At 27.5% G+C, this 137,199-nt stretch overlaps 12 protein-coding genes across 17 annotated transcripts; 10 read left to right on the top strand and 2 right to left on the bottom strand.

The window, feature by feature from the left end:
• Nucleotides 1–1,069: 1,069 nt before the first annotated feature.
• On the bottom strand, nt 1,070–4,007 carry LOC103577647 (heat shock factor 2-binding protein). Its single transcript, XM_008558388.2, has 5 exons — nt 3,871–4,007; nt 3,614–3,794; nt 2,600–2,823; nt 2,269–2,531; nt 1,070–1,403 (listed from the first exon to the last, which is right to left on the bottom strand). Exons 1-5 carry the CDS (start codon nt 3,904–3,906, stop codon nt 1,070–1,072), a joined length of 1,038 nt encoding a protein of 345 aa, XP_008556610.1. The 5' UTR covers nt 3,907–4,007.
• A 968-nt stretch (nt 4,008–4,975) lies between these two features.
• Nucleotides 4,976–9,189, top strand: LOC103577613 (delta(14)-sterol reductase TM7SF2). 2 transcript variants are annotated; one of them, XM_053740059.1, is made up of 8 exons: nt 4,976–5,224; nt 5,443–5,627; nt 5,908–6,106; nt 6,598–6,848; nt 7,060–7,435; nt 7,520–8,108; nt 8,184–8,308; nt 8,617–9,189. In XM_053740059.1, exons 2-8 carry the CDS (start codon nt 5,478–5,480, stop codon nt 8,898–8,900), a joined length of 1,974 nt encoding a protein of 657 aa, XP_053596034.1. In that variant the 5' UTR covers nt 4,976–5,224; nt 5,443–5,477; the 3' UTR covers nt 8,901–9,189. The 2 variants fall into 2 exon arrangements, with proteins under 2 accessions (XP_053596034.1, XP_008556557.1); XM_008558335.3 differs by having other exon boundaries at nt 6,586–6,848; nt 8,617–9,186.
• Nucleotides 9,190–10,176: 987 nt separating this feature from the next.
• On the top strand, nt 10,177–13,490 carry LOC103577612 (cysteine-rich protein 2-binding protein). Its single transcript, XM_008558334.2, has 2 exons — nt 10,177–12,203; nt 12,387–13,490. Exons 1-2 carry the CDS (start codon nt 10,250–10,252, stop codon nt 12,740–12,742), a joined length of 2,310 nt encoding a protein of 769 aa, XP_008556556.1. The 5' UTR covers nt 10,177–10,249; the 3' UTR covers nt 12,743–13,490.
• A 4,428-nt stretch (nt 13,491–17,918) lies between these two features.
• Nucleotides 17,919–47,009, bottom strand: LOC103577611 (phospholipid-transporting ATPase ID). Of its 4 annotated transcripts, none has more exons than XM_008558329.3 (15): nt 46,874–47,009; nt 35,045–35,581; nt 30,262–30,320; nt 29,329–29,541; nt 29,034–29,239; nt 28,806–28,961; nt 27,263–27,905; nt 26,866–27,090; nt 25,409–26,150; nt 23,822–24,014; nt 21,837–21,976; nt 21,291–21,643; nt 20,225–20,450; nt 19,642–19,877; nt 17,919–19,231 (listed from the first exon to the last, which is right to left on the bottom strand). In XM_008558329.3, exons 2-15 carry the CDS (start codon nt 35,079–35,081, stop codon nt 18,782–18,784), a joined length of 3,879 nt encoding a protein of 1,292 aa, XP_008556551.1. In that variant the 5' UTR covers nt 35,082–35,581; nt 46,874–47,009; the 3' UTR covers nt 17,919–18,781. The 4 variants fall into 4 exon arrangements, with proteins under 4 accessions (XP_008556551.1, XP_053595774.1, XP_008556550.1 ...); XM_053739799.1 differs by having other exon boundaries at nt 23,837–24,014; XM_008558328.3 differs by lacking the exon at nt 46,874–47,009 and adding an exon at nt 38,433–39,131.
• Nucleotides 47,010–48,140: 1,131 nt separating this feature from the next.
• LOC103577610 (60S ribosomal protein L12) lies at nt 48,141–50,714 on the top strand. The gene is made up of 4 exons (XM_008558327.3): nt 48,141–48,297; nt 48,421–48,494; nt 49,433–49,830; nt 50,670–50,714. The coding sequence occupies exons 1-3, from the start codon at nt 48,261–48,263 to the stop codon at nt 49,817–49,819; spliced, it is 498 nt and encodes a 165-aa protein (XP_008556549.1). The 5' UTR covers nt 48,141–48,260; the 3' UTR covers nt 49,820–49,830; nt 50,670–50,714.
• Nucleotides 50,715–56,576: 5,862 nt separating this feature from the next.
• Nucleotides 56,577–96,408, top strand: LOC103577608 (discoidin domain-containing receptor 2). The gene is made up of 23 exons (XM_053740022.1): nt 56,577–57,049; nt 67,861–68,014; nt 69,309–69,414; nt 71,629–71,860; nt 73,005–73,460; nt 74,052–74,259; nt 74,493–75,053; nt 75,165–75,262; nt 76,039–76,202; nt 85,069–85,181; nt 85,508–85,613; nt 86,810–87,041; nt 87,263–87,410; nt 87,537–87,847; nt 88,713–88,920; nt 89,255–89,600; nt 89,673–89,872; nt 89,947–90,104; nt 91,122–91,244; nt 91,319–91,431; nt 91,506–91,799; nt 92,843–92,984; nt 93,056–96,408. Exons 2-23 carry the CDS (start codon nt 67,939–67,941, stop codon nt 93,398–93,400), a joined length of 4,740 nt encoding a protein of 1,579 aa, XP_053595997.1. The 5' UTR covers nt 56,577–57,049; nt 67,861–67,938; the 3' UTR covers nt 93,401–96,408.
• A 1,660-nt stretch (nt 96,409–98,068) lies between these two features.
• Nucleotides 98,069–99,533, top strand: LOC103577607 (uncharacterized). The gene is given in 1 exon segment (NM_001414827.1): nt 98,069–99,533. A coding segment is annotated over 1 exon segment (1,227 nt). The 5' UTR covers nt 98,069–98,218; the 3' UTR covers nt 99,446–99,533.
• A 92-nt stretch (nt 99,534–99,625) lies between these two features.
• On the top strand, nt 99,626–101,737 carry LOC103577605 (uncharacterized). Its single transcript, NM_001414828.1, has one exon. It carries the CDS (start codon nt 100,426–100,428, stop codon nt 101,647–101,649), a length of 1,224 nt encoding a protein of 407 aa, NP_001401757.1. The 5' UTR covers nt 99,626–100,425; the 3' UTR covers nt 101,650–101,737.
• A 1,142-nt stretch (nt 101,738–102,879) lies between these two features.
• On the top strand, nt 102,880–105,841 carry LOC103577604 (uncharacterized). Its single transcript, XM_008558318.3, has 4 exons — nt 102,880–103,927; nt 104,606–104,680; nt 104,760–104,921; nt 104,998–105,841. The coding sequence occupies exons 1-4, from the start codon at nt 103,136–103,138 to the stop codon at nt 105,250–105,252; spliced, it is 1,284 nt and encodes a 427-aa protein (XP_008556540.1). The 5' UTR covers nt 102,880–103,135; the 3' UTR covers nt 105,253–105,841.
• A 757-nt stretch (nt 105,842–106,598) lies between these two features.
• LOC103577603 (uncharacterized) lies at nt 106,599–109,970 on the top strand. Its single transcript, XM_008558317.2, has 5 exons — nt 106,599–106,889; nt 107,971–108,171; nt 108,865–108,998; nt 109,082–109,443; nt 109,673–109,970. The coding sequence occupies exons 1-5, from the start codon at nt 106,765–106,767 to the stop codon at nt 109,847–109,849; spliced, it is 999 nt and encodes a 332-aa protein (XP_008556539.1). The 5' UTR covers nt 106,599–106,764; the 3' UTR covers nt 109,850–109,970.
• A 1,224-nt stretch (nt 109,971–111,194) lies between these two features.
• LOC103577601 (peptidyl-prolyl cis-trans isomerase-like 1) lies at nt 111,195–112,589 on the top strand. Its single transcript, XM_008558316.3, has 4 exons — nt 111,195–111,268; nt 111,361–111,584; nt 111,670–111,777; nt 112,333–112,589. Exons 1-4 carry the CDS (start codon nt 111,198–111,200, stop codon nt 112,446–112,448), a joined length of 519 nt encoding a protein of 172 aa, XP_008556538.1. The 5' UTR covers nt 111,195–111,197; the 3' UTR covers nt 112,449–112,589.
• A 7,516-nt stretch (nt 112,590–120,105) lies between these two features.
• Nucleotides 120,106–132,694, top strand: LOC103577600 (PHAF1 protein CG7083). 2 transcript variants are annotated; one of them, XM_008558315.3, is made up of 9 exons: nt 120,106–120,382; nt 121,370–121,452; nt 121,519–121,746; nt 121,977–122,189; nt 123,304–123,453; nt 123,537–123,701; nt 124,422–124,598; nt 124,679–124,881; nt 132,363–132,694. In XM_008558315.3, exons 1-8 carry the CDS (start codon nt 120,319–120,321, stop codon nt 124,874–124,876), a joined length of 1,278 nt encoding a protein of 425 aa, XP_008556537.1. In that variant the 5' UTR covers nt 120,106–120,318; the 3' UTR covers nt 124,877–124,881; nt 132,363–132,694. The 2 variants fall into 2 exon arrangements, with proteins under 2 accessions (XP_008556537.1, XP_008556536.1); XM_008558314.3 differs by lacking the exon at nt 132,363–132,694 and having other exon boundaries at nt 124,679–126,194.
• The last annotated feature ends 4,505 nt before the right edge of the window (nt 132,695–137,199 follow it).

The raw sequence follows: 137,199 nt of genomic DNA, 5'->3' as shown, positions 1-137,199 counted from the left end.
CTGTTCCTTCCTGGCGTCCAAGGGAGCTTTAAAACCCATGCACACCATCGCCTTACCAACCCAGCCTCCACCTCTTCTTCTATTCCATAATTCTACTTTTGCGCGGATCACCAGCTACTGAGCACGCGCCGGACTACCTACCAATTGATACCACTCTGGTTTTGGCTGATGGCCGTCATCAGGATTCCTGGCTGTTATGATGAGCTTTACACATACAAACCTATTGACTAATCTTTTGTTATCATATAAATATATATGATTTTTTAAAAGAAGAAAGGGACAAGTTCGATTATTGGACCGGAGACTGGAAACTGTGGACTGGGGACTGGGGACTGGGGACTTGGAGACTGGGCCATGATCAAACTTGCGTTGGTTTCATTGATTGGTTAACTGGCGCCTGGTAAGCACACGCCCGTCTACACGAATACCCTTGGCAAGATCGATACACTTGTTATTATATGCAATACTTTTATTATTATTGTTCATACCCAAAAATTATCGTCATGAAATCCTTGTCTGCAGTCTAGTACCAAGTCTAGACTCTTTACTTATTTAACTGTACACAAAAAAAAGACTTCTTGTTGCAAGAAATTTTTTTTACTATGAATTGAAAACAGAAATTTTTTTAAGGACTAAAGAAAATTTCTCGCGGAAAAAAACTCCAGTGGTTTTTAATAGAAACTAAATATTAATTTTTAAAATATCTTGTTAATTATTAGATTTATCGAATAATTGATAAGGACTTTTTTTATAGCAAATTAAATTTCCTACAAAAAAGTATTCTTTTATTTTTTCCCTATCTTTGATAGTTAAGCCAGAATATTTATTAAAAGTCAAATAAAAAATATTTTCAAAATTTATAAAAAAAAAAGTTTCAAATGTTCAATTAAAAATTTTACTGATTTAATTAACGAGTTATTTCCCATAAAAAATCTACTATTTAAAATTTACCAAAGTCTTGATTTAAAACTCCAGTTCATAAAATTTAAGTTTATTAACAAATTTATTTACAAACCACAGAAAATTGATAAAAAAAAAAAATAATAATAATAATAATAATAATAATTAATTATACAGAAGAAGCTAGACTACAAGTATCAGCTTTAGCTTGACTATTATTAATATTAACAATAATACCTTGCGCAATAACAGCGAGATCATCAGTACCCCCAGCCCAAGCTGAAATTTTTCCCATAGGAAGAGTTTCCACCACATGCTCAAGCGCATAAAAATCCACCAAATCGTATGTCAATGATTGAGCAAGACGAAGTACTAATTCACGTACTTTAAGCGATACATTGTCATCAATAAATTTAACAACCGATTCCTGGACTTTTAACTCCAGCAAATACTTTCTTCCTTCAGTATTCAGGCTGACATTGTACAAAATCATCAAAACGACTCTAAAAATTGCATTTTTAATAGTACACATCATACACTTGAAAAATTTTTAGACCGCGGTGTAATGTGAATTATTTGGTGTTAAATTTTTAATACTGCCGGTGTTAAAATCACACGACACAAGGTGTTAAATTTTGGACGGTGGGAATTAGAACGTTAACACCATCGGTGTAAATGTATGTTCTTTATTAAAACTTTTCGATTACTTTGACACTCGGTATTCAATTTTTATTTTAAAAATAATCTACACCAATAATAATAATAATAATATACTAGTGCTGCAGCTTATTTATGTATTATTTTATTATTTTTCATGACAGATTTTATTATTGGACAACATTTGAAGTAATAACTCCGCACGGTGTAAAAAATACTCATAATGCGTTAAAAGTACACCATTTGACATTTCACACCGTCAATTCACACCGTACAAACCGTGTAAAATCTTCGGGGATCATTTTCAATGTACTGTAAAAAATTTTTGGTGTAAAAATGGTCCCCGAGAACTTTACACGCTTGTGTAGTGTAAAATAACGATGTAATAAATTACTTGGTGTAAATTATCCATCCGTGTAATTTTAACACGGTGTAATCTACCTTTTTTACACCATTCCGTGTTACTCGTTAGAAAATTTATTTTATCTAGTCATTAAATAGTATTTTTAACATGACAATATTTTTATGATTATTTTTTTCAACGCTAAATTATCATAAATTTCACATTAACACGCTTGTCGATGTAAAAGTTAATTTGCACCGCCTAAATTTAACACAATAGTTGGTGTAATTTTCACACAAAGTTTTTACACCGAGTTCAAAAATTTTTTCCCGTGTAATTACAATGAAAATATATGTTAATATACTTACTGAGCAAGAGATTCGCCAGTTTCGCCAGCCAATGATCCCAGTACTTTTATCAATTGTTTAATAAATTCCTTACCATCTTCAAAACTTAATAAAAACTGGCGCCCAAATCCATTTGATGTTAAATTCGCAATGGTGCCGAGTAAGGACATCACAAATTCAGTGGTATCATTTTTTAATGGAGGTAAATTTGGAGAAAACGTATCGATAAATGACAAAAATGTTGTGTTGGTTATCGATATTAATTTGCATACACTATCTTGTTTCTAAAATATATATTATAAATTATTAATTTCGTGGCCAATAAAATTAATTTACTTTAGGGTCAACGTACTTCAGTTAACCAGCAATTTATTAATTGCGGATACTTCGATGACTTCCATAACAAACTTGATAATGTTGCACCTAAATTTGTACAATAATTACTTTGCTCATCAGTTTGTGAAAGTAAATTTATTATTTCTTGCTCGCATTCTTCTATTTGTTTCTGCTGCTTTTGGTATTTTAAAAATAAATCGCCGTAACTTTTTTGCAGCTGCGATAATTTTTCTTCATTCTCTGTATAAATTTTAAATAATTATATAAGACTTGAGACACGGGGTTTGACAATTGATGAATTGAAATTGAATCAGTAGAAATTTTTGAAATTAAAATTTATAAATAATTTAATTAAAGAGATTGAGTCTGTAATTTATTTAAAAATTAAAGATATTTTTTTTTAAGTTTTGAATTAATATTATAGGTAAACTATCAAAAATATGATAAAAATGAATAAAAACATTTTTGTAGAAAATTAAATTTTCTATAAAAAAGGTCTCTTGTAATTTTTATGTAATTATGATATTTTAGAAGATATAATAATTTGAAATATCTTGTAATTTATGGAGTATTTAGAAAAATTCACTCAATTTTTTTCTCTTTGAATTTTTAAAAATTAATATTATGGGTAAACTATCGAAAATATGATAAAAATGAATAAGACTATTTTTGTATAAAATTCAATTCTCTATAAGAAAAGTCTTCAGTAATTTTTGTGTAATCACGTTATTTTAGAAAATAGAAGTATTTGAAACATCTTGTAATTTATTGAATATTTGAAAAAATTTTATCCATTTCTTTGGGTTCTAGAAAACAAAAAATTTTAATATTTCCCGCCAAGTAACAAAAAGTTAAAAATATCTCCTGTACCAATATATCATCAGTTTTATTTCTGAAAATTCAAAAATATTCATCTAATGGCCCCATAAACTTTTTAAGTCTCAATAAAATAAATTTCAAAATATCTTTTCATCCACCCCTTTAGCTTTTACATAAAATTATTTCTACTTCTAAAACTAAACTCCGTCACCTCGTTTCGAATTAATCAAAGTATCAATCAGCAATTGATTATTCTTAGTCAGCTCATAAAATCCAGATCTTATTTTATCAATTTCCCTATCAATCGCCGGGTCTAGTAACAGCTTCGGAAAATTTTCAACACAAACCTCCAAATTTTTTTGTGTCCTCGCAATATTATTCATAATAATATCCTGTAAAAAACAAATATAAATCATTAATCATTAATAATTAGCATCAATAAGTTTCATAATCATAACCTATACTCACAAAATTATCTTGTATTTTATCAAAACCGCCTTCCATTTTAAATAAATAACGATATAAATTAAAACATTAATTAATCTTTATAAAATACGAACAAATTAATTAAATAATTATTCTATTTAATTGTCATTAATTAATTAATAAGTCATTAATAATCACTCTTGACATTTAATTTCAAATTTTCACAATTTGGTACAAAAAATTTAAATCCGTACCGCCTAAAATTTACAGCGTCCTCTATTTTTGAATTCAATATTTTACGCGGGAAAATTTAAATCTATTATAATTAAATTATAAAAAAAAAAGTTACTAACCAGTAAAAAAAAATGTATGAACTATCAAGTATACTAATGCTAATTAAAATTGAATCAAAGTAAACAGATCTTAGTACTTATCTCGATGGTTAATAATTTTTAATTAATATCAATATAAATTAAAATAAAAGATAATTAACTAATAAAAAATATAAATGGAAATCGATTTTTTAATGATTTCTGTCTGCCGTAAATATTTGCGTGTATTAAGTGTACGCACCGCATTTTACTTAAGTTTCTTGTTGATTGATAATTAATTTTTTTTATCAATGTTGATATTAACAAGTAATTAGTCAGTATACGTGACAATTGATACAATTTTTTTTTTTTTTTAATTATTTACATTTTTTAGAAAAATTAAAATTTCCCGGGTATTTGGTGGGCGTTTAATATATATATATATATACATACCCGCCACCCAGAGTACTCTGATGCTTTTTCCGCACATGAAATTAACATTAATTTCTATTGGTTAATGATCGATTTGAAATACTAAGATGTGTTTCACTTAAATTTTACTTGTATCACTACACTGATAATTAATACATTTTTTTAAATTTGGTATTTTACTTTTTTTCTACTATTCAAATTCAATTATGAATTTAAATTTTCCCGGGTATATTTCAAGCGCCCCAGTTCGCCGAGCAGAGAATCCGAACCGACCAACAGTGCTCCGTGGTGGGGGTTCCAAACACACCAATTCTATTGGTTACAAAAAACTCCCGCCATTTAAAATTTACGGCCATTCTGAACCGAATTTACGAACACATTTTACGCCATTGCAGTGACGCGCACTCGCGTGGCTTGGACGCATTTATTTTACGAACACTTTTCTACTAAAATTACTAAGCGTCCATACTATTTCTAACTATATATATATAAATACATAGTACACATTATACATATATATATAAATATATAGTACAGTACAAGCACAAGCCCAAAAAAACACAGCTTTAATTATAACCTCAAGCTTGAGTTCTCGTGTCGTTTACAAGCCAAAAAAAAAAGAAATTAAATATTTAACATCCTCATTGCAATATGTAAGTACTCATTACATCTACTTATCGCTTATTACTTCTTTAAAAATCTATATATTTATTTAATAAATGAGGCTCAGCCAAATTCAAATAAATAAATTTGTATAACCCGCGTTTAGTTTTTTTTTTATTCAAAATTCAAAAATAAACTGGAGTTTAAAATTGTTTTTTAATTATCTACTTAATAATAATAATTTAAGTGTAATTATAATTTATTACAGAGTAAGAAAATATTTAAATAATAAAATTAATTGAGATGAAATTCATGGCGGGAGAACAAGTTCTGGCAAAGCCACCAAATATTGATGAGTTCAAAAAAGGTAAAATTCTAATTGCTAGAGGTGATAAATATGTTATACAATTCGAAGGTGGTAAAGAGCATACAGTACTGGCAAACAATATACAGGTAATTCATATATTTATATATTTTTTTTTTGCTGATTTATGATGATACTGAAGTTAGCCGACGTCAACTAATTTTTGGATTTTTTTAAAAACGATAATTTATAAAAAAAAAAAATATATTTTAAAAAATTGCACTTGTAGTTTTTTTTTTTATTTTCTATATGTGCATTTTTTTTATTTTATTTTATTTTTGTTTTTTGTGATTGATTTGTATAAAAAACCGTAAATTGTTAGCTTCAGAATGATGATTTATGAGATCGTTAATTTTGAATATTTAACAGCCGGAAAGACCATCTAGGGGTACAACGAGAACGATCAGGGGAAAATTATACAAAAGCCCGTTGAGAAAATCTCCGGCACGTAAATCTCCAAGCCGAAGATCACCTGGACGTTCTCCTAGTCGACGGTCTCCGGGTCGTTCACCTGGAAGGCCTAAACGCCCGCTAAAGATAACATCCAAACGATCTGATGACGAAAAAAGTGAGTTGTTTGATCAGCGATTTTTGTTGGGCAATTGGATGCTTGAGTAATTTAACACTTAAGTAAATATAAGATAGTTATGTTCGTTTAATTTTTTTTTAAGTCTGATCTGATTTTAATTAATTATCGGGTTAATTTTTTTTTTTTTTAGAAAAATAACTGATGGGTTTTAACTCTTATTTTTTAATTAAAATTTATTGATGACAAGTTTAATTATCATAGAATAGATTTTATAAAAAATATTTTGAATTTTTAAATGGAAATTTGCGGCAAAAAATTTTTTAGACCGCAAATTTTTGAGAAAAGTAAAAATTTGATAATTTGTGATGACTAAAAAAATAAAATAAATTTAATTTTAATCATTTGCTGCTAATTAAAAATGAGATTTTTCCTTGTGATTAAAAAAAAAAGTTAACTAACAATTAAATCCCACGCTTCTAACAAAACAGCTAAAAAAAATTACTCCTCTATAAAAATAGGCTTCAAAACAGATTCCCAGAGTACGATGAGTGAATCCGATGACATATCCGAGCTTATTCCTCTGCAATCTCGTCTGAAAGACCAGCAAGGAACCACAGCAACACGGCGGTCAGTTCGCATCCTAAATAATCTCATGAAAGAGTCTTCAGTAAATCTCCGTGGTATCGATCGCGCAGTATCGCTACCTGTTGAACGCAAGACAATTATGTATGAATACCTCGCTGACACTAAAGAACGTGGATTTTCTGTTCAACGTGAACCCGTAAGTATTTGAATTCCCATTAAAGGGAACACTGGTGTGATCGTCTGAAAAAACGATGATTTTTGGTAATTTTTTTAAAGAAAACTGCAAAGAATATTATAATGATTATGCAAAAAAAAAATGATTTTTTCAAAATTTCACACTAGTAGTCCCCCTTAATTATTAACTAAATAAATCAATCAATTAATAAATTAATTAATTATTATTCCAGGATATCCAAAAGTTATATTACGAAGAAGAAGTTCTTCCCGACTCATCAACAACAGATAAAATAAAAAAACAGGAAAAAACATTGGAAATAGAACTTGTTAGCAAACCGCAAGAATGGTTTGGATGGATCGGCGCAATGCTTAATATTATTTTACTTCCTTGCGCAGTATTATTACCACAAATAGCTTGTCATAATAACAAGTGTCTTCTTGCTGGTTTCAAAGTGCCAAGTAAGCTTCAAACTTATTTCAATGGATATGTCGCATTAGCATACGGAGCTTTTCTTGTTCTCGTTGCTGCGCTATCATTTCTACCAATTGGTCGAGCCGTTGATGGGATGCAAATGAGAAGCGGAAGACTACAGTACCGACTTAATGGTAATTATTTGTTGCTTTTAATTGATGATGATAATGATAATTAATAACATAACTTATTACATCCAAGTATTTAAATAATTATAGGTCTTTACATCGCATTGATTGTCTTGATAACTTTCAAACTTGGTGACTACTTCGGCTACGACACAGTTGATTTACTTATGAAAAATCTTTTACGTCTGTCAGTACTGTCCTGGATCACTGGATTAATTTTGTCAGTAATTTTGTACATAAAAGGCGGGAAAATTCCCCTGTCAACTGCGAATATTTATGGATCTACTGGAAATCATATTTACGACTACTGGCAAGGAAGGGAAATAAATCCGCGAGTTGCTAAACTGGATGTTAAACTTTTTTTAACTAGGATAAGTCTTATTGGGACTTTGATGATAAACATGGCGGTAATTTTAAAAAGCGCGGAAACTGTGGAATTTAATTTTGGAGACTTTAAAGATTTGGCGGCACTCAAATCTCTTGGAAATTTAAATTTTACTGTAATAATTGTTTGTATTATGCAAATGTTTTATTGTTTTGACGGTTTGCTATTTGAGGAAACAAATTTGACAAGCTTTAGAGTATTGTATGAAGGTACGGGTTACATGACATGCGTTGCTAGTTTACTTTATCCATTTTTAATAACTTTGGGACCTAGATATTTATTGGCGCAACAAGTGTAAGTATTTAGCCGTTAATTCATTTATTTAATTGGTAAATTTTTTTTAAATTAATTATTTTTATTTACTTTTAGAAATAAGTCCGCTTATGTATTGGCGCCTTTAGTGTTGGCCTTTTTAATTGGTTACGTTCTTTACCGTTGGAGTAATTTACAAAAACATCATTTCCGTTTAAATCCATACTCACAGGAATCATTACGTAAGTTTTTTTTTTATTATTTTTAATTGATTTAAACAAATTAATAATAAACTTATTGTAGATGAATGATAAGTAAGTGAAGAATTTTAAATTTTATTTAATTATATTTTTTTTAAATTACATTTTTAACTGAACCGAAGCTTCTGCTCCGAATGGTCAATGTGAAATATTTTATGATATAAAAATAATTATATCATAAAAATAAATGAATTAAAATATGTAAACAATAGAGTGCTCCAAAAAAAATCGTTTTTTTTAAGCGATCTAATTAACAAACAATTAACTAATCAATAAAAAAAAATTTCTAGGTCTTGAAACAATACCGACAGACAAAGGAAAAAAATTAATAGTATCCGGATTCTGGGGAAAAGTCCGGCACCCAAATTATTTTGGAGATATAATAATGAACTGGGCAATGGTTCTCGTTGAGACAAACACCAACGTCTTGCTTTACTGGTCAGCGATATGTTGTACCATCGTCCTTGTTCATCGCGCACTTCGCGATAACGCGCGTTGTCATAAACGTTACGGCGCAGCCTGGGAAAATTATTGTTCGCGCGTTAAATCATTATTATTACAGCGTATTTTTTAAATTATTTAATATTTTTTTTATCACCCACGGCCTTCTTAATTGATCAAACGAAATTAATGAATCTCATAAAATATTCAAATTCATAAATTAACATAAATTGTAATTATTTTTTTAGACGATCAAAATTATTCTCTTTTTCTTTTTAATTATAAATACAAAAAAAAAATTCTAGATAAATTATTTTTTCATTAATTATAAATTTAGTTGAATCCAATGCAATTACATGACAATTAATTACATGATTAATGTAATGCGTTGATATTAATTTTTATATCTTGAAATTTTCTAATTTATATAATGATAATAATAATTAGTTTTATTATTATCATATTATTTAATTAAGAACAAATTACTTACACAAATTAATGAGTAATTTTATTAGTAATTAATTATACATATATATATTAATATAAACATATTTTTTTGTTTAGAAAAATGACAAACAAACATCTCATTAAATTATAAGAATTCATAAATTTATAATTAATTAATAATTATTGGGTGTAATTTAGTAAGTGATAATTATAATTATAATGATAAATGATAAGTATATTAATTGATAGAAATTGAAATTATAAATTTTATACATTTTTAATTGTAAAAAAATAAAATTGTATTGTAATAAATAGTAATAACTTTTTGGTAAATAATTATGCATTTTTTTAATCTTTAATTCCGAGTATTTAAATTCAAATTAAAATTTGAATTTTTTATTGAAACTTGGAATTATGAATTAGAAATTTGAAACGAGTGTGAGTGTTGCAGACATAAAACAGTTTTTAAATTTTTAAAAATGCGCGTTCAGATTTTATATTTATCTAAATACCCATTTTTTTATTTTTACTCTACACAAGTTTTATTTATTTATTTCCAATTTTAAAAAATTGACACTAGTCAGTTACGTTCTTTCATAATTTAAATCATACTGGTTAGCCGACGTCTAATAATTTTTGAATTTTTTTAAAAACAAATTATAAAGAAAAAAATATTTAAAAAATTGCACCTGTCACTTTTTCAATTTCCTACTCGCGCATACTTTTAACTATTTTTTTTTCGTAATTGATTTATTGAAAAAAAAAATTCAAAAATTCTTAACTGTCTGCTCACTTCAGACTCATAAATTTATTTTTCAATTGCAAAAATTTAGCAAAATGAAAATAAAAATTTAAAAATCTGAATGTTAGCATTACGCATGTGCAAAAATTTTCTCGAGCGCCATCTTATACATATACACATATATATTTATATATATGTATATGTAATAATAACAAAACACGTGTAGTTCTAACCTAGTGTCATCACACATGAAAACCCCAACAATAAAAAAAAAAAAAACAAGTGAATAAACAATGAGCGAATCAGCAGAAGTATCAGAACCAAGATCTGAAAATTCAGAAGAATCAAAACCACTAATTTGCAAGTATTGTACTCAATTATGTGATCCATATGATAATCCAAATTTAATTTGCATTTCCTGTCATGAGCCAGTGCACGTACGGTGTCTCCGCCGTGGCGGAGTACCCGGTGGACTGATCGGTGACGTCTTCTTCGACCTGACCTGCGTCGAGTGTCATCCCCTGCACGAAGAGACTCTCGTTCGTCAGAAAATATCCTGGCTGGGTATCGTGATCCTGACTCTGTACAACCTGAGAGCCAAGTCCGCGGGGATCAGCAACCGGGGATACTTTCACTGGAACTTGAACGTCAACGCCTTCGTGGAGAAGCACTGGGACATTTTGTTCCCGAAGAATGTCAAGCAAAAGAAGAACTGGAAGGGTACAATCTCCGGTGCATTATCGCACTCTTCTAAAAAGGGTCAGATATTTTTCCAGTCCGGGTTTGATGAACTTGCAGAGTCCGGTTACTGGAAGCTCATAAATAATGACCCTCCAGAAGTGCTGATTGCTAGAAATGATCAAGCAATTGTTGATCGCAAACGTCGTGCTAAAATACAGTCTTCGATTCAAACTCTTCAGCAGCATCAGATCCAGCACCAGCATCAGTACCAGAATTATCTACAGAACCAAAACCAAATCCAGTACCAGCAGCCAGAATTTTCAACCACTAGTTTAAATTCCTCACCAGTAATCGAAGAATCCAGTTCCTGTGATGACAGCTACGGCGATTCCTCGAGGACTCAAACGCCCTCGATGTTTTCACGTGAGTACGTCCAACCTACTGAAATTTTATCAAATTTTTTGTTTGCTGACGATGATCTCCCAGATAATATTGATCCCCTTACTACTAATGACGATGACAATTTATTAAATGACATCGATGTTGATCTAAATCAATCAGAAGAGTCTTCGTCAATTGACATCAAAGATTTCGACCTAAAAGACCTCAAGGTTTTGCAGGATTTGGATCTTAAGGACAATGATTTAGGTATTGATTTAAATCTAGCCAATCAGCTTGATGATCTAAATCAACCTGTTGATGATCATCAAGATCTAGGCGATCAGCAAAATCCAGGTGATCAAGATGACAATCCTGATGATTTAGACATCGATCTGAAACATTTTAGTGATGATGCTGATTTGCTACAATTTTTTAAAACATTCAATCCTGATTGGATGCATGATATGTTGAGCAATAATGATAATAATGATAATTATGAAGATACTGATGGTAATGATGATGACAGTAATGACAGCAATGGCAGCACCGGTAGCACGGAACCAGAGCCGCCCCAGTCATTATTTAGTAGCGTGAAAAAACGCGACTACCCTTGGAAAAAAAAACGGGATTGTGTTGAAAGTTCTGCGCAAAAGGAAGTCAAGGGAAAGAGGGTCAGGATGAGTAAAAATGAGGAAGAATATTTATTGTCAACGATAAATAGCTCGTGGGTTGACAAAATGACTCCCAGAATACGGAGGCTTTATCGTAAGTTAGTTGTCAGGAGGATAAAAAGGCTGGGAAATGTAAAACTGGTTGACTGGGACGAGACTGGAACTGGCAAGATGGAGAAAAAGGTCTCGAGGAACGAAAGGGAACGAGTTATCGATAGATTCAGAAGGGATTTAGGAACCGCGAGAATGGAACAAAGACTGATGGGCTATTGCGAGAATGGAGAAATTTGCAGTCCGTATACGCAGAGAGGGTTGAAGCCGTTCATTAGAAGAGACGATAATTGCAGGCCCTTGTGGTTGGAGGTCATGCAGGAACTAGAGGCTAAGGTTAATAGCAAAAAGGTCGATTGGAGGCCTAGACCTAGGGCGACGATCGACTATTCCTATGTCAGGCCGCAGCACATCCCGGGTATTAATAGTCTTGCTTGCCAGTTCTTTTGGCCGGGAATTGATTGTAAGTATCAGCATACACTATTTTTTAACATCAATCTTTAAACGATGACTCTAAAAATTTTCATGCTAAAGTCGATTTTTTAAAATTAAAAATAATTTTATTGATTTTAAATTTGATTAGCTATCTGTCAGACCGGAGTTACTGTTTGAAGATTAAGATTATTTTTTCAACCAATTTTTTCAGTAACTGAGTGCCTGCAGTACCCAGACTTTACTTGCGTAGTGCTTTATAAAAAACTTATAATAGGATTTGGGATTCTCGTCCCTGATATTGGGTTTGACGAAGCTTATATCTCGTTCTTTTTGATTCGACCTGAGTGGCGTAAGTCAGGAATCGGGACTTTTATGCTTTACCACCTGATCCAAACTTCGATGGGCAAGGATGTGACCCTTCATGTATCAGCAACAAATCCCGCGTTGATTCTTTATCAAAAGTTTGGTTTCAAAATCGAACAGTTTGTCCAAGATTTTTATGACAAATACATGACTACCGGCGCCAAAGAATCACGACATGCATTATTTTTACGGCTCAGCCGATAATTAATTATTTATCATTATTATAGACAATATATTTTTCTAAATAAAGGTTTTTTTTAATATCATTAACTTTTTAATCAGAACCAATGCCTGAATTGATCCGCCATCTTTATAAAAAAGATGTACCTCAAGATTGGACCGATTTTTCGCACAACAAAAATTCGACACCTGAAGATTTTTAAACTGCGCATGCGTAAAGAAAAGTAGGGTGATAATTAATATATAGAACATCTAAAGGGGGAGTAAAAACCGAAAACACCCGAGGTTTACTCTCTTGCAGGGAAAATTTTAGTATATTATACATCTAGTACAAATTAAGGCTGGGTCGTTCTAACCCAATTTTTAAATTTTACTTTTTTTTAAATTTATTGATCAATTGATATTCCAGCAATTTTTTTTATAGCTTCGGAAAAAATATAAAACAAACTTTTTCTAAAGATTTTCATCATTTGAGTAGCATAATTATTCATGACGTAATTAGAAAATTCGGTTAGTAATTGCACCCTTTAGAAGGAATTTTTTAAAATGCTTGAACATAACCCTACCTGGTGTTTTAATCATTTGATTAACTTCAATGGCGTAACAGCACGAAGCTACTACAAGGAATTTACGCAAAGCGCCATCTAGATGGATGTTAGAAAATATTTAACGAATACATTACAGTTACAAAATATAAAGATTATCACACAAGGAAAATAAATATTAAAAAAAAATATTTTATTTGCATCGCTGCCTTTTTTATTATTTTTATAAATTACAATTTAAATCAATACTGATTACTGTTTTTTTTTTTGGACAGATTATTCTTGAAAAAAAAAATTCATATATTAATTGAAAACAAGATTAATAATAAAAATAATTAGTCAATAATAATAATAATAATAATAATAATAATAATAATAATAATAGTAATTAATATTTAATAAGTAAATTAAAAATATATATACTTTTTTTATTACATTTAATAAATAATTAATATTAATTAAATATGCGTGAGTTGACAATTATGATTGCATTTTCACATAAAATTTTTTTTTTTTAGTACAATAACTTGTGCTAACATAATTAATAATAATTATAAACAATATGAAATCACGGTGCGTTGAGACAACAAAAATAATATTAATTTATTTATTAATAGACCTGACGTTGATTTATGCTCCTTTTTATTTATTATTTGTTAATTTAGAATTAAGATAATTGTTTAATAATTATTGCCAGTTAATTAATTGTCTAATAATAATAAATTTTAAATGGACGTTTTTCAAAGTTAGAATTTATTTGAATAAATAAATAAACAATTTTTTTTTTTTTTATAAATAAATGTGCCTTTAAAATGCGTTAATTGATAATTAGTAATTAAATTATATAATGTGGTCTCTTTAATTGAAAGCAATGATTAAAGATCATAATTATTAGGAGAATAATAATTAAAAACAAAAAGGTATTTTTCTAATGGAAGACTGTTAATAATTACATATATTTATTTGGTGTAGTTAGTTGTTATATATACTAGTTATTTATTGAAGAATTTTCGTTGCAATTAATTAATCAGATAGGTATTGTAACAATTGATTAATCAAATAATTACTATAACAAATACTAATGATTAATCAAACAATAGTGGTCACAGTTAATTAATCGAATTATTTTTGCTACTATTAATCAACCGAATATTAGTTGTTACATTCGATTAATATAACAGCTGTCACAATTCATTAATTAAGTAATTGTTGTAAAAATTAATTAATCACATGATTGTTATTATACTTGTTTAACCAAATAATTGTTGCCACAACCGATTAATCGAATGATTGTTGCCACAATTGATTAATCAAATAATTGTAGCAATTAATTGATAGAATGGTTGTTTTAAAATTGATTAATCAAATTATTGTTACAACAATTAATTGATCGAACAACAGTTTCACAATTAATTAATTCAATTATTGATGTCACGATTGATTAGTCGAATAATTATTGTAGCAATTAATTAATCAAATAACAATTCTCACTGTTAATTAATGCAATAATTGTTATATTAATTGATTAATCCCAAAACACATATAATAATACCTATGATTGTATTAATCAAGAAATAATAGGAACACATCTTACTTATTAATTAAATAATAACCGTAACTATCAATTAATCAAGTTGTTGTTGCAATTTATACTACATCTATTAATTAAATTACTTGATGGTAAAATAATTTGTATCTGATAAACAATTAACCTCAAAATTAACGTAATCGTACATAACATAATTATTTGAATAGATTAATAGTAATTAATACAAGTATATATCCACTAAGTAAACCAAATATTCTGAAATAGTAATTGATATTTAATAAAATAATAACAATAATAAACAAGGCTTTAATTCGTTAATTAATTTTATTAATTTATAATAATAAAATATTAATTATAACGAAATAAATTTTATTTAAATTTATACAAAATAAAAATAATAAACAGTTTTATAATCATTATAATTTAAGAGACCACTTAAATATTTTACATAATAATAATAAAATAAATCACAATTGAAATACTACAATATTTTTACAACAGATATAATTTATTTAATAATAATTATAATTAAACTAGCACATTGTAATTGATGTTCATTAACAATAGTAATAATAGTAATAATAATAATAATAATAATAATAATAATAATAATAATAATAATAATAATAATAATAATAATAAAATATGATGCACAATTAATTATTTATTTATTTAAACATATGAAAAAAAAATGAAAATGGATTTCTCAAGTGCAGTCTCATAAAATAATTTTATTAAACAATATCTTATATATTTATTTATTAATGAATTAATAATTTATAATAATAATCTAATTGAAAAAATAATTGCGACTTTTAAATTACAGATAATAATTTAAACTTACGCAGTAGAAAAATGAATAGATCCTTTGTTTAATCAATTAATTAATTAATTAATTAAATTAGCTATCAACTATTTAAATAAATTTAATAATTAAATAAAAACAGTTAGTTAATCAATTAATAATCCAACAGTGTTGAATATTAACGTCAGGCACATTTGAAAAATAAATTTAATTTAATTATTTTTTTTAGTTAATTATTTATTTTTTAATAATAATTTTATTCTTTTATTTATTTACTTATTTTTTTTTAATTATTAAATGATAATTTGATTGTGGAACACTTTCCCAATGCAGACTATCTCTCCTCAAGCTTTCGTCGTAATAATAAAAAGTAGAAATACATTTTTTTTTATTGTTCACTACTTGATTTTTTCTTTTTTTAATATTCTTCAGTTTTAGTTTTAGTTTTTTTTTTTTTTTAATTCTCGTTAAATGTTTCAATATTAAATATTTTAGTGTAATATTTAATAAATCAGTCCAAGGCAAACATTCGCGATACAATTTATCTACTTTTATTTATTTTTTTTATTGTTATTAAGGAGGTTCTAGTTTTTTTTTTTGGATTTTATTAAATAAAAAAAATTTGGTTTTTCACTAACACAATAAATAAAATTGTCAGTTAAATAATAAAATAATTGTAGTCTATGTTATTTAAATGAATTGTGTTCGGAAATTAGTTTCTGAAAATTTTCTAGGATTCGTGGCTGGTCAAAAGAATTATAGAAGATTTTGAAATCCCGTGGAGTTGGAAAATTTTTTAAACTTTTTAGAATATTTGGAAATAATTATAAAATATACGTATTCTAGAAAATTTCACAATCTTCTAGAAAGTTTGTGACTGATCGAAAATTTCGTAGAATTTGTTCAAATCTAGAACATTTGGAAAGATTTTAGGTTCCTAGATGATAAGAGAATTTATTGATTTCAGAGCCATATGGAGAAATTTTTTAACTGTTCAGAATATTTGGACAAAGTTCTAGAATATATGAATTCTAGAAAATTTTACAATCTTCTAGAATGTTTGTGGCAGGTCAAAAATGTCATAAAAGTTTTTTCGAATCTAGAACATTGGGAAAGATTCTAGAAGTTCCTAGATGATTAGGTAATTCATAGATTCTGAAGCCGTATTAAGGACTTTTACCGTTTCTAGAATAGCTGACAAACTTCAATGAAGTCTAGAAATTTTTGAAACTTTCTAAATCTTCTAGAATACTAAAGAAAGTTCTGAGGCTTTTTAAAATATTTGGTAAAGTTCTAGTTCTTTTTAGAATATTTTCGTATTCTTTAGAATTGTAAGAAATCCCGAATTTTTCGAACTACAAAAATTTTCGCAGCCACCCAGAAAATTAAAAAAAATTCCAAAACCTCCATAAACTTAAAAAAAAATCAAAAATTTTCTGTACTCCAAAATTTAATAAAAAAAAATAATTTTTAGCTCAATTACATAAATTATACAGTTTTAATTATAAAAACTACTAAAACCTCCATAATTAATATATTTTATTTTAGTTTGTTTGTTTCTACCTATATATTACTTTCTTTAAAAAATGTATACTTAACATTTAATATATTCATATATATTATAATATGTAATAGTATTATTAATAAATATATATTAAATAATTCAAATTACTAAATAGTAAATTTAAAAAAAAAATTATTTAATATATATTCATATATATGTATACTCATATATACTTATATATTTATCTCTTTCAAATATTTACAATTTACAATCAATACTGCATTTAGACAGTTCGGCATGGCAGGTTTTCCCCCCACTTCCGTATACGGCGATCATCAAAAAGATCGTCGACGAACTTAATTATATTCCAACCCAAAAATATTAATACAGTTTTAATGTATAAATCGAAGGCATTTGAATCTTTTAGTGAGATGGTTAACACGCTTGACGATTTATACCCGTAAAAAATATTTATTTAAATGGGTTGGAAGAATATTATACATTTATAATAATTGTAATTATTATTTATTATAATATATATTTATTTATAAAGGCAATTATCAATGTATCTATTACCGTTAATCGTAAACAATTTATTATATTTTACATTTAATTATATTTAAATAAATATAATTACAGTTCATTTTATTTAGTGACATATCATACAAAGACGTTTTTATCAAGACGAATACTATGTAATTATTACCGTATTTTTTATTTATATTTATATAGATGTATATCTGTCTATATATATATATATATATATATATATATATATATATTTTTTTTTTTTGTTGTTCTAGTTATTAATTAATGTTTTAATAGGTGATTAATTAATAAATAATTTATTGATTTATTTAATGCGTAAAAAAAATGCCAAGATTTTTTAATTTGTGAGTTTATTTTATTTTTTTTTTTATTTTCGATTAATTGTCAAATTTAATGTTAATTTTTGATTGAGAAATCGAATTAAATGCTAAGGAAATTAAAACAAATTTGAATTATTATTGAGCTTTCGAATAGTTCGAATTATTCGTAAGCTTTTGACTAGTTGGAATTTTATTTATTTATTCTAAAGTTTTTTCATTATCCGCAAGCGCGCGAATGATTCAAATTTCGAATGATTTGAAAATTTAATAATTTTTAAGTTTTAGAATTATTCGAATATTTCCATGTGATCTTTCGAATTATTCATAAGTTCAAAAATTTCGAATATTTCCAAATTATTGATGATCTTTCGAATAGTTCGAATTATTAGACAATTTTAAAATGCTTCAAATTATTCGAAAGCTTCCTAGTAATTCGAATTATCCGTTAATTTTCAAATTGTACAAACCATTTGAATAACTCATAGCTTCCTTCAAATAAACTGATTATACTATTAAGTAAAAATAAACTATTCGAAAAAAATCGAATAATTATAGTGATAATAATAAAATTTATAATAATAGAAATTCAATCGAACGAAAGTTAAAAATTATTCTTTCAAATTTCTAATCGAATAGTACTATTCGATTGGATTAAATAAATATAATCACTCCCCAGTTGTGGGTACTCATTTAAAAGGTTTTTTTATTTTCTAATCAGTGGGAATAATTATTTATACCAATTCTCAAATAAATATTTCTCTTGATTAAAAAAAAAAAATAATTAAATAAACTCACAGATTAATAGTATCAAGATTATTAGTGTGCGAATTATTACGTGCGGACGTGCTGACGTCATTAGATGAAAATGGTGGTGGTGGAGATGTCGTAGCGGCACTTACTTGTTTTGAAACATTATTTGAAAACGGCATGGCAAATTTAAAATCCGATCCATTTGGTAATTTTCTCATTATTTTACCGGAGGTTATAAGCCGTCCGAAACCTTCTTGATGCGCAAATGCGTAACCAGAACGTAATGAACGTCTCGTTCTTCTTGTTGATGGAGTTCGTAAAATATCTTGAGACTGACGAGAACGCATTTGTGCTAATCGTTGTTTCAGTCTTACCCGTTCGGATAAAGTTGGTCGTACGTCAATAAAGAAAAATCGCCATGACAGAACTGGTATCACTAACATTATACACGATATCACTGTCGTGAACCAAAATGTTGCTTCGGACATGGCCTGTTTTTAATTAAATACAATGTTAGTATTTTTTTTTAATTTGTAGTTAAGGGCATTCAGACAGGGCCCTCCCGCCACTTTTTAAAAATATTCAATATCAATTAATTTAGAAAAACCAAAGCATTAATTGAAAAAAGGACAACGCAGTTGTAATAAAGAGTCATACGAAATTTGATAAATAAATTTTAGGCGCGAAAATTTGAAATTTCTAATTATAGACATGAGAATTTTACTGAAATTTATTTTCCAAATTTTGTTCAACTTCTAATTGATATCAACTGTAAATAAGTTTTTTTTTAAATCTACACCTCAGTGTGGAATGTGTAAGAAATTTTTTTTGAAAGTAGAGGGTATTGTTTGAGAATGCCCTTGAACAAGTTAATAATTTTAGAGGTTAGAAAATTGCTTACCATAGTTAAACTACCGACATAACTGCCGCCAATGATGAAATTATAAAAATAATCGAGTATGAAATACCAAATAACTGAACCCCAAACCATAAAATGATTTACTATTGTCCAGTACGACGTGTCCAAGGCTATTTGCACTGTGACAACTATAACTAATATAGTTGCTACTACGCTGCCCAGCAGCATGTGGTCTGAAAGTACGTAGCCCTTTGGTGATACACCGTCTTTGTATGTTCCTGAATAAATAAATAAATTATTTTTTATCATTAATCAATCAAAACTGTTAATCATCAATGAAAAATACTGATAATCATTAAAAAGTACTGGTGATTAATGAAATGTATTGATAACTAGTCAAGAATATTGGCAATCAGTGAAAGTTAATAGCACTCAGTAAAAATGATTAATCAGTGAAAAATACCGGTATTCAACAAAAGTACTCATTATCAGGGGAAGGTAATAAAGAATATTGATACTTAGTTAAAAGTACTGAAAATTAATGAGTATTAATTGATTGTCAGTACTTTTGACCGATTTATTTTAAGAGTGACATATTTATTAAATAAATAAATTATAAACTTACCGTAAGGTACCAAAAAAAGTATACAACTAGCCCAGAAACCGTGTAAAGCGCTCCAACAAAATTCTTTTTTATTAAACAATAAATTTTGCATTCCCGGTGTATATAATTTTGGATACATAAGACTGTTCTTGTCATTAACGTCTTGATCAAATACACCAACAGCCAATACGGGTAATGAAGTATAAAATAAATTGTACACTGATATATACATCGGATCAAATACAGTCTGGAAAATAAATTAATGAGCAAAAATTAATTAAAAATTGAAGGATAAATTATTTAATAAATGAATAGATAATTAAATTAATTAATTAAAATGTATCAGAATAATAAGTACTCATAAATCAAATCTCAACTTTGGAGTTTTATCTCAAAACAAAGGAGTATTAATTAATCGTATTCGCCTTATAATCATCATTTATAATTTAATTAATTAATTTTTCAAGATACCAGGATTGAAACTTAGTTTCAGTGTTTCTATAACCAGTCAAAAGAAGCTAATTTCAGTCCAATTCCGCGAATGAATATTAGCAAACGCATTAATTATCAATGCTTCAATCAGCGGGCAGAAACAAACTTGTTTCGTCTCTTGAGAACAAACAAATAATGTTTCTGCCCGCTGACTGGAGGCTTTCGCAATTTAAACTCTGATACTTGTCATTTGTTTATTAGTAATTTCAGACCATTAATTTTATTCACGTAAATGACAGTTCTGACTGTGATTAAGTTTTATAAAAATTAGTGTCAATAATAAATAGTATTTATATTCTCTGCTTAATTATAAATTGTCAATGACAATTTACGCTTACGCTAATAGATGATGATACCATTGGTCTTAAAGTAACTTATTTCTGACTGGCTGCTGACACTGAAACTTTAAGTTCCAATGCAGGTAATCATGAAAAATCCAGTGTGTAACTCTGTATGAAACACGATTTCAGACTGCGGGTAATGTCAGCCAACTTCACCCTGGTCTGAAATCGTTTTGTTTCATCCCTTGTCACACAATATACTATTAAAAGAAGACTTTTAGCTTAAGCATATTGATATGAATAAAATTACTGACCTGTGCGCTAAATCCACAAAAGAAGGCAAACCATATGTGGCATAAGGTGAATGCAAAATTTTTATAAAAAAAATAACGTAAAAATTTGGACATCCGGTAGTAAGACCACCTGCCGTGAACAAATAGTAGCCGTTCTAAAAATCTAAATTGCCCGATTGAGTAATCGGAAGCTAATACGGCTTGTAAACCCTCTTGGCCACTGATGCCGACGCCGATGTGGGCGGTTTTTATCATCGAGACATCATTAGCTCCGTCCCCAATCGCCAACGTCACGGCGGATTTGTTTTTCTTAATCAACTCAACCACCATGGCTTTTTGCAAAGGCGTCACTCGACAACAAATCACTGATTTACCTGTTAAAATTATTTTTCAAATCATTTATTGATTCATTTTCCCACAGCTCATAATTAATATATACATTCATAGCTTATTAATATAAAAAAGTATAAACCAGGTTAACTAGCTTTAGCTAGAAATCTGAGTAGCCTTTTTAGGGGTAAATTGTACGCAAGTTTATATTAATAGATAAAAGATAAATTTACTCACATTGGCTAGAAACATCAAGAAATAATTTTTCCATCTGAGGATGGAGTGCGTGGACCAATGAATGTCCGTTAATTACTAAAGCAAATCCAGACGAAGATTCAACTTCATCTTCTGGCTCGTCGCGGTTGTACTCTGTATCGCTGTATCATTAAAAAAAAAAAAATAATAAATAAAAAAATAAGTAATGAAAATTTATTAATTGATTTATATCTACACCCTCTTTAAACGCCCAGTGCAATGATTTTATTTAATGACTTAATTTAAATATTTATCTATTAATTACAAAACAAGCCGACATTATTTAAATTAATTAATTAAATCATTAATTCATTATTAATATAATTCTAGATTAATAACAATTTCTTTTTCTAGATTATTAAGCAGTCAGAAAGAGAAGGAGTGAGTAATCAAGCACCAATTTATTTATATATAAATATATGTATATATATTGTTTTTTCTAATAAAAAAAAAATTATTTATCTTCAAGTGATTGTTATGTAGCACACGTAAGCTTCTATTTATTTTGTTCTAGTCATAAGTAGGGTTCCCAAGCTCTAATTAATTTATTTTTTTAAATATTTAAAAAAAAAAGTTTTTTAAGTAATAAAATAATTTTTTTAAATTTACATGCAAATAATGTTGCACTAATTATGCATTTTAAATGAATTATTTATGTAGAAATGGGGCTCCATTAGGCTCCAATTGTGTTTTTTTATTATAAGATGATTATCTGCGTCAGTGTATGACGTCATAATTACTTTTATGTTCCGAAATTACTACCGGCAAGTTCCGTTTCCTACTGTGGGCTGCTCGGAGCAGAGCCGAATAATAGCGGCAACACCCGAATGCGTTTAATTATTTCTTAAAAAGGTTAAAGAATAAAAATTTAAATGCATTGTCATTGTCATCAGACGAAGATGATAATAAATACAGAATTCTAGTTCTGGTTATCAAATCGGTAATGATTAAATGAAAAATTTAAATTTTATCCCAGGCTAATGCGTCAATAATAAGTAGCATCTAACCTCTTTATGTTCCGTCACGAATTTATCCCATTCGGGTATTGCCGACAGTATTCGGCTCTGCTTTTCGGGACCCAGTGCAGAAGGTCAAACTTGTCATAATATAATATAATAGTACATTACACATCTAGGAAAGAAAATAGGACATTCTGACCTGAGTGTAATATACTATAAATATTTATAGTAAACTATAAGAATTCTATCAGTTTTTGAAAATATTTAAGAAGGAAAAAAATCATAAGAGTAATAAAAAAATTAATGATACTGAAATTAGCCGACGTAAGAGACCCAGTACCCAATTAGATCTTTTACCTTATAATAATTTTGGATTTTTTTTAAAACGATAACTTCAAAAAAAAATATTTGAAAAAATTGCACCTGTAGTTTTTTAAATTCTCTATATGTGCATATTTTTTTTATATATTTTTTTAAAAATTAAATTGTTGAAAAAAAACTCAAAAACTGTTTATTGTCTGCTAATTTCAGGATCATAAAAATTTATCAGTTTCTACAAAAAAAATGCTAAATGTAAAATTGAATTAACGTGCAATTAAAATTTTTTTAAATTTGCTATATAATTTAACGATTTAGTAAACTAATCTATAATTAATTTAAATTACTTTTTAAAAAATTTTGAAATCGTATGGAGCCCTAAAACTATATGTAAGAATAAATATTTTATGAAAAAGATAAATAGAAGAGAGAACTCCCAAGAAAATATTTTTAATAAAAATATTTATCAGGCGTAATTAATTTAAAAAAAAACAATTAAAGCATAACAAGAGGGGGACGGGGAGGGGCACGGTGCCACATTAAATTTGGTGTCAATGCTTGTCAGTCAATAACAACAATAGTAATAATTAATATGACAATGTAATAATAATAATAATTGTAATTGAGAATGGGAGAAAATGCATAGAAAAAATGTACTAGACTGTACTCCGTCTCTTTCGTTAGCCTGACCTTTCCTTGTCCCACCTGAATGTGACGATGGAGAGTGCCGGTTTTCTGTGCTGGCTCGATGATGTTTTAATGGTCTCCAAATAACGATTTAGTTGAGTTTCAACGGCATCATAAGTTGTCGCGTCGACGATAAACACATCCGTTAGATCATCCGTTAACAGTTGGCACGAGTATCCAATATTAATTGCCGTTTCTGCAACAATTTATTATATTATTCTAATAAGTACTGATCTAAACTTAAAAATGTCATTTGGCGGCCAGAATAAAAGGTAGATTTTTCTAAAGACGTTCTAAAAATTTTGGAAATTTTGGAAATTCATAATTAATAAAACAGATTTAAAAATAATGATGTAGCCGTGAGATTAAAAAATATTTAATCAGCTACAAAGTAAAGCTTAAAGATCACTCATTAAAACCATATTTAGTAATTTTTCAAACTTTGTTCGAATTTTCAAGGCTGTCAAGTTATTGAAAGAAATAGAATGTATTTAGCTTATGGTCAAAAATTGAATCCTATTAAAACAAACTTTAAGATACTTTATTTTCAAAGTTATATAAGCTTTCATAGTGAAAAAACGATTTTTTTTTTTAAGAATCGTAAAAATTTCAAACAACTATAACTTCTTAACTAATTGACCGATTCACCCTATCTTCTACCGTGATGACGATAATAATCTACAGAATAAGTGCAGAAATTTTCATTAGAATCCGATAGGAACTTTAGGCGCTATCATGATAACAAGCTGGTTATATTACATAGTCAAATAAATTTTTTAATGAATGCTGAAGAAAAAATGCGGTTATCGTAACCACCTGAAGTATTGCTAATGGTAGATAGTTGTCCTAACCTAATCTATCGATAATGTAACTTGGCAATAATAGATTGCTGCATTAACTATCTTCAATTTTAAATAAAAGTATTGTAAATTTATCCATATTCTTGGGTTATATTCTCCATACTTGGTATTGCTGTTCTAACGATTCCTATAGATTGCTATTATAGCAATCTAAATTGTAAATATATCAATACATATTGTTAATATATCAATACGTATTGTTAATATATCAACAAGTATTGCCGTAACAACCATCTGTATAGATAGCTGATCTAAAAACGGTCATCAGATAACTTTGTCGGTTTTCTTCTAAAATAAAATCCCTAAGCGCATAATAAAGACATAGACTCGATGCTTTACCCTATGAACTAGTGAAGAACTTCAATTTTTTCATAACTTCCATTTGTTTACGAGAAAAGCTTGGACAAAGTTCTCATTTACTGTACAAGTGCAACAAAGATAGTACCGTTCATCCACGAGTGCGAATAGAGAAACAAAAGAAAACGCGTCTTAACAAAACATTGTATGGGTAAAATAGCAATTTACTATTTTCCAAACTTTAGATGTTTACTATAACCTAACGGTATTACTATTACAGCAATATTTTTTTAGTGTGATATTTTTGGAACCTACTTAACTAATTATGATAGATTATGGCAAAATTCCTTGAAAAATCGACCATGAGACCAAATACAATAGCTTGATTTTATAAAAGTCTACCTAAGAAATATTACATTATAATAAAAATTACCTTGTTTATCGCCAGTCAAAACCCATAATTTAATACCAGCAAGACTTAAATTAGCGATAGTCTGCGGTACGCCATCCTGTAATTTATCTTCAATAGCAGTGGCGCCCAAGAGAGTCATATCTTTTTCAATTTCTTCATAAATAGCGTCTAATTTATCATCTTTATCTTCGCCGCTTAGCACAGCTTCCATGTGCCGTTGTTTCCAGTCGTTAAAAAAGCTTTCTTCTAAATCTTTAACACTCAAACAAAGTGTCCTGAGACCTTCACCGGCGAATTTGTTTAAATGCTCTTGGGTCTTGTGCATTATTTCTTCACTACCTTGTTTCAGACGCTCGTAAATAACGTTATCGGCGCCCTTGCAGTAAAGCCTCAAATGACCATTACGTCGTAGTATTACGGACATACGTTTTCGTACGTTATTAAAATCTAATATACACAGGAGCTCATATATTTCACGTCTACCCATTACTTCAATAGTTATGCTATTTGGCGAACGTTCGCGAAACACAAATCCGAAATTACGTGCCGCAGATACCAATGCCGATTCATCGGGAGACTGGGCCTGGTATTCAATTCTTCCGTTTCTTTCATCTGGCATAACAGTATGACATAATGCCAGTAATCGAAAAAATAAATGGACATTCTCATCCTCTTTACGTACGGCTTCTAATAATGTCGGGTCATAAAATTTAAATTCCGGCTCGTAGTATTCATTAAAAGAAAAATCCAATGGGGGTACAGTCTGTAAAATTTATATATTATTTCCTTTTATATTACATAAATTTATTTATATATTATTTTGTTAGTATATATAAATTAGAATTTTAATATTTAGATCAGAATGTCTAGAAAATTTATTGACCTTAACGATGGGCCATAAAATAACGCAGCTTTTAAGTTTAAATTCGAAAAATTTTTACTTCTATTGGCGGGAATTTTTTAAAAAATTTTTGATACTAAGATCTTTATCACTAGACACCCTGACTATAAATTTTAATGAATTTGCCAAAAAAAAAAAAAAAACGTGCGAACAGAAATAACTGATAAAAAAATGAGTGTGAATGAAGCATACATCAGATAAATTTAAAATGATTAATAAATAGAGTAAATAATTAATAAAATGAAATTAAAAAAAAATGCGCATTTAAAAAATTAAAAAATTAATAAGTGCATTTTTCATAAATATTATTTTTTCAATTATTTCCTCTATTGATTTATACTTTTAAATTTGTCTAATGTCTGCTACATTTACACCCATGATAAAAAGTATAATTTAATTAAAAATAAATAAAGTTTATTGCATAAATTATTAGCAGAACCCATTCCAGCATCGTTGATTATCTAAAACTCGAAGGTTAGGTTAGGAACAAAAGGTAATTAATAAGAACAGAGTGAAAGCGAGGCAAAGACTCTAGGCACCGTAAAAAAAAAAACAAAAAACAAATAAGCATGCGTACTGAAATATCGATAGGATCGCTCAGACTGGCGTTGATGGCCGGTTCGGGAGTGGTGCTGGATATTTGGTCAGCCTGTTCCAGCAGCCGTGCGTTAGCACTGACCGGAGGCTGGTGCAAAGTAGCGGTAACGCTGATCTGTGGCTGCTGCCGCACGAATTCTTGGCCGTTTTTCCAGTGCATCCTTATCTCGGGGTACTTGCCAGGCTTCTGGACTGATTTGTCTGTCTACATGCAGCATACACATGCTGAATAATGCGTACAATACACGCGGAGTGCAATAGCAACTCCATTAACATTAACATTTAGTTATAAAAAGTAATAATAAATCTAGCAATTGTGTACTTGAGGAAGGTTTTAATAAATTAAAATAAAATTTATGTAAATAAATTAAAATTACCTCACTGAGATCAATAATGTCGCCGGTTACGTCGTCGATAAGGTCACCGTAACTTCTGCCGGCGATGGAACATTTGTTGAAGGTCATTATATTTTGGGTTAATGTGCCGGTTTTGTCGGAAAATATGTATTCAATTTGTCCCAATTCCTCGTTTAATGTGGTGGTACGTGCCCGTGCGTGGGTGTTTGTCGGGGCGTAGTACATTTCCTCATCCCAATTTATCAAAAATGATTGGACGAAACGTATTACTTCGACACTTACGTACAAACTTATTGGCACAACAGTGTTTAGAACAATTGAGTATGAAAAAAATACTAGAAGGGCAGTTACTGTGGCGCCCCCGAGTGGGTCTGTAGGCACTAACGAATCCCAGGGTAAGTATGCTTGAAAGTAACGGCCGACTAGGCTTTCCCAAATACCGCATCCGATCATACAAAATAAACAAAGTGATAGAAGAAAAAATACAATTCCAATAATAAGTAGATTTAATAGTCTATCTATGGAGGTTCGCTTGAATTTTGTTTTTCCTGAGTTTTGCATTAATTTGGTATCTTTGCCTGCAAAGATTACCACTCCGTAGCACCATTGTGTATTACGCAGCACACAGCCGCGTAATATTATTTTATCGTTGTCCAGTGCGTACCTAAAGAAAAATTATGTTTTCATGATACCAGAATCGAAACTTTGTTTCAGTGTTTCTACAGCCAGTTGAAAGAAGCTAATTTCAGTCCAATGCCGCTAATGAATATTAGCAAACGCATTAACTATGAATGCTTCATTCAGCGGGCAGAAACAAACTTGTTTCGTCCCGAGGGAACAAACAAATAATGTTTCTGCCCGCTGACTGAAGGCTTTCGCAATTTAAACTCTGATACTTGTAATTTGTTTAATAGTAATTTCAGACCATTAATTTTATTCACGTAAATGACAGTTCTGACTGTGATTAAGTTTTATAAAAATTAGTGTCAATAATAAATAGTATTTATAGTTTCTGCTTAATTATAAATTGCAAATGACAATTTACGTTTACGCTAATAGTTGATGATACCATTAGTCTTAAATTAACTTGTTTCTGACTGACTGCTGACACTGAAACTTTAAGTTTCAATGCCGGTAGTCACGAAAAATCTAGTGTATAACTCTGTATGAAACACGATTTCAGACTGTGGGTGATGTCAGCCTTTACTCTGGTCTGAAATCGTTTTGTTTCATCCCTCGTCACACAATATACTATTGTATATTTTCTAAATTTAAAATCACATTTAAATAACGCTAGTCAGTCAAGCTGATTTCAGACCAATGCGATTTTGTGGACCGGATAAAAAATAATTGATTTAACTCTTAGGACATGAAATTCTTAGTTTCTACGTTAATTGTAACCCTATTGGTCTTCAATTGTCTCGTTACAACTGGCTTAGTGACTAGCATGCGATGAAACACGACCTCAGAGTTGGTATGAAGGCAGCCTTCACCTTTGGCTCTTTAAGTTAAACCCACCTTCGTCTGAAATCGCGTTTCATCTCTAACTTTAAAATTACTTTACCTGTTGCCTTTCCACGTTAAAATACCATCGAACTTATTTAATAAATTATTTGGCGTTTCACAAACAATTTCACCGTCAAATTCGCCAATTAGTTCGTTGTTGTCCATCATTTCAGCAGTTTCAGGCAAACATTGACGGCATTTTAAATTTGTTTCACTATCAAACAATATCAATAAATTAACCAAAGTACATAAAATATATGAGTAAGGATTATTTAATTATCAGTACCCATCTAATTCAGCAGTCTCGATGTAACAGAGGCCATTAGGTTCACTTGTTGATAATAAAAGAACATCTGCGGCAACAAATTGATCATTTTCCATTCTAATAACGTCACCAACTTGTACTTGTGACCATTTTTCAACTTTTAGCTGAGTACCTCTTAATGTCTGTGATTTTCTATTATTTACTTGTGAATCGCTGCTATGTCGTTGCTACAATTCATTTAATGATTATCATAAATAAGGGTTCTAAATAATACAAAAAAAGAGCGGGAAGGGCGTAAAAAAACAAATAATCTTACAAAGTCGTCGTAGGCATCTTTGACGGCAGTGAGTGTAAGTACCCCAATAAGAGGTATTGCTGTGGTAATTGGGGTCAATGATGATATTGCAGGAATCATTTGAAGCACCAGCAGACATAGGAAGTAAAAATTAGCCAAACGTTGAAATTGTTCAAACAAATTCAATGGCAGAAACGTCAATACTGAATATTTTGACGTTTTTATATAATTGTTCTAGAAATTGTATTTTTATTTTTATTATTTATTTTATTTCCTATACATTATTCGTCTCTGTAAGAAGACTAGGCTGCTTCTGCAATTATTGCGCATCTCTACCGTCACTTGAAGCTTTTTTTTGTTTTCAAAGTATCCACTTCAAATTGAATACAATAGAAATCAACTTACACGGATAAGTTCATTGGATTTATTAGTCTTTATATACTTTTGGATGGATATTTATTTATTGTCGCGTCTGTCAGTCTGTATTTACATTATAACGATAGAACTATTTGTTAATAAGTTTTTTAGGACTTAAACAGATTAATACAGCCGACGTCTGGCTACAGAGACTTACACTGTAAAAAATTTGCGGATTAAATCCGGAGTGAATGTGAAGCAGATGACTGTTTATTTTAATATTAAAGCTCTGAATCGGGGTAAATGCGAATTTAAATAAAATCCAGATCGCGCCTAATTATGAACCTGAAGATCGGAACGTTTTTCGCGCAACGAAAATGAAAAAATTTATATAATTTGACTGTTGAAGGGTTAATTAAGGGGTGGTATTAAATTTTGAAACATTTCAAAAATTTGGAACCAGTAAATTTTTTACTTTTCATTTTGTTTTTTTATTTTTGTTCTGCGAAAAACGTTTCAATCTTCAGATAAATTCCTAATTCACTCCCAATTTTTTACAGTGTAGCAATGAATGAATTTAATAAATAATAAACTTACCGCATATTTAAATTGTGAATTGTACTCGCGATTATTTGCACGAATTCGCCTTTCCGTTTCTATAATATCAAAAAATTATTTAATAAATGAATTAATGAGCAATTTAATAAGTAAACTCGATAATTTTTTTCCAAGGATCAAGTCAAGGGAATGAAACCTATGCAGGGTGACTAAATACTTCAGTTTTGAAACCTATACTAAAATCCATTCAAATACGCATGCGATCTTACCAAAAATAATAAAATAAATGATCAAAATATTAAGTAAATTATTTTTAGTAGGAATTAGGGGAGACGGGAAAAAAGAGCTGAGGACTCACCACTGGAAAAAAAAACAGTTCCACGTCCAATACACTCAGTAGGTGGCGGTGAATTGGGTGGCGCTGAGGACGAATTAGTTACTGATGTTGTTGTAGTTGGATTTGTTGGGGTTGGTCGATAACGCGTACCCTTCCATACAACCAATTTACCAAGTACCGAAAGCAATGATTCGCGTAATGTTGTATGACGATTACTTGGACCACCAAGACTACTTGACGAGTCACGTTTTGAGCATTCACCAGTTTGTTCAACGTCATTTGATGACGATGGAAAATTGACAACTGTTTGGTGAGCTACTGCTCCAGTTGTAACTGGACGCTGTTGTGACTGCAATTTTAATTGTAATTGCTGCTTATTTTTTGATTTTCGACGTTTACGTTTCTTATGCCAGGTACTACTGCTACTTGTCGTAGGATTTGTCAGCACTATTGGCTCAATGTCTTTGGCTTTTGAAGATCTCACGATTTTAGATGATGATAGTGATGATGATGCTCGTTTGCAAGAGGATTCTTCGGTACAATCTTCGTTGTCTCGTACCTTTGGGTTAATAAAAAGCATTTTTTTCACGACTTTCAAGTAATTTTGTGATAAAAAAATTCTAAAGAAGCTGGGAGGGCTTCGTTTTATCGATAATCTATATTTGGATGATTACACTATGAAAAAATTTGCTGATAGAATCTGGAGTGAATTCAAATTTAAATAAAATCCGGATTTACTTCCGATTTTTTAGTGCAAACTTAAAAGTAAACAAAAAAAAATTAAGCAATTTATTGTAAATAATTATTGGGTGATTGCATCTAGTAATGAAGAGGAACAGCCTCTTGAATTAAGGTAAATATTTTTTTTTTTACCAGTACATTTAAATAAATTCAAGTCCCAGATAAGAACCTCTTCTAAATAATAATAATTAGTTTTATAAATGTTAAGCTGGCATTTTCAGAGGGATAGGACTCACCTCGAAGACCTCGAGTTCGAGTGTATCAGTTTCGACGCTCATCGCTATGCTACTCAACAGTATTACTACGTTCTAATCGAACCTTTAGCCCGTGGCACCGTTCCCGTGCCAACGAGACAGCATCTTCATCCTCATCTGTTACATATTCAACAACTACACCAGATCCTACGTCACGTGACATGACTTTGACATGGTGACATCAGGCTGATGATGTATGTTGACGCTGCTGCTGTCTCACACCATCAACAATAACAATACTATTATTATTACTCTTTGTTGATTCACATTTTTCATCAAAACTATTGCTGCTTATTGGTGACATTTTATCAAGAATTTTCCCTTTTTATCTTTCTCTGTCACATCAAACGTTTCTTCAATTTACTTTTATTATCACTTATTAATGTTCGAGTTAAGCGATACACACATTTTAATTAACCATCAATTGATCTTGTTTAAATCAATTCCTAAGATAAATTCAAGTCTCGTTGTTCTAATGAATCTATTTCTTATTTTTATTACAAACAATTTTAATTCATTGACACATGGAGAGAATTAATAGTTTTAATTTATTTTTATATATTCTTAGAAATTATGTGAGAATTCTAATGACTTTTGATCAAAATTTTAGCTAAATTTTAGTTCATAATATCATGCTTTTAATTACTGCAAGTAAAAATTGGGTTGCGGATGATTTTGAAAGTAAACATAACCTATATTCTATGCAACTAAATTAATGTATTACTAGTATTAAATATAGAAATATTTAAAAACATTTTAAGGAATAAGTAAAATGTAAAAAGAATTTTATTGTTTAAATCAAGAAAATTTAAAGATGATTAAGACTTTAAATTTAGATAACAATTTTTTTAATATACTGTAAATTAATTATCTCCATGTATACATAAAATATTGTAAGAAAAAACTGTGCTTTAAATCTTGTAAGTAAAAAAATAATATTTTTATCTTGAAAAAATTATTTTTCACTACTGTGAATATTAATAAATGAATCTACTAAGTAATACAAATTTAAAAAAGTAATCTTATAATAAGAAGGATAAAGTTTCCAGATATAAAGCAAAAGACATCGAATTACGTAAAGTTTCCCAGTGGCGCCCAACTTTTTTTTTTTTAACTTATAAAAGATTCAACAACAATAATCACAATAATAATAATAATAATAACAGTAACACTATCTCTTTTAATATCTAGCAGACTTGGTCTTAGACAATTTGACCTTAAGATTTAAATTAAAAAAAATAGTGTTATTTTAAATAACGAACACGTGGTGACGGATTCACAAACACGCGAAAGTTTATGATTTAAATCTTAGCATAATTTTTCATCGTGTCAATGCCCTCCGTATTTACTATTTATATCTTTATTTAATTGAAGAATGGCTGAAAGATTGCGTGAGCAAATACTTTCTCTTTTTAAATTATCAATCTGTTAAATTAATTCGCTACTCTGTTTTTTTTTTTATTGATACTTTTATATTTTATTGTCGTTATCATTAGCATAAGTATAAGTTGTTGTTGATGTGACTATTATTATTATTATTATTATTATTATTGTTGCTGTTGTGAGTAAAATATTATAAGTATGGCATGGACGCTGACGCTCCCGTGGAATTCATTCAAGATCGATAACCGGGTCAAGTATGCGTACACAGTTTTAATCAAATTTTACGGCGGCATGAATTAACACGGTGTACTGGATTTAAAAAAACTAGATCAATTTGTCGATTGTTTTTTTATTTTATTTAAAAAAAAAAAATTAGAAAGATTTTTTAATTTTTGTTTTAAATACCGGTAATTAATGGAAATTTTTTCGTACTCTATTAAATAGTTTTTTATTATTTTAACTAAAAACTCATCATCGTAAAACGATTTATTTTTGCATTTACTTCGAAGTATGTATACTTCGATTCTAATAAAAAAGGAATTTCCTACAATTTTGGTCTCTGAAAAAATTCGTAGTTTGATTTTCAAAAGTTGTAGCGAGATTTTTTTTAGGATTATCCTAAAAAAACGCTGTATTTTTCAAACAGTTAAATCTACGACTTTTTTTACAGACAGACAGTTTATAGAGAATCAAAATTCCTTACAGACAGTCGTTTTAAACATTTATTTGTATTACATTCAATACTCATAATAGAAAAATAATAATTTTCTATTAATGAGTAATGAATATAAAATTCTTCGATAGTTCAGTTGGTAGAGCAGTTATATTAGAATAAACATATAAAAATTAAAACATTAGTAAAAACATCCTTCAAAGAGATCACGACCCCAAAATAAATTGTCACAGATCCAAAATAACAATTTTCTCCACTGGGCACCAGTCCAAGAAAAAATATAAATTAAAACGTATTTATTCTTTTTTTAACATTAAAAAAGAAATAATAAATAACAATTTAGCACACAAGAGACTTGAATTACCTTATTATCTAATCTCTTATCGATAGATCGTTGGATAATTTACCTCACAATCAAGGACGTTATACTTTAAGGCCTTAATACTACTATTATTATTATTCGAAATTTAAATACTGATATAAAAAAAAAGAGTAATTAGTAATAATAATTATCAGACATTACAAGTTTCGTCATTTTTCAGTCCTCAAGCTATAACGCAAGGGCGTAACGATCGCCGTTTATTCACCAGTTTTTATTTCACATCCACGTTACAGCGTGAACTCCTTGGTATTATTTTTATAATCAATATCACATTTACACTACGGAATTCACAGAGATAATAACAACTACGATACGAATTATTATAAAATAAAAAAAATATATATATTTTTTTTTTAGTTAATTAATCCACTGGGTAAGTAATGATGTTTAAGGTGAGCATCGACGCCTGTAACGCGTCGTAACACATCTGTTTTCTTCGATGATCACTACATAGATATATTACTACCAATACACCGACTTGGTACAAGTAATAATAACGCAATGGCTTTGAAGATAAATTAAGTAAGAAAGGGATGTCTAGGGAGCTTTTTACAAGCTTTATATCGAGCTTAAGCCTAAGAGGGCGCAACGGAATACCAATCCTCCCTCGTCTTTACTACCCTTTTATTATTTTAGTGCTAAAGCTCTACGGCAGATGGTACTGTTAGACATTTTATTATATTTTATATTCCCGCTTATTTTTGAATCTCCGCTTGGTTATTTTATAACGATTTAAATTTATTTGAGTTTATAGTCGCTGTCATTTTATTTAGAAATATAGTAGGATTTGCCAGAAATATTAATGTTTTGTTTTTCGATATTGAGAAACTTGTAGTAAATTTACAGAAAATTTTTGAAATTTGAATTTTCAATATTAATCTCAGATAAGCTGATTCCGAACTAAAGTGGCGATAATTTATAAAACGATATACATTTTAAAAAAATATTATGATTTTAGTTTAAAATATTTTCAAATAGTTGATCCTAATAAAAAATTATCGAGTATTTATGATATGTTTATATTAATATTAACTAAAAATAATAAGACTAACCTTGGTTGGCGGAACCAGGAGCTGTATTTCGGGACATGATTCAAGCTTACGTTGTTTTCTTCTGTACTTTGGAATAACCGGATGGATTAAAAATATATAGTAGTAATAATAGTAATATACACAAATGCAAAATTGTCTGTTGTTTTTGGAAGTATTTGAATAATGATGATGCATCAATATTAATAAACCCGAGTCGACCACCGCCAGCGGTGTTGTCGGACTCTGGTCCTCGGTAAAAAATATTTAGGCACTTGGTTGATTTTTTATTTGTAGTTACTATGATAATAGTTAAGGTAGAATTTATATTATTGGTGGTTATTATTGTTAATAATAACGACGTCAAGTTGGGTATTCGGCTGTTGAAAGTGGCATCTGCATTTGTTGATATGGGCACGTGGGGCTCGGCGTCCATGTGGGGTCACTTATGGTCACCGATGCCCTCCACAATTTTCCACACTTGCACGACGCCACGGCCGATTTATTTATATTATTATCTTGTTATTTATTATTATACCGTTTTCACCTGCTAGCTCTGTACTGTAATCAGACAAAAAAAGATAATTAAATACTGATTACTCAGTGCTGTCCATGAAAAATTAATTATATGTGGAGCATATATGAAAATTGACCATATATGAGACATATACTCCATATATGTATTTATGAATTGTCTATTCATCATATATGTTTCATATATGCTCTATATGTAGGTATATATGAATCATATATGGTTCGTATATAAAAATGGTTCATATATGAAGCATATAGTTCATATATCTTCATGTTTGATTCATATATGATCTGTAGATGAATTCTCCATTCTTCATATGTTTCATATATGCTCTATATGTAGGTATACATGAATCATATATGGTTCGTATATAAAAATGGTTCATATATGAAGCATATGGGTCATATATCTTCATATACGGAGTGTATATGAAAATCGTCCATATTAAGTATATATGATTCATATATGCTCCGTATATGAATCGTATATTTTGTATATGAATGAAACTAGATAGACCATATATGAAACTTGAGTATATATGAAGCATATATATATATATATATATAGATCATATATGCCCTATATACGAATCGTATATTCTTCACATATAGATATATATGAAGTATGCATGAAAATTTTCCTATTTGAGGCATGTATAAGTTATATATGAACATATATGATTCATTTTTCAAGGGTGCAAACTTTGCTGGAATTATTAATTTTGCTCAATTGACTCCTAGTCTAGACTCGCTATCGATTAAATATAAAAAATTTTTAATAATACAATAATGACTTGACTTGAATATTAGCGCAAACAAATCCAATATTAAATTTAACTATCAAGTGTATTGATAATACTTTATTATTATTTAAAGTAAGAAAAGTATGTGGAGGGTTAGTAGATTAAAAGTATAAGTGACACAAATGAATAATGTATTAATAAATATTTTATATTTATATGTAAAATCAAGGACAACTATAGTCTTTAAGTGAAATATAAGGGAGCAAATGACAGTACATCACGTGAGTATGTGGTCGATCAAGAAAGTACGGGAGAGGACAAGAGAGTAGAAAAACCACGCGGCTTTATTTTATTATTAATTTAACAATCCACAATCTGGCCTCAAAACTTTTACTTTTATTTCATATATTTTATTATTACATACTTATTATTATTATAAATAGATGTACGTATATATATACATATATATAATGTGTTAAAAGTTCAAGACCTTGGTTAATTTAATAATGTCGTCGACGGAATATTATCAATTTTTTTTAATTTTCGAGGGCGCAGTACTTATCATTTTTTTTTATCGATTATAGACGTATTTTAAATTGACGTTAATAGTGCTTTTAATTCCTTTTAAGAGTAAAATGATGATAATAGTCATTACTATTTTTAATTAGAGCGTTACGGCTTTCAATCGTTAAAAAAAAATTATTTTTCAGTTCTACTGATTTATTGTGAAGATTTATTACCGAAAGCTAAAATTAATATAATTTTTAATTACTATTATTATTATTATTATTATTATTATTATTAAGCCATAATCATTTTCAAAAATTATATAAATTATTTAAATAACGCAATAATTAATTTATCATAATGGGTCAGGTAATTAAAATTTAAAAATATTTAATGAGCTTGTAGGCAGTTTAATTCTATAAAACAAATCTAGTATTTAACAACCGGAAATGAGTTATAAATAAACATGATGTCAAAAATTTGTGATGCTTTTATTCGGGTAAAACTGATTAGTTTCTTATCAAAAAAAAAAAAAAAAAAAAAAAAAAAAGTGAACTCAGTGATAAATTTCACAACAAGGCGATTAGGTTTGAGTGCACGTGTACTCATATTCTACAACAGTAACTGTATTCTTGTCTTGTAAAATTTTCGTCTGACCTCAAAACCTACTAAAAAAGAAATCCACTATTTCATAAATATATATATGTATTTTTTTTTCATTTCTTTGTTATTTAATACAATATTTATATTTAATACTCATCTATATAAATACTATTTCGTCATACAAGTAGAATTCGCTCATTGTCGACAAACTCTTTTCATACATATTATGTTTACATACTTTCATATATACATATATATTTTCATATCTATATTTATTTGAAATGTAAATATATAATTCTCAGAACAATTTAATGTGTCCAGCAAAATGTTTATGATTAATACTTAAAATAGATATGAGCACATTATATTACATTAAAATGTAAACATAAAATTGATTCAATTAATAAATTTGAAAACTTTTCACGCATGAAAATATTTGGAAAAATCATTTCTATCTAACAGTTTTATTGCTTAATTATTTTTTTCATAAAAAAAAATTACGAGTTCTTTTAAAACTTTTTTTTTTAACTTAAGTTTTTCATAAATTTTTTTATTTTTTTGAATTTTTTCTCCAAATTTACTTTTCAAAAATAACAATTTTTTTTTTTTATTAATTAACAATTTTTTTTGTATAAAGAAAAAAAAATTGACCAAAAATATACATATACATATATATTAAATATTTTATGAACTTGCTCATAAAACAAAAAAAAAATAAATAAAACGTCAGTACTCAAATTGAAAACGAAAAAATTTTATAAATTTTTTCCTCAAAATAAAACTGCATTAAAAAAATTCAAATTTTTTAAATTCAAATTTAAAATTAAAATCTATTTCTATCAGAGATTAAAATCATTTACAAATTGCGCAATCCGGCCTTGATTTATTTTCCTATCTATTGTAACAAAAAAAAAAAAAAAAAAAAAAAAAAAAAAAAAAAAAAATCCAAGTAATAATTAATTTTTCATACTTTAGCGATTAAAAAAAAAAATTTTCAACAATAAAAAACATTTTCTATTTCTTACCAAACATTTCCATTAATCCCAATATATTATTTAAAACTTTCACTATTTTTGACATAGAAACCAAACATATATCCAATGTCACGTGTGTTTAAATAAATAAAAACAGGCGCCATTAAATAAAACAGTAATTAAAATTTTTTTTCCTTGACGAATCAGTAATTATTTTTTTTTCTATTTAATGTAAACTATAAATTCAACACATATATATTAATATAATATACAAAAACGAGTTGGCTTGTAAATAATAAACCACATGTATGTCATATGTCCAATGCACTTATATATAGATATAATAATTGTATATATGAATGAGTACTCTCAGCAACTCTTAATAATCTAAAACACGCCTGATCACGCAACATCCACTATTATATCAGTTAATAGTTACAATTAAATTTACGGACAACAAAAAACATTTATTTACCACTCAATTTATTTTTATTAAAAATTTTTTAAAATTTACTTAATTTAAAAAATTAATTTTTTTATTTTCACTTTTTAAATTCAAATATTTTTCATTTTCAGTTCGCGGGCTCGCGGTTTTTTTTTTAATTGGACATTCAATAGCAAATTAAATCTTTTTATAAAGTTACTTAATGGGTATTTAAATATGATGTAAATAGTATGTCATATATATTTATATATAAATATATAAGTTGTAAGATTTTACAATGGAGTAAAGTGAGGTCTGACCGTATGCTCGCGTGTTTGACGACTGACGACCACTAGCTATTTCCACTTTGCCGTCAGCGCCCGCCCGTTTATACTTTACTTGTATACTTGTACTTGAACAGTATGTTATGTTATATATATGTTTATGTAAGTATCAACATATATATCTATAGGTAACTATGTGTAAAGTAATAATTTTATTATATTATGGATATGGAGACGGTGATGTAAGTTCTGGGACTCGGACATTGGCCGGTACTATTTAATCCTTTACTTTGGCGCCATTTTTATTTGAATTTTTTTTAAATTTCAATGAAACTGAGTCTAATTATAAGAATCAATTAAGGAAAGTAGTAATAAGTAATTAGTATTTAGTAAAAGAAAAAAATTAGGAATGAGTTGACCCTGCGGGCGGTCCAAAATTCCCCGTTTTCGAAGATTAAATAGCAATTACTGTAATTTATCAAAGAAATGAAATATATTTATATCAACTTTAATATTATTTATTACAGAAGGAATTTGAGTTGATTTATTGAAAGACTATGTGATAAGTAGAGTCATAAAAATAGATTGTAGTTAAGCGCTATTTTAAAAGATTTTAAAAAAATATTTTTTAAATGAAAGAATCAATTTTTGTTATATTTAAAATTGATAAATGTAATTGCTCAAAGAATTAATTTATATAATTTCAAGGCGAGTTTTTTAAATTGAAGGCGCTAGCGTGATGACAAGATGCTTTATAAATAAATATATATGTATATATGTATACACTTATACCCGAGAAAAAATAATTTAGATCTAATGAGATGTACTTTGATCAGAGTACAGAGATCTATTTAAATTGAGTCAGATCCTTGAAGGTCTATATTGATCTACAATTTTTGAAAAAATTTTTTATTATGAAATTTTGAAATCTCCATGAAAATTGAGAATTTAAATTTTTCCTGTTTAGTATCTTTCCGATTTTTTTTTTATCTTCGTAGATTCCAAAAATGGACAATCCCGATCTCTGTAGATCTAAACTGTAATAAGCAGAATTTAGATCACAGTAGATTTAAATTATTTTTCCTTATACAGATGAATAGATAATTAAATAAATTAATTAAAATGTATCAGAATAATCAGTACTCATAAATCAAATCTCAACTTTGGAGTTTTATCTCAAAACAAAGGAGTATTAATTAATCGTATTCGCCTTATAATCATCATTTATAATTTAATTAATTAATTTTTCAAGATACCAGGATTGAAACTTTGTTTCAGTGTTTCTATAACCAGTCAAAAGAAGCTAATTTCAGTCCAATTCCGCGAATGAATATTAGCAAACGCATTAATTATCAATGCTTCAATCAGCGGGCAGAAACAAACTTGTTTCGTCCTTTGGGAACAAACAAATAATGTTTCTGCCCGCTGACTGTAGGCTTTCACAATTTAAACTCTGATACTTGTAATTTATTTATTAGTAATTTCAGACCATTAATTTTATTCACTTAAATGACAGTTCTGACTGTGATTAAGTTTTATAGAAATTAGTGTCAATAATAAAGAGTATTTATAGTTTCGGCTTAATTATAAATTGTCAATGACAATTTACGTTTACGCTAATAGTTGATGATACCATTGGTCTTAAATTAACTTGTTTCTGACTGGCTGCTGGCACTGAAACTTCAAGTTCCAATGCAGGAAATCATGAAAAATCTAGTGTGTAACTCTGTATGAAACACGATTTCAGACTGCGGGTAATGTCAGCCAACTTCACCCTGGTCTGAAATAGTTTTATTTCACCCCTTGTCACACAATATACTATTAAAAAAAAAAAAAATTCTACAAAACAATTCGAAATTACAACTAAATCTTTGTTATTGGTATAGATGAGATCGCAGCTTTTAGTAAATGGTAAATTTAATATATCAATAATAAAAATTACTAAGTTAAATTGACATTTATAAAATGTCGATTTCACTTTCAGTTTTCAAATAATTCTTTCGTGACTATCAATTGACTTTTACCATAAATTCTGCGTTAATTTCAAAATAACACTTAATAATTGTTAATAATTTAAATTTTCGTACTAAGTAACACTTCTAATGTGTTAAATAATGCATTGACTTGAAATTTCGAAGTAACACAATAAAATGTGTTGATTTAACACAAAAAATTTAACATGGTCCGTTTTTATAATAGCGGTACGACTTTTTTTTGTACCAAAAATATATTCCAACTTACATACATTAAATTCCTATTAAATTATACGTTAAAATGAATACAAATGTACGTATAATGATTAATATCATGACATTTTAAAAAATGTCATGAGTCTACTTCCTTATCGCACAACGACACGCTTCATGATCTAACCTTTTTTTTATATACTTATGTTTATACTACTTATATATATTCCATATTCTTAATATTAATATATATTTATTTTTATTCCCTATCAAGTTGTGGTTCTTTAATTATTTTATTATCGAGAGCGCTCTAGTTATATTAGAATTATGCATATTATTATTAAAATAAAAATATAGTATGTAATTCATAGATAAAAATTTATCATATTTTTACCCCGATAATAATTGTCAACTATTTGCATTGTATAATAACTAGCATATGTTATACTTTTCAATTATGCTGTTATTATAATTTAATTGGATAATTGGATAATATTATATATAATATATGAAGTTTAATATTTTCATTTTATTTATTGCAAATTATTTATGTTTAAAAATAAAAGTTGAGTCAACAATGGGTGTGTTTACCGCACCTACTGATAGGAAGAGTTAAATAAAAAAAAAAAAGTATATTGAAAAGGAAAACATGTCGAATCTGCAGAATCAGAAGTGGGAATCGGCTTCCTGGTAGCTTATCAATAAAAAAAAAACGCAATTTATATCCATTATTTTTAATGCTAATCGCAAAGGAAAAAAAATTGTAGCAGAATAAATTTCCTCTGACAAAAGAAAAAATTCTGAGATTCAAATCTTTTATCTTTCGGTTTAACGAGAAATTCAAAATAAAATTTGAAATTTTTACCGCCATTTATAAATTTCTAGTTGTGAACAGTAAAGTTTACTTGTATGTTAAATTTTTGAGTCATGGTAAAATTTCTTATATATTTATTTATTTAATGCCAGTAGACAAGTTTCTAGTAGCATAAAATACAAGCGGGTGATTAATTTGTTACTCGCAGTAATGAAAAATCATCAAGTTAAAAAAATCCGTGTGACGGTAATTTTTCTGCGGAATTTCAATACATTCAAACAATTTATTGTCTAGCTCTTAAACTATTGGGTGTATCTTAAAGTTGACACAGACATTTTTTATAGAGAATTAAATTTCCTACAATAAATAACTAAAATATTTTGACCGTATCTTTGATAGTTTAACCAGAAATTTAATTCAAAATGTCCGAATAAGCCTAAAAAATTTCCAGTTACTCATAATATAAATAAAATATCAATTTTCAAAGTATCTCGTTAATTATTAAAGGTACGAAAAAATTGATAAGAACCTTTTTTGTACAGAATTAAATTTCCTAAAAAATTTTACTCTATGACTTTTGCCTAATTTTTTATCTTTCAGCCAGAATTTTGATTTAAAGTCAACATAAATGAAGTACTTGTAAAATAATCAATCTTGTATCTTTAATTAAAAATTACACACTAAATAAACACATTACTCTAATGAATAAATACTTGTATAACATTCTTGTTTCTACTGTGACGTCGCTTTATCAACATTCCCAAGGTTTAATTTTAATTAAAAATTCCTATCAAAGCTCATTATTTAAAATTATTTTTTCTTTTAAACATTTCATCGTTAAAAAAAGTATATAAATTATTTAATATATATTATATAACATATATATACGCATAGATAAATGAATAGTTTTAAATAATGTAAGAAGTACATAATAAAATTTATTATTACAATGATATGATTGATTAAAAAATATAAAAAAGCGTCGCGACGCCTATCGTCTGTCGTCGTTCATTTACACTGATGTTTACGTTAACGTCTGGCGGATAAGATCTAACGTCATTAAACGGTTAATAAAACCCGTGCAAGACCTAGATACGTATCTATTGTGTGAGTGCACAATGGCTGCTTTTTAATACTACAAACCCTTTTTTTTTCTCTTTTTACAGACACTTGTAACATAATATGATTATTCCCGTGACCTTGCTAAATAAATAAACAGAATTTTTTTTTTAATCACGAAGAAAAAAATGTAATAAAAAAGAAAAAATTCATTATTGTTAATTAATTGATCTAATAAATTGGATATTATCTCTCTTAATTATTAATTTGTATTCGGGCCGGGTGTTTATTAGAGAATCTCTGGTGATCAGACAGTTGATGGGTTAATAAAATAAAATTAAGAGAATATATGAAGATGGAGGCAATAAAAGGAGGTAGAGAAGAAAGAGGAAGAAGAGAACAAGGACACGAGTAAGAAAAAAAATTGGGAATAAGGGAGAGTTTTAACGAGGGATGGGCTGATAAGGGTGCGGCTATCATTTATATATCATTCCATTTAACTTCATTGCTGGTGGTTTATATGTCGATATTTAAGCTAATTTATCAAGCTATCATCGTCGTGATAACGATATCTAATGGTAATCTTTGTTTGCCATGTTTGAGTTATTTTATTTTTTTTTATTGTTGTTTTTTTATGGATTTTGTTGGTGCAGTTGTTTTGTATAAAATGGTAGTTTTATGTAATTGCGATATTATGAGGTGCATATAAGCAGAATTATCTGATAAATTTTACTCATTAATTTTGAGTAAAACTGAGCCTGGATGAATAATTACTCTCCCGTTTCTAGAAACTGTTCAGTGATGGGATAAAAAAAAACAAATTTCGAGTAATTTTTAAATGAAAAATAAAGCAAAAGGAAACAGTCTTGGATTTTCTATATTTATTTTGTTTTTGGCTCAGGTTTACTCTAAATTCTAAAATAAATTTTATAAAAAAATTCTCTTTAATATATACTTTTATAAAAAAGTATATATTAAATTAATAAAATGTTAAGTTAAGCTAATAATTATTTGAGTTAATATTTTTACGCGGGCTGATAGTTCATTTATGTGAGTAGTCATTTTGAATCAAAATTCTGGCTCAAAAATCAAAAATTGGGCAAAAGTCATAGAGTAAATTTTTTTAGGAAATTTAATTCTGTACAAAAAAGGTTCTTATCAATTTTTTTGTACCTCTAATAATTAACGAGATATTTTGAAATTTGATATTTTATTTATATTATGAGTAACTGGAAATTTTTTAGGCTCATTCGGACATTTTGAATTCAATTTCTGGTTAAACTATCAAAGATACGGTCAAAATATTTTAGTTATTTATTGTAGGAAATTTAATTCTCTATAAAAAATTTCTGTGTCAACTTTAAGATACACCCAATAGTTGAAGAGCTAGACAATAAATTGTTTGAATTTATTTAAATTCCGCAGAAAAATTACCGTCACACGGATTTTTTTAACTTGATGATTTTTCATTACTGCGAGTAACAAATTAATCACCCGCTTGTATTTTATGCTACTAGAAACTTGTCTACTGGCATTAAATAAATAAATATATAAGAAATTTTACCATGACTCAAAAATTTAACATACAAGTAAACTTTACTGTTCACAACTAGAAATTTATAAATGGCGGTAAAAATTTCAAATTTTATTTTGAATTTCTCGTTAAACCGAAAGATAAAAGATTTGAATCTCAGAATTTTTTCTTTTACCCCAAACATTAATTTACCAAAAAAAAAATTCCCATAATATTAAACATTATCTACGTCCTTGCCTATCCAACTTCATCATAATAAAAATTCGCAATGCTAAAAGTAACTATTACGTGTAAGTACACCTACATGATCTATAAGCACACACATACGTAAGCATGTGTCGCACCTGAAAAGTTTAGCCTGAGCGACGTTAATGTTTCAAAACATCGCTTAGTGCCTTCTCGACCTCGACTAACTTGCATTGCATTATATTAAATTTTCTATTTCACCGTTGACTGCCCAATAAAATACCTATTGCTCACTTGCTCTACTAGTTTACTTGGCTTTTATTACCGATGGTCAAGGCCATTGTCAATAAATAAAACTTTCAAATCATTTCTATATCTAATTTCATTTATTCATATCTTACTCATACCCTTAGCTTTTTATTAATATTCCGATAATTCAATTCTGATATTTGAAAAACTAAAACAAAAAATTGATTTCATAAATAAATGAGTAATTAATACAGTAATTAATTTAACGTTAACGAACTTGACTCGCGAATATAATAACCTATCGAGCTATTTCAATAATTCAAAGTTATTTCGTTCGATCGACCTCCACTTGCTCATATATATGTACATATATATGTAATGTATAGATGTGTATATATGTAATAATATCATAAAGTTGAATACTTGATACTTTAATACCTGGCGTACTTTCAATTTTCTTCCTCTCAAAGAAACTCTTTACATTTTTTTTAAGGCCATGTAAAGAAGTATCTAATTTTTTAAAATAACCTTCATTGATAGTTACAATAATTACGTTAGGTATTAAAAAAAAAATATGTATATATGTATATATATTTATTTCTTATAAATTATAGTGGATATGACATATGACTGAGTGAAAGTTTAGAGAAAAAACTAAGAAAGTAAGACGTAATTACATTAATTATGCACACGTAATTGCTTTATTCAAATGAATTAATTATTCTCGAGACTGTATCTTAATTTCGCCTGTATACTGTTCCCAGGTAGTTTTAATTTTTTAATACATAGACTTTTTTCAACCGTTTTATCCAGGGATTATTTCAAGTTTAGGTCTGTGAGTACTCGAGTGTTTTTTTGAAATATCTTATTTTTGGTGGGCTTTATAAGAAAATTGTATTAGACAATTTTTGTAAATCATTAAATTTTCTATCTGATAAGCTAATTTGTTTCTCCAAAATTTTTAATTAATCATTGATTATCTTAATTTTAAATTTGAATCGTCAAAATAATTTTGGCGGGATTTTATGTTGGTTTTTTTTAAATATCTTACTTTCAATTGATTTTACAAGAAAATTGTATCAGACATTTTGTGTAGATCCTTAAATTTCCTATCTGATAAGCTAACTTGTTCCTCCAAAATTTTTAATTAATCATTGATTACCTTCATTTTAAATTTGCGTCATTAAAATAATTTTGACAGAAATATCAGGTTTGTTTTTTTGACAATATCTTATTTTTAGTTGATTTTATATAAAAAATATATCAGACTATTTTTGTAGATCATTAAATTCACTACCTGATGATTTACTGAGTCGTTAAAATATTAAAAATTCCTTAATAATACACAATTTGTTTATTATCTAACTTTTTCTTCAATTCAATTGAAATTTTAAAATTTTAAAATAAAAAAATTTTACCGCAAAAATTATTAAATTTTTTGCTTGAGAAAATATTTTACTTTATGTCAATAAAAAAGTTTCAAACATTTTCATAAAAAACAAAAAATAAATTTCATTAATTGAAAAAAAAAAAAAAAAAAAAAAAAAAAAATCCCTTAGAAATGTCAATAAATTATTATCAATGATATCATCAGTAATTAGAGATAATAATTAAAAAAAAAAAAGTAAAATAATTCATTGAGCATGAGCATGCTGATAAGATGCACGCGCGTTACTTATCAGTAGCTAAAATCTTTAATAAAAATCAATACTAAATAAAAATGATAAAATTTAATAAAAGAATTACAAAAACTCACTTCTGGTAATTAATCCAAAAAAAAATGATAAACACTTGCGTAGATATAAACTAAATATAAACCACAACATAACCCGCGTATAAAAATTTATTCGCCATATTGTTTACTTGCAAATATGCCAACTGGTGTCCACTGATGTCAGTACACTACCGCCTCCTACGAGAGACTCATAATTTAAATACAAATCACCCGCTCCCTCTACAATTCAAATTTTCTCTTTCTCTCAACTGGGGGCGGATGTCTATGACACAGGTCTCGATGATCCATATTGACTTTCTTACTTACCAACTGTAGATCTAAAAATTATCTCTAACAAGTTATTTTTCAAATATTTGAATTTACCGCGTAAGTAACGAGGATAATTAATAAATTATTAATGAAAATAAAAAATTTCGAGTATACTTTTTAGTCTTATTAATGTAATTATTGACACAAGTAAGTTTTAATAAAATTATTAAATTTCAATTTTGAAATTTCGCGCCAAGATAGCGCTACTGCGCGTTGCTGTATTCAACGTTAAAATTTTTGATAAAGTGGGAGTAGGAGAATCGAATCGCAAAATCGATTGCTTTGTATCGAGTGGTGGTCCAATAGCTACAGTCAGTATCATAGACAACGGTAGTAGCAGTCCAGATCTTTCTTTACGTTTGAATTGAAACACAGTATTGCAGTTAATTCGCGGAATTATCCATAAAATTTATTGCTCATAGTAATTGTTTAATTAAAATGTGTAGTGTTTGTAAAATTTAAATTGTGCAAAGTGTCTGTGGTGTCGTTATGTATTGAGTGTTCAGTGCTAGTGTAAAGTGTTGCGAATTGCTGATGCTGATAACTTTCAAGTTCCTGAGCCCAATCACCTGGTATCGTCTGGTGGGAAATAGCAGTTAAGTAACGTTTTTTTAGCTGCAATACATTTGGAGCAATTTAATTCAAATCTCCAAGTGTATAAGGACACCCTTCTGCATATTATTTCCTCACCAAGGTTTGTTCAAACACTCAAGTGTTTTTTTTTTAATTTTTTAAATATTTTTATCGTATCTGCCGCCATTTTATTTTGACGTACAATTTTTAGTTTTCTACAATTTCTAATAATTTATTCTTCAAATATTTAAATTTACCTTGCAAGTAAAAAGGATAATTAATAAGGGCGCAATTTTTGAAAATATTAAATCAGTCTAAAAGAAATTCAAATTTAGTTGTGAAACTGATTATATTCATTGTTACTCATTTCCGTTATCCGGCGCAGTGGCGCTGTCTGATCTTGCGCCTCCCCCTTGGTCCTTTTTTCCCGTGGTCTCACGCGTGTTCGGTGTGATTTAATTTCGTATTATCGAAATCTAAATACATCTATTTAATAATTTGTATTATTATTAAATAAATTACCAAAATGCCACCCAAATTTGATCCCACTGAAGTTAAGAAAGGTATGTTTTCAATTTATATTTTTTTCAATACTATAATTGTAATTTTTTAGCAATTGAGGTTATACCAGACTGGTAACTGTAAACGTGTAATATTCAATTTAATTCTTATTTTAATCATTACAGTATTCTTAAGATGTGTTGGAGGAGAAGTTGGTGCTACATCTTCACTTGCTCCTAAAATTGGTCCACTTGGTTTGGTAAGAATTTTGAAAACAACTTTCGCATGCTAATATTTACTATGAAATTTTTTAAAATCGAAAATTCCTTTGATACTGAAAGTAGCAGACATTCAATAATTGTTTCTTCTACTTAAAAAATTTAAATACTTACAGAGAAAACTTTTAAAAATCAAATTTTTTAATTTTACGGTGAAATCTTGATAGTAATAACTGGTTAAGTTTTTTTTTCGAGTATTGAATTCTGTTTTTTAATTAAATTGATTAAGTATTGAGAAAAAATTGTATAAAAAAATATATACTAGGAACTTTTAAAAATATCTGTTTGCATATTTTAGAATAACTGTATATTAATATTTAATTCATTAATTTAAAGATTTCAAAATTTTAATTCGTCACGATCAGGAAAATTTAATGAGTATAGCAGACATGAGACAATTTATAAATTTAAAATAATTAAATTTAACAAAACGCGCGTAATAATTTTTTATTGATCTAAATACACATTTTCTTAATTTTCATTCCACTTACATTTTATTTATTTATTCTAAAATTAAAAAAATTTCCACTTGTCAGTTAAATTTACACTCATTAAAAATTACACATAAAAAATATTTTTGCGCATGTTTTGAAAATTGTATTTTACTTACGAGTAACTTGTTTATAAAAATCAAAAAATTTCCTGATGTCTGCTACTTTTCCTGTCATAATTTTACTCATCATTTTATAATTTAATGTAAGAAATATTAGTTTTTGTTACAAATATATCATGATATATTTTGATTTATGATGACTTGGAACCAAAAAAAAAAACTTTTTTCTTCTACTTTAGATTATTTAAAAAATGACAAAATCTGTTTTTGCTAATGATGTTAATTCTTGCAATCATTTGTAATATTTATTATATGAAACGATTTTAAATTATTTTTTGTTTAAAAAAAATTTATATTATTTTTTAGTCTCCCAAAAAAGTCGGTGATGACATCGCAAAAGCCACTAGCGACTGGAAAGGTTTGAAAATTACGGTTCAATTGACAATCCAGAATCGTCAAGCAACAATTTCCGTCGTTCCATCGGCTGCTTCGTTGGTCATTAAAGCTCTCAAAGAGCCACCAAGAGACAGGAAGAAGCAAAAGAACATCAAGCACAGCGGAAATCTATCTATTGATGACATCATTGCGATTGCCCGTACCATGAGACCACGCTCTATGTCTCGTCAACTCAGTGGAACTGTTAAAGAAATTTTGGGAACCTGCCAATCTGTTGGATGTACCATCGAAGGAAGACCACCACACGATCTTATCGATGACATCAATGCAGGAGAAATGGAAATCGCTGATGAATAAATAATTATTCGGTAGGTACTGAACCCTAGTTGGCTTTTTATTATATGAAAAATATTTTCATTCATTAAAGTAAACTCGGAAGGTTTCTCGCGCAATAAAAATGAAAAAATTTATGTAATTTGACTGTTTAAAAGTGACTTGAAGGGTAATTAGTAACTGCAATTTTCGGCTGATACTATCATCTGCGAAACATTCCAGAAATTTAGGTCCAGTAAATTTTTTTACTTTTCATTTTGCTTTTTTATTTTCGTTCCGAGAAAAACGTGATCTTCGAGATCATGAAATTAATGGATATCTTCAATATATAAAATACGTATTGAAGAATTGAACTTTAAAAAAGAAATTGATAATATAGATTTCTTATATCATATAAATATTTGCTAAATTTTGATTTGGATACAATTTTATTTATCTAGAACTTTTATTCAGTAATCATTAGTTAGTACTGATATCCTAAAAAATTTCGTAATTTTACAATGAAAATATTTGTAGAATTGTAATTATAATACAAAGTTACAACTTACGGGTTCATGGTAGGGGTTGGCATCCCATCCATCTGATTGGTGTAAATTGAATTTGTTACTTACATGCTTATGTATCCTACATAAGCATTTTTAATGATATACAAAATATTAAAGACTTAAAAAGAAAAACGTTTTTCATGAAATAAACAATAAACGCAGTATTCGTTGAATTACAAATTAAAAGTAACAATTCAATTGAGCTATCAGTAACTTTCGCCATTGAGGAGAAAACCTCAATAAAAAATCCAACTGTTTATGAAAAAAGTTGAATTTTTATTTAAATAGATATTCTTCTAATCACATCATTTTTTTTGTAATTTTTCCAGATGATTCTGAGGGGTGTGGCAAATAAAAATTTTATAAAAATTGAATTTATGTTTGAATTATTTTAGAAATTATGCCCTTTAATAGATAAATTTAATTGACTGTTTAGAAGATGTCAATTTAGCATCTTTTAGGCAGCAATTAATTAGTAATTAATTATATAAGAAAAAACTTGTTACTAATTTTTTTAGCTTTGCATTAGATAAGTGTTTGAAAATTACATATTCATCATTTACCAAATTATAATTTTCTAGCAACCTGCCATCACTGCGTGTCTAGTTATGTCTAAATATTGAATGCATATTCATATGAATTCTTAATTAATCTGTCTATAAATAATGAGCATAAGGTAAATGGTCTAAAAGTTGGTCATTTAAGGCCATATCTAAATTTTTAGTAGTTGTAGGTATGAAACGAATTTATTATTATTTTTATTTCGTTCAATTTATTAGAATCTTTTTATTATTAAAGATTACACTGGGTAGAGGTTCCATTTTTTGCCAGTTTTGAAAGATTTAAATAATGTAATTCATTAAATATGTAATGACAATTTTATAAATTTATTCAAAGATACTTTTATCACACTATTACAGCGCAAGTTTTTTTTTTTTATACTTTTTCATTAATTATAAAAAGAATTAAATGTTCAAAAAGGGAGCGGTAGCCATAAACGGTACTTATACCCTATAACTGCAATACCCAAAACTTATTATTTAATTTAAAAAACAATGATCTCTTAGCTTAATTAAAAATTCAAAAAATCGCTCATTGTATTTTAGGGTTTTTCAAGAGAAGATAAAAAAAAATTGTCGGCTAAAGGTAAATATTTTTGATTCAAGAAAAAATTTTTGACTTTAATTTTCTCGGATAAAGTAGAAATCTCTGACCAAGACAAATTCTATTGGCTCAAAAAAATCTTTACTTGATTCCCGAAAACGTTTGTCTGCCAAAATATTTTCTTGATCCAAAATAACGTTTCTTTCTGTGTATAACGAGAAAAATCTCTCAGTACGTTTGCGATGTACCCTTGCATAAAAATAAATTTTCTTTTACCAAGTCCTTGAGATTTTCAAAAAACACTTCAATACTTTACAAAAAGAATTTGTAACCAAAATAGCATAAAACCAATCGTTCGAAAAATTCAGGCCGTTACAGATGATTAGCGATAAAAATTATGATATTATAGTTTCGATTGAAATTTTTTTTTACGGTAACAAAAATCATTCGTAGGAAATCGAACGAAAAAGACATTAGTTCCAGTATTGTCAAACCAACCGTTATATACTTACCAACCCCTAAATTTTTATTTTATCATCAATTTCATAATTAATGTAGTATGCATAATTAATATTCATCATTAATTCATAAAATATAACCATCTTATAATACTGCTACGTTTTTATACAATCAATAATAAAAAAATGTTTTTATGCGGATTCCACTAGTTCTCATCCTTCAAAATATACAGTTTAATAAAATCTGTATTTTAAACGGAAGTTAGATATTTATTCAATATAAAGTTTGTCAGGCAATAAAGCTAAAAAACAAAACAAAGCCAAACAGCTCTGTTTCCAAAGTTGATTGAACTACTAGTTCTATTTTAATATAAATAATTTACTAGGAATCAAAAAGAAACATTTTTATCACTTAGTGATATATATTATCAGCGAACAGACAAAATAAATACTTTCTAGTTTGTTTTTTTGATCGTTTTTATAAGTAGAATATCAATGAATAGTGACAAGTTTATACAAGAATGAATAGATAATAAAGCTACATATTTAAATATTCTTGTAAATAACTACTATTTACTAACTGGTTGTAACGTCGACATTTAAATTCAATAGACTTATATTCCTTTGGTGTAGAGAAAAATATATGAAATGCAATAAAATTCAAATTGGTTCATTTCGAATTATGACTGCCATTGTACTAACGAAGCGGGTAACCGAAAACTCGATAATATAAATTTAAATATTCTTTAAAGAATTTTAGAGTAACTGTAATGGGTATAAAATTAATTTCGTGTTGTAAATCGAAATCTCCTCTCGATTAAAATTTACATATTATATCATTTTATAATAGTATGGATACAGCAAAACTCAATTTAAGCACGCGCATCGATGAAATATATTAAGGAAGCGCGGATCACTTCTTACGCAAAGCTAGCAGGGGTATGCGAAAATTAATTCAAAAATTAAACAAACAAGATTGGGTTTCAAAAGAAATTGTTTAAGTCCCAATACATTTTTTATTATAAAAATAAATTCAATTTACATATATTTTATGTACTATATTTGTTTAGGAACTTTATTTCGCAATGAATACAACATAAATTTGAGTAAATTTTTTAAGTAAAATAGTATTAATTACTCATGTATAAAAAATTCGATATGTGATGCTTCTAAACTTGAGACAGATGAGAACTTTGAGTGAAATTTTTGTAATTTTGATAGTAAAAAAAGAAAAGATTTTATTTAGGAGTTTATGTGAACGAATTTGTGTCAAAAAAGATCTTTTTTTAAAAATGTTTCTCAAAACTTCTTATTACATTTTACCCTCGTTTTGAAAAAGTTCAAAAATATAGTTTGGAATTTTTTGTGAACGTTTTTTGATTCTTATGGGCTATTGGTTTCTAATGGGAACTTTTTCGAAACGAGGGTAAAATATAGTAATACGTTTTGAAAAATATGTTTAAAACGTTCTCTTTTTACTTAAAATTGGCATATATAAAGTTCTAGGTGAACTTTTTTTTAGTATCAAAATTACAAAAGTTCAAAAAAAGACTCGAAATTTTAATCTGTCTCAAATTTAGAAATTCCACATGTTGGACTTTTTTAGAATAAATGTTTTTTTTAGACAGGTACCCTGTTTAAACATATTGATTTAAAAGAATTAAAAATAATGAAATTCGAATTCTTTTCAATAACTTCAATTTTTTTATTTTTATATATAGATAAACAATTTGCGTGGAGTGACCGCTTCTCAATTCTTTTCAATCAGTATTTTTAACCAGGGTATTGTTCACCTCAAGAAAATTTTTTGCATTAAAGTAGAAAATAAAAATTTCCGTACTTTCATAAAAAATTTTTTTCTTCAATTCTTAATGCAAAATATTTCTTGCACCAAAAAATACTTTTTTCTTCATACAGAAATTATCTAAAAGCCAGACTTCTTTTTAATCCTCCCTATAAATTTTAAATAGTCAATATATATTTTGTACAATTTTTTATTTAAAAATTCCAATTTTATTAGCTTAACTCCCATACATTTCTGTACAAATTGTATTTCCGTTCCTTTCTTTCAGTTTGGTCTACAATCCCAAAATCATTTTATTGTCGGATTATCGCTGGTTAAGCAAACAAAATTTTTTAACAGAAACTCAGTAAATGTATTCTACCTAACATATTATCAGATTCAATTTCAGTTTACACATTCCACCTTGATTTAATAATACTAGGGTGTTGTTCTATACATTTTCACTAGCAAGAATAAAAAGTTATAATAAAGCTCATACTTATAATTTTTTTTTCTCGAATATTCGTTTGAAAAAGTTGATTTTTACGTTACTAGAAAAACACTCGGAAGAAAAAGTTATATTTTTCCGTGACAGTGCATAATTGTATTATAAAAGAGAAGTCGTTGGCTTTATGAAGAAAAATAACAAAATGATCTGAGAAGCATTCCACTTAGGGAACAAAAAAGAATAAAAAAAAAAAAGTTATAATCGGATCATGTCAGGCACAAAAAAGGGAATAAAAGAATATATTTATGACAATGGTACAACACAAAGGTATTTTAAATGCGACGTTGAATCCCATACAGCCGTTGACTCAATATATTGAAAGCCAACGTCGACAGTGGTCGTCAGGACTTTAGTCCCGTACTCTAGTTATACCAATGGCACTAGTAGTAGTCGTATAGTAACAGTATTAGTATCGATATCATAGCATTCATACATACTGTAGTGTATATAATAATAAAAGTCGACCCCTGGAACATTAAAACCCAGTATTATCAAAGTTATCCATCTGTAACTAAATAAAGAAATATTCCACAGAAAGTTGGGGTGTCGGCGCTCCTTAAATTTGGCGTCATCATGGCTACTAGCCCCACCTGCGTCTAAATTTCCCGTGCGATAATTAACATCATAGCTTTCGCGTCAAGTCTCGTCATCCCCAAAAGGCTAAGGAAAATCAATAAAATACCGCGTCAACGGCCGACCACATACGTTGCCCGTCTCGTTTCTACAACATATTTCGCGACCCCTCGAGTTGGTTGTTACACACTCCCGGTAGTCCCAACAGTATTGTTTAAGGGCGAGGGGATACGACTCGCTGTTATACTTTGTTCTCTACTCTATATACCCCTTGATATGGGCTTTAACCATTCGACCCCGCATTCACGTGCTATTGCTATTGCGAACCAGAGTCTTCTTGGCTCTCGTCTATATATATATATGGTATGTACATCGTTGTTGTTGTCGTGCTCTCGTAATTATCACTAACATCGTCCATTCATTGCGACACCATGGAAACTACCATAGACTGGTTCTGCCTGCAGCTTTTTTGGGGATTTGGAAACATGATCTTTGAACTATCAGCCGGCTATTAACTCTTTTGGGATATTTGTTTGAGTTCTATAGTTTATGAACTTATTTGTACTTTTCTGGGTGATAACAATAACATGGGGTCGAGATGAAAACATACTTCTGGTAAATACGAGTAATTGAAGTTACGATAGTTTAGTCTATAAACTTGACGGTGAAAACTTTACTGTATAAGTTTTATTTTGAAACTACAGGTTTAAAAATTTATAATATAGAATGATTATGGATTTTATTTGAATTCGAATTCACTTCGTCACTTGGAGTACGGGGTTTAAAAAAAAAAAATTTTAACTCTGAAGGATTAATGAAATAAACAGTCAGCTCAGCATTTACTCCGGATTTACTCTGTATTTATTTCGCTATTTTTTGAAGTGTAGAGGGTAAAAGTACCTCTACCCTCCATAATTTTAAAATTACAAGATTTTTTATTATCCTGAAATCAATAAGCAGAAAAAAAGAATTTCTTGGTGCAAAAAAATATTTTTCATTTCCTGATTAAAAAAACGATTTGCAGTCTCTGATTGAGAAACCTTATTTGAAATAATTCAAACACGATCCGAAACAATTCAAAGTTGGCAAAATTGACTATATATAGATGTACACTTTTGCATGGATTAAATCATTCCAAATGAGATTTCTGAATCAGGGATGTTAAACGCTCACTCTCTAAATCTGAAACAGTGTATATACACTCTTTTCAGCGGTTTTCACTGTTTTAGATTTAGAGAGCATAAAAAGGGCGATTCAAAAGTATTCAGTGTTCGAAAGCATCAAAAAGTATTAAAAATTTTTTTTTCAAATCGTTTTTTTATAAGGGTCATTGAAGACAAAAATTTTTCTAGGACTCGAAAAAATTTCTTAGCTCCATAATTTTTTTCTCGCCTAAAAAGTTTTTGTTTTCAATTCATAATACAAAAATTTCTTGAGTCAAGTAAAAATTTTTTTGCAAAAAAAAAATTCTTAGACATTAATGTTAGTATAATGACTTTTGTACTTTTATCGTTTTGCTGTAGCATGCAATTGTGTAATGTTTAAACTCCAGTCTTTTGCCGTCTTTTCTCCATTGTACTCCAGACACCAAAGAACGAAACAAAACCTCTGCTCCAGTTGGCATTGTCTGAACTCCAGCCAGTTCCAGTCTCCAGTGAATACCGACTGCACAATAACTTACAAAATAATATCCTAGGTGGCTCTGAGGTGAACTAGGAACAGCAGTTTTGTTAGAGCTCCAGCCCGATCGAACTACCGTGACCCTTCCCCATGGGTTTTAGCCGTCTCTCCCCTCGTGGACGTACGTCGCTGCTCTTGCTCATACAGACACACACTTCTGATCACAGTGCTGTCAGTTAGTGCCGCGCCGCGGTCACGAAACACACAATTTAAACAAAATAATTTATATAAATATACAGTTTATCCAAATATTGTTTATCAAAAATTAATTATCCATGTACATAAAATTATTATAATCACATTACGAATTATAGTTAACCAATGTCATGGGCATTACACGAACTGTATCTCACATTTTCTCAAGGTCGTTTATAATCATAACAATGTGAATTTTTTCAGTGCACTGTGATTCTTTGTGATTTGAATTCCATATCGTGAATTATACATTATATTATTATATTTATTTATTTTTTAGTTTTTAAATTTAAACTTACCGCCATGAATGGATTACTGAAGATTTTTTTGTTTTTTGTGATACAAGTGAATGTATAACTTTGTTTTTTTACTGGCCCCTTTTTTTGGATATTACCCAGTCACAAAAAGGTAAAATAAAATCTATATACTATATAATTAACTCGTTGGAATTTTACCGCTCAATTTAAATTGAATCCTATATAAAAATATATTTTATTTATTGGAAGGTTTTTTTATTTTTTTCGGAGCAGTCGACACAGCGTGAGATTTTTTTTTTTTTAAGTATTGACTTTTATAGGAATAAATTAAATAGTTAATTAACGAACTATATATATATATATATTTTTTTTTTCTTCATTTCTTATTCTCTGATGGGAATCAAGCGGAAACGCAGAGAAAAGAATTCTGCGTATGCCGTTCGTTAAAAATGTAAATTCGTCCTGACTATGGTCTATAATTCAATATAAAATAATTGTAAAGACAATTAGTAATTATTAAAATTTTATATAAGAATATCAGTCAGGTGATGAATAAAATATATCATCATACCCTCAAAAGAACATTTCTTAGTTAACTTCATCTTTTTCTTTTTCTTCTTCTTATTTTTTTTCTGGGTATGAATGCAGCAGACAAATTTAAAATTATAAATAAATAAAGTAAATAATCATAAAAATGAAATTTTAAAAAAATGCACATTTAAAAAATTAAAAAATTAATAAGTGCATTTTTTATAAATATTATTTTTTAAATTAGTCTATTTGTAATTTTAAATTTGTCTGTCTGCTACATTAACTCTGATTTTTTTCTTATTTTTGCTTTACTTTTTCTTTTAGATCTGAAAGTTTATAGTCACAGTCCAATAGAAGTATAGAGCCAATGCCGGCAGCCTTGCTTCTGATATCGACTTGATGCTGGCTGGCTTGCTAACAGGTCGATATCGCGTGTGCCTCCTCTAGGTTGATGACTTCAGTCTAGAGAACACTCTCGGGTTTGTTTCAGACTCTATTAGGTCATCTTTGATATAATATCAATGATATATTTATTATTTCATTCAATAATTTGCATTCATTTAGATTCATTATATACCTATATATATATATGTATATATGTATGATATATCATATATATACTGATATTTGCATATCGGTTTATACACGTTCATTAATATGACTTTTATTATATGGCAAATATATTATGGAATATAAATGTCCGCGAAATTATATTATAATTAGGGAATCTGTGGTCGGTATATTTTAGTTATTATAAATATAAATAATATATTAATTGGAGGAAAAATTAAATATCGATAAAATAAATAGAAGAGTGCGCGAGCGTGGACGCATGCGCTTTTGGGTTTATGGAGATTAAATATATGTGTATACTTTATTGTATATATTAAGGGTTAAAATCAATTTATTTTATTATATTATATTATATTATAATTTACGGTATTTATCTCCACGCACAAATTTAATTAATATGGATATATATAGAATTTATTATAAATAATTTATGATTCTGGAGGTAGTAGACGGTAACAGTTTTCGGTTTTTTTCAACAAATCAATGAAAAAAAAAAAAATTGAAAATATGCACAGGTAGAAAATTTAAAAAGCTATAGGTGCAATTTTTTAAATATTTTTTTTTTGTAGTTTGTCGTTTTTAAGAAAATTCAAAAATTATTAGACGTCGGCTAACTTCAGGATTACAATAATACGAGATAGTAATTTTCGTTTTTTTTTTTCTACAAATCAATAAAAAAAAAAATTTTTAATTTGCACATATAGGAAATTAAAAAAGCTATAGGTGCAATTTTTTAAATATTTTTATTTTTTGTAATTTAACATTTTTTAAAACATTCAAAAATGAAACGTTAACAAACTTTAGTATTATTAGGAGACGTATTATATTTATACACTGAAAAAAAAAATTAACTTTTGTAAAAAGAATAGTTTCTTAAGTAGCAAATCTATAGAAATTATTCCATTCCATATTTAAGTTGAAGAATAATTTTCTTGACAGAAGAAAGTTTAAATTTATTTACAGTACTTAAAAAAAAAAAAAAAAAAAAAAAAAAAAGAGTATATCTCAAGCTAAGTTCAGATTTCTTTGACTAAGAAACTGATTTTGAATCAAGTCACCAAATTTTTGCACTAAGAATATATTAGATTGAAAATTTCCAATAGCATAATTTCTTACACTAAAAAATTTTCGGAGTAAATGCGGAGCGGATGTTTATTCAGTTAATTCCCCTAGAGTGAAATTTACTCCAACGGGGAGTTTATTTAAATGTAAAAACTCCGAATCAGACTAAATGCGGATTCAAATAAAATTTGAATTTACTCCTTTAAAAAGACAAACTCCCTATCAACTCCATATGCGGAGTGATTTTTATTTGACTCCGGAACTCTGGATGAGAGTGAATTAGAATTTTAAAAAAATCCGCAATCCCTCCGAATTTACTTCCGGTTTTTTCTAGTATATAAGAAAAAAAATAAAATATTTGTAAAAGTAATTTTTTTCTCAGTATATATAATTTGATATCAACCGGATATATATAGTATATTTTATTTATATGATATGATGTAATAATTGCTGGAGTAAATTACTTGGCAATCCATCATTGCGCTTTCATTTTCATCCAGATATACCCCGTTGGTCGGAGGGTGAGCATTGGAGGTCTAAAGTTGTGTCGCTTTTGTGATTAATGTTCATATAGAGCCCCGATAAATTGGCTTTCGCTATATAACCGAGAAGTGCAAGAATAAATGCGACTCACGTGCCAAGAGGACGTGCGTACGTATATTGATGAAATAAGGGTCGATATAGAGAGAAGATGTTCATGTATATATACATATATATTAATGAACAACAAGCAATGAAGAACAAAGTGAATCAAGTGGAAACTACACATGTAGAGGAGTAAGAGGCGAATGGGAAGAAGAGTTTACGTGTCCGATAAACGTCGGCGGTGTCTTCACATCCGGTCTAAGATAATGTACTGAATCATTGACACGGATGTACGTGAATATTTGCCAATTCTTTAACTGACACCCACCATATCCGTTCGTTTTCAATTTTCGCTCCGCAAAAAAAAAATAATTACGTTTAAATTTCATTTATTTTTTAATTAAATTATTATTGCTATTTTATACAAGAGATCTTAAGAAGTCTCTGACTCGGCATATGCCACAAAAAATATAATTTCACAGAATTTCACCCTCTAATAGTTGTCCTAACTCAGTAAATTCCGGTGTTAATGGAAAGCAAGAGAACGAGCAAGAGAAATATAGAGTATGAGAAAAGAGGAAAAAAAAAAAAAAGGAAAAAAAAATCGATTTATGTGACTCGAAAGAGTATATGAGAGTTTGGGGGCGTACTGAAATCCTCCTTGTTTGTGCTTGAAGTCGATTTACGAGCTAGAGCGAGACATGTTGGCTTTGGCTACCAGATGGTATATGCACACGAAACTGAGGGCTAGATTTCCCCGTAGACGTAATAAAAATACAAGGGCTCTGGGTAGTCCAAACGACGTTCGGGTTAACAAACGATATTGGATTATGCAGATATATACCATACAAAACTAGGGGATCGGTTAGTGAATTGAAGAGCACTCATATTGATACCTACCTTATCCATATGACAGTATCACATCTACTAAATTTTTAATCCCACACTGTAAAAAGAGCGGTGATAATAATGGACTCAACTTAACCCTGCGCGGTGTTAAACTGAAATAAAACCGGTATAGAAGGTGTAAGTTGGCGGTGTTAAAATACTGGTGTTAAATCGGTGTAAAAAAAAAATTTCACGTACAGAAATTAGAAAAAAAAAATGTGTGGCATATATAAAAATACAAAAATTAAATGAATATCATCTGGAGGAAATTTCAATTTTGCTCAATTTTACGCCCACCATTTCAATCATCAATAATTTAATTAATTCATAAAAACACTAATTAACTGTAATGATCGAGTATGTAAAAATATTCACAAAGTTAAATATTTTAACACCGGGAAATTTCTTTAACGTCGGTAAAGAGTATTTACAACTTCGGTGGTGTTATTTTAACACCGAAAAATTTAACACTTACACCGCCTGGACTTACCCCTTTTTACAGTATATATACAATAAGAAGGATTCGTCAAAATCAACACACATCGTGTGCACTGTAAAACCAAGTGTGTAGTCAAAATTAACACACTTGCCAAATAACATTGAAACGCCATAAGCAATCTGTAGATATTTAATACACCGTAAAACGTGTTTTAAATGACTACAAAAAACTATAGTTTCGCTTATGGCCTTAAACATAGAAGACATTTAATATGTGTTAAAATAATACGTTTGTAACACACTTGGTTTTAGAGTGTGTTACACTTATTTATGTTATTTTAACATGTTGTGAGTGTTAAAAAAAGTTACACACGTCTATGTTAAAAGTAAAAATTTTCCATGAATTCTTTTGTGATGGTTGACATTATTTTTAACATATTTTATAAATAAAATAAAATTTTGTGTGTTAAAAAATCAATCGATTGCGACAGTTCAAACAAGATAAATACTGTGTGTTAAATTGACACACAAGTGTTAAAAATTCAAGCCTCAGAATTTTAAGACGCTTTTTTTACACTTTGACGATTCGTATTTTACTGTATCATTAAATTAATATTCACTCGTCTATAACTATAAAGAGTAAATAGGATTTTATCGTCTGCCAACAGTTATGATATTCAATTCGTCGAGCTTTTTTTTTATCATATGCACGCATGAATTACTTAACAGTTAAATCAATATTGCTGTTGTTATTTTATACAAACAATATATCATTGCATTGATCTCACCATATGACCTATATATAAAATTCACTTTATATTTATATTAATAGAATGAAAAAAGTAAAAAGTATACTAGTGCATATAAACGATTCATGTATAGATAAAATTTAAAATATGTAATTGAAAAAAAAAAAAGAGAAAAAAGTGAACACGTCGTTGACGTGAATAATGAATTTTGTACTTTTGTTCCTATTTTACAGTGTGATACACAGTATACAGCACAGCAAAGCGGGACAGTATTTTCTACTGGTATGGTGTGACGATCGATAGAGGAAAAGGGATGAGCAGTGGCGTTGCGCGGCATATAAGAGAGTAAATGTAACGTATAAAATGAATAAGTGTGAGTGAGATGGCAATGAAAAGCAGGGCGTCGTTACAAAGAAAAAGATGCGGCTTTTTCGCTCTCTTAAACCGGCTGCTGTATTATTATGTGGTATGGTTTGTGTTTCAAACCAACGAGCCATTTATCCTTCTTTATTTTTTTAATCCGCAATTCTAAAACCTCAAAATTTAAATGTATATACCCGGGTCAAAAATAAAACTTGATTTACATTCGGTTTACCAAGTCGAAATTTAAAGCCGTTTTCAGAAGATAAACTTGAAGTTTTTTTTACAGATATGAAATACATTGAGTTTTTACCATGGTTTAGACTTAGCTGGCTTACTTAGTCATGATTTAAGACGAAAAAGTCGAAATCAAGTCGGAATTCACTTGGCTTAGACTTATTCAATTTAAATTTTAAGACGAAAGAGTCTAAATCGAAATTGTCTTGGTTTAGACATATTAGCGAAAAACACATCCCGGTTCGAAAATAAAACTTGATTCAGGCTCGTTTCATCTCATTGTCTTTTGAAGTTATCGATTCGTCACGATTTTTCAATAAGATCTCGACTTTTTCGACTTGAATTAGATTTTTGTCTATTTTTCGAGCTTTTTTCATCTTAGTTTAAACTTATTCGTCTTTACTTTGAGCACGACAGTCATTCACCTTACTTTTGATTTGCTTAGTTTTGATTTTTCCGCCCTGTAATTTAAGTCTAAACCAAGTGAATTTCGACTTGATTTAGATTATTTCGTCTTAAATCATGACTAAGTAAGCCAGTTACGACTAAACCAAGGCGAAAACAGTGTATTTCATATCTCCCGAAAAAAACGTCTCTGTCTTAACGGCTCGAAATTTAAAATTGGTAAACCAAGTCTAAATCAAATTTTATTTTTGTCCTGTGTAGACTTATTCAGTTTAAATTTTAAAACAAAAAAGTCTAAATCAAGTCGTAATTAACTTGGTTTAGACTTATTTGACTTAAATTATTAAGCGAACAAGTCGAAACTAAAGTGAAATGCGAAAAACACATTTTACACTAAAAAATAATGCTTACTTTTGACTTGGATCAGCAAAAATGACTGCCGTACTCGAAGTAAAGACGAATAAGTTGAAACTAAGATGAAAAAATCTCTAAAAGCTGAGAAAAATTCAAGTTAAGTCGAAAAAGTCGACATCTTATCAGAAAATCGTCGGCAATTGATAATTTCAAAAGTTATATTTTGGACTCGGGTACTGTACTGTACTTAACTGTTTATTTTTTTCTGTTTTTTTGCTCTTAGACTATTCCCAGTAATTTCTTTCAATATTTATGTTTATAATAACGTTGTTATTTTTTTAGTAAATTAGTGGCAAGGGTGGATACTTATATGCGGTAGGCGGACAAGGACAGCCGAGAGAAGAGTGACGAGGAGCGTAATCTAAATATAAACCTTATACTCTATCTGGTTTAGTTTGTTGTGCCGGGAAGTGGAGGAAAAGGAGTAAAATAAATATACTCGTTTCCCTCTTTGCAGACGACGTATCGCAGAAGCTGAGAAACGAGTATGAACAGATGGCATATGAGAAAATTTAAGAAACACAGAAAATAAATGCACCTGCATTAGTATACATATATAGATATATATATGTATATAAATATAAATATGTACTGGTACATTCACACGAGAGATGCTGTTGCCAGTAGTCTTTTCGCCAATGTTAATTGGTTGAGCATATACGAGTGTCAGTGTTTAATGACCGTCAATAAATCAATGCTCGCACGTGTATTCATGGAACAACTAGTACATAGACGCCGAGAAGAAGGGAGTATATATTCAATTGGGGAACACCCTGATGCCATATAATTCTATAAAGAGTTTAAACGAAACACCGGAAGTGTGAGACTAATTTATTTAAATTTATTACCCTAGTCTTTATGAAGGCCACTTACTCTTAACATTTAATTTAGACAATATTTCTTATTATCTCAATTTATCATTATCATTACTTTTGTTTTTTTATTTTTTTACTCTGTGATACTGTCATTATTTAATATATTTAGTGATAAATTTTAGTTGTACATTGTTCGGGGAACGAGGTTCAGAAAAATATATCAGTTGTTATCGATAAACTCAAGTATATATGGTTACTTTTTATCTAAATCATACAATAGTTGGTCGTTTTGTTTTATTTTGTTGACTGAAATAATTTAAAATACGAGCGGGTTTTATGCTATCAGATAGTGCATGGGCGATAATCGATATCCCATTAATTTACTTTGATGTGGAAAAACAATGTTCGATTTCCGATATTAACCGAACTGTGACCATTATTTTTTTCATCAATGAGATATTACCTTTTGTATTCAAAACAGGATGATATTTATTATTTTTTATCAAAGTTACAAAAATTTAATACTTTCAAAATATTAATTAAAATTTTTTGGGTATTAATATTAATAAAAATTGAATAGTGGAATTTTTTATTCAAGATTTCGTTCGTTTTACACTAAAAAATTTGTGGAGTATATCCAAAGTAAAATTCAGTCTTTCAAAGGGTTTATTTGAATATTAAAACTCCGAATCGGAGTAAATGCGGATTTAAATAAAATCCAGTTTACTCCAAAATCACTCCGCTGAAAAACAAACTCTCATTTACTCCATATGCAGAGTGATTTTTTTTTCAAACTCCAGAACTCCGAGTGAACTCAAATTTAAATAAAATTCGTGATCACTCTGATTTTTTACGTGTGCGCTAAAAAATTAGCGGATTGAACACGGAGTAAATATTGAACAGATGACTGTTTATTTATTTAATCCCCTCGGAGTTAAATTCACTCTGGAGGTTCAATTTTATACTAAAAGTCCGGTTTGAAGTGAAATTCCTAAAAAGAATTTATTTCAATACAAAAATTCTGAATCGGAGTAAATGCAGATTTTAAAAAAATCCAGATCACTCCGAAATCACTCCTGGAAAAACAAACTCCCTATTTACTCCAGATACGGAGTATTTTTTTCCTAAACTCCAAAACTCCAAGTGATGAAGTGAATTCGAATTTTTTACGATATATTCAATGAATAAAACGAATAAAAAGTAATATATATGATCGTTAATTGAAAGCAGGTTCAATTTCCTATAAATTTTTTCCCAACTGAAAAAAATTCATTTACTCGTTCACTGAAATTAAATGTCTATGGTTCAATCGTCTACATTAATTGAACTGTTACCTACAGACCGAAAAGATTTAGTTGTCTGTAATTTTTTTTTCTCACTGCTTGTGAAACTTTTCACATTTAGTTTATGTATGCTGCCTTCAGTATAAGTAGTATAAGTTATATTGTTATTATTATACTAAAATATTGGAATTTCGTAGGCAACAATATAGTAAATACCCTTGTGTAATATGCATTTATACACTTTACTAAAATATTTAGTGAAAATTTCATTTTTTATGTATTATATTTATTATTAATGGAATTTTCTATATTAAATTTTATAACGCAACAATGAAAAATTCGATGGAAATATATCCATACTTTTTTTATATTATTTTCATGAAATATTGAGGGAAAAAACAAAAGTCGATACTGCAAACTATCGAAAATCATTAATTCGCAAAATATCTCAATAAACGGAAACCATAGCATTTTTTTTTGCATACACTGTAAAAATTTAATAGAGTGAATGCAGAGTAGATGCATGTTTATTTATTTAATCCTCTCGGATTTAAATTCACTCCAAAGGGGAGTTTATTTTAATATTAAAACTCGAGTCGGAGTTTTTTGTCTCCTCCGAAACTCCGAATGAATTTGAATTTAAATGAAATCCGTACTCCCAATTTTTTACAATGTACACTAAGATTAATTATACAAATGATAAATGGTTACATATTCCATCTTTGTACTAACAAATAGATGAATATGAATAGTAATTAATTAATAATAGTAATAGTAATTATTTTCTGAGCACTCTACTGCTTCAGTTGTAGACCAATTGCTTCGTTTAAAAAATAAAAAGAAAAAGAAAAGTCAAAAAAAAAAAAAAACTGGAATGCATCTGAAAAAAAGGCATTAAAAAAATATTGTAGGCTGTCATTTTAATCTGTAAAATGAGCATGGAGTATTAAGTCTCGAAGCAGTGTAAGGATGAGTTGAAGATACATACCACCTATTGAGGAACAATAGGTCGATTCAATGGCTTGCCATGCGAAATCCCGAAGGCACAACCGTCTACGATGAATGACGAGCATCCCAGTACGAATGGGAGCAATCAGTCTGATTGGCCAACTGGTATTTACATTTCTGCGGCTATGTGCCTGTCGACGAAGCATTACTGTTCCTGCTTTTGACTGCCGTTTCTCTTACTCATTTGCTTCAATGCTTAGTTTTACTCCCTGTCTCTCCCTCGCTTAGTATATATATACATAAATATAAATATATATATATATATATATATATATATATATATATATATCTGATGGCTATACATACCCATACCAAAAGCTCTTCGCGACGGAAACAACGATCGTGGAAATCGTAAACGCGACGCGAGCACCAGGTGGGCTTTTCGCAATTGTAATCCCGGATTTAAGTTATTCCCTAAAATGTTTTATTGAGGAACAAAATTATACACCTGATTAAAATTTATAATTTTTTTTTACTCGCGAATTTATTATTCAAAAAAGTTATCGTGTTTCTTAAATTAATAAAATAAAATTATTTAAATTTTAGTTATAATTTAACATGCCACAGTAAAAAACGAATCTTATAGAGTGTTATATAAAAACATAGATTTAAAATAAAAAATTATTCATTTAATAGATAAAAGAAAACTATGAACATTGACAAATAATAAAATAAAGTTTCAATTAACGGCAATGATTGATTATCTATTGAACTGACTTCTACCATTTTATTTTGAATTAAATATTTTCAATGATTTAATATTATTACATATGGTCAGGAAATTTTTTAATTATTTGACTGGAACACCTGGAAAAGTCAGGGAATTTCAGTATAAAAATCTGTAACCACACATTAAATAATAAATTATCGACTGAAAGTTCTCGGATAAAATACAAATTTCCTTTGATCAAGACGAATTTTCTTTAACCCAGACAAGTTTTTTTGGCTGAAGAAAATCTCGACGGCTTCCGAAAACGTCTGTCTTCCAATATATTTTCTCGACTCAAGACAACGTTTTTTTCTGTGCATGTTTAAACTTTAGTGAAAAAAAAAAAAGGAAATAATTTACAGCCTAGTATTCTTATTCTTCCATTTCTGTTGAATATCATGTACATCTACATTGACTGTGTACTTGAGAAGAAGTCAGTGGTCGCATAAACGATGTCTCAAACGAAGAAAATAAAATAGTCGATTAGCCTGGAGTTTATTCCACCAACGATAAGTAAAGGAGTAAAGAGAGCAGCATCTGCGGCAGTCTTACCAGTCGACTTCTCTTTCAATTTCGTTCACTCTACTCTCCGTGAGTCTGATCGTAATCTTGGTAATGATGCATAATGGCTGCTAGCGTGAATGTCGCTCTTTGTCCGTCGCTTTCAGCCCAGTCAACACGAATCACTGTGGCTGACAAAGAGAATAAGGGACCATAGGGTAGTTAAACTACGTACCTATTTCCTTTTTTTTTTCTTTTTTACGTCAATAACTTTCAATTATTCTGAAATTGTAAAATTAGTTTCAGCGATAATAATTGTCGAATAAAATTTAATTTAAGATATAATAATGTACGTAAAACTATAATAAAATTAATGTTTTTTTTTTTTTTTAAATATGTTTCAGACGTACAAGAATCCTCGAGTGACTATGAGATTCGAGTAGCCCTTGTGAAAGTAATCGGCATTTAAAACATCTGTCGTAATGAATAACCTGCGGCTTTTTTATCTTTTTTACCTTTTCATTCTCTATCTTAACGATGGAGACGCTATAGACATATGTAAGTAAAACAAGATTATATATATATATATATATATATCCGCGTAAAATAAATTTTCCAAAAATGATCATGAAAGTGAAATTTAATTTAAAATCGTGTCCAGATTAATTTAATAAAATGATAAATTCACGGGGAGATCGACAGTAAATTGTAACTTAAAATTTAATTTTTACCATAAATTAGACGTTTCGTCCCTTTATTGGGACTTCTTCAATAACTTGATCATATAAACTAATGTCTGAACTTCGAATTGAAATTTTTTAAAACTGAAGAAATTATTAAGTGAAAAATTTTCAACTAGTCAAGGCTTTGCCAGCAAGTTTTTTTTTGGAGTAAAAATAATTAAATTTGATAATTTTTTGGGTTTGAAAAAAATAAAAAAAAGGGGATTAATTAGAACTTATGAAAATTTATGACACTAGAATTATTCAGGTATGAAGCAAAAAAAAAAAATAAAAGTGATTAAAAATATTTACGAACATTTTTTGACTTTTAGAATTTTTTGGGAAGATCAGTTTATTTGATTTTTTTAAAAATAGTCCAAAAAATGAGTGATTGGAATAAATTATGAAATAAAATTTTCAATTCGAAGCAATTTTGCTTAAAAAATTTCAAAAAAACTGCAAGAAAAGTTCACACTACTTGAAAATTTTTTACACTTCTAATTATTTCAAAGTTACAAAAATCTTAAACTCAAAGTTCAGAATTTATGACCCCGGTTTGCAGACAATTAACAACTTTTGCATGTAGAAAATTAAAAAAACTAAGTGCAATTTTAAAAATACTTTTTGTAGTAATTAATCATTTTGAAAAAAAAAAATAAAAAAATTATTAGACGTCGGCTAACCAGTATCATTCAGAATCATCTCAATTTTGTAAGTTCATTGTCAGTAATGTTTTTGAAAAAATTTTTTTACACGGGTATATTATCCATTATAAACTGAATTTTTTTTAACATGAGAAGTATTTATTTTTTGCCATGTGCTACACAAAGAAACTCTCATAGATATTTCAATAATACTTTATTCATGTAACAAAAAATTTTTTCCACCTCAAACTTTTCGTTTCTGAAAGCATTTCTTCGTTTTTATCCGCGCCTGGTAGCTATAGATATGCATATATATATATATATATATACAAAGGTGGGAGTGAAAAGTTAGAAAGCACGCTTTTGTGACTGAAGAGTCCGAGCAAATGGATGGAGAATGGGGTCTCGTCGTAGTCGTGCTCAAGCTACAGACTTTGAATGAATATGTAATGGGCCGCATATCGAATTCTTTTTTTCTGCTTGCAGCACAATGCATTGCCCCTTTGGGAATGGAAGCAGGAATCATTCCAGACGCCGACATCACAGCAAGCTCGAGCTTTGACAGCGGCAACGTCGGACCACAATTTGCACGGTAAGTTTATGAGACAAGTGCATATGTAATAATATAAATAAGAAAGACACAACTTTCTCCCATATCTCTTGTCTAAAAAGCTACATATCTATTTCTTAAGCTACTGGTAAACCTGTCTCACTGACGTTTACTATGTGATTTGGCACTTGACACTTAACTGCCAGAGCAGCCGGTTGCCCGGGTTCGTTGGCTTGTGCGTTAAGCAGTTCTTTGAAGTTTTAGATATCTCGAAAATATACCTAAGTAACTACTTCGTGTGCTGTAGTTACTACTGGAAACTAAACCTATACAATATCACTATACACTATACACCTAACGCCTACTTATGTATATATTTATCTCCAGTAACGATCGAGATATAAGAGCTTTGATAATCTTGTAGCCTACCTTTATAGTTGTTTCCATCACCAGAAATTAACATTTCATTTTTATACCTGTATTTAATCTACACGGAGAAAACGAGTCTCGAAAATATTTTAATATTTAATATATTTTAGTAAGAAATACTAATGCAAATCAATGACTGCCTTACTTTTACGTTATATTTATTACTAAATGTGTGGTAAAAATCACAAAATGGTAGTTAATACTACATGTTTATCTGAAAAATTGCTGTATTATTAATTTTATTACTACTTCATTCGTACTCTTTGTTAATCGAACAGCAATTCTTATTTTTTATAAAAAAAATATTAAATTATTACTGAACTTATAGCAATACATTTCATTACACGATTTTTACTCTGTAAAAATATATAAATAACTAAAAATATGCATTAAACCCGATGAATAGTGTTGTATTAAGTATTGTACAGCGACTAAAAATTACTAAACGATTTGCACTTTTTTCAAAGCAGATCGAAAAAATTAAAAGTTGGTGGGGTAGAGAATATGAATATCGAGGTTCTAATTAGCAAATTGTCTAACTTATTATTTTTCGTAGGTGATTCTGTGCAATTTTCAGATTATAATAATCAGAAAAAATATTATTTGAGTTACCTAGACAAAAATATTATATATTAGACTTAAATAATGATATTAAGAGGTGTATCGTTACGACTGTTCGTTTTTTGACAGAAATTTAATTTTTTACCCAAAACTCGTAAATCATCAATCTGAAAAATTTGAGCAATATATATTCTCGAAGGAAATTGAATTCCCTACGAAAAATCTCTCTTAGTAAATTGACGTAAAACTAACCGTTTCCTTGTAACCGAGCCTTAAATATTTATTTGTTTTTTACATTCTTTGTAATTTTGAAATTACTTTTTTTTCGCATAGATGGAGGATTTTCTGAAATGGTTAGACAATTTGCTAATTAGAACGTCGATATGTATTACAAGTTCAGAGATTTTTGTTCAATTGAATCCTTAAAGAAGACAACGGACCGTCAGTCTAAGGATAGGATTCACGCGCGGGAGATCAGGGTTCGAATCTCGGCCAAAACAAAGTGATTTTTTAAAAATAAAAATTGGCGCCAACACTAATAGAGATGACATAAATAATAATAATAAAAAGTTTAAAAACTAATAAAAATTTAATTTTATTTATGTCCATAAATAATAAAATTTACTAAATATGAATAAAAATTAAATTTTCAAAATTGTAAAAATTACACAATTTCAATAGCATTTGAAGATTACAATATGAATTTAGTAATTTAAACTCATATTTTTAAGTAAAGGTTGCTATATTTTTACCTCCGTGTACCTGCGATACATTTTCCTTTTTGACCCTTTTTTCTATTTGACGTCCATTATCATAAATTCTATTATATACTTTCTGGATCAGCCGCTGATGTGCTCAGAATTTGGAACCCGCTGTGCACATGCTCGCTCTACACTTCACAATATAACTATACTATCATGGTAAATTCGTGACGCATGCTCCGCGTGAAACGACATAACACGTTCTATTTGGTAGAGCCGCGAGAGTCGCAAGAGCGAGGGGAAAACATTGAGAAATAGAGGGATACACGATTCATTAAATTACTAAGACAGCTTGAGAAATGGCAAGTTAAGTTGTGGAAACATGTAATGTTTTTTTTTTCTTGCTACTACAAAAAAACCGTCGTGATATCTAATGGTTCACTGAAGAGAAACACTAATAATATTTTATCTTATCTCGTTTATAATTTCGGTAACGAAGCTCTTAAGATGTTTTTTAATTTATGATATATTTTTTCTATCTACTGTTTTTTGTTTGTCAATTAAGATTAAAACAAGAACGACATGGTGGTGCATGGTGTCCAAAACATCAGGTTACGACGGAACCACATGAATGGTTGGAAATTGATTTGCATACTATGCACGTTATTACAGCTACTGCGACTCAGGGACGATTTGGAAATGGACAAGGAGTTGAATTTGCAGAGGCTTATATTCTTGAGTATTGGCGACCAAAACTCGGCAAATGGGTCCGATATAAAGGTGTAAATGGTGAAGAAGTGAGTTTTTTTAAAATTTAATTGACTTAACTGTCATATAGTTATAGGGGAGAAGGGGCAAAACGGGTTACTCTCAAAATTTTATACACTGAGAGAAAAGAGTGTATATTTACAATTAAAATTTCTTAATTTCAGTATTAGTTTACTTAAATAGTGTCAAGAAAATATTTTTTCAATTTTAGGAAAAATGCATTGTCTGTAGAAATTTATGGATAGATTTAAACAATTGTTAAAGATATGAAATATTATACTAAGATGTAGTAAATTTTTCCTTGTTTTTAGTATTATGTCAAGTCAACATGTTTACTTGAATTTAATTTTGATTTCTCAGTGTAAATAATTAATAGCACTTTTAGTTTAATTTATTTTACATTCAATTTCAAAATTTTTTAAAAACAAAAAAAAATTTGTTGTCCAAATTAATGTCGTAGTATTGAAGTGTACATGATGACAAGTAAATTGAGTACCCACATCATTACTTTTAGAGAGAGGGGTAAAATGGGGTACTCCCAAAATTTAATAATTTTTTTTTTAATTTACTCAGATCTATTCTACGTCATTATTTTTTTTTTCTTTTTCTTGTAAAAAAATTTTATTCATCTCTACGAAAATTACACAAATGAAATACCTATAAGTAGTACTTCCAATTTAGTTTATTTTTTATTCAAAATCAAAATTATTTCAAAATAGCAGCTGCATTTTTTTTTTCGATTTACTTTAAATATCATTGAAAAAAAAGATTAAACGTTTTTAAGTCTCCGAAAATTGAATGTTTCCTTAAGTACCCCCTTTCCCCCTATATGTAATTAAAAAATTTTAAGTTGTTCAAATTTATTTATGATACTGAAGTTATCAATCTTATAATTTTTTGAATTTTTTTTCCAATAAATTAATTAGAAAAAAAACTAAAAATATGCACATGTAGAAAATTAAAAAATCTACAAGTGCATTTTTTAAAAATATTTGTTTTTTATAATTGATCATTTTTAAAAAATTCCAAAAGTTATTAGACCTCGACCAACTTATCATATTTATTTATTTTCGTTATTTAATTTCATTGATCGATAGATATTAGGTATATTTAAATTCCTAATAGTAAACTGTACATATATATATCATATATAGTGACATTGTTGTCAATTAGGTAATACCTGGCAATACAAATACATATCTTGAATCTAAACACGAGCTCGAACCAGCAATTTGGGCGACGAAAATTCGATTTCTACCGTACAGTTATCACTATCGCACCGTGTGTATGCGCGTTGAATTGTACGGATGCCCATGGAATGATGGCATTGTGTCATACTCGATGCCACAAGGTGATAAACGTGGCAACTGGGAATTTTTCGACGCCACATATGATGGATTCTGGGACGACGAATTGCAACGCGGCTTAGGCCAACTCACGGACGGCCGTACTGGCCCAGATGATTTCAAAATGGGATACTACGGCGACGACCGTAGTCAAGGATGGGTCGGCTGGAGAAACGACACCCGAGCTGGACATCCACTCGACATTAAATTTGAATTCGATCGTGTTAGAGAATTTTCTGCTGTTCATATCTTTTGCAATAATCAATTTACTAAAGATGTACAGGTAAATTTATAAGGCCTATATATCGTACATGCAGTGCAATCTGGTTATAAGCAACGTTTCTGTCCATACTATTACTTAGAGAAAAAAAATTAAACTGACATGAGAGTGAGTAGAGCGTTCGATCTAACTTATAACCAGACTCTACTGTCTTACATATATTTTTCATCACTTTGTAACATAAAATTAACTTCTAACCAGGAATTAAAAATAATTTGTAGTATAGAAAGTATTTTATATGAATGAAATATTACATTACTTAATATATATACATATATATATTTTTTTAAAAACATCTATATTCAAAAAACAGGTTTTCTGTTAAATTTCTATTTGTCTATTTGTTAAATAGAATCTACTTATTATAGATAAAAATTTTAATTTTCGTTATTCAAATTTTTTTTTAATTATTTTTTTATGATAATCAAAACAAGTTATTGCTCTGATGACGTAAAAATATAAATGATCAAAAGTACCGTTTTAAATTTATCTTCCTGTTAAAATTAATAAAATATAATAAAACTGTCTGGCATTAATTTATTAGCGTATAAATAAGTTACCTATTAATTTAGAAAAAAAATATTTTTTTTTCAGGTTTTTTCCGAAGTTAATATTTCATTTAGTATTGGGGGAAAATGGTACATAAGTGATCCAATAATTTACGCATACATAGAAGATAAAATATTTGAAACACCACGAAATGTATCAATAAAACTTCATCATCGTATTGGTAGATTTATAAAGTTACGATTTACTTTAGCGGCTAAGTGGCTTATGATAAGTGAGATCACTTTTGATTCTGGTGAGTCATATTATATATTTCACTTGATATCATTCTTTATCATTATTTATTTTTTTTTTTTTTATCTTGTATATATAAACCGAGTTATAGCCTAAATATATACAGTACAGAGGTTTAAGTAACGAAAAAAATAAAATAAATAGAAAAAAAAAAAAAAAAAAAAAAAAAAAAAAAAAAAAGAAAATAAATAAATAATCAATCCCACTTATGTTTTATCGTATCACTGTTGACAGACATAGCCCATGGGAATTTTACGCCGGAATCTCCCCCCTCGACAGAGTCACCACGAACAAAGAACCAAAGTACCTCGAAAGATATTCCACTGCAAGCGGAAATTCCTATCTCTACGGCAAAACAAGACGACCCGACGTACATGGCTGTAATAATCGGCGTACTAACAGCTGTCATACTTTTACTAGCCGTTGCAATATTTTTCATTGTTTCTCATCATCGTCAGCGGAAAAATTTTGCCAGCTCGCTTGACGCTAAAGAATCGATACCTTCTGGTAATCACCAACATTTGTCACCGGAATCAACTTACGGTACGGCTGGTGAAAAGGATTCGTCATTAATGACTTATAGAGTCGAAGATTTTGATGATCGTTACGCTGGCGCGAAGCTGACGACGTTACCACGCGATTTGAACGATCGTTTGCTGGGTGATGTTAGACTTGATGAATACCAAGAACCTTTTCATGAAAATAAATATAGAGAACCGTCGCAAGCTACTTATTATGGTTACAGTACCGTTGTTATTGACAATAAGGATTTGCATGACAATATTGAATGCTCAGGTAAATGCATTTTGTTTCTACTAAATTTAGCGTAATCGGTAGTTATTAAATTACGTGAAATAGAAAAAAATATGAAATTATTTTCAACTAATCTATTTCTTGGCTATTTAGATCCCACATATGATTATGCGGTTCCAATACCAGTACCTAGTACCAGTAGCGAACACGAAAGTGTCTTTTCAAAAACATCGTCGAGAGGTAGCGCTAAGGTAAATATTTTTTTATTACTTTCATAATTTATTATCTTGGTAGAAAAAATTTTTTTTTACTCCAATTTTTTTGTCGGGGTTTTAATAAAAGCTTCTTTATGACTAAGTATATACATATTTATAAAAATATATATATATATATATATATATATATACATATATATACACTGTATGTATACATATATATATATATATTATATATACATTTATATATATATAAGATTGTCAGAATTTTTTTTTTTTTTTTATTAAAGATATCTAAGAAGTTTCATTAATAAAAAAAAAAAAAAATTATCCTAGAATTTCAGTTCTATCTTAAAAATTGAGATGGCGCACGGGTGGTTCCCTTTCCCATTTAAAGTTTTTCCGTTTTCCCTAGGATTTCTCTAGAATTCTCAAAGAAACAAGTTTTTCTAAGTTGTCTCTAGGATTTATCTAGGATTCTCAGAGAAACAAATTTCTCAAAGTTTTCTCTAGGATTTGTCTAGGATTTGTCTAGAATTCTCAGAGGAATAAATTTTGCTAAGTTTTCTCTAGGTTTTCTCTAGGATTTGTCTAGGATTTATCTAGGATTCTCAGAGAAATAAATTTTTAAAATGAATTTCACTTCAAGGGGATTAAATAAACAATAATCGGGTCCGCATTCACTCCATATTTAATCCACGGCCTCCCCAATTTTTTTGACTGTATATACATTTAAATATATACAATATATATACATAGTAAATCTCAAGTTGATTTTAAGCGGTGGTAAATTAAATAAATTGGTATTCCAGGCATGTTTGCAGAGTTTTTTTCCGCCGCCACCGCCACCGATAAGCATCCCACCAACTCGGGGATCTAACAACGTAGTCTATTCAAGTTCTCCAAGCCCTCAACTAATCTCTGAGCGTGAACGAAGAGGAAGCAAACGTCGGGAGCACACGCACAATAGATACGCGTAAGAATATACTCACATTGTGTACTGCATATGATATGCAACTTTTTTAATCTAATGTTTTTTAATATCACTTTTACGAATTCATACAATGTTCATATTTATTATATCTATATTTTGTGTTTTCGTACCTGTGATTTTTTATCAAGTTCATCCCTCTGTATAAGTTGCGATACTTCATGTCAGTTCATGTTGGACGGATATTTAAATATATTGTATATTATATACATTATATGATATTAACATACAAACGTACATACTATATATAGGATCGATTTGTTCAATTCTTTTTCTGCTATTAGAAATTAACAAATCGACTGCCACGCTATAAGACTGAAGCTATATAAATTGTGAAACTGAGTAACGAAAAATCGACAAACGTGTTTGGCTTTTTATCAATTTTTGTGCTCCAATTTAAAAAAAAATCCAAACACACGTACAATAACTGTATTATATTTTTTCTTATTACTTCTCTTTTAATTTTTACTATACAGCAATTTTAACTATAGAAATATTCGTAACCACTTAGAACTTAATGACCAATTGTAGATGTTAAGTGTAATTGGAATAGGTGAAATTTTAGTTATTTCTCTATTTATAAAGAAAACCGACATCGCCTTCAACGCAACGAGTAAATAAAAAATAATAAGAATAAAATTTTAAAATAAATAATTTAAAATAAAAAGTGAACAGAGAATTAAAAAAAAAGAAAAATAAACATAATTTTTATGAGAATTGACAATACAGGGATAAACCAACAATAAAAAATATCATGTATGTAAAAAAACCCGATGACGATTGTGATATAGATAAAAAAAAGAGACAAAATGAAGGATTAAATTAATGATGACAAATTTAAAAATTTGAGTTGTGACAACATTGCAAATCATAGAGAAAATAAGAAATAAGTTTCTTATTGATATAATATGAAATTTATCATCTGTATATATATGTATATGTACTAGACTGATTCAAAAAAATTGATTTTTTTTCTCGAAACCCCGTGTTAAATAATTGCAGTTTTCCATTTAAATAACATTTGGAATTTTATACCTCGGTAGTGGCTCATTGCACAGATAAGCTCAGGATATAATTTTGTAGAGAATTGAACACTGAACAAAAAAGCCTCTTATTATTTTTTGATAAATTCATCTGTTCAAAAGTTATTGGAAATTGATGTCAAATTTTTAGATCTTTTTACTTTTCCGACGAAACTATCAGAGTTATCACAAAATGTTATGAAATATTTTTTGTAGACAATTTTATTCTCTACAAATTATCTTAGATAAAGTTTTTCAAAATTCCGCATTGTTTCGCAGTTATTTTCATTTTTAAGTCTAGCTTTTGAAATCGATCATAACACTATTTTTAAGAGCTTGATATTAAAATGAAAATAACTAGGAAACAATGCGGAATTTTGAAAAACTTTATCAGAGATAATTTGTACAAAATAAAATTGTCTACAAAAAAGATTCTATGGCATTTTGTGATAAGTCTGATATTTTTGCCGGAAAAGTAAAAAGATCTAAAAATTTACTGAAAATTTGAATGAATAATAGTTAGCAGTCATTTAACAATATTTGAATTTTTTTCAACAAAAAAATAAATAATTAAAAAAATATTTTGAAAAATTGCACATATAGTGTATTAAATTTTCTACATGTGCATTTTTTTAGAAATATTTTTTCAATTATTTTTCTGTTAAAAAAATTTATTTAAATTTTAAATGTCTGTTCACTTTACTGTCATTAAATTTGACATCAATTTCCAATAACTTTTGAACAGATGAATTTATCAAAAAATGAAGAGAATTTTTTGTACAGCGTTTAATTCTCTATAAAATATCCAGAGGTTATCTGCACAATAGCCACTACCGAGGTTTAAAATTCCAAACTTTAACTTTTTTCTCGTTATTCAGATGGGAAATAAAAAATTGCGATGAGCGACTGAATATTAAGAGCTCATCTTTTAACAGGCATCATATTTTACCATCCTGCAACAATTTAATACAAAGTTTAGAGAAAAAACCGATTTTTTTTAATCAGTCTAAATTCATATATATATATATATGTACATATAGATTTTCGATTCATCGAAGCTTTGTTGGCTTATTTTTATGCATTATTACAACTTCTAAACTTTTATAAAACAACGATTATAAAAAAAATGAGCAGCGATTACAGTTGATTTTGACTTATTGTTCATATCGTTGATAAAAATAAAAATTAAGGGATAGATGTATGAAAAAACAGTTTCTTAGTCGCATATAACTTACGAATGGAAGCAGTTCAAGTGACGGAAGTAACCACTACTTTTAAAAAGTGGTTCTATGATTTTTAAGTGCGTGATAAAAAAAAGGGTCACAGTATGAATATTGTTGTCAAATGGAAACTTCCATTTGTGAGGTATTACTATGCATTAATGTATTCGTTGACGAAAACATGCATTATTTTATGTAAAAAAAAAAAAAAAAAAAGTTAAGCCTCTATTTTATTTAACTAGAAAATCTATAAACGATTGATATTTTTTTGTCTCTAGATCTCTTTTTTTGTTGGGTTTTATATCGAGAATGCAGTATAAAATACGAATAAAAACGAAAAAAAAATATAATAATAAATTAATAAACGATAAATGTCAATTTATCTGATGCGTACTGGACGATCAAATATTTTTTATGTAATCATATAAATAATAGATTACTAAAAATAAATATTAAATTAAAAAATCGTAATGCTGATACTCTTCTCGATATTTTATTCATACGAAATGACAGTGAAAAATTAAAAAAATGCATAAAAAATAACGTATGATATGAGAATCTGGTGTGGATTTGTACCTGTTCAGAATTTTTGCAAACAAAACAATAAGTATTTTAAAAAGTTTATTTTTTAATTTAATATTTATGATCCTAATATAATGATCCTGAATTTTTCTATGGTACTGAGGTTAACCGAGGTCTAATAATTTTTGAATTTTTTTTTAAGCAGTAAACCCTAAAAAAAAAGTATTTAAAAAAATTGCACTTCTAGTTCATTAAATTTTCTACATGTGCATTTTTTTAGATATTATTTTTTTGTGATTCATTTGATGAAAAAAAAATCCGAAAATTTTTAACTTCAGGATCATATTTTGCTAACGTCTAATAATTTTTGGATTTTTTTAAAAATGATAAATTACAAAAAAAAAAATATTTCAAATAATTGCACTTGTAGTTTTTTTAATTTTCTACATGTGCATTTTTTTAGTTTTTTTTTTTTTTTTTAATAATTAGTTGAAATAATTCAAAAGTTGTTAATTGTCTGGGTTATCCCTGGTTAGCAAACAATTAAAAGTTTTTGGATTTTTTTTTATCAAATAAATTACAAAAAAAAAAAAAACTAAAAATATGCACTTGTAGAAAATTAAAAAAACTACAAGTGTAATTTTTCAAAATAATTATTTTTTATAATTTATCATTTTTAAAAAATTCCAAAATTTATGGAACGTTGGCTAACTGCAGTATCATTAATATTTTTTTGCAATCTAATAGTATTATTTGCTCCTTCTACAAGCATAAAATTTCTATTTTATTTTAAAAAAATTAAATTTATTATTAAACTAAAAAAAAAAAGTATTTTGGGAGTAAAAAATTATAATTTAAATTATGAAAATTTTTTAAGTTGCTTTTAGTTCATAAGCTTCTGGTAAGCATGATAACTTATTCAAACATAATCCAGCTTGTGACTAATAACGTTATTAAATTCTTAATGTCGTTTCGAAGTGGATTTTTCGCGAAAATAAATAATTAATAAAAAAAAAAAGTAAATGATGCTTTGCTTTTTATCTTTATCGTTAAAGTAGAAAAGATTTATAATATGTATTTAGAAAGAGAATTTTTACGCTGACGTTAATGTAAACAGTATGATATCAAACTCAGCAATACTATACAATTTATTGTTAGAATCTTTTTAATGAAAATAAAATAAAATAAAAAAAAAAAAAAATGACAAAAAAAAGGAAAATACGAGCTGATATGATAATCAATTAAATGTAAACGTTAGATACAGCGGATTTTTTAAAAATATTTCTAATGAAAAAAAAAAAAAAATTATATTCTAAAAAAATGTTGATTCTTTTAAAAAAAATAAATGAGTAAAATTTGCTAATAAAAGATTGTTAGTATAATTAAAATTAACAAGCGATTTTATAGTCTGGTAAATTGACATCAAAAATTAATTTTTTGCTCTGTTTTCATTTTTAAAAATAATTGAAAAAATTACAAGTAAAAAAAATTTAGACAAAGATTAAAAATAAAATCTTATACTAATTTTTTTGATCGACGAAATTTTTTCTCACCAGAAAGTTTTGGATTTCAATTCATGATGCAAAAAATTTTTTGGCGCGCGTTAATTTTTTCGCGCCAAAAAATTATTTTTTTTTGTGTATTTTTATAATTAAAAAATGAATGGAATTTACTAATAATAAATTATTAGTATAATTGAAATTAACAATTGATTCTGTAGCCCGATAAATTGACAAAATATTCATTTCTTTTTCTATTTTTATTTTCAAAAATAATTAGAAAAAAAAAAATCAATTTTTAATGAGACAAAGTTTAAAAATAAAATCTTATACTACTCCAGTATTTTCGTACTACGAAAAAATTTAGTCTACGAAATTTTGTTTTCTCAAAAAATTTTTCTTTTCAATTCATGACAAAAAATTTTTTGCACCAAAAAATAATTTTTCTGTACTTTTATAATTTAAATAAATTAATAAAATTTTCTAATAAAAAATTAGTATAATTGATATTAAAAAGCGATTTTATAGTCTTATAAATTTAAAAAAAGTATTCATTTTCTTGCTCTATTTTTATTTTCAAAAATAATTGAAAAAAAAAAAAAATTAGATAAAGATTTGAAATAAAATCTTATACTAATTTACTATTTTAAACCAATATACAATCATTATATGATAATAAAAAAGGAGCGTTTAGATATAATGAACAATAATAAGTAGATTATAATATAAAGAAAATAAAAATAGATAAATCTTTGAAATTTTACAAAATGAATTTTTTTTTGATTTAATTTGCCTCGTATTTCTGGACTGGAACGTTCCACCTATAAATCTTAATGCTCGAATGGAATTTTAACAGAATTTAGATTTAGATAAAAAATCAACGATTCTCAATTAAAGAGTAAAAAATATATTTATATATATACATATAAATATAAAAATATAAATAAATAAAAAAAAGTGCGAAAATCTCTATGTAACTGCGCGAGTTATATAATGTATGAATTTTTAACAAACAAAGAAAAAGGAAAAAAAAATCAAGTTTATTTATTTTATGTACATATGAATGTAATTTATAAAATACCTATGCGATAAAAAACTCAACTCCCCTTTTGTATATAATTGTAACATAAATTATATATTGAGTAACCACCAAGTGTAATTAATTAATGGTGCCCCACACGCACATAAATAATTCTACACACACACAAATACACATACAAAAAAAATACAAAGTGAAAATATTATAATAGTAATAAATGTTTTAAAATAGCTGAATTATTTCTACAACATGTAATAATGGAATATATAGAATTTAAACTATACATATTTTATTTTTATTTATTACCTGCTCTAAAAAAAATTTCCTATGTACGTCTTAAAAAATATCTTCTTTTGAATAACAGTAATTCAAAAATTACTTTTATTTGAATAGTGTAATTGTACCCTAAAAAATTTCCGGAGTAAATTCGGAGCGGATAATTGGGTATTTATTTAATTCCCTTGGAATAAAATTCACTTTGAAGAGGAATTTGTTATAATATAAAGACTCCGAATTGGAGTAAATTCGAATTTAAATAATATCTAGTTGACTCCAAAATTACTCTGCCGGAAAAATAAAATCTACATTTACTCCATATGCAAAGTAATTTTTTTTACTCCAGAATTTCAAGTGACGGAGTGAATTACGAGTGAAGAAATGAATTTTGAGTGACGGAGTGAATTTGAATTCAAATAAAATCTAGTGGACTCCAAAATTACTCCGCTGGAGAAATAAATTCCACATTTACTCCAAATGCAAAGTAGTTTTTTTTTACTCCAAAACTCCAAGTCACGGAGTAAATTTGGATTTAAGTAAAATATAGTTGACTCCAAAATTACTTCGCTGGAAAAATAAACTCCTTATTTACTCCATATATAGATCGATCTTTTCTAAACTCCGGAACTCCGAGTAAAAGTGAATTTGGATTTAAATAAAATCCATATTCATTCCGCTGGAAAAATAAATTCCCAATTCAACTGGAAAAATAAACTCCATATTCAACGTGATTTTTTTAAACTCCAGAACGGAGTAAATTTTAATTTTAAAAAAATCCCATTGACTCCAAAATCAATTGTCCGGGAAAATAAACTTTCCATTTAGTCCATATTTAGAGTAATTTTTTTTTACTCCGAAACTCTACATGACAGTAAATTTTAATTTGAATAAAATCCATATTCACTCCCAATTTTTTACAGTATATTAAATAAATTAAAAAGCAATCGAACCTATTTCATATTTCAACACCAAAAAAAAAAAAAAAAAAAAATGATTAAAAAATATAAAATAGAATTTTCACCGAGATAATATTCTATATTATTCATAAAATCAGACTCGTTTGACTAGAAATGTTTAATGAAAGTTTGAATTATTCGTGCACTCACGTCGCACATTTTCGTCTACAATCACCCCATCGTTTCCATATACTCAACACACGACTGTACAAGTACAGCATATGGATAATATAATATAGAATATACTCTCTACTTCTAATAGAATAGAATTTAAAAATGAATAGGAATAAAAAACATAAAAGAGAATCAATGTTTGTTCGATGAAATCAATGGAGCAGAGGTAAAAAAACGCTAAAAAAAAGATAATAAAGAATAAAAGTGAAGGGAAAGTTGAAAGGCATAGGACCATAGGTACATTGGTACGTATGTACGTACGTCTGAGGGAAAAAGATCGACATCTGGCGCTTACTGGAGTTCCCTGTGTCGCCACAGGTCAGGGTGGCGCCGAGTATTTGCGTCCCTCAGAGGGTTGGTCGACCCTCAGTCCTCACCAACCCTCAGTTTGTCTTGGAGTGCGAATGATATGCATTGTCACTAACAATTTTATCGATCGTATTTTATTTTCACAGTCTACTCTACACTCTATCCCATTATAATCAGTATAAATTACCGCGGTAACGATTTATAAAGTGTAATAATTATCATAATGAACTATTATTTTTATTTATTTAATTTAGCTACGAATAATTACTGGAAAAATAAACTGACGTATAGTTATGCTGTAAAAAAATTATTTAACGCTACGAATAAATTTTCAAGAATAAATTTCACGTGCTTAAAATATTCTGCTATTGAAATTCTATCATCGATGAAGGGACCAATAATTTTTTATCCGACAGTGCGTGCTTGTGATTCTTCTATCGTTAGATGGAGCAAACTGGGGCATGCAAATTCAATAATGAAAGCTTATTAAAAAAGTAAGCTCATTTAATGACATTAATTTTCATCTTTATTTATCAGATAGTAATTAATTTAAATTTTTTCACGCTAAGATTCACCTTTTTTTTTATTTGTTTTTGTTATTATTGTTATTGATTTAATTACAGTCATTAGAGCACTCTAGTAATAATTACTAATTAAACGCATGATAAATGTGTTAATCAATATTGGGTAAATATTATGAAATATATGTATATTTTATTTATCATCAAACATCTATAAATTGGATATAGCTTTCGTATTTTATTATTGTTATTTTGTGTTTATTGAAAGTCTTTTGAGTAGAAATATATGAGATAAATACATTTATATTTATATATATGTTCGTATTTTAATTATGAAATATTTGTTTATTTCGAATTTTACTTATTGGTTAAGAAAAATAATACACGGGGAAAAAAAATTTCTTGCAGTAAAAATTTTCTGGTCTATGAAATTTTTTCTCGCTTTAAACAATTTTTTCTTCGCTCAAGATAATTTTAGTTTTTAATTTAAATTGCTAAAAATTTCTTAGAGCAAATGAAAATTTTTTCTTGACTCAAGTAAATTTTAGTTTTCAATTTATAATGTAAAAACTTTCCAGGACAAATAAAAATTTTCTTAGATTGAGTAAATACTTTTTCTTGGTTTACGAAAATTTTTAATTTATAATGCAGAAAACGTCTTAGAGCAAAAAAAAACTTTGTTTGGAGCGAGTAAAAATTTTTTTCTTGATTCAAAAAAATTTTTGTTTTCAATTTTTAATACAGAAAACTTCGTAGGACAAATGAAAATTTTTTCTTGACTCAAGAAAATTTTAGTTTTCAATTTATAAAGTAAAAACTTTCTTAGGACAAATAAAAATTTTCTCAGAGCGAGTAAATACTTTTTCTTAGCTCAAGAAAATTTTTAATTTATAATGCAGAAAACGACTTAGAGCAAATAAAACTTTTTTGGGAGCGAGTAAAAATTTTTTTCTTGACTCAAGAAAATTTTTATTTTTAATTTATAATGCAGAAAATTTTTTAAAGCAAATAAAAATTTTCTTGTCTAAAGAAAATTTTCAATTCTAATTCATAAAGTAAAAAATTTTTTTGAAGCGAGTAAAATTTTTTCGCGCCAATAAATTTTATTCTGTGTATTTTTATTTCCTCATTAAAAAATGAACTTTTGTGTAATTTTTTCAAAAGAGTAATCTCATTAAAATACTTTATATGAAATATGCAAATTTATTATTATTATAGTTGTGATTAGTGTTATTATTATTCCGTTTCAGATATAATGATAATGAAATAGACTTAATGTCAGTAAGAGAGTATAAGAGCGAGGGAAACCCGTAAAACGGAACTACGATGAAAATCTCACGCTTCTGTGACGTTGTCTCATTAATTATTCAGCGATTTTTCATGTGTCTTTTTTGTATTGCCACGACAGCACGCAGTATAGATCTTTGTGAGTGATTTTATTTTTTGTTTCTACTTCTCTATATTTATACCATTATAATACAAATATACATACTTAATTTATCGTGCTCTACAGCTAAACTATTTGTATCTTAAATATTTTTTGACTCTTGCTTGACACAAGTTTACAAACATTCTAACAGGGGAAATACTAAGATTTAGTAGTTTAAATATCTCAGATTAAGGAAATATAAATACTAATTTTATAGTTCTATTATTTTTTTCATCAATCACAAATAAAAAAACATATTTAAATCTGGGTGAATATTAACAATCACTGGAAATAAATTATTTATTAAAAATAATTTTTTTTAGCGCAATGTATAAATCCATTAGGAATGGAATCAGGTGCAATTTTGGATGCAGATATTACTGCAAGTTCTAGTTTTGATAGTGGCAATGTAGGACCACGTCAATCGAGGTTAAAAATCAATATTTTATCAATTATTCATTTATTAATTTAATTAATTAATCATCCGGGTCGAAAAATTTGATCTGATTTTAGTCTAACGAGATTGTAATTAAATTAATTAGTCCGTCGTTAAATTTTGATTAAAATTTTAAGCTGTTCTTGATTTAAAAACGATCAAAAATAGACTAATAAAAATATTAGACAGTAAAAGCCGGATTTTGGTCTAGATAAAAATAAAATAAGGCGAAATATTTTGAGAAAAAAGTATAATTTTAATGTATAAGCGACTGAAAACAGACTGAAAATCATGGAAAATAAGTCTGAGAATAGTCTAAACAAGGAATGCTACCGATGAAATTCGATTAAATTTCACATCTTAATTAAATATAATTAAAAATAACTCAACATTTTTATTTGATTTACCCGGATCGAAAAATTTGATCTAATTTTAGTCTAATGAGATTGCATTTGGACTAATTGATCTGTTTTTAAACTTTTCTAAAAATTTTAAACTGTTTTCGACCTATAGACGATCAAAAACAGGCTAATAACATGGTCAAGATAAATAAAAAAAAAATAAGGCCAAAGTTTATGAGAAAGTTTGATTTTGATGTAGAGACGACTAAAAATCATTTAAAACAAGTCTGAAAATAATACCGACAAAGTTCGATTAAATGTCACATCTTAATTAAATACAAATAAAAATTCCCGGTTTAAAAATGTAATCTGTTAAGTTATTTCTATTTAAATTTACTTTTTATTTATATTCAATTAACATGTGCAATTTGACCGAGTTTTTGGCCGTACTATTCTTTGTTTAGACTATTTTCAGTTCCATTTTTAGTCTAATTTTAGTCGCCTATCCATCAAAATCAGATTTTTTTCCTCAAAATATATCGTCTTCTTTTTTTTATCCAGATAAAAATTAGACTTTTTCAGCCTTTTTTTTCTAATCTGTTTTCAATTTTTATAAAAATTTAAATACAAATTAACTGTAGTTCAAATACAGTCCAATTAGTCCAAATGCAGTCTAGTCAGACTAAAATAATATTAAACTTTTCGACCGGCAAGTAAAATAGTATAAAAATAAAATTGTATTTGATTTAAAGCAGATAAAATTTATCGACCCGGACAGTTTACTTAATATTTAAAATAATTGAATTTAATAGCGCAATGACAATAATGAATGTATGAATAATTAACAGACTGAGAACAGAGAATCATGGTGGAGCTTGGTGTCCTAAAGCACAAATTACCAGTGAGCCTCGTGAATGGCTCGAAATCGATTTGCATTCTGTACATATGATCACTGGTACAAATACTCAAGGCCGTTTTGGAAATGGAGTGGGAGTTGAGTACGCAGAGGGTTATTTGTTAGAATATTGGCGCCCGCGGCTCGGTAAATGGGTACGGTACAGAGACATCAAAGGAAAGGAGGTAAAAGCTTCAATAAATCTTCTCTTTAAATACCTACTTATCTATTTAAAGCGTATTTCTTTTCATTTACTGTTTATTTAATGTCTTATTTCTTCTTTTGTTGTTTCCTTTCTCTCTCTCTCTCTCTCTCTCTCTCTTACATCAGTATTCAATAATAGCTTCTTTAATAATTATTATTATTCGATAAAATATCTTGAATAATTAAATTTAATTCTCTTTAGATTCTCAAAGGGAATACGAATACATATTTAGAAAATAAACATGAATTAGATCCGCCATTATGGGCAAGTAAAATAAGATTTTTACCCTACAGTAATCATCGACGGACTGTTTGTATGAGGGTAGAATTATATGGCTGCCTTTGGACGGGTAATTTAAATTTATTATTTTATTTCTCAAATTAAATTATGTCACAAAGAAACTAAAAAAATTTAACTCAAGTAATTGCCATTAAGTTTAATGAAGTGGTAATGGTTATTTAATTAATAATTATAGATGGTATAGTAGCTTACTCGATGCCTCAAGGCGACACGAGAGGAAACGAATGGGAGTTCTTTGACGCAAGTTATGATGGCCACTGGGATGGTGAATTACGTCGTGGTTTGGGACAATTAGTTGACAGTAAAATTGGCCCTGATAATTTTAAAATGGGGTATTATGACTCTGTACGTAGTCAAGGCTGGGTTGCTTGGAGAAACGATACACGTGATAATGAACCTATTGAAATTAAATTTGAATTCGATACTGTACGGGAATTCGCTGCTGTTCATCTTTATTGCAATAACCAATTTAGCAGAGATGTTCAAGTATGTAACAACAACTTTTACTTTAACATTATTTTTTTAAATCGCATACGTGATTTATTGAATCGTATATTTATTTCATAATTGATAAACAATTTTTTCGACCTTTTTTATTTTCAATTTATAAAATTTATTGATTCTAAATTTTAAAAAATTTGGTGACAATCTCCGCTTCACGATCGAGGTGTGCAATTGTCAAAGATTTTTGAATTATTTGAAAATTTTTATATGTAGTATTCTAGTTATTTAAATTTTTAAATTCAATTTATCCACTTTCATATTTAGTAGACATACTTTCAAAAAAATTATCCCTGGCAGATCTAAACTACGGTAAATTCCCGTAATTTATTGCACGTTACCATAATTTACAGTAAAATATGATATTTCTACGGCAAAATAGCTGCATATCACGGTAATTTACGGTATACTCCGGTTAAATACGCGGTATTTAACCGTAATTTGCGGCATTTTTACCGTAAGCACCGTATACTTTTTTATTTTGACAGGTTTTAAAAGACAATACTTTATTTTACGGTAAAATACCACAGATTTGCCACAATTTTATGGTACATTACCGTTCCTTTACTGCAAATTTACGATAAAAATACCGCGCGTTTACCGCAAAGTATCGCATTTTACTGTAAAATGTCGTATATACCGTAAAATACCGTAATTATTCTTCCGAACGCTGTTAATTACAGGAAATTACGGTAATTTACCGTAGTTTGGATCCGCCAGGGATAGTTTTATTTCAAAATAATTATATTGTCTTTTGTTTAAATTTTTTCTATGGAAAAAAATGAATTTTTAAATGAAAATTGAATAGAGTTAAAGTTTGTGATTCAAATAACAATAACATTATTTTTAGGTTTTTTCCCAAGTAGATGTATTATTTAGTATCGGAGGAACTTATTTCAGTGGTGAACCAATAGTCTATACATACATGGAAGACAAAATATTTGAAACTTCACGTAACATTACAATTAAACTTCACCACCGTGTTGGAAAGTTTATAATACTTCGTCTCCATTTCTCATCAAAGTGGATAATGCTCAGTGAAGTTATATTTGATTCCGGTAATTATTAAATTGCATCAATAAAACATTTCTAAACTATTATTAATTAATTCCGTAATTATTTTGTTATGTCATATCATATTTTTAGTAACACTAGTCTTGAATCGAATTCAACGGAAAATATTTTCTAGAACTCGAAATTACAATAATTTTCAGTTTCAATTTTTTCCACATTTTTTGTTGTTTTTCGTACACAAAAAAAAAAAGGATTTCTTGGTGCAAAAAATTTAAACTCGCCTCAAGAAAATTTTCTTGCTCCAAGAAATTTTTTTTTTGTCTATACTTTAAAAATATAATTAAAAAAATATTTAAAATTAATGTTACTTATTTTAAGATATCGCTCATGGTAATTTTACACCTGAAGAATTTGCAACAACCGATTTATCATCATTACCAGACGAGTTTTTTATAAATAATAAAAACACAGTATCAGATAGTGAGCTTCCAGTATTAACAGCACAACATGATGATCCGACATACATGGCAGTAGTGATCGGTGTTCTTACAGCAATAATTCTACTGTTAGCCGTAGCAATATTTTTTATCGTATCCCGCCACAGACAACGTAAATGTTTTGCAAGCCCCGTGGCAGTTAAAGTACCATCGCATCTCAGTTCAACGTGTGCGACTGTTGAAAAAGGAGCAGCACTAATGGCTTACACGTTAGAAGAAGATGAAGGGTATTCATAATATAATAATATTATATTTCGAAGTAATGTGTTTACTTTAGATAATGAAAATTAATTTTGTAGTCGATATGCTGGCGGTGGCACAACTTCAACATTACCACGCGAACTTGACAATCGACTTTTAGACCTTGTTAAATTAGATGAGTACCAAGAGCCTTATCAAGCTCTTAAATACGCTCCGTACTACAGCTACAGCACTATTATTATGGAAATGAAGGACATGATGTTGAACAATATGGGTATTGGTATCAATTACGCTGCCGGTATGAGTATAGAGTGTTTGTGACCCAAACAGATATGATGAGCAATGAAATTAATTAATTGTATAATTATTCAGTTCCAGAGGTCGTTACCGTACCTCTTCTAAATCCCGAGGGTACATTTTCAACGCACGAAATTGCGTCTAGTTCGGTATCTAGTGTAAGTGCTAGTGATGATCAAGATAGTATTTTTTCAAAAACCTCGTCTCGTAACAGCCGCATTGATGATAAAAAGGTTTTAATTTATATTTTATTTGTTAAGGGGCGCCAATAGTGTGACCGCCAGAAATAAAAAAGTTTTTTCAAGAAAACTACTGCGTGGAATGATTTAATGTTTTACAGACATATTTTTGGATATACTATATATATATATATATATATATATATATATATATATATATATATATATATATATGATTACATTTTTGATATAAACCGGGAAACCCGGACAATATCGGAAAATTTAATGCAACCGGGAAATATCAGGAAATTTTGAAAAGTATCCGAGAATTTAATTGCGACAGTTCAAAATTTTTTAATTTTTAATAAAATACTGATCTAATGTTCTAATACATCAAATTTAATTATTGACAATGAAAATATAATAAAAACTTTGAATAACTTAATAATACGAATACAATTTTTAAATCAGGGAAAAATGTGAAAAACTTTACTGGAGAACTGGGAAATATAAGAGAATTTTGAAATCATTTCTTTGTGGCCACCCTAAAAAAAAAATTCCCCTACTGCTGTAGCGAAAATAATTTTGTCAATGCATAAAATCCAAAAAAAAAAAAAACTGAGTAAACTAAAAGATATTTCCCGTACCATGACCTTCAATCGAAAAAAATTTTAATTTGAAAAAATGGCGGAGTTTTTAAAAAATTTCAAACTTCGCGCTAAAATTTAATGATTTATTTCCTACGGAAATTACATTTTCTATTCAATTGGAAAACTGAAATTCAAATCAAATCAATCGGATGATTTGCACTCGAGTTATAACTGCAGTAAATTTTATAAACTTTTGAACCGATGAGCGACTGCTCTTTAGATGACTGCAACTCAAAAAAATTATTTGAGATACGCACTTTAAATTTTAGTGTCATTTTTGAAGATAAACTATTGAAGTATGTAGAAAAGTCGATTTTTTCAAAATTTTAGACTAGTGGTTCCCCTTAACGTCAATAAATAAAAAAACAAATCTCATTACTTTAATAAATTCTTTAAAACTAAATATAAAATTTTTTACTAGTCACCAACACAACAAGACGTTCTTGCGGCACTAAAAAAACGCTTGGAACAGTCAACAGTACCATTATTCCCACGACATCGACTACGAATGCTTTCTAAATTAGCCGAGGGAGCATTTGGATCGGTATAAAAACAAAAAATAACTTTTTTTTTTCTATTAATTTCTGTATTAAAATTTTTTCTTCTATATTTTATTAGGTCTATGTAGCAGAAGCTGAAGGGATTCCCGAGTATGGTACTGATTCTAATACACTCGGCAAAAGACTTGTTGCTGTCAAATTTTTACTGCCTGATGCCAGTGAAAAAGAAAAGTAATTAATGATACTAACAATAGTATTAATCCAAAATTCAAATATTAATTTCACTTAATTTACTTTATTTTAAGACTTGACTTCCAACGGGATGTAAGAATTTTAGCAGCACTCGAAGATATAAATATAGCAAGAGTTTTAGGAGTTTGTTGTCGCGAAGATCCTTATTGTGTTGTAATGGAATATTTAGAACATGGTGATCTTTGTCAATTTTTAAAGACTCATATTACTGTTGAAGATGCCCATTCTATGCCACATGGTGTTAAAACTCTTAGTTTTAATTGTCTTATTTATATGGCTGCCCAAATTGCATCTGGGATGCGATACTTAGAAAATTTAAATTTTGTTCATCGAGATTTAGCTACCAGGTTATTATAAAAAAATTTTATCTTTATCTTAAGGTTATATGGACATTGTAAAAAATTTGCGAAGTAGATGACTGATTATTTATTTACTCTATTTTATTTACTAATCAAAAAAATCCATAGGGAAATCCAGCCTGGATTTCTATGGGTTCCTACATGGGGATTTCTGATAGATTTTCATATGGTTTCCTATAGGAATTCACCATTCGCATTTTTTAAAATTCTATTTTTTTAATTATTTACTCGATTTATTAATAATTTTAAATTTGTCTGATGTCTGATACATTCACACTCATAAACAAAATATTCTGCCAATAGAATATTAATTTTTTCTTTTATTCATATTATGGGTATCAATAGACGATATACATAGAAATTTAGACACTTCGGATTCTATAGAAATTATTTATATAAAAACCCAGATTTCTGTATAAATTTCCTACAACGAAATTCATATATTCTAGTTTCTATCTGGGAATCTAGGTACCCACAGCTTACTATGGGAGTTTCCTACATGGGAATTTAGGTCACCTACAACTTCTCATGTGGATTTCCTATATGGGAATTCAGATACTTATGATTTTCTATATGGATTTTTATATAAATCCATATACTCCTTTATTAATTCCTATGGATCTTTACATAAACCCATACTTCCCTATATGGATTCCTATGGGTTCCCATGCAATCACATATAGATTTTTTTGATAGCATAATCCTATGAAATTCCTTTCGAGGGGGAGTTTAATTTAATCTTGAAACTCTGGTTCAGAGTCAAATTCACTCCTAAAAAAAGTATTTAAATATCAAAACTCTGAATCGGAGTAAATGCAGATTTAAATAAAACCCAGATCGCTCCGCTGAAAAAACAAACTCCCTATTTACTTCTTATACGAAGTGAATTTCTTTTTCCACTCCGGAAATCCAACTGAATTCAAAGAAATAAAATCCACATTCTCTCAGAATTCACTCCCGATTTTTTACAGTCTGTTGTTGCTAATAATAATAATAATATTAATAATAATAATAATAATTTTTGTTTACAGGAATTGTTTAGTTGGTAAGGCATATCTTATAAAAATTTCCGACTTTGGCACAGATAATGAACTATACGCTGGTGATTATTATCAAGTTAATGATGGCGCATTACTACCAGTGCGTTGGATGGCTTGGGAATGTGTTTTCTTGGTTAGTAAAATTATTAATTCAAAACTACTTGTTAATTAATAATACAATTTAATTCCTCAAATTTTGTACAGAGAAAATACACGACTAAAAGCGACGTTTGGGCATTTGCGGTTACACTTTGGGAAATTTTGAATCTCGGCCGGCATGTGCCTTACGAGGATCTAACCGACGAAGAAGTTGTTGAAAACCTTGAACAATGGCACACCGATAATGTCAATTGCCATAATGGTAGGAATGACAATGACACAAAAGTACGTGTACTATTTGAATATTTACCTAAACCAAAAACATCCAGCAAAGACATTTATGATTTAATGTTAGAATGTTGGAGACGAGACGAAAATACTCGTCCGACTTTCCGTGAAATATCACTTTTTCTTCAAAGAAAAAATCTTGGATATGCACCAACTTGTTAATAATACTTTTTAAAAATATGTTCGATATTATTTAATTGAACAATCATTCGGATGCATAATTAGATGTGTATTATAATTATAATAATTAGTAATAAGTATTAGCATAAAGAAACCTATCAAAAAATATTTATTAAATATGCATTTAATGCATTTTAAAAAAGCAAATAATTGAAATACGGTAGTTTCTAATTACATATATATATTAGGGTAGTTGTTAAAAATTAAATTTTCTCGGACGTCCTATAAAAAGTTTCTTGTTACTGAAAAAATACATGGGGGATTTGGTTTTTTCTTTTTAAGTAAAAAAAACACGTGCCCCAAAACGATCAAAGTTTATTTTTTGATACAATCGCATTTTTTTTTAATATCTCATGAAATATGCCGATTAGAGAAAAAAGTTATAGGAACAATTTTGTGAGAAATTCAATTCTTGACAAAAAAGGTCATATTTACGTTTTTTATAAAATGTGTACTTGCGAAGATATTTCAAAAAAACTTTTTTTTAGATCTTATGAATATGAATTGGGCGTTTTAAGGATTACAAATATTGAAAATAACATTTTTCTAAGTGTATAAAAACTGTCATAAGCATTAATGATTGATATGCTACGAGTTGCGAAGTTGTCTATATTTAAGAAAAAACGTTATTTTTAACATTCGTAATTCTTAAAATGCTCTATTGATAAAATTTAAAGTTTTTTTTAAATATCTTCGTAAATATACATTTTATAAAAAAAAGGAACATGACCTTTTTTGTCAGGAATTTAATTTCCTACAAAATTGTTTCTATGATTTTTTCCTTTAATCTGCATATTTCATGAGATATTCCAAAAAAACCGCGGTTGTAACGAAAAATGAACTTTGATCGTTCTGAGGCACGTGTTCTTTTTACTTAAAAAGAAAAAACCAAATTCCCTATGTATTTTTTCACTGAAAAGAAGCTTTTTATGAGACGTCTGAGAAAATTTAATTTTTAACAACCACACTAATATATATACTATATATATTCCCGAATGCGTAAAATTGTTACGTACTGATATGTACTTTTTTTAAAAACTGAAATTCGTAATAAGTAAACTGTAAGAAATTTTTATTACTAAGCTTCAAAAAATGAAACGATTATTAGAAATGATCGGCTTACATATCTTATTTATTAAGTTACTTTTTTTTTAGGGTTTAAAAATATTTTTAGGGTTTAAAATTTTTTAGGGTTTAAAAATATTTTTAAACCCTAATGTATTGAATATATAAAAGATGTGAGTAAATAATTCTGATATAAGTATATCGTTAAGTATAGTGTTAATTTAAATAAAAATTGGCAATAAAACGACTCGATTGTGATTTTTGAAATCATAATAAAATTTGATTCTGCAAGTCATAACATAAAATGCTTCTTCCCTACGTGGTATATATTTTAAACTTATGAAAAGATTTGATTTTTTATTGTTACAATGACAGTAATAATAATGATACTAATAATAATAATAAAATGAAAATCATGCGTAATTATGTTCATGTTACCACCTATAACATAACTATATATTTGTATATATTAGACGGGATCAACTATAAAAGTACCTTTCATAAATCATTATAATTCAGAATTATATAAAAAAAATATCACTAAACAACGAAAAGTTAAAAAAGATTATTTACAAAAATTATTCATATTGAAAATTAAATTATAAATTTTCAACGAAATTATAATATTCTTCATAAATTAATAATTCATTTATTAAGTATACTTTTTTTTTAGTAATGAAATTATTTTTTATCATATCTGCGCTGAAAGTTTAAATTCCTGCCCTGTTTCGAGGAAAGAAAGTCGTTTTTTTCTTTTACGAGAACATACATAATAAAAATTAACGCATGCGCTATTCTTCTCACAAGCAGAAGCAAAAATTTAAACTTTCAGGTACAGATCTGGTGAAAAATTGTGTAAGCACCACCGAAGAAGGTAGGACGATCCAATCCACGTGGTCAATTACACTCGGGGGTTGTAATGTCCTACTTTACTTCCTTGGTGTGTAATAGACTAATTCATGATAGCGGCATCGAAACAAGGTTTCATTGTTCCTGCAGCTAGACGGAAGAAGCTAATTTCAGCCCAATGCCGCGAATGAATATGAGCAAACGCGTTAATTGTGAATGCTTGTCAGCGGGCAGAAACAAACTTGTTTCATTCCTTGGGAACAAACAAATAATATTTCTGCCCGCTGACTGTAGGCTTTCGCAATTTAAACTCTGATACTTGTCATTTGTTTAATAGTAATTTCAGACCATTAATTTTATTCACTTAAATGACAGTTCTGACTGTGATTAAGTTTTATAAAAATTAGTGTCAATAATAAATAGTATTTATAGTTTCTGCTTAATTGTAAATTGCAAATGACAATTTACGCTTACGCTAATAGTTGATGATACCATTGGTCTTAAATTAACTTGTTTCTGACTGACTGCTGACACTGAAACTTTAAGTTCCAATGCCGGTAGTCACGAAAAATCTAGTGTATAACTCTGTATGAAACACGATTTCAGACTGTGGGTGATGTCAGCCTTCACTCTGGTCTGAAATCGTTTTGTTTCATCCCTTGTCACACAGTATACTATTATAGACTATTTTGTTAATTGCTTTTATAAATTTTTCTACTATGTTGTTCCTGTACCAAATGATAATAAGTTAATTAATTAATTAATTAATTAAAATTATAAATTAACTATAATCATCTTCCAAATAATTCCATTTATTAACTGTTGATGAATGTATTTTTAATTGAATAATTGACCATCTTGTGGTTGGACTATCATGTAAAAGTAGTTGACTGTACGAAGTAGTTTATAAGAACGTTGTAAAAACCGCGTTAAAAAAAATGATATACATATTGGTATTTATTGTGGCACTCAATTAATGGCTTCATGCTTAAAACATCTACGTTCCTAAAAAATATAATATTAAGAAACTGATAAAATAAATTACTCACATTATTCATTTAGTTTTATCATTTATACATGCGTACAAAAATCATGATTTTATATTGCATTTTTAATAGGGTAAATTATTTTAGACGGTTTAAAATATCTAAACCAAAGATTTAGATTAAGCTATCGCCGTAAATCATGATAATTACAAAATTATTTATATTTTATTTTCTTTATTTGGGTACAAATATAAAAATAAAAAAAATATTTCTAAGTGTTTTAATAGATTGTGTAACCTATTGTTGTATCGCTTTCCTAAAATTTTGAATATTCACCGACGCGCTTTTTTTAAATCGGACATTCATTCATTTCGTTGAATGCACGTGTCTATTTGATGTCTATGCTTGTGTACTAAATTCTTTTCTACAAATTAGTGGTGTTTGATAACGAAGATATTTTATAGTATTTCTTCTTCGTATTGTATCTATCAGTTCATACAATCTCCCAGTCCGATTAACAACGAGCTGTCTTTTATACCAACAGCTGTATCTACTATCGGACGGAAAGTGTTCCTAGATAACCAGTTTCATTGCGCAACTATTGATGTATTAAGTTAAGGAAAAACAGTTTCAGTTAATTTGCCATCAACTGTAGGGTAGCATTTGATTGTCCAATTGATTGTCATCACACATATTCATTTTAAGTACATGCATGAAAACTTATATTTAGTGCCAGTTAACAAAAATATCTAGAGGATAGTCAGTATTAATTAAATTTTGCTTTTTCACGAAAAAATAATGAAAGTCAAAATGAACCGTAATGCGTTTAATAGATTTTGGCCAAATGTTTGTACATTTACTTTGAATAATAGTCTTATATTTAGTAGTGGACACAAAAGAACCCGTACTTTAAGATCCTCAAATTCTGAGCTTAACGCTCATACCAGACAAATATGTTATCTGAAAATCTATCAGTTGTGTACGAATTAAAGGCGGCTTTCAGGGAATTTGTCTTAAGGCCGATATAATTATAAGATAATATATAAACGAATAAATTCGTAGAAAAGTTTTCAAATTTATAACAATGGGTTTTATTATAAGTAGTTTTTCCGGAAATTTCCGCTTATCCGAAAAGTTTCAAAGTGCATCACAATATAGTTCTAGATATTTCTACTTCTAAGAATCTTTTTGAATTAAAACTAGATTTTTCTATATGAATTAAACTCAGTTATTTAGTTTAAGGCAATTAGTGATAATGTGCTATTGTCATTGTAAATAATATCAAATATTATTGGTGAAGCATATTTTTAAATATTTATCCTATATTTCTATTTAATGAAAATATCATTATGCACAAAGTTTCTAGCCGTAATAATGAAATCAATCCATAACTATTCGTATAATATAAAAGACATTAAAAATATATAAATTCAAATTATTCGTAACGTGATTGGCTAAGAACTCGAAACATCCTTATAATACAGAAGATATGAAAAATATGTAAAGTCAAACTATTCGAAATTTGATTGGCTAAGAACTCGAAACATCCTTATAATATAAAAGACATGAAAAATATGTAAAGCCAAACTATTCGAAATTTGATTGGCTAAGAACTCGAAACATCCTTATAATATAAAAGACATGAAAAATATGTAAAGCCAAACTATTCGAAATTTGATTGGCTAAGAATAAGTGAAAAATGACACGTCTGCCCCTGCGCGCGAAAAATGTACGCTAACGAGGATATATAAAAGTAGTTGAGTGACTTATTTTAATTTAGTTTCACCACTATTCTGTGTTCACTAACAACACTTATAATTCATAAACTATCAGTATTTGATACACAAGTATTACATTTTAAAAGAAGACTATTTTCAATTAAGAGATTGTTTAATTTTCAATGATGTGGGAAAAACGTATAAAGAGTTTACGATCATTTTTAACTGAAGTCATTAGTGGTGAATTAAATATCGAAAGTTATGACCCCAATGAGTTATTAGCTGGTGAGAATTATCAAAGCAAAATTATCAGTGCTGTTGTAAAAATTACTAAGAAGAAAGACATTGATCAAAATGATAATCTTTATATAATCGTTAAAATGGTACCAATGAATAAAGATTATCTAGAAATAAGTGACCTTTATTTGTTATTCGATAAAGAAATTTTTATGTATAAAACAATATTGCCAGCGTATAAAAGATTTGAAATTGATAGTGGTTTTAATGAAAGTGAAGTACTCGAATTCGCTCCACTTTATTATGGTGGAAAATTAAATCCCAATGCTGGAGGCAAATGGCATGAAGATGATAATACATTTATTGTATTGGAAAATTTAAGAACTCAAGGTTATTATAAAATCGATCGGAAAACTGGCGCAGATCTTGATCATTCAAAATTAGCAATACAAGCTATGGCTAAATTTCATTCTATTGGAATAGCTATGAAACACAAAAACCCAGAAGGATTCGAGCTTCTGAAGAAAAAATGTACACCAGCGACCCCAAAATATCCTCAAAATTGGGTCGCGGTCATCAAATATATATTCCAACTAATAGCAAGTGACCCAATGATTCAAAATTATTATGATTCGTGTCAGAAATTATATGCGCTGGAATTGAATAATCAGGAATATGTGTCGTCCGAACCATGGTCTTCAATAATTCATGGAGATTTTACAACTTTAAATATACTATTTCATCGGTACTCAAATAAAACTATTCCTGATGATGTCAAATTTGTCGACTTTCAAAACCACACATTTACTAGCCCAATGCGTGAGCTTGCTTGCTTTCTTATGACCTGTACTACTCAAAAAGTTTTTCATAATCACTATGATGAGCTTCGTGATCTATATTATGAGACTCTCATGAATAGATTAACTTTATTTGGTGTTGATACTGAATTATACTCAAAAGAAAGCTTTATTACTCAATATCGCTATGATGTACGATCATATTTTTCATATTTTATTACGGTACCTAAAATACTCACTTTGGATTTTGACATAAACAATAAAGATGTTGGAGATCTCCCGAATCTTCTCATAAATTCTCCTCTAAAGGATGAATATCGCGAAAGGTTACGAGACGTTATTTTGTTGTATCATAATAGTGGATGGTTTGATTGACTATTAACTTTGTAATTTGTTAAAATTCTCAAAGTTGTATCATAAATTATGATTTTTATTTTAATATTTATGACTGGTAGATACAAAATAAATTATGACATGATATTTTTTTTAGCAATCAAATATGAATTCAAAAACAAGCTTGATTTTTTAAACATTTTGCGAATTTTTAAAAATTGTTTCCTTGTAATTAATGTTTTTATGAACCAAATTATAATAAAAATTGATATCTTTTTGCATTTATAAATTGTTTCTAGCCTTTATTATGTTATAACCAAAATCACCTAAAATTTTTGAAACTACTGATATATTATGCATTCCGTTTAAGATGACGTACTCAGCCTGCTATTTAATCCCTTATTTTGAGTCAACGCACTTTAGCCATTTATTGAGGTGACCGGAACCACGTTATTCAGTGCTGAGTCTCAACATAAGAACATATATTATAAAATTTGAATTGATATGTCATAGCTAATACATAAGAAAACAAGTTAAAAGAGACTTACAGTTGTTTTGCTGTTTTTTTTATTTTTCTAAAACCCCAGACTAAATCATCTAGTATTTATGATATTTGATGCAAAAAATTTTTACACCGCAAACATCATCATTTATATTGTAGACCTTGAATAGCGTTTTATGTCTAATAAAAATATCATTATGTATAAAGTTTCTAGCCGTAATAATGAAATTAATTCATAACTATCCTTATAATATAATAGATATGAAAAATATACGAGGCCAAACTCCTCGAATTGTGATTGGCTAAGAATAAGTCAAAAATGACACGTCTGCGCCTGCGCGCGAAAAATGTATGCTAACGAGGACATATGAAAGTAGTTGAGTGACTTATCTTAACTCAGTTTCGTCACTATTCTGTGTTCACTAACAACACTTATAATTCATAAACTATCAATATTTGATATATAAGTATTACATTTTAAAAGAAGACTATTTTCAATTAAGATATTGTTTAATTTTCAATGATGTGGGAAAAACGTATAAAGAGTTTACAATCATTTTTAAATGAAGTCATTGGTAGTGAATTAAGTATTAAAAGTTATAAGACCGATGAGTTATCAGCTGGTGAGAATTATCAAAGCAAAATCATCAGTGTTGATTTAAAAGATAATAAAAAAAAAGACACTGATCAAAATGATAATATTTCTATAATCGTTAAAATGCTACCAATGATTGAAGGTTTTCGAGAAGTATGTGAACTTAATTCGTTATTCAAAAAAGAAATTTCTATGTATGAAACAATATTGCCAGCTTATAAAAGATTTGAAATTGATAGTGGTGTAAGTGAGAGTGAAGTACTCAAATTCACTCCAGTTTATTATGGTTCAAAATTAAATCCCAATGCGGAAGTCAATTTGCATGAAGATGATAATACATTTATCGTATTGGAAAATTTAAGAACTCAAGGTTACTACAAAGTCGATCGAAAAACTGGCGCAGATCTTGATCATTCAAAATTAGCAATACAAGCTATGGCTAAATTTCATTCTATTGGAATAGCTATGAAACACAAAAACCCAGAAGGATTCAAGATTGTGAAGAAAGAATCTACTCCACTGAAGGTAAAACATCCTGAAGATTGGATCGGGGTCATCGAAAATATATTCAAACTAATAGCAACTGACTCAATGATTGAAAAATATATTGATTCGTGTCAGAAATTATATAAGCTGGAAGCCGATCATCGGACATCTACACCGCCCGAACCATGGTCTTCAATAGTTCATGGAGATTTTACAACTTTAAATATACTATTTCATCAGTGCCCAGATAAAAGTATTCCTGATGATGTCAAATTTGTTGATTTTCAATTACACACATTTACTAGCCCACTACGTGAGCTTGCACTCTTTCTTACCACTAGTACTACTCAACAAGTTTTTCATAATCACTATGATGAACTTCTTGATCTATATTATGAGACTCTCAACAATAGATTAACTTTATTCGGTGTTGATACTGAATTATACTCAAAAGAAAGCTTCACTAATCAATATCGTCAGGATGCACGATTACATTTTCCACATTGTGTTACGATATCTCAAATAGTCACTTTGGATTTTGAAAAAAAGGATGAAACTATTAAAAACCTCATAAAAATTCTCGAAAATTCTGGAAATGATGTATTTTGTAACAAGCTACGAGACATTGTTTTATTGTATCATAATCGTGGATGGTTTGATTGACTATTAACTCTGTAATTTGTTAAAATTCTCAAAGTTGTATCATAAATTATGATTTTTATTTTAATATTTATGACTGGTAGATACAAAATAAATTATGACATGATATTTTTTTTAGCAATCAAATATGAATTCAAAAACAAGCTTAATTTTTTAAACATTTTGCGAATTTTTAAAAATTGTTTCCTTGTAATTAATGTTTTTATGAACCAAATTATAATAAAAATTGATATCTTTTTGGATTTATAAATTGTTTCTAGCCTTTATTATATTATAACCAAAATCACCTAAAATTTTTGAAACTACTGATATATTACGCATTCCGTTTAAGATGACGTACACAGCATGCTATTTAATCCCTTATTTTGAGTCAACGCACTTTAGCCATTTATTGAGGTAACCGGAACCACGTTATTCAGTGCTGAGTGTCAACATAAGAACATATATTATAAAATTTGAATTGACATGTCATAACTAATACATAAGAAAACAAGTTGAAAGAGACTTACAGTTGTTTAGAATAAGCTATTACTTTAAAATTTGGCGTGTCACAAACTTACTTATAACTTATAATTATGCTAAGAATTATGAACGGGTTGAACAGACACCTGTTGGAGGTGAAATGAACTGGTTACTTGAATTTATTATTAACAATAGTATAAAACCCCGATTTATTTAGAAATAAAGAGATAGTTAAAGAATAGTAAATTAAAATCAGTGATTTACAATATTGTTAAAAAATCTTTAACAATAACTTCGAGATCTGAGAAGAGAGGGGTATTAATAAGTTTTACTGCTTTTGATTAAGTTATTGTTACACCCGAGAAAATATAATTTCGCAATTAAAATCGTTTTTTATTTAAGTCAAATAAGAAATATCACTTGGATCAAGAAAAAATTTTCAAAGAAATTTTATCCCTTGGTTCAAAATCGTTTTATTCATTCATTGATAATAACATTAATTTGAAAAATTTGAGATTTATCAAAAAAAAAAAAATCATATCTTTATCGTCAAATATCGTATTAACAATAAGAGTAAACTAATCAAATTTATTTGTTTTTCCATCCCATGTTTATGGATAAAAATTCCTCGCAACGTTCAAAATAACATGATCGTCCAAACGCGATTAATATAATTTCAATTTACGCGCGCTTAATAATAGACCAGTACTTCTTGTGCTGGTAGCGTAAAGTGTTCTTTTTTGGTACCACTATATTTTCATCAATCGTAGCAGTCAATATTACTATCATAAGTGCATTCAGTAAAGCGCGTCACTAACGTACGCTTGACCATTTTCATTCTTCTAATTTAGTTCGTCGTAGTCTTCCATCGTGAAGCAGCGAACAAAACTAATTGATCTAGTATCGTAATTGAAACATATTTAAACAAGTCTTCACTAAACTGATTTCGGTGTAATAAGCTCAGTATATTGCTTCAATTTTTTGAATTAAAAAGTGAAAGGAATAACGTCGAACAATAAAAATCAAAATGATCTTCTATCCGATATTCTATTTATTCAGTAGCGCCTATAATCTCTCCATACTGCTCGAATATTCTCAATTCAAATACTATAAAAATGACAACTTTCATATACAAATACTATTAACGATCTGTGTGATATCATATAACATGGGTGCTTTCTCTGCAGTGATGAAGGATTATAAGAGAAGCAGAACTCATCCTCTTGTAGCAGACTACATGTACATCATAAGAAGTTTAGGAAGATCTTCGACTGATAAACTCGACGGATATTTATTTTCCAAGGATTTGAGTGACAAAATATTTCTGTTGATTACATTTTTATCTGGAGTATTCAGTTTAACATCGATTATAAATCCATTCTGGGATGTATCGGTTTACTTTAATTTGTATATTGTGATAACATATACACAAGCTTTAATCTTTACTACAAAAAAATTACTAAGATTAGCAGACGAAATCGAAAAGATTGATCGCAAAATTGATAAAATGAAGTCAACTAGACCAGATAAAAAACAAGCTTGTGAAGAATCAATCACCTCCACTGTTAATGAGCTCAATGCAGTCAACATAAAAATATGTAAGCATTGGAATGCAACTGCGGACATTTACGAAAATTCACTTTTAATAGCATCCATGCATTTGATAACAAAACTGTCATTATTTGCAACTTACACAATCAAAGCATACTATACTCGAGGTAGATGCAGTGGTAAAGCTAACCTAGAACTCCTAGATTTTTTCCTATTAATAAGCTTCTTTATTTGTCGTGCAATTTATTTTCACATTGTAGAAGATCAGGTAATACTTAAATATTATTTATTCACACCTCGATACATTACTTGATTACTTCATTTTAATACCCTTACTTCTTATTAGTTATTTACAAGGTTGGATTAAACGATGTTAATTCTTCGAAAATTAAATAATCTGCGTACTTTAGAATATTGAGTGCTTTCATGATAATAAAAATCTTATTAAATATATTACTGTTCTAAGTAATAATACTTTTACTTTGACAAAAACAAATTTACATTTGCTTGCTAATTTCCGTATACATGGAAAAAAAGTAAGCTGGTATTACTTTGTAGAAAGTAATCGAAATCCTAAGGAATCCGATGGCTTTTACTTTTAGCAAAAGTAAAATATTACTGATTTACAAGTAAAACTTTCTTGATCCTCAAATTGACAGGCAGTCAAAAATTTTTGAATTTTTTTTAAGCAAATCTATTAATACAAAAAAAAAAAACTAAAAATATGCACATTTAGAAAATTCAAAAAACCGTAGGTGCAATTTTTTCAAATATTTTTTTTTTTATAATTTATCGTCTTGGAATATCCAAGTCCATTATTCTCCACGTAACTAAGCTTTGAAATCCGTTTTGCTCCGTATATGATTACAAAATCCAAATAACTGAGTAATAATATTAAATTGAAGCTATTATCAAATAAAAAATTATGCTATTTTTAAATTTCTAGATCCATAGCATTAAAAACACTGTAGACGAGATATTGGAAAAAAAAGTGAACAAGAGTGCCCGAATTGGAGAAGCTGTAATACATTCAATATTACTTTTTACATACATTTCGTACGCAAGAATTTAAATATTAATGTAAAAATTTAATGTTACAGTTACAGGAATTCTTACACACGCATAAAACCATATATTCTATACCTGATGTTCCTGTAGACTTTTATCAACGAATACGTGCAGTCTTCTTTACCCGCGAAGAAAATGTTAATCAATCTCCGATTGATACCAACATTGCGAAGGATATCTCTCTTCTAACATTAGTAATTATCATAATTATATAGATATATTTTTTAATCATCACTAAACAGAAGAATTATTATTTTTTATTATTTTCAGAATTTGTTTATTGTTATTATGACTACCAAAATTCTTCTTAACCTGCCAAGTTTACATGCTAATGACCTATGCAACCTTTACGATTTACCAAACACCTACATACATAAAGCTGCGTGGTTCTTCTTACTGTTGTTTGTGAAATGCAACGTGTTAGAGAAATTTTGTGATAGACTTTGTAACAATTATGTGTTTGAAGTATCTACTTATCTTCTTATAGTTTTCATTTTTCATGCCAATAGTTTTTATAATTTGTAACTAATTTGAATTTTTTGTATTGTATACACAGAAAAAATTGATTCTTGCCACAAGAAAAATTTTTCACTATGAATTAGAAACAAAAATTTTCTTACGACTAAAAAAAATTTATTAACACAAGGAATTTCTTTTCCACCCGAAAATTTTCGTTTTCAATTCATAATGCAAAAAATTTCATGCCAAGAAATCCTTTTTTCTGTGTAGCTCACATTATTAATAGAGTAGATATCAATATTTTGATACGTCATTGGGTAAACAAAAATTTTTCCAACTGACAGTTATAGTTGTTTGATTAATTGATAATTTAATTTTAATTATTTTAATAAGCAGTGTATAATTCTTAGAAAATTTTCTTTACCTGATTATTTTTAATGATATTATTTATAATAGACAACAATAAACTACTTTTCTTCGCGAATGATTTAAGAAGTGTTCGATTTCTACAAATATTTCATTACAGACAAAGACATGAAAAAAAAAAATATGATTGTTTGTGTAAAAAAAATAATTGTTTTTTAATGAATTTGTCATAAATAATAATAATAATAATAATAATAATAATAATAATAATAATAATAATAATAATAATAATAATAATAATAATAATAATAATAATAATAATATATGAAAGGACATTAATAAAAATGTATTAGTGTATGAAAAAAAAAAAAAAATCCTATTAAATATGTAATCAAATACAAGAATCAAAAATTGTACGCGACATTGTTATGCATTTTGAGCTAATGTATAAAAGCTCGTGGTAATTTTTGATATTAAAATTTATCTACCAATGAAAAATTAATAATAATGACACATTGTTTTGTACATAACTTTCAATTAAATAAAATTATCTGTATTTTATATCGCTATTTATTCTATCCTAAAAAATCGTAGGTAAATTTGTAGTGATTACGGATTTTATTTAAATTTGAATTCACTCAGAGTTCAAAGTTCTTTAAAAAATCCCTTCATATAAGGAGTAAAAAGGGAGTTTGTCTTTTCAGCGTAGTGATTTCAGAGGGATCTGGATTTTATTCCACGTTTACTCCGATTCGAAATTTTAATATTTATAAATGAACTCTCCTTCGTGAATTTCACTCCGAGGGGATTAAATAAATAAACAGCCCGCTTAAAATTACTGCGGACATTCCGCGTACACTCCGCAAATTTTTTACACTATATAAATAAAAAACAAAACATCCGTGGATCACAATCCGAATATGTGAAAATGCTATGTCTAATTACTTTATTACGATGGCGTATATGCTTACATATTTTTGTAGCTAAGAGTGGGAGGTTCTTAAGTGATTACAGTATATTCTTCGTTAAAATAAAAAGCGTCACAACAATAGCATTTATACAATTGTTAATGACAAACCTATTTCAAACTTAATCGTCTGATAACAGGTAGTTTAACTAACGCTGATTAGTACCACTCTTTAAGTGTAAATTGTGAAGTTTTAAACTTTTTTAGTATATATAAAAATAAATAAATAAATTTAAAATAAGAAGATGACAAAATATACTGCCCTGGAGTCAATAAATAAGTCTAATTTTTCAAGATTATTATTAGCATCGTGTGTAGTATTTATAATGATTTTTTTATTTGCATCACTTTCTGATTTGAATGAAAAAAGGTAATTTTTGAATACATATTACATTTACTGAATAGCTTTAATTTATACTATTACGAAAAGTGATCAATATGTCAGTTGTTTTTGTAAATATTATATTGAATTTTGAATATAGTTTTATTTTTTATAACTTTATGATTTAAAAAAATGTAGACTACTTTCTTTCGTGATAAAAGAGTTTGCAACTAAATATAGTTTCTTGAAAAATGTTTAATTCTAACGTACGCATTTTCGAAATTTTCTGAGCGAAAAAAAAAATCTTCTGAAGCTTCACTAAGTACAAAAAAAAATCGCAAAAATATGTATTTTGATTTTATAAATAATCTAGAAAAAATATTTTTGAAGAATTAACGACTCGACATCTTACTTTACTTGGGTCATTTGTATATAAAATAATTATTTTTAATGTTATTTTTACAAAATGGCTGAATGTCAATGATCTGTTTTTAAATTGAACAAAAGAAGTTAAGACGCATTTACTTATGTTCATAAAAATATATATTGCGTTTAAAAGCCGTAATAAACAAAGTCAAGTCATACGCGTACCCCCAAGCTAAATAATCATATCTTATGTGCTACACTTATACGAAACTATACTTTAGAGATAACTATAGACTCACATTATGAAAAATAATTGATAAAATGCTTTATTGAATATCGCTGTTAATTGAACCGATTTTTAATACACCTTTATGGTGACTTTTAATATTGCGTAGTTAATACTAACTACAATTTTCATGTTAATTTAACACGTTTGAATAACAAACATTCTGTTAAATTTAACCCTGGTTTGCTATTGTTTCAAATACGATGTTTAAAATTGTCATCTTAAAATTTCTATTATATTTTTAAAAGTTATTTTTTCTCGCAGTATATAATGATATGTTCTTTAATTTTGGTAAATATGAATTTTTGTTGAATTCCTGTTTTTTTTTTTTTTTAAGTCTTTTGAATTGATTTCATAGTATTCTAAACTCATCAATTTAGACTCAACGACTTTCAATAAAAGATTTCATTTTTCTAATATGCGATGAAATACTAATATATATAAAAAAAATTTATAAAGTATAATTATCATTTGTAGCGAGAGAGAAACTGATGTACTGTCTTCAACAATCAAAACTCCACAAAAAACTTATATGTGGAAAAAATGGCTGGAAGAGAACAATATTGAATGGGTTTTACCGATATATCAACAAGTTTCATCTGAAATATGGGTTTACCGGTGTTTGGGCATATTGATTCATCCAAACGCACTTGTCACCGCTGAACAATGTTCTCAACCGTTAGTATCATTCTATTTAAGATGGTCATTTTTAATTGATTAATTACTTTCAAACATTTTTAATTAATTTAAAAAAAAAAAAAAACTTATTTGTCGGGTAACGAGACCAAAAGTGGTACAGCTAAAGGATTTCAAAAGTTTAAGTACCGAATTTAGTTATAAAATTGTAACGTTTTAAATTAAAATTTTTGAAAGGCGTAAAAATATATGAATTTGAAAAAATGATAAAAGATGTACCACAATCAATAATAACGTGAAAGAAAATAAAATTTGAAAAAGACTGTGAAACCTCGATAGTAGTACAGTCAATCATAAAGCAACAGGTGGGAAGCTCTAAAATTGAATCGCGGAACATTGAAAGGTTTAAAATGATGTTCTTACATCTATATGCGTTTAAACCCTTGTCATAAGTGACGCGGAAACTGTTTTCAAAATTGCGAAGTATAAAAATCGTAAAATCGTAATTCAAAAATACTCACTAACACTAAATTTCATTAGCACTCGTGTGTACAATAAAAAAAGCTAAATTATTATCATACTTGTCATTTTTTTTTATATACCAAAAGAAATAATTATTGCCCTACTATTAGAGAATGTATCGCCATTGGTCTCGTCTTACTTTTGCATCTTTTTGAACATATAAAATATTATTATTGTTTAACTTTAATTATTTTTGTACTAATTTCAATTCAGTTACGAATCCTACGCAACTGGAGTTTTCAGCTGGAAGAGCGATTTCACTGTTGCATTTTTAAATAAAAATGAGTTGTATAAAATAACGTCAATTGAAAGCCATCTTTCGCATAGATTGACAAAATTTGGATATAGTAAGTCAATTTCCTAATGTATAAATATATTTTTACTTCAGTGCAACAATATTTTAAATTACTTTATATTACAATGATCATAGGTAATGAACAGAACATAAAGTGGATCGGTAAAGATACTGTTCCAGGCATTGTCATAATGTCTTTTGAACATCCAATAGATTCTGTGAGGCCAATGGATATTTCGCAATCACTGTCATTGAATGATATTTATGATGCAAACGTTGAACAAGAATGTGTGCATCTAATATTTATGGAAGATGACGAAACCAGTAGTTATACACCCAAAAAAATTCAGGAAATAATCATGACTCGTTCTGAGCTGTTTGGTAGATACAATAAGACATACGATTACTTGTATCATTCAAACAAAAATGTATTCGTTGAATTTAATGCCAATGCAAATTTCTTCGGTACTCTTGACAAATTGAATCTCAAATCATATGTAAGTTTGCAACCAATATTAATTAATATCAATAAAGATCAGGGTCCGACAAGACTACGACAAATTTCGAATTTTTAAAAAGACTATTCGTAGTCCCTTAGTGGAACGTTTTACATACTCCGAACGAGTGGACTGATCTTTCATATATTACTTGATTTTCTCCTTCTTTGTTACATATTGTCATCACCATAACTAATATAATAATATCATCAACATAAATTATTATTAGGATACACAACGAGGTTTATTGGGCAGTCCTATATTATGCCGACGAAATGATAGTTACTTCTCACATTACTCGCTAGCTGGATTATTGACAAGTCAATTGCATAATGGTTGGTATGAATATTCAGGGATAAAGCAAGAAGAAAAGTGGATAAAAGAGAAATTGTCTTATTTAAAATAATTTTCAAATAAGTTATTGTGATTAATAGCGATAAGAAATATTATAATTCTGAAATAAATCATATAGATTATATACTCAAAGTACATTGTTGAATAATAATATGTATATTATATACTATCCACTATATTTGTTTTTTTTTCATAAAAGAAAAGATAAAAGCCTTTTTTCTCTAAACAGGACAGGAATTAAAACTCTCAGCAGTATATTTAAATTTTTGAAAAATAAATTTTCATAAATTAGAGAAAACTAAAAATCATACGTCAAAATAAAATGGCGGCAGATACGATAGAAAAATATTTAAAAAATTAAAAAAAAAAAAACACTTGAGTGTTTGAACAAACCTTGGTGAGGAAACAATATGCAGAAGGGTGTCCTTATACACTTGGAGATTTGAATTAAATTGCTCCAAATGTATTGCAGCTAAAAAAACGTCACTTAACTGCTATTTCTCACCAGACGATGCCAGATGATTGGGCTCAGGAACTTGGAAGTTATCAGCATCAGCAATTCGCAACACTTTACACTACCACTGAACACTCAATACTTAACGACACCACAGACACTTTGCACAATTTAAATTTTACAAACACTACACATTTTAATTAAACAATTACTATGAGCAATAAATTTTATGGATAATTCCGCGAATTAACTGCAATACTGTGTTTCAATTTAAACGTAAAGAAAGATCTGGACTACTACTGCCGTTGTCTATGATACTGACTGTTGCTATTGGACCGCCACTCGATACAAAGCAATCGATGTGCGATTCGATTCTCCTACCCCCACTTTATCAAAAATTTGAACGTTGAATGCAGAAATGCGCAGTAGCGCCATCTTGGCGCGAAATTTCAGAATTTAAATTTAATAATTTTATTAAAACTTACTTGTGTCAATAATTACATTAATAAGACTAAAAGTATACTCGACATTTTTCATTTTCATTAATAATTTATTAATTATTCACGTTACTTGCGCGGTACATTTAAATATTTGAAAAATAATTTGTTAGAAATGGGAGAAAAATTAAAAATCATAAATCAAAATAAAATGGTGGTAGAATATGACAGAAATATTTAAAATATAAAAAAAAACACGCCGACTTCGGTCGTTGACAAGAATTTGACAGATTAAGTCGCCATTGAAAAAAAAACATCACGAGGCGCTATCTATTAGCGCAGTACGAAGTTTTCTTGCCGTTTTCTAGTAATGGTAAGTTTCATTTGAAATTTTAGTCTTTGAAAGTAATAAAGTACTGTATTTATGAAATACACACGTGCACATTGAGTTGTAAACAAAAACTTTTAGAATACAATTCAAAGAAAGTAACAAATAATTAATTTAAAAAATGGCCTTAACAAATATTTCTGGTATTCCTGACAAACATTGGCAACCACCTTTCGTCTTTGTAGAAACAACGTAAGTAAAATATAAAATTTTATTATTTATAAACAATTAATAACCTCAATTACCAATAATGTATGTCCTAAATGTATTGTTTATATTTTTAGCATGGGCGAAATCGGTATTGAATTATATTGGAAACACGCGCCAAATACTTGTAGAAATTTTGCAGAACTTGTAAGAAGGGGATATTATAATGGAACTAAATTTCATCGGGTTATTAGAGATTTTATGATACAAGGAGGTGATCCTACGGGAACTGGAAAAGGCGGAGTGTCAATTTATGGAGAGTGTTTTGATGACGAGATTCATGATGATTTAAAACATACAGGTATAATTAAATTTATAAGTTAGTGTTATTGATACTGATAACAGACAATTTGAATTGTAATTGACAAAGTTGTAATTTATTTTAGGTGCAGGAATACTTTCAATGGCTAATTCTGGTCCCAATACTAATGGATCACAATTTTTCATAACGTTAGCGCCGACTCAATGGCTTGATGGCAAGCATGCAATCTTTGGTAATTCATTCATTCATTAATTAATTCATTAATTTTTAAAATATTTATCTGGACAGCTCCGTATACGGAGTGATTTTTTTAAAACTTCAGAACTCCGAGTGACAGAGTGAGTTTAGATTGGAATAAAATCCATAATTACTCCCGATTTTTTAGTGTGCTAATAATAATTAATGTCGCAAATAAATAAATAAAAAAACACAATAAAGATTTCAGATTCCAACATAAAGAACATGAGTTTATATTAAAGTCTTTTTATGAAATTTAAAATAATTTCGAATGAATCCGAATCAATAAAATCCATAACCACTCAGAGTTTATTTCCATTTTTTTACAGTGCATAAAAAAAAAAAATTCAATTAAAATTATGGTTTTTCAAATAATTATCACCTTCAACATTAACATTATTTAAAAATAATTGGCTTATAGACAATAAAAAAAAGAATTATTTTAATGAAATAAAATTCATTGTGATCTTAATTTTATAACATTTATAACTTGGAAACTCAAAATTATCTGAAAATAAATCAACTGATATTTAATATTTCCATTTTGCAGGAAGGGTACATTCGGGCATGGCGATAGTTAAGCGAATAGGCCTCGTAGAAACTGATAAAAACGATCGACCAATCGATGATGTGAAAATTGTCAAAGGCTCAGTGAGAAATTCTTAATAATAATCAAATCATCAAAATAATTTATTATTTATCCATATAAATAAATTAATTATCTTAAAAAAAAAAAATTTTTACTTTAAAAAAAAACATTTATCTAAATCGTTTTTCTCATATATTTCTAGTTACATAAATCTTTTCAGCAAAAAAAAATTACTTATAATAATTCATATTTTTTTTTTTTCATTAGAAATAAATTTAAAAAAAAAACAAATAGTAAAATTTTTTCAATTAATTATAACGGGTTAGTGTTGATTATTTTTAACAACTTCCTATATAGTAGAAGATTTCTCTTTGTACGCGATTTTAAATAAAAAAAATCTTGTCCCTTACACATACATTCAATGTATACATGTATATATATATTTAAACCCACAAAACGATCTTGCGAACAGGTAATTCTATACCTGCTTCTCCTCAACCTGCCACCGGACCCCAATCCAAGATGTTTTCTTTGCCCCTCTACTTAAAAAGTAAGCATATCTTAGTCTTAGTCAGCATTGTTGTTACTTTAGTTAAGGTCCTTGGTACCCTCCGCGATTTCGACCGTTACAACAAGACGCCGGTTAGAATTCTCTCGACACAATGTGAGAATGTAACGCTTTTAAACGTCTTTTCTGTTAGTAATTCACAAATTGTTAAACATTTACCGCGACTATTACAAAAACATTTTCTTCAAATACAAGAATAATAAAAAAAAAACGTGTCTCCAATAAATATACGAACTCAATCATAAAATAATTTAAAAATTGTCTATTTTATTGTGAATGTGAGACATTTAAAGTATCAGCAAAATGTTCAGATCCGAGGCATTTATTGTGCCGATTTTAAATCGCGAGTTTAAAAATGATGATAATTTAATTGATGATGTGAAAGTTTCAAAAATGAAAAATAAAAAAGAAATGTTTAAAAATTCCGAGGGTATTACAGACAGTAGTGATAAAAATATTGAAGATAAAATTAAATCCTGTGTCGAACCTGATGTTAATTTACCTGCTGCAATTGATTGTGCAGAGAAAAAAAATAGTAAAGAAGAAAAAACTTGTGATCAAGAAGTTATTTACGATGTGCCACTTTCCTGTTTAAGAAATAAAAAATTAAAATCTTTGGACAATAAGTTACTGATAAAACAAGATGATAAAAATAAATATAATAATATATATAACGTAATCGACGAGCCGATTTATGAGGTTCCTTATTCATGTTCGACTTACAAAAAACCGCAGTATCAAAAGTACCGCGAACGATTTGAAACAGCGGAGTATGTGACATTAAAATTATTACCCAAGCAAAATAATAGTCATAGTAAATATTTGTTACCTAAACCGCCAATTAGGACAAGCAGTTTAATGTCAATTGACGAACGTGGAGAAACACCGGAAAATTGTCTCGACGAATTGTGTTGTCATGGAAATAAAAACGGCTGTACCACAACGACAAAACGTCCAGAAGCTGTCACTGAAGAAATATTTGAAATAAATTGGATGAAGAGATTGGAGCAGTTGCGTGCAAGAGAAGCTGCCATTAAAGATAAAGAAGTCATACTATATGACAGAGAGAGATTACTTTTTAAAAAAGAAAAAGAATTGAGAATTCTCGAGCGATTACTCAAAGATAAATTGAAACACGCAGATTTATATTTGAAACGAAAATCACAAATTGATTTTATCGATTTCGCTGATATCGAAAATAAATTTTCTGAGCTATCGAAAACTTATTCATCTAAAAGTGGAGCGAGTAGACAGTTGAGTTCAACGGAAAGTTTAGAATCTTATCAGCAATCAGATAAAATTTTAAACGAACACATTAATAAAGAATTTGTTGCGCGAACTAATTTGAAGACCGGGTCATTGGCCGCGGGAATTAATTTTTCTGATGACAAAAACATGAAGAATCCACCGAATTCGCGGAGTTCTCTCGCTACTGCAAGTCTTGGATCGCAGTCACAAGTATCGAGATTAGAAAATGGGTCATTAAATTCAATGAGTAGAAATACGTTACCTATAAGTGCGTACAGTAGCTGCAGAAGTAAAAGAAAACCGAAAATTACGTACGATGATTTGGATTCAACTCTTTCGGCTGATGTTGGTGATTCGTCGTTAGTCATAACGTCGAGAAAATTTGATCCGGAAATATTTAAAAAACCCTACATTCTTACACGATCGTCCAGCGAACGTCATTCGAGAATAATGAATGATAAAATACCGGAAAGTAATTATGAAGATGAGAAAATGTTGAAACGTATAAGTGACAGTATCATTAATTCTTATGATAGGAATACTAAATTTCAAGATTACGGTTTAATTGATGTCAAGTCAACTACAAATAATAATAATGTTGTTGATAATAATAGTAATCGAAGATATTCATATTTAGATCTGGAAGATGGTAAAAAATCTAAAAGTTTGAGAGTCAAAAAAGATAAAAGTCTACCAAAAAATCGTCCGATATCGTGGAATGAAGAATCTAATGAGTGGCTACAGAAAAAAAGACAGGCTTATAATTTACAAACAGCCAAGAAAATGTCGAATGAAAATTTTAGTGATAAAGAAAATTATAGCAGTCATTTGAAATTTAATTCGAATCAAACAGGGAAAAAAAGTTGTAAAGATAAAAAGTTTAGTATATTTCGATAATTTTTTTTAAGGCCATTTTTAGACAATCTTCTCTCCCCGCTTTTTAAAAATTTCAATCTTGATTGAAAAAGGACGTCGTAGAAATTTTGCCAAGGTAAAGATAAAAAAAATTACTCAATTGATGTCAACTGGGAGTTGAACGAAATTTGGAAAATATCAGTGAAATTTTTATGTTAATTTTATAATTAGAATTTTTTAATTTTTTAGGCTGAAATTTATCCAACAAATTTTGCTTAAGGCCATTCTCAGGCCCTTCCCCACTTTTTAAAAATATTCAATGACTCAATAGTAATGATCATATTAGAGTTTTGATAATTAATTTTAAAAAAGTTTAAACTTTAATTGAAAAAAGGACAACGCAATTACAATATTCAACGCGAAAGATTTTTTAAAAAATTATTTATAGTTGACATCAATTAGGAGTTAAACGAAATTTGGTAAATAAATTTTAGTAAAATCATGTCAACATTATAATTTTGAATGTCAAATTGTTCAGGCTAAAATTTATTTACCAAATTTCATTCAACTCCTAATTGATGTCAACTGTAAGTAATTTTTTTAAAAATCTATCTCAGCGAAATTGTCTCTTTTTCAATTAATGCTTTAATTTTTTTTAAATTAATTAATAAAACTTTCATACTGTTCATAATTTAAGATCTTTGAATATTTTTAAAACGTGGGGGCATTGTCTGAGAACGCCCTCAACTCCTAATTGATGTCAATTGTGAGTAGTTTTTTAAAAAATTCTATATTTCAGTAAAATTACAACTACGTTGTCTTCTTTTTAATTAGTTTCAATTTTTTTTAATTAATTAATAAAATTCTAATACAGTTTTGACTGTAGAAAGAAATTTCATCTTTTTAAAAAGTGGGGCAGTCTGAGAATATTCTTAAAGTATGTAAATATTTTGTTTAAAAACTAAAATTATTCAGTTTGTAATTTAAAAAAATAAGAAAAAAGGATTTGTAATATTTATGTATACGAAATAAATAATATTTTCTACGTACTATAAATAATTATCATTAATTTTAAGTTTTATTAATATTTTAATTGTATTTTGAATTTAAAATGATGTTTTTCTACATTTTTAATTAATTGATTTTCAACGTTAGTATTTAAATGAGTAAATTTAAATTCATGGCCAAGATGGTGGTTCACCTGGTTTCATTTCTCTGCCATATAGCGCCGATTTATCACGAAATCTTGACATTCTGTTGTCTTCATGTCTCTGAAGGAACGAACCAACGCAGTAACCAAAAACAATTGGCGAAATAAAAAGTGGGATGTCTTTTATCAGTTCCCATTGTGCTGGAGGCATATTTTTAATAAATTTAATCATTGTTGATTTTGGATTTGTGAATTTTCTTTAGCGACTTGTTCTTTCCACAAACGTGTATGATTCCAATCTGCGAAAATTAAAAGACCGCAAACAGTCGGAACTATTACTGAAACAAGATTTCGTTTTATGTTACTCCAAACACCCATGAATCTGAAAAATAAATAAATCGATATCACTAATTGCTTAAAAAAAATTAAATTAAATTCAGTAAAGTAAAAGATCTAATTATTGAAACTGTCTACGGTAAGTAGTTCGAGACTAAGTTTCTGATTCTATAAAAAATCTCAATTATTAATGATTTTGAATTTAACAGACAGTTAAAAATTTTCAGATTTTTATTTTCAACAAATCAATTTAAATAAAATAAAAATAAAAAATATGTACATGTAGAAAATCAAAAAAACTATATATGCAATTTTATTAAATATATTTTTTTTTTTTTTTATAATTTATCATTTTAAAAAAAATCCAAAAATTATTAGACGTCGGCTAACTTCAGTATCGTAATTAGTCAGAGTATTTTTTATAAAATATATGAAGTCAGACAGTTCGCTGTTGAAAATTATAAAAAATATTAAACAGCACAAAAACTGTTAACTCTATTTTTGATCAGCGTTCACTCCGCTAATTTTTAAAGTGTAAACATGATCAATAAATTATAATTTTTTAAATTCTAACAGAGTCAATAATTAGAACTTTTAGCCGCTTATTCAAAATGGGTGACGTTTTCTTTACATACAAAATACTTTTGTTTCTTCGCGTGCACAATAAATTTATAAAATTTTGAATTTAAAAAAATTAAATAATGATTTTTTATTATGAATGTAACTGCAGCTGAAAATTGGCAACTATATGAATTTTTTTAATAATAAACTAAATGTAATTAGAATAAAAATTAAAAAATGCGCAGGATAATTAAAAAATCAGTACGCGCATTATTATAAATTTCATTAATTTTTTGTTTAAAATTAATAAATTGCTTTAAATCTGATACATTTACAATCATTATTTATTACACAATATTTGGATATAAATTATTGGAAATTCTTTAATAATGTATGAATAGGTTATGTACTATTGCAGTTACATAATACTTTTAAAAATATATGACAATAAGAATTTATTTATTATAATAAAAATATCAATTTATAATTTTTTTAACAAAAAATAAAAACGAATTTATGTCATAAATTGAACAAACATTCAATAAAAATATATGAGAGTAATTTATAAATAAATAATTACCACTAAGATGGAAGTATTGTAATTTTGAAAAATAATAATTTAGACAATGAAAATTAATAAATAGATTATTAATTTAATATTTAATTAATAAAATAATAATTACCTTTCGCCTCATAAGAGGTATTTTAATAACAATACGATAAATTTAACAAGTAACTTTGGTTAGTAACAAATTACTGATACACTTTGCGGTAGATAGTAAAATGTGATAAAGAAAAAAAAAGTGAATTACCAATAGTAGGTAAGAAAGTTGTTTTTTTTTTGTTTGTATTGTGAAAATTTAAAACAAAGGAAAAATACAAATCATCATAACAATAAAAAAAATGTTTACTGTAACAAACATATTTTTAAAAACACAATAATAGGATAATAAATATAATTCGTCATCTAAAAGTATATTTATTGATCAGATATGACGATATATATTTATATGAAAAAATCGTTATTGTTATTTTTAATAAAACAAATAAAATTTATTAAAATACATAAAATTAATGAGATAATTATTCAAATGTTATTACATCATTACAAAATAAGAACGATTACGTAGGTGTCAATTTTTATGATAAAATTACCTTCAATTATAGTCAGTAAATATTTATATATATGTGTATATTTTATAATTAGTATCAGTATACATATAAATTTAAGTTGTTTTTTTTTTAATTTAATTATTAATTCAAAAGATGAATATTTTATAAAAATGATTGTAAATAAATTTGAATATTTAAATTTAATTTTACGAAGTCAATATAAGTACGTAAAATGTTATAAGAAAAAATATGAGTGAATGTAGCAGACCCCAGACAAATTTTAAATTATTAATAAAATAAAATTTGTAAAAAATTTTGAAATTTATAAGTGCATTTTTTATAAATATTTTTTAAATTATATATCTTATTTATTTATAATTTAAAATTTGTTTGATGTCTGCTACATTCACACTCGTAAAAAAATATAGACAAAGAGAGTAATAAAATAAATGTAACGTAAAACAATTATATATAAAAGAGAATACATACAAAAGAAATGTAAATTGCTGATGAGTATTAGAAAAGTAAGACAAATAATAATAATAATAATAATAATAATAATAACAATTATATATATAATAGTCATAATAATAATATACAGTAAACAAGCTATGATGTAGATAATTTAAAAACATAGAAAATATAAATGGATGAAAGGATTTTAGAACAAAAATATTATGGTATACAAATTGTATTATATTAATAATAATAATAATAAAATTAATAATTATAATAATATGAATGAGTGTGAATATAGCAGACATCAGACAGTTTATAAATTTTAAATAAATCAATTAATTAAAATAATGAAATTTCAAAAAATGCTCTTACTGATTTTTCATTGATCTACATACGCATTTTTTATTTTTATTTTACTTACATTTTATTTATTTATTCAAAAATTTAAAAAAATTGCCACTTGTCAATTACATTCACACTCATTAATATGAATAATTTTTTACACTATGAATAGATGGAAAAAAAATCTAAGATATATAAGTATTAATAGAAAAAAATTGCGGCCTTGATTAGAAAATACAATATAAAATAATTTATAACGTTTTAATATACTATTAAATTTTTTAAATGCTGCTTGTTACATACGTGAAGATTTATGAATCATTTAAAATCATATTTTCTATACATGAAAACAACTAAATAATTCAGCAATAAAAATTCTGTTGTGTAATTTATAAATAAAAAAATTTTGATTCAAATTTATAAATCGTTAAAAAATAATTATGATTATATACAATAATTATAAATATAAAAGTATCAAAGGCTTGAATAATATTATTTTTAATTATGTGCTGATTAATTTACATTAAAAAAATTCTGTTTTTTTTTCTTTCGTTTTATGTTTCCTTATCATTTTTTTTAAAACAAATTAAAAAAAAATTGCACTTATACTTTTTTGAATTTCCCACATGTGCATTTTTGTTTTTTTTTTTAAATCAATTTATTAAAAACAAATCTAAAAATTTTTGACACCTGTCAAATTTCTGGGTTCATTTTTAAATTTTTTTAAAAGAAATAAATTATTTTGATTTTCGCTACCTTCAGTATCATATTTATTATCATGATCATAATTTACCAGTGTCACGTACAATTTTTTATGTTATGACCCTTAAGAAACAAAGGTTTCAAGGCCAAAAAAAAGTAAACAAAACAAATAACCGAAAGTAAAGAAAAATAATAAAATGAAAATGTGTCAGATGCAGTAAAATTGATAGGGAAATAAAAAAAAATTAAGAGGGGTAAAGAGTTAGTTAACTTAGTGTTAAATTTGTAAATAGACGTAAAGTATAATGTAGAATAATGTTAAATAAAAGGTGAAAAGAGGGGAGAGATCAGCTGTTCAGTGACAGTTCGCCAGCCGTGAGTTTAGTAGTGGGAGTTAAACTCTGAGGAAAGGCAATATGGCTGTTAACTGAGTCCCTGGTTCGTATATACGTCCGTTACATTACCAGAGACAAAGAAACAACGCAGTAGTTGAAAAAAAAAATTTGATTTGGCGCGTAGTCACGTTATTACGCGTATCATTATTGCCTTTTAATTGTTAATTAATAAATAAAGGGCATAACAATTACAAATAATATAAGTTTATAAAATAATAATGCTGGAACTTGAAGTTGTGCCTGAAAGATCCATTGGTTGTGAGCAGTGGGAATTTATTTTAGGCAAGTGACGAAATTTACTACTTTTATTTCTTAGGCGTTTACTATTTTATTAATATTACGACGTAGATATATCGATTTATTTTATTTATATAAAATTATTAAAAAAAAAAAAACTTTTTTTATTTTACGTTATTTTTTTATATTTTTTATTCCACTGTTTACATTTGACTTTTGTTATGATTATTGACATTTGAGTTTGTATATACTTTGTACTTTTATTATGTTTATTTTTTATTTATTTGTACACATACAAAGTTTGACAGTTATATATAAACAATCACAATATAAATACTAGTGACTATGTTATTATATAATTGCTTCATTTTTTATTACTAAATAATTTGCATTACTTTTTTTGTTAAGTAATCAGTTTTTTATTTTTTTTTTTTAAATTTATGACACTGAAGTTAGTCGAGGTCTCGTTATTTTTTAAATTTATAAAAAGCGATAAATTTAAAAATATTAGAAAAAATTGCACATGTAGTTTTTTAAATTCTCTATATATTCATTTTTTTAGTTTTTTTTTTTTTTTTTTTTGTAATTTATTTGTTGAAAAAAATAATTTGAAAATTTTTAATTGTTAACTTCAGATTCATGACACTGAAGTTAGCCGTCTGATAATTTTTGGATTTTAAAAACGATAAATTTAAAAAAAAAATATTTTGAAAAATTGCGCATGTAGTTTTTTGAATTTTCTACACATGCATTTTTTTAGTTTTTTTTTTTTTTTTGTAATTTATTTGTTTAAAAGAATAATTCGAAAATTTTCAATTGCCTGTTAACTTCAGAATAATTTTTTAAATAGAATATAGAGCTTTGATATTTTTAAATTTAATAATCGTGGTGATAAAAAAAATAATGAGTATTAACTAAGATAAATTAATACATATTTACATTATTAATAAAGTCATTTAATTTGTATGATTATATTGTGTATACGTATGCATATGTATCAATATTATGATAATAAATATTTATTTATTTTAGGAATGCATTTTTCTCAATCGGTATCCATAATACAGTCGCAAGTGGGCATTATTCGAGGAGTACAAGTTCTTTATAGTGATACTGTAAGAATATTTATTATTTTTGTATATATGTTTCAATACTTAATTTAATTTATTAATTTTTTTTAGAATCCATTAGAAGTAGACTTAGTAATAAATTTACCACACGATGGGATACGACTTATATTTGATCCTGTCGTCCAGAGGCTAAAGATTATTGAAATATATAATATGAAATTAGTGAAACTTAAATATTGTGGATTGCCGTTTAATTCACCTGAAGTGTTGCCGTCTATTGAACAAATTGAACATTCATTTGGTGCAACTCATCCTGGTGTTTATGACAGTGATAAGCAGGTACTTATTTTTGTTTTATTGAGAAAATAGAAGTATCTATTAAACTGTCAAAAAAAAAATAGACTTTTTTTTCAAACGGAAAATATTTTTCAAAATATCTCGAATAATATTTTTGAAAAGAAAACAAACAGTCGATTTTTTTGACAGTCTAGTATCTATAGTTGTAATAATAAATTTTATTTTATTCATTGCACGATTATTATTTTTTGAAATAATTTCTTTTGTTTCAGGTTTTCGTGCTCAATTTTCGCGGTTTATCATTTTATTTCCCAATTGATTCAAAATTCCAACCGGGTTATGCACACGGATTAGGATCTTTACAATTTCCAAATGGGACATCACCGCTGGTTGCTAAAACTGCTATATATGTTGGTAATATGGCTGCTGGATCAGTGGGAAGTGAAGAGCACTGTCTGAAAGCCCCACCACCACCACTGCCATTGGTAAAAATATTTTTTACGAATCATTAGATTAAGCTTCAGTCATTAAAATTTTATTTTTTCTTCATTAAATCATCCGATTCATAAATAATTTTTTAAGATGGTTTAGAAACCAAACTTAAAAATTAGAAACTTTTATCTCTGTTGCTATATAATTTTATACAACAAATCCACTAACTTTTATGGATACCTACAGCTTTTATTTAATTTTATTGAAGGACAATGATTTCCACAATTTTAAAAAAAATTAATAGACAAAACAAGTCAATAAATAATATGACATCTAAGACATCTGTCTACAAAAATGCAAAATCATTTTATTTAAATTAAAATTTTCTAATGTTGTAATCTGATATCGCTCTTTGTCTTGAAGCGGACTTTTGTTCTTGACATTAACTAAAATTAATGAATAATTTTAGCTAAGTTTTTATTTATTATTTCCTGTAATTGTTACACTAAAAAATTTTCGGAGTGAACGTAGATTAAATTCGGAGTGAATGCGAATTGAAATTAAATCTAAAACACTCCAAAATTACTCTGCTGAAAAAAAACTCCCTATTTACTCTCCATTTAAGAAGTGATATTTTTTAAACCGGAACTCCGAGTGATGGAGTGAATCCGGATTTAAATATATGAAGTCGGCATTCACTCCTGATTATTTATAGTGTAGCTAAAAAGTAAACTATGATTTGCTATAATTAATTGTATTTTTAATACTTTAAAAGAGTTACATATTTTTTTTATCTAGTAGCGCGAATTCCAGACTAATTATTTATTATAAATGAATTATTTATTTCAGAAACTCAGTCAATTTCAATAAAAAAATAAATATAATTCAAACAAGTCCTGTCTAAATAAATATTTAGAACTTGATTTTTAATAACTCTGTTAAAAGTTTTATTAATTAATTGAGAAACTTCACAAGTCTGTCAACTTTTTTTTTATTAGTATTTTAAATATTGTAAATTAAAAAATTTGATTTTTTTCATTTATTCAAAAATTTTTTTATAAAAAATCAAGAAATTCTTCTTAGAATAAATTTACGGGTTTTTTAAAATTAAAAAATAAAAATATTATTTTTACTGATTTAATTAACAATTACTAAAAATTTTTTTAGGTTTGTTATCATAATAATTTGTATCTAGAAAAAGCAGAAATAATAAGAGATAAAGTACGAACGCGAGGTTTAAAATTACATCTTTTTACGGAAGGAAATTCAGCAACGAGAGTTTTATTGGAACCTAAAAAACACAATCTCTTGAAAGAAGTTTGTATATTAAAATACATAATAAAAAAAATAATGATAATTACTATAATTAAATTAATGAACTATTTATTTATGTTAATTAGGTATGGTTTGGAGATTACTGTGAAGATGTTTTAAGCGCACTTGGAGCACCTTCACGTGTATTTTTTAAAGCAGAAGACAAAATGCGAATTCATAGTCCGCATGCACATAAAAAAGACAAGACAAGACGATCTGACTTTTTCTATAATTATTTTACTTTAGGCTTGGTAAGAATTAATATTTTTATTTTATTACTTTTAAATTTATGTTGAGGGCATTCTCATACAGTGCTTCCATTTTTTACAAAATTTCAATGACTCAAGTCATATTTGTGTCATAATTTAATCAATTAATTCAAATAGAATGAATGTATTAATTGAAAAACGGACAACGTAGTTGTAATGTCGTTGAGATATTGATTTAAAAAGAAATTACTAACAGTTGACATCAATTAGGAGTTAATTGCAATTTTTTTATTTTATTTATTAACGCTTCGCAATTTACCATAATAAAAAAAAAATGAATCATAAAGTATAAACATGAACATTTACGGAGTTTAATTATTGGACTCAATTTTTATTCTGTTGTCAATTTGCACTAGAATTGTCTTCTTAAATCTATTTAGAGATCCACCAAAAAAATTTATCGATTTGTTGAATAAATTTTAGTCTACAAAATTTTTAAATTCAAATTATAAAATTGACATCAAAATTTTACTCAAATTTAGTTTAACTCCCAATTGATGTCAACTTTAAACAATTTTTTTTAAACTCTATATCTCAGCGAAATTTCTTTTTTCCAATTAAGGTTTTAATTTTTTTAAAATTAATTAATAAAATTTTCATTCTCTTGAATATTTTTAAAAAGTGAGGGACCATCTGAGAATGCCTTTAATATTATTACAAATATAATAATAATAATAACAATAATTTAAATAAATTTAAAAGGATGTTCTATTTGACGCAAAAACACAATGTGTTAAAAAATTTGTATTACATACAAATTATCCAGGGCATTATAATTTTAATATGTATCATCGGTGTGAATTTACCCTTACATTACCTCCTGAAAATAATTCCAATGATTCTGGTAAACTTATCGACGTTAGTCCATCTCCAATAATGGTAAAATTATTTTTAAAAATAATTAAAAAACATAAGATTAATTATAAATATAATAAATTAATTTAAAATAATAATTCTAGATCACTGCCTACACAAAATGGGATAAAATAAGTGAACAATTAAAAGCAACTGCTCGTCCAGTTGTATTGAATCGTGCGTCTTCTACAAATACGACGAATCCATTTGGTTGTACTTTCTGTTATGGTATACGTGATGCCATAATTGAAGTAATGGCAAATCAACACATAGCCAGTGTAACACTTTATTCAACTGCGTGACCTTGGTAAGCCGCTGCATTTCATAAGACAAATATTCATAAAAAAAATATTCATAGTATACCTTGAGAAAAAAAAAAATTAAAAAAAGAAAAAAACAAATAAAAAGAATGAATTATTCTAAAATAAAAAAATATATATAAAATATATAAGCGATAAAGAATGTTTAAAAAAAAAAAATATAAAAACTTGGGAAAAGTAAAAAAAAGTATCGTGAATACTGGTAGTATATAAACAATCTATAATCCTTGAAACGGATTGATAGATAAGCCAGTGAGAGAAACGATTATTGATATATTATATTATATATATATATATATATACAATACTATAAAGTATAAAAATCGAGAAGGCATCTAGAATGGTAGGAAATATTTATGAGTAGAAAAATTTATGGTCAATTATTTGTTTTAAAAAAAAAGTAGGGCAGAAGTACCATGGCCACTAATCTATTTTTGGACATTTAATACTTTTTTTTTAATTAATGAAAAAGTATAAAGGAAACTTGCATTGTAATAGAGTATATTTGAGAAAATTTAGGAAATTGTCATTGCATATTTACTGCAATTTATCACTCGGAGATTTTGAGTTTTTACAAAAAATCACTCAGCATATGGAGTAAATAGAGAATTTTTTTTCAGTGGAGTGATTTCGGAGTGGTCTGGATTTTATTTAAATCCGCATTTACTCCGATTCGGAGTCTTAACATTAGAATAAACTCCTCGGAGTAAATTTCACTCAGAGAATTAAATAAATAGTCATCTGCTTCGCATTCACTCCGGATTTAATTCGCGTTCACTCAGAAATTTTTTATCGTGTAACAAATTATGTTATCGAAATTTTTAAAGTGTCTAAAAATGGTACCTACCATGTGTCCAATGAGATCGATATTTATGAATTTATTTTTACGAAAAATGATTTTATAATTTTCGTAAATGAATTATAATGTGTTCGTAAATTTGTTTTGTAATTTATTTATGAAATGATATTAAGTTTACTTTCCACTTTTCATTTCAAGTTTGCAATATTTATCTTGGTAGTTTATTATTTCCACTAACTCGAAAATAATTTTATAAAAAAATATGACAATCAACTAATGCTGTAGGCTAATTTGATAAATTTTCTTTGACTGAGCCCAAAGATATTATTTGATAATATTTCAAACTTACTGAGTTTTTTCAATTTTTTTAAAATAAATACTTTCGAGTCGGAGATTAATTTGTTTTTATTTATTAATGTTAAAATACTAAGGGGCCGTTCGTAAAATACGTCACCCAAAATTTTACTTTTTTATCAATATTGCGTCAGAAATTATAGATCCCCCCCCCCCCGTACATGATATATGGCAATTAATAGTACAAAAATTGACATATTTTGAAATATTTATATATTTATAAATATGAAACATATGACTCTCTATCGTAACAAAAAAAAATATTTAAAAAAACCAAGAAAAATTTGAAAAATTCGTCTAATGAGCTGCGAACGTCGCGTTTCCTTAAACCTCTCAACCCTCCTTGTCGCAGTAAGCGATACCCCCCCCCCCCCAAACACACACACAGGTATTAATGTATTTTATTAACAGCCTCTAAAAAATAAGAGTTGAAATTGAAATAATAGTATATTACACGCCTAGGGAAGTAAAATAAGAAATGTCTCAGATCACATGTAATTGTTGGCCGAGGCGAAGTCGAGAAAAAGTATTTTGTCAGATTTCAATAACCCAATTTAATTTTAAAAGATTTTTAGTTAATTATAATTGAAAAGTTTCATTTTCTTAATATTACTATATATTGAGGTTTAATCCATTAAATTTAATGATTGATTCAAATAATTTACAAAAAAAAAAGCCACCATAAAATTTTCGGTAAGGGAAGCTTAAGTAGTGTGAGCTCAATTTATGTACCGTTTTACAAAATTCATCACTAAAAACTAAATTGTAAAGTTTATATACTTTTTTATTATTAGACTTACTCGTGAAATCAAAATATCAAAGCAATTATTCCAGGCAAATATTTATTATCTAAACAAAGAATTTGATCGATTTAAATTTTTATTGTAGATCGACAGATTATTTGTTAATTAAATTTTATGTTAAATAACGTGATTTAAATCTTTAAAAATTGAACTAAAAAATTTGTTTTTTACTTTAAGACTAATAGCAATAACTCTTTTATTTTTTTTTTTTTCATATTATAAATTTTTGAAATGAAAAGTTGAAAAGGTTAAAGTAATAATTTAAAAGTTTTAATTAATTGTTTAGTGAATTTTATAAAAATAAATGTTTTTCTATTTATTTATTTTCATATTGTTCAAGATGCCATGAATACTAAAAAGTTAATAAATCAAGTGATATATATTATGTAGCATTTTTTTAAAATGATTACTCGAACTAATAGTAATAATAGTAATTATAATAATAATAAAAATAATAATAATAATAATAATAATAATAATAATAATAATAATAATAATAATAATAATAATAATGATAATAATAAATAATTATAATAATAAGAAGTATAAAAATAATAATAAAAATTTTAAAAATAATAAAAAATATAATAAATGTCATATATACAGTATTTGTACCAATTTTTTGTAATCACATGACTTAGGTCACACTGAATAGTAATTTCAAGGTACTCACATATACTCATTAACATTTATATTATTTTCTTTGGGCTTTATTTAAATTAATAAGTTATTAAATGAAAAAAATAAAAAAAATAATAAAACTCAAAAGTAATAAAAAATTTAAGTAGATAGTTAACGGGTAATTAATTAATTAGTTTATATTTAAACAATATAAATAAATAATAATAATTATTGTTATAACTATAACTACTATTAATTATTATAATTCGTATCCAGTTTCACATATATATCGATTAATATTTTTTATTTTAGTATAGAAATTAATTGTATCATATTTTTTTTATTTATATTATTTTGTGAATATTTTATTTTATCGATCCTTGATTTTGAATTTAGGGACGATTCGAAGTGTTTATTAAATTATTAAAGTTTTTTTATGATAATAATTTTTTTTTTTTCATAAGACAATAATTCCATATCTCAATTACAAGTAAATTGTAAGTAACTAAAAAAAATATATAAAAATGGTGTTCTTTTTTTGTTTATCTGGTAATTAAATCTAATTGTCTTGATATATTATTTATCACCAGATAATTATAATAACAAATCATGATTTCATGATAAATAATTAAATAATATAATTATTATAATAAACAAAATGATAAATTATTGAGATAATTAATAATTGTTATTTCCTAAGATATTATTATTATTATTGTTATTATTATTGTTATCATTATTATTACTATTATTTAAAATCTGTATACATATCGAAAGTATACATATTAATTGACGTTTTTTGCTTTCGTGTGAAATGTGTAATATATTTTTTTTAAATAAAAATCGACTAACGTTTTGTATTAAATATTAATAATGATAGTAATGATAGCTTATAAATTAATTTTTTTCTCGTTTTAAATGTAAATATATTCGATGGATTCATAATTATTAGATTTAATTATAAATTTTTAAATACTAACGGCCGAATGAATCGAGTGAATTGTAATAAAAATTGTATGGAAATGTTTACGTTGCAAGTTAGTCGAGTTTGGGTACGATATTTATATATGAAGTATATGTTATTTAATTGTTGTCTTGATGTGTGATAACTACATGTAAATTATTAAAGCAATCGGTATTAAAATAAAAAGTGCCACTAGGTAGTGGGAATGGAAGATAAATTTCATAAAAAAATATTTTTTAAATTTGAAAATTTCAAAAAATTAATAAAAACAGAACTAAAACATAAAATCGAACTGAGTTGCTTGATTTGAAAATTATAAGATAATGTAACTAAGGAAATTTTTCAAAAATTATTTAAAAAATTTTAAACTCCTATAAAATCGATAAAATAAAAATTCAAACAAATTAGAGACTTGCCATCAAAAATTTGAGATATTACGCTAATTAATTAACGTATATTTTATAAATTACAAGATACATCTGATATAATTTAGATATGACGTATCATTCAAAAGTTATCTGGAATCGCCATTAGAAATTAATGGCCCTATTAACCCCATACTTATAAAAAACAATTGTTATTTAATTAAATTAATTTAAAAAAAAATATTAACTACTCTTTAAATTTACATGAAAAAAAAACGTGATATCTGTATGGAAATAAAAAAAAAAAAAGAAAAAATTACTATGGGATGTACAAAATAAAATTTTTTAATTTAGTAAATTAATTGTGTCGATTTTACATTTCTTTGTATTAAATTATACGCAATTTGATACGCTCTATAAAACAATTGTTTTTTTTTTTTAATACCGAGTGTTTTGATAGCTCACGTATATTCTTTACACACCGAGACTCGTCAATTAATTAAATAAATTTCTCGTGCAAATATTCAAGCCCAGAAGACTTGACCCACTTGTGACAACGTAAACAATTATTTTCACATAAAATTTATTACACTTTATTTCATTAATTTCGATAATTTATACTGCTAATATTATTCGTCTCCAAGCAGATTATTTAACGTCCGGTAGATTTTTAACTAGAATATAAAAATAATAAAATATTCGAAAAAGGCATTATATATAACATAAAAAAAAAAAATTGAATAGTGATGAGAATTCAATATTAATCAATTAAAAAGAAAATAATATTAAAGATTCGTTTATATTAAAATTATTTTTTTTAATCATTAAATATTTTTTTTAGATTTGTTATGGTTAAACTATCTAGTAGGTACTTATAATAGATATTTTATTACGAATAAGTATCAAATTTAAAAACATGTATGAAAATTGAACAAAAAAAAATATGTGATTTTGTGGATTTTCGGTGACATGTCTAAATATCACAGTCATAATATCACAAGACAAATTAACAGTCAAAATATCCTACAGTAAATTATCACAGTCAAATTATCAGTTGTACAAATATCACAATTTTTCAATGTCATGTGAAAAATTATTATTTTTATTAATATTAATTATACTAGCCATCGAATATCTGTATGCATACGATTTTCATGATATTTTTTTTTACATGATATTTCTATTCTGTGAAAATCGGGCGCATGCCCTAGTAAAATTCTTAAAGTCTTACGTAAATCTGTATCTTCAGTCTGAGGTAAGATACACTTCCGTAAGATATATTAGGTAAATCTGTAGTGATACTTTCTTAAGACAAGATACTTGCTTAAGATGCATTAGCTCAGATTTGCTGCAGAATTGCTTAAGATACCTGAACATGGCCACCATTGCTTTGTTACTTCGTGATCCGTCTATTCAGCATTAGTATAGTAAATTCAGTGGTGCTTACTAAATGTTCGATATAATTTTGTCGAGTGATAATAATATTAATTTGTAGCACTTTAAATTTGAATGAGAACCGCTGAGTTAGCTATAGTTATTGTGTGTTGAGCTCGGAGTGATTCGGAGAAAAAGAAACCCGATATCTTAAGTAATTTTGCAGCAATTCTAACCTAACATTGATATATATTAGGTATAGTTAAGTCCATAAAAGAATGATCTTTCCTTCCACCATTTTTCTACAATTAAGTCATTACTGCGCATGCGCGTTAGTGCAGATTCATGGACTTCATTATAGCCAATTAGTGAAAAAAAAGTCTATTCTTTTGCAGACTTAACTATATATCGGTTAAGAATTGCTGCAGACTGTTTCTACAGATTTCCGTAAGTCTTTAAGAAGAATTTTAAGCAAGACTTGATGAAATCTTTGGCAAATATACTTATGAAGTACATCTTTTTCAAGTCTTGTTTAAATCTACCGTAAGAAACTTGCTGAAGGACATTCGTCAAGTAACTTGCTTAAGACAATCCTACTAGGGTGATATTTTGATAGATGATAATTAGACGTAAGATATATTCTTATATGATATTTTGGCATTGATATTTTTTCGTGTGATATTATGACTGATGTTTAGTCTTGACACCGAATTTTCTTTTTAAATTATTCGTTTTAAGTAAGATAACTTATTTTTTACTATTATTAATAGTCAAATATTAAGTAGACATAAAAATAGCAAAGATTATAGTGTAATATGATACAACTTTGTCTTACATATTACAACTTTTTTTTTTAACTTTAAAAGTAATAATTACTTTTTTTAGATATCATAAATAATTAGTTACAATTATTATTATTATTATTATATTCTCCTACAGTAATTTCATTAAATTTAAACAGCAAAATAAAAATTTAAAAAATCGCACAAATCTAAAAACTAATTGTTCAATAATGCAAAGGTTAATTGCATTACTAAACCTGTAAATATCTTTTTTTTTTGTTTTTAATATAACTCACCCAAAAACGAAAGAGATAAAAGAAAAGAGGAGAAAATATTTATTTATACACGAAAATACTGCTAACAAAAATTGTTAAAGACTTAGTATTAAATCGGGATAATTTTATTTAAATTAACAAGAAAGTCATAATTATAATTTCTGAAGTTTTTATTTATCAAAGAAAAATACTTAATTTAAGGGTTTTTAATTTTAATATAATTTACGAAAAACTAAACTGGATTAAGTTTTCTAATCACCTTTATTATAATTGTTGCAAATAAAATAATATAATGGTAACATATAATATAAACTAAATTAATTTTATAAATACCATAAAGTTATGGATGTTAAACACGAAAAATATTTAAAAAATAATTTAAATCCGATTATAAATTACTCATAGCAAATTATTTAAAATTTGAGTAAAAATAAAAATAAAAAAAAAACGTACTGATATTAATTTAATAATTTATCTGTTTGTTTATATCTTTTAAATAATATATATGCTTATATAATTACTATAACAGCACTTTTAAACGCACTGATTGTTAAAAAAATTATTAGAATTTTCTTAATGCCTTATTACAGTTTAAATTATTAATTTATACATTACGACGGAAAATAAAAAAAATAATTAGTTGTAATTCATTTCAAGGGGAGAAAAGGCTCTGAAATAAAAAAAAAAAGAGCATATGTGATTGTTTTTTCAGAGTACGTTCTTTATTAAAATTCTCAAAATTTAAGACATTATTAAGCATCATTCTAAGAATACTCTGCTAAATTTTCATAAAAAAATATTGAAAAATAAGCCAGTGGTAGTGGGGAGAGACGAGTCACTTAAAAAAGTTTCCATGCCGTAGGCAGGATAACTCATGACTGGCTCATCTGAAATCAAAAAACCAAAATGGTTTCTTTAGCACACAAGTTTATTTTGGATTTGAACGTAAAAATAAAAAAAATATTCATTTTTGAATTTTTGGTAAAGTTGTAATCAAAAAACTCTGATTTTTGCTAAAAATTGTTCCTTTTGTTTAATTAAAAAATAAGTAGTTATTGAAAAAAAAATCCTTCGTTCAAATCTAAGACGAACTTATGTACTAAAGAAATCTTTTTGGTTTTTTGATTTCAGATGAGCCAGTCATGAGTTATCCTGCCTACAGCATGGAGACTTTTTTTAAGTGACTCGTCTCTCCCCACTACCACTGGCTTATTTTTCAATATTTTTTTATGAAAATTTAGGAGAATATTCTCGGAATGATGCTTAACAATGTCACAAATTTTAAGAATTTTAATAAAGAAGGTACTCTGGAAAAAAAAGTCATAAAAATACACTTTTTTTTTTTTGTATCTCAGACCCCTTTTCCCCTTAAAATATATCATCTTTTTCAATATTAATTAAAAACATGAGTAAAAAATATGTAGTATCGAATTTTTAAAATTATAATTACCACTAGATATCTATTGTAGGCAATATATATATATATTTATATATATAAATATTCGAAAATGATAATTCTTGTTAACAATATAGTTAATTTGGATGTGTCATCCCCGCGCTATTTTTTTCTTAAAAATTACAAGCTATCGCATTGTGTCAATGCGAATAATTATTATTGTTAATTAAACAATTTATATGATAATTATAGATTAATTAGTTGAAATTTTTTTTTATTTTATATCGCTCCCTCCATGATGGATGCGTTATTAAAAGTTAATAGATTGTGTAAAAAAAAAGAAGAAAACAATACAAAAATGAGTATCAAAAATATGAATGAATAATAAACAAATAATTCATTTATAAATATATAAAAAATATACCTTAATGCGCGTCAAAATTTGATTATAAATTATAATTATAATCATTTTATTTTTAAGTATAGTTATTACTAGTTTATATTTTGTGCACATAAATACAGTGTAAAGTGCATATATTAAATATTTATGCTATTATAAAGATTATTATTTAATTATAAATATATTCAATGTATAATTATAAATTATAAATGTGAAAAAAAAAACCGTTAATTTAAATCGCGTGAGCAAAAGCTACTGAATGTTACTGTAGGCATAATTTCGTCAATTTACTTTATATTTTATGTTAAATCAAACTCCAAAACGATAAATAAAATAATAATCACGATGTAAATTAAATAATTTTTGTTAGTTGATGTATAATTCGACGTTATAACATTCGAAATTACATACTATTATTGTATGTTTACCTGATAAATAAAATGATCTCAAAACGCCATATATCTAAAAACTATTCAAGGCTTTGTATGATATTTAAAAGTTTTAAAAAATTTATATTATTCGACGTAAAATAAAATGGTAAAGTTGTAACTAAAAAAAATTTTCATGGTATTCGTATCTTTATTATTAAGACTATATTGTGTTTTTATAACATTACTTTAATCGTCTAGTGACCAGTAATTATGAGTTAAAACAACACGAAGATGTTCCAACTGGCTCGTGTAAATAGTAGGTTACTCTGGTATAAAGTTCCTGTTGTTGTTTAAATAAACAAAGTGTACAAGTTTGTATTTTCAACTTGTTGACTTTACAAGGAAATATTTCATGTACCGTTGTACTGTAAATTCAGATTTTAATCATTTATTTCATAGTGTTTTTCAATTTTTTTTTTTTTCGCAAGAATTAAAGGCATTCTCAAAAAATCCTCTTTCCCCACTTTTTAAAAATCAAATTTCGTAATGACATAGATTAAAAAAAAAATTACAATCACAGTTACAAAAAAATTGATATAAATTTTGACAGTTAGTATTTTTTAGCAGTATATTTTATGAACCTCAAAGCTTATCAATTCTCGTGAAAATATATTTCACTAGAAAAAAATTTTTTAATTTTAAAACTAATTGCAATAGCTTTTCATTCTACGTAAATCTACAATTTTCAGCGCGGAAAATTAAAAAGAAGCCCGAAAGTATAAAAAAAGGATCACAATAGAGATGACAGCGGACACTAGGATTTTTTCTAATTCTCCGAAACTTGTTAAATATCTTTTTGAATGCTTTTGTCAATGAATGCGTATGCAGGTCAGCTCGATTTACGTTAGAAATTAATTTTTCTTTGTTCAACCGTACTGTCAGATTATCTTTAGTTTTTTTTTCAAAGAAATTAAAATGGCAATTTAGGTTTTTTCGTTAATAAAAAATTTCCTTTTTCAATTTCGTTCAAACAATAAAAATAAATTATTATCATTCTAAAATAAATGATTTTCAATTTTCCGGATAAAATAATCTTTATCACTAAACGTTCTCTTAATTTATCGTCGGTCTCCCGATTTTATCAACTACTCAATTAAACATTAGCTGTCAAAAGTCATGAATAAATAATTCAGACAATGAAATAACTCAAATCTTTCCTTGTGTGTAAACATTTCTCTTAATTCTCTTGAATGATAAATTAATTTATTCCTCAATTTAATTAAGAGTAATGATTACTGTCATATTTTTCCTATGATGGACATTCAAATTTATTTCAATAAAAAAAAAATAATAAAAAATTACTATAAAACAGGGGTGAGGAGGGTAACGATAGGACAGCTCAGTTTACGAAAATTCCCGACAATCGTCGAGAATCTACGAATATTCATCGAAAACTCTTGAACGTACAGCATTCAATTGATAATCTCAGAAAGCTCCGCATTGCGCGTAAGCAACCGTACGATAAAAATTTAAACGCTTAACGTGTATTAACTTATTTAAATCGGGCTATAACATTAATATGCATCGCATAAGTTAATGACTTAATATTAAATTTTCCTTGTATTATTTTATTATTTTTTTTTTTTTTTCAAATTTGCATCTTTTAAATATTTTACGCATAAAACAATTGTGAATAAATTATGATAAATAAAGTTGAATGTTATTATTTATGATACTTTTTAGTAAAAAAATAAAAACATAGTGTAAGGTGCAGTGAACCACGTGGACGTAAATCGATAGTGCAGTGTTGTCGCGCAGGGGTCAGTCACCTAGATCGTAGGGTCAACTTCTCATGCGCTCACCGAACGTAAGTAGTATAGCCTCATTATTTTTCTGTCCTTGCTCTTTACCTTTATTATCCTTTTCTTATCATTGTAATCACATATACTTCAATCTGTGACATTATTTCTGAAATTTTTATTTCAAGTGTTATCATTAAACTTTTAATTAAAGATACCTCCTTTTTTTTTTTTTTTTTTTTTTTTTTATTTTTTTATTTTTAAATTCCTAGTTTTCGAATTGGTTCACGACGCCATTGTTCAATCATTTTCATTATATTGATTGATAGATTATGCCGTTATTAAAACCAAAAATAGTTGCGTAAAAAACTACTGTTTAAAAAATATAATAGACATTTTTTTTATACTTCTTAAATTTTTTTCTCTTGTTATAAAACAAAAAAACAATTGTGCTGTCATTTGTTTTGTTAAAGGAGAGGTGTTTTACAAGAGGGTGCTAGTTTACTCTCTTGACCTCTTGATTTGCCCTCATAAGTACTTGAACCCTCTTTTTATTTTTTTTTTTAACTACTCATGCAGATTGAACATTTTCATACGACGTAGGGCTAATATTTTTAACAATAAGAATTGTTGCGGACTATACAATAGCCTCTAAATGTTAAATAATTAAATTTAGTGCCATTCCATTTTATTTTTTTTATATGAAATGATGTTATCGTCTTTTCACGTAAAACCTGGATAAGCATAGCAAAAATGCCTTAGCTGGGTATTTTAATTACAGTGCCAGAATAAATGGATACTATTAAGATACTAAGATCCTTAAAATGTCAGATTTCTATCGCGATTTATTTTCGAGTCAAAATATAAGTAGTGAAAAGTGAAATTTTTTTTTAGTATTACTGAGAAAAAAAATGTACCTGAAAATCGCAAAGTTTTTCACAAAACAAAAATACATGGATTTGCTGCATTGCATGTTTTTGCAAAAACGAAATGAAAAGAAAAAAATCTAGATCTTGATTTCTTGAATGTTTCGCATGTCAGCCGAAAATCGTAGTCCCCCACCCCCAAATTATTTTTTAAGTCACCTTTCGACAGCGAAATCACAAATTTTTTCGTATCGTGGAGCGAAAAATGTTCCGATTTTCAGGCACATGAAAAAAAATGGCCATTTTCAGGAAAAAATTTTTAACTCAAGTATTTATTTATTTTGGGGGCGAGAAAATATTTTAATAATTGCAAAAAAATGCATTGCAGAAAAATTTACGATTAGACTGAAATATTGTAAGGAATATTATACTTCAATTAAGTACATTTTTTTTGTATTATATCGTCCCCTTTCTGGGTAAAAAAATTATAACGGAATGTTCGAGAGACTTTTGAATTTTAATATTTTCATTAACGCACGTGTAACAAAGTAGATGTTTTGACCGATTTCTGAAAAAATTATAATTTTGCAGTCATGAGATTTACTTAGAAAGGGGGCGATATGTCGAGTAACCGACTTTTCTTGAATTTAATTTTTTTTTTTCCCAGTGTATTGTTTTATTCTCTTTAGTTAAACTTTTGAGGCACTTAAAAGCTCTTTTTAAAAAAGTCTGCATTCTGACATCAATTTTTTATTAAAAATAAAGAAAAAATTGCTGGCAGTAATTTTTTTAACTAGAATTCTCGCCAAGTATTCTCATGAAAATATTTTTTTTTATTTTTTTCACAGATCAAAATATATATGTATGTGTGCATATAAACTTTTTTTTATTTTTGTAATTAGGCCATCGTTAAATAAAAAAAGTTAAAACTTCAATTTTAAAAAAAAAACCGTATGAAGTTATACAGCTGTTATTTTGTCAGCTAAAAGCTTTTACGAACTCTACTAAAATTCTAATTTTTTAACTTAATCCATTTAGCCGTTTTATGAAAAATTTTTTCTATATTACTAAGTTTTTATTCATTTTTTTAAAACTAAGTAAAGATAGAAATTTAATCTTTCTTGGATTTAAATATT

This window comes from Microplitis demolitor, chromosome 6 (assembly GCF_026212275.2).
Source record: "Microplitis demolitor isolate Queensland-Clemson2020A chromosome 6, iyMicDemo2.1a, whole genome shotgun sequence".
NCBI classification, from domain to species: Eukaryota; Metazoa; Arthropoda; class Insecta; order Hymenoptera; family Braconidae; genus Microplitis; species Microplitis demolitor.
This window is presented reverse-complemented; position numbering and strand designations above follow the sequence as displayed.

Excerpts from the sequence above, each read along its gene's own strand:
- LOC103577647 (XM_008558388.2), bottom strand. The coding sequence starts at position 3,906 with ATGGAAGGCGGTTTTGATAAAATACAAGATAATTTT. Across the intron at positions 3,795-3,870 it reads ATAAAATACAAGATAATTTT|GATATTATTATGAATAATAT; the intron begins GTGAGTATAGGT and ends TGTTTTTTACAG. Across the intron at positions 2,824-3,613 it reads TTTGATTAATTCGAAACGAG|AGAATGAAGAAAAATTATCG; the intron begins GTGACGGAGTTT and ends AAATTTATACAG.
- LOC103577613 (XM_008558335.3), top strand. The coding sequence starts at position 5,478 with ATGAAATTCATGGCGGGAGAACAAGTTCTGGCAAAGCCACCAAATATT. Across the intron at positions 5,628-5,907 it reads TACTGGCAAACAATATACAG|CCGGAAAGACCATCTAGGGG; the intron begins GTAATTCATATA and ends AATATTTAACAG. Across the intron at positions 8,109-8,183 it reads TATTTATTGGCGCAACAAGT|AAATAAGTCCGCTTATGTAT; the intron begins GTAAGTATTTAG and ends ATTTACTTTTAG.
- LOC103577612 (XM_008558334.2), top strand. The coding sequence starts at position 10,250 with ATGAGCGAATCAGCAGAAGTATCAGAACCAAGATCTGAAAATTCAGAA. Across the intron at positions 12,204-12,386 it reads CTTTTGGCCGGGAATTGATT|TAACTGAGTGCCTGCAGTAC; the intron begins GTAAGTATCAGC and ends CAATTTTTTCAG.
- LOC103577611 (XM_008558329.3), bottom strand. The coding sequence starts at position 35,081 with ATGTCCCGAAATACAGCTCCTGGTTCCGCCAACCAAG. Across the intron at positions 26,151-26,865 it reads GCGATCCTATCGATATTTCA|ACTGTACCCCCATTGGATTT; the intron begins GTACGCATGCTT and ends TAAATTTTACAG. Across the intron at positions 19,878-20,224 it reads ACTTTTTTTGGTACCTTACG|GAACATACAAAGACGGTGTA; the intron begins GTAAGTTTATAA and ends TTATTTATTCAG.
- LOC103577610 (XM_008558327.3), top strand. The coding sequence starts at position 48,261 with ATGCCACCCAAATTTGATCCCACTGAAGTTAAGAAAG. Across the intron at positions 48,298-48,420 it reads TCCCACTGAAGTTAAGAAAG|TATTCTTAAGATGTGTTGGA; the intron begins GTATGTTTTCAA and ends TAATCATTACAG. Across the intron at positions 48,495-49,432 it reads AAATTGGTCCACTTGGTTTG|TCTCCCAAAAAAGTCGGTGA; the intron begins GTAAGAATTTTG and ends ATTATTTTTTAG.
- LOC103577608 (XM_053740022.1), top strand. The coding sequence starts at position 67,939 with ATGAATAACCTGCGGCTTTTTTATCTTTTTTACCTTTTCATTCTCTAT. Across the intron at positions 85,182-85,507 it reads AGCACGCAGTATAGATCTTT|CGCAATGTATAAATCCATTA; the intron begins GTGAGTGATTTT and ends AATTTTTTTTAG. Across the intron at positions 89,601-89,672 it reads ACGTTAGAAGAAGATGAAGG|TCGATATGCTGGCGGTGGCA; the intron begins GTATTCATAATA and ends TTAATTTTGTAG.
- LOC103577605 (NM_001414828.1), top strand. The coding sequence starts at position 100,426 with ATGATGTGGGAAAAACGTATAAAGAGTTTACAATCATTTTTAAATGAA.
- LOC103577604 (XM_008558318.3), top strand. The coding sequence starts at position 103,136 with ATGATCTTCTATCCGATATTCTATTTATTCAGTAGCGCCTATAATCTC. Across the intron at positions 103,928-104,605 it reads TTCACATTGTAGAAGATCAG|ATCCATAGCATTAAAAACAC; the intron begins GTAATACTTAAA and ends TTAAATTTCTAG. Across the intron at positions 104,681-104,759 it reads GTGCCCGAATTGGAGAAGCT|TTACAGGAATTCTTACACAC; the intron begins GTAATACATTCA and ends TTAATGTTACAG.
- LOC103577603 (XM_008558317.2), top strand. The coding sequence starts at position 106,765 with ATGACAAAATATACTGCCCTGGAGTCAATAAATAAGTCTAATTTTTCA. Across the intron at positions 106,890-107,970 it reads TCTGATTTGAATGAAAAAAG|CGAGAGAGAAACTGATGTAC; the intron begins GTAATTTTTGAA and ends TATCATTTGTAG. Across the intron at positions 108,172-108,864 it reads GCTGAACAATGTTCTCAACC|TTACGAATCCTACGCAACTG; the intron begins GTTAGTATCATT and ends ATTTCAATTCAG.
- LOC103577601 (XM_008558316.3), top strand. The coding sequence starts at position 111,198 with ATGGCCTTAACAAATATTTCTGGTATTCCTGACAAACATTGGCAACCA. Across the intron at positions 111,269-111,360 it reads TTCGTCTTTGTAGAAACAAC|CATGGGCGAAATCGGTATTG; the intron begins GTAAGTAAAATA and ends TTATATTTTTAG. Across the intron at positions 111,778-112,332 it reads TGGCAAGCATGCAATCTTTG|GAAGGGTACATTCGGGCATG; the intron begins GTAATTCATTCA and ends TCCATTTTGCAG.
- LOC103577600 (XM_008558315.3), top strand. The coding sequence starts at position 120,319 with ATGCTGGAACTTGAAGTTGTGCCTGAAAGATCCATTGGTTGTGAGCAG. Across the intron at positions 122,190-123,303 it reads CACCACCACCACTGCCATTG|GTTTGTTATCATAATAATTT; the intron begins GTAAAAATATTT and ends AAATTTTTTTAG. Across the intron at positions 123,702-124,421 it reads ATTATTTTACTTTAGGCTTG|GATGTTCTATTTGACGCAAA; the intron begins GTAAGAATTAAT and ends TAAATTTAAAAG.